Here is a 139,263-nt window from a genome sequence, read left to right as displayed (position 1 = left end):
AAATCCGCTCTTTTAAGAGGCATATTCAGGTCCCTTCGTTGTGGAGTTAAATCGAAGTTTCTTATTATATTGAATTCCACCATGACTCAAAAGTAGTGGTTTGAATTACTCCTTTAAGAGTGGATTTATTATCTTTAGCGTGGTTTCCACTACACTGAGCATGAATTATCACTCCGTAATGAATTGATCCTTAATACGATTCCTGAAAGAATGGATTTTTACTCCTGTACTTGTACATGGTGGCCTTGTAGACCTACCTCAACAGAAGAAGAACGAGAAGAAGACGAACAACAATAACAAGGAAGAGGAGGAGGAGGAAGAGAAGAAAAAGAAAAAGAATAAGATGAATAAGAAGAGAAGAACAACAGCAACAATAACGATAAGAAGTTCGTAGGTATCTGTATTATTTACAATTCAATTCAATTCAAGCCTTTATTCCAAACTCAGGTGCAAAAGCCGGGGTCCATATAACATATTTACATGTAGATATAAACAATGAACAAGAATAAGAGGGGAACACATTATTAAAAGTGACATAATGATTTACATGAAGATATAACAATGACAGAATGATAGGGGAATACATACAGATATACAGATATAAGAGAAACAAAAACTACACTACTTTAAACAACCTCTGCCAACAAGCCACTGAACCAGAACTTCCATAAGTCTGAGGTGAACCTTGTACTGGTTTAACCAACATTTTAACAATCATATTTTCTGGAGAGTCAATAATCTGAATAAACAAGTAAGTCAATGAAGCGTTTTACGATCGGGGAATATTATTCAAAAGGTTCAATGATATTAACAAAACAAAAAATCCAGGCAATATCGCGTGAAACAGCTCCAAAACCAGACGGACAATTAGATACAGTATGTAAAACTTACAGTTATAATTGCAAATGTAATGATAACAATAAAGGAAGACAAAGTTATCAGATAACACGAAATGTAAAAGTGAAACAATCAGTTTCCCCAATTCGATATTTAGAAGAATATAAGATTAGTATTTACCTTCCTTGCGTTAATCGAGAAAGAAGTTTAGGATCCATACTGTTTTTGTAAAAAATAGTTTTCAAGCAATGAATGAAATCGAAGAGAAAAATCACTCTGTAAACTGTTCCTACCAACAAACAATTATGTACTGAGGACTTTATGGAAAAGGGTTGGAAGAAACGATCAAATTTTCAAACAAGGAAGTAAAAATGAAGTATTAAAAACACGTGAGCTGAAACTTTCCCGAATTGCGACATAAACCACGAACAAAGTCACGCAATTGACATGTGTCATTTTTGTCAACATTGACAATTAAAAGTTTACTTAGTTACCATGACGAAGAAAAACAAGACGAAATAATGAATAGATAGTGGCCTAAATTATATCTGAGTGTGAACTTCAATATCTTTCAAATGCCATTTGTACCAGAGAATGCTCATTATCTCCCTTTTTGGATTGGACATACTTTACGTCTGGGATACATGATCCAGCGATAATTGCTCCGATAACAAATACAATAATTCTCACAATCATCCTAGATCAAATCCTAACCAAATTCAAAACCCAAGAATAATTCTAACCCTAACCCCAGCCCTAACCCTTCTCCATACTCATAACCGTAACCCTTATCCTTGCCCATACTTGTTACCCTATCTCCAACTCCTGACCATAATCCTTTACCCTTAACCTTACCCTTTACCCTAACCCTAACCCAAACTGTAGCCTTATCCTAACCCACCTTAAACCCTTACGCTAACCCTAACCCTAACCCTTATACCTACACTTACCTCATCCTATCATCTTTGACGGAAATAAAGCCCTAAGCAAATGGCTTACGCGCCAGAGTAAATATCGGGTTACCTTCAATATTTAGAGTGGCCTTTTTGCTAGAATATATCTGTTTTACGGTCGAGTTTAATATTATGTTTAGGCAGGCTAGGGTTTGGATAATGGGACACAGTTATACTTCTAGTATTGGAACTATGCATTTTTGGTTCGGGAATTCATTAACCACGGATATTACCGGATGTCATAGTTCCATCTACATCCATTGGAAAAAATATTAGACCTAGAAAGTTTACCGATAATGGATAATGTTATTTGGGGGTATGAAGGAAATGACGCACCATGGAAACAAGGTGCAATTGATTCGATGTAGTTATTCTTGGAAGCACACACATTACAAAGATTTATTTTTCTTAGTTAGTCATACATGATGCATAAAATATTACAACTGTATACAAGGAGCTAGGTCAAAATATAAGCAGGGGAGAGTCCAAGCTTTTAGGCCGCCAATAACTATGAAGTTTGATTGCGATGAAAACAGACAAAAAAATGAAAGAAACCCATCATTGGAAGTTTGGGGAAAGTCCAATAAAAAACATAAATGTTATGATCTTTAGGAGATTTAATGATCACGATAACAATTGGCAGCGAAATGATTTCTTTTGTGAGTTATTCCCAATCTTTTTCGTACAAATATTTCATATAATTTTATTTTCTTCAGGATTATCATTATCTTCCGAGATCATTATTTTAAAAAAATAATGTGTTTATTGATATAAAAAATGTTAAACAAAACAAAGCAAGGACGAAATATGAAACTAACATGAAAATTAAAAGAAAACTCAAATGTAATCAAGTATGTTAAGCAGATACATCATGTTTTGTTAATTCATTTCCTAAATTATTCAACAGGGAATGTCGATTCTAAATTAAAAGACGGCAATCGCAATTTCCCCAATTGTGTAATAAAAAGTCCAATAAAAAAAAAACCCATAAACGTTATGATCTTTAGATTTGATCACGATAACAATTGGCAGCGCAATGATTTCTTTTGTAAGTTACTCCCAATCTTTTTCGTACAAACATTTCATATATTATTATTTTCTTTAGGATTATCATTATCTTGGGATTTTTCTTTTTTTTTAATGATGTGTTTATTGATATAAAAATGTTATAAACAAAACGAAGCAATGACGAAATATGAAACTAACATGAAAATTAAAAGAAAACACAAATTTAATCAAGTATGTTAAGTAGATACATCATGTTTTGTTATTTCATTTCCTAAATCATTCAACAGGGAATGTCGATTCTAAATTAAAAGACAACAATCGAAATTTCCCCAATTGTGTAATATAATATCTACATGTATCATGAAGGTGACAAATATTTCATGAGGCCTATTATTTTGTTATCAGTGCCTGATTGGTTACGAAGGTTGGTAACAAGACAACAAAATAATGATAGAATTTCGTGATTTGGTTTGGTTTGGGGTGCACAAGGTTGGACCTTGGATAATGTTGAATATAACACATTTTCACTTTTCAAGTCAATTGCTAAAAGTAGGGGAAGTTTCAGAAATAACATGGCCTCGATTATTTTTTCCTGCCACTATACAAACATCATCGAATACAACATTCTCACGCTTGTTACAAACTGGGACCAATATTAATCGTTTTAGAAAGAAAAGGGGCTTCCCTCAATGTTTTCAAAAGTCGACAAAGATTGTTCTGGAAGGTGATACATTTCTGAAAATTTGTTAGTGTTTCTTTGTTTCCATTTGTCATGTGGTTTTTTTTTTAAACGATTCAAGTAAAAAAAAAAAATAATAATTAAATCCTTAGAAGTACAGGTCAGATTTATTGATAACACAGTATATATTGTCATTCTTTTTATCATAACCCTTTTTCTCTTTGAAGGAAATTTTGAAAAATTATTGTGGAAGAGAAAAGAAATAATCGGAAATTTATATGCAAGCTGGACGAGGAAATTATAAACACTTTATGTGCGGTTTGCTTAAAATGTGAAACTATAATTTTGCTTATGTTAATATTTTTCTTCTGTAAAAGTGTAACTTCATTTGCAAATATATTGTATATGAAAATTTATTCGTAACGTTGCATGGAAAAGTTAAAGTTCATTTGCAATTTTATTTAGGCCTATGTGAAGATTATTTGTAATTTTGTATAAAATGTTATAAATTATGTAAAATGTTCTTTATGAGAGAAGAGAATAGAAACCTACGCAAGATTGCGGTACGATTGAATACACCCTCAAAGAACAATATGTAATTATGACTCGGTTACTTTTCTTTATTAAACAGGAAATAGGCCACATAGCCCAGAAAACATAGATGAAAACAAGATAAAAAGGAGGAAAGGGAAAAGCAGAGCTAAAAAAAAATGATAAATAACGAAGAAGATACGAGACCCTCACCCCTACCCCGATTAGTGGGCTTGCAATTCGCATTCTATTGATCGAGCAAGACCGTAAGCCCCCCCCCCCCCCCCCCCCCCCACCTTCTACATGGCGGCATGCCCCTCAGTTGCTAGCCTATCCGATATGCGTCGGGCTTTACAAGTATTCTAATCGCGTTTATGGAGAGTGACATCGGCACGGGCGTCAGCGCCGATGTCAGTCTCCATAACGCGATTAGAATACTTGCCATTTAGCCCGACGCCTATCGGATAGGCTACTCAGTTGCTGGATCCAGGCTACGTCGTTGGTATAACCCCAAGTAACTATTACCTAAAGTAAATTGTTAATTCGTACAATTTGTCATATAGGTATTTATTTTCTACATAACTTCGCCTCAATCAATTGTAGTTTGTATAATGTGTAATGCTTGCATATTGATACCAATACCTTATGATAGTGTTTACTATTCGCACTACCCTCTTTCTATCATCTTACTATCCCCACTTGAATCTTCTTCTTCTTCCTCCTTCTCTGCTACTTTTTCTCTTCTTCGTCCACTTCATCCTCTTCTTAATCTTGCTATCCTCTTTTCTTTTCTTTCTTTACTCTACACCATCATCATGTTCCCTTTCAATTTTCTTTATCTCCTGTTTATATAAAATGAGTTAGGGAGATCAAATAATAAGAAATGAGAATGTTAAAGTTAAATATTATTCTTAGTAAGTTACTCATTCAAGTTCAGTTCATTAATTTTGATGTTATTTGATATGAATGTTTTTATATATTGTATTTTACATTTGTAAAACATTGCCCAATTCGGCCTTTTAGGTCGCGAAGCATTGTTGTTCTTTTATTCTCAATAAAACCATTATCAATTCAATTAAAAATGTACCCTATCATACAAATTTATACGAATTGCCCATTTCCTTCAAATACAGACCACCTTATATAGATACCACTGGCACGATTAGTCAGCAGATTTCATTATATCAAGTCACTGTTCTAGGAGGAAAGATGGCGCCCTACTAAGTCAAACCGTATTTTTTTCTCATCGTGGAAAATTTCTGTAAGATAATTTAAAAATGAGTGGAAAGAAAAGACAGATGGACAAAATGGACGTTTCACCAAGGATTTCCCAATACTTCACCCCTTCTGGCTCAATTTCAGGCAGAACAGAGATGGATATCGATGAAAACTCGGACATTCAACTTGAAAATCTCACTCAGCAGTCAGTGCTTACTGGAACCAACGAAGCAGGCCAGGACTCGCAGGAGTCGCACCCCCAAGCTGTCGGGGGAAAGGAGAAGGAAAAAGACGAAGACGAACCGCGGGCAGAGAAGAAGCGAAAGATCAATGGAGATCAAAAGGTGCAGGCAAGTACAACCACTGAAGATTTACTAGCAAAGCTTCTTGACAGAATGGATCAAATGAACTCAAAATTCAATGACATAGTGGCCAGATTAGACTTATCCCTTACTCAGATTGATAACAATAAGAGAGAGATAGAAGAAGTGAAGGAAAAGCAAGAAGGGATTGAGTTTGACATTGGTTCAATCAAAGAGAAATTGCACGCACAAGAAAAGGAGAATGAGAAGTTGCGCGAACGTCTGACAGACCTATCCGCCAGGGGAATGAGAAACACACTTGTGTTCCAAGGCTTTCCAGAGGGTGCTGAGAACAAGAATTGTGAAAATTTGATCCAGTCATTTGCCAAGTCGCATTTGCAGATTGAAGCTGAAGTAATCATCGAAAGGGCACATCGCAGCGGAAGCACCTCATCACCTCGACCAAGGCCGATTATTGCAGCCTTTAATCGGTACTCGACCAAAAGTATGATCCTGGTAAATGCACGTCGCTTCTTGAAGGAGAAACCCTTTGAGCACAACGGAAAGCATCCTATCTACGTGGATGAAATGTTGCCCAAGGAAATTCGTGAACAACGGAAGAAGCTGATTCACATCAAGAAGAAGCTGAAAGAGGAAAATACAAGGAGAGCAGTGTACTTCAAGTATCCTGCTCGCATCTTCTACAAAGAAGGAAAAGACGGGAAGGAGAAAGAATACAAGATGAAATAACTCAAAACGTCAAAGGAAAGAAAATATTATCATTCCACATCGAAATGCTGGAAACATTAATAAAAACAAAAACATGAATAACGTTATAGAGCTGGACTTACCTTGCCTACTTAAAAACAAGAAGAAAAGTGAAAAAGGAATACTTAGATTAGGTTAATGACAAGAACTTAACTCTGAGAGTGAACTTTTATAGGTGAATATGTGGAAAAAGCACTCAAAGGATAAAAGGAAAGACCACGATGTAGAGCGCCACCTTGATCTCCCTAAGGCATACAGAAGAACTAGCCTTTGTTATGATTTGTTTTTTGTGTTGTTTGTTTGTTGAACCTGAATGTTTAATATATGTTAAACCTGATCTTATAATGGTGGTATTTCTAAGTAATTCATACCTCAACTATGGATTTGAAGCTGATGACACATAATGTTAACGGATTGGGGGACTTTAAAGCAAGGAAACGTTATTTTAATTATATGCTTAAACAGAACAAAGATATTATCCTTTTACAGGAAACTCATTCTGTAGAAAAGGAAGAATCATTATGGAGAAATCAAGTTAGATCTGATATTATTTTCAGTCATGGAACTTCTAAGAGCAGAGGAGTATGCATTATATTAAGAAAGACACCCGATTTTAAATTGTTAGACTCCATTAAAGATATAATGGGACGATTTTTATTGGTAAAAGTTGAAATTCAGAAGAAAGTTTATGTGATATGCAACATATATGCACCAAATAATGAGAAGGATCAGGTTGAGTTTTTTAAGAAGGTAGAATTGACCATACAAGATAACGTTGAAAATGAGGAAATTCTAATAATTGGTGGGGACTTTAATTTAATTCAAAACCTTGATCTGGACAGGGCAGGTGGCTCAATGAAAAGCATTTGGAAGCACTCTGTAAATCTTATAGAAAATCTGAAAATATATTTTGGTTTGGTTGATGTTTGGAGAATCAGAAACCCCTGCAAAAAAGGATTTACATGGAGAAGGTATAACCCACTGGTGCAATCTAGATTGGATTTTTGGTTAATCCATGAATCCTTACAGAATACAATTAGTGAAAATGATATCATACCGTGTGTTTTGTCTGATCATGATCATGTTAGTTTGCACATGAAAATTAAGACAAAAAATTCTGGTCCGTCCTACTGGAAATTTAACAATAGTCTATTGAATGATGTGGAGTATGTTAATGCTTTAGCTAATAAATACTCAGAATGGATTGGTGAGTTTACAGATAGTAATGATAAAGGAGGGCTATGGGATTGGTTAAAGTTTAAAATTAGAGAATTTACTGTACCATTTTCTAAGAAGAAGAAATGTGAAAGGGAAGAGAAAAGAAAGGCTCTTGAAAAAGAATTGAAAAAATTAGATGACAGGATGGCAGCAGAAGATATAGATGAAGAATTAATGAAAAAGAAAAGGGAAATAGAACAGGAGTTGTTTAAAATATATGACTATTTTGCAGATGGGGCAATCTTGAGGTCAAGGTGTACATGGTATGAGAAAGGGGAAAAAAGTACTAAATATTTTTTGTCATTGGAAAAAGGTCAAGCAGCAAATTCCAATATTGATGTTTTGATTTCAGATGTAGGACGTATTGATAAACAGTCTGAAATACAGGATTTCATTAAGAAATCATATAAAACTTTGTTTGAGAACAAAGATAAGGTGGAAGATGAGGTGAGCAAAGAATACATAAGTCAGAGTAACATCAAGCAACTCACAGACGAAGAAAGAAATTCATGTGAAGGAAATATCACTTGCTCTGAAGCTAGGGCAGAATTGTTAAAAATGGCTAGAAATAAAACACCTGGGAACGATGGGTTAACTGTGGAGTTTTATGAGATGTTTTGGCCTTTGATATCAAAAGAAGTTATTGATTCTTTCAATTTTGCATATGAAAATAGTGTAATGTCTGTGTCACAAAGACAAGGTACAATTAAACTCATCCCTAAGCCTGATAGAGATAAACACACACTGAGCAATTGGCGTCCCATAACTCTTTTAAATGTAGATGTTAAAATACTTTCTAAATGCTTGGCAAAGAGAGTTGCTAAGGTGATAGGAAAGTTAGTAGATAGTCAACAAACTGCCTTTATTAAAGGCAGATACATAGGGGAAGGAATAAGATTAATATCAGACCTCTTACAATATACTAAGGAGGAGAATTTGAGAGGTATTATGCTAGCCCTTGATCTATCAAAAGCATTTGATTCAATAAGCCACAGGTACATGCTAAATTGTTTAGAAGCGTTCAATTTTGGACCATCTTTCATACAATGGGTTAGAACATTGCACACTAATATAAGTAGTTGTGTATTGGTGAATGGATTTACCACTGGATATTTTCCAGTGTCTAGAGGAGTCAGACAAGGTGATCCTCTGGCTCCTTTACTGTTTATACTGAGCTTGGAAGTTGTTCTTACAAGACTTAATAATAATGATAATATTCAGGCTTTTGAATTTAGTGGAAAACAAATAAAGTATACAGCATATGCTGATGACATAACTTGCTTTTGTAGGAATATACAATCAATGAAGATGGTTTTCAAAGTTTTTGAAGAATTCTCAATCATATCAGGTCTTTATTTGAATAAAACAAAAACGGAAGGTATATGGGTTGGGAAAGATAGGCACAATGGAGAAAAAACAAATGATATACATTGGGCAGACAAAAGCATAAGAATTTTAGGCATTCATTTCTCATATGATCAGGAAGTAGTCAGGAAACTGAACTTTGATAAGAGACTGGATGAAATAAAATGTACTTTCTTAAGATGGAAGAATCGGGGGTTAACTTTAATAGGAAAAATTCAACTGTTGAAAACATTTGTTATGTCTAAGATTATGTATATTGTTTCCAATATTGAAATACCCGATGATTTTGTTAAGGAGGTTGAAAAGTTGATGTTTCAGTTTATATGGAAAGGTCCAGATAAGATATCACGGGCAACAATGATTGCAGATTATACTGAAGGTGGTCTTAAATTCCCGAAACTAAAATGCATGATAGAGACACAGCTGGTTAAGTGGATTCAGAGATATTATACAGAATCAGATCATCATTGGAAGTTGTTCTTTGACCACTATAGTAAACGATTTGGTGGAAAATTGATTTTTATGAGTAATTATTCTATGAACCAGTTGAATTCTCTTGGAATTCCCATATTTTATCATAACTTGTTGTTAGCATGGTCCAAGACAAAGGAGTATAATCAATTTGTTGATGATCAAGGAGCCCAAGCAAGTGTACTTAGTCAAATTGTTTGGAACAATCAATATATTCTTATTGATAATAAATCAGTTTACTGTAAGGCCTTTCATGAGGCAGGTCTATGTTATGTATATCAACTTTTTGATCTACATGGAAACATTGTTCAATTTAATCTTTGGAAAGCAAGAGGAGTACCAGGTAAATACTACATGATATATTTGGCAATAGTATCGCTAGTCAGGAAGAAATGGGGAAGTTCATTTAATCAATTATTGATAAAAATGTTCTTGGAGAAAATAGATTTTGAACATGATCAGTCTGACCTTTTGACAGTAGAAATTCAAAAACTAAAAACTAGAAATATTTATGTTGATTTAGTTAGTAAATTGACATGTAGACCTGTCTGTGAACCCCTATTTTCCACTAAATATGGGATAGAAGAGGAGGAATGGCCACAAATGTATCTACTCCCATTTAAATGCACAATAGAAGTTAAGATGAGAGTCTTCCAGTTTAAAATTTTGCATAATATTCTATACACCAATGAGAGACTATTTAAAATGAAGCAAGTTCAGACAGAACTTTGCACATTGTGCGAGACCTCTGTTGAAACTCCTTTACACCTTTTTTATGAGTGTAAGGTTGCTGAAGATTTAAGACGAGCTTTTGTTGATAAAATTGGTCTAAAGCTATTTGTCAGATATGAGGATCTATCTAGGAAAAGAATGATGTTTGGATTCATAAAGGATTGGAAGGGACCACATAAAATATTATTAAATCACTTAATTATCTTATTGAAGAGATACATTTATATTCAGAAATGCAGGAATTTAGTAGTAAGTTTCATAGGTTTTGAAACGTTCATTTGCAAAATCAGACATATAGAATTGGTAATTGCTAAACAAAAGCACAAAGAAAACATGCACTATAGAAAATGGTCCCCTATTGAGAATTTATTCTAATTATCCATAATTATATTTTGATAATGATATAGTTCAAACCACCCGAGACTGAATTTTTAGTTTTTACATCAGGTCTGTTTGTTTGTTTGTTTGATTGTTATTGTTTTTTTTTGGGTAATTGTTACAGTGATTCGTATTTGATTATTGTTCTTTTAATGTTATACAATTATTTAATTCTTGTATGATTGTTGTTTTTGTAATGTTACAAAAAATTTCGAAAATCAATAAAAAGTTGAAAAAAAAAAAAAAAAAAAAAAAAAAAAAAAAAAAAAAAAAAAAAAAAAAAGTCACTGTTCTATGGTGTGTCATAATGTGGTTAGTCCAATGGCTTCTATTGGTAAATCAATAATGATCAATCAAAATCGATTTTAGCAACTGTCCACCAAAAAAACTGAATGAAGTTGAATCACTCGGTTCTTTGGAGTTTTTTTTTTTTTTTTTTTTTAACCGAAGGTTAATTTTGTTTGAAGGTACATATTCCGGAAGAAAAATGACCTAATAAGGCTTAGTGATTCCGGAAGTGAAATAGGGTTAATAATGCCGAACGTTATTTTGTTGCGTTATGCCGTAGGTTCATAGTTACGAAGTGAAAATATAGGTTTCATTATTTCGAAGGTATATGTAAGGCTGAAAATGAAATAGGGCGTATTATTCCGATTAAAGTTCGTTATTCCGAACGTTCCTACGTCGGAAAATATATTTCAGGGTTCTATTTGTCATTTCTTACAATCATTATGAACCTTCTGAATAAAGAACCCTCTTTAACTTTCGGAATTACAAACCCTCCATCATTTTCGGAAATACAAAATTTTGGAATTATGAACCTTTGAAGAAAGGACATGTAAATAACTGATATGGCTTATAAGACGATACGTGATATAATGAAATGGCCGAAAAAGGGCACGTGATATAATGAAATGGCCGAAAAAGGGCAGAATCACTTCCTATTTCTTGTGCTGGAGGCATTGTGTATTCAGATCGAAACGAAGCTTGTCAGTAATGACAATACAATCGTTGATGAATATTGTGCAAGGTATAACTGTCATCATTCCATCACTCGTAATATTTTCAAGATAAATATGTATTAAGTCTTTAAAACAAGTGGTTGTATAGAAAACAATTGTTGGAGAAACAGAAAATGTAAACTACAAATAGCACAGTGAGTAGCACAGTTAGAAGAAGAAAACGAGGAAAAGGAAACGCGCGAACTTAAAATAATTACCGTAATATATACCGTAAATATAAATGCGGCGTATAAGATATTATTTTTTCTCCCTTCTTTTACAGCTCAGATAGCAGCTTTTTTTTAATTACCCATACTCGGACTCCACCACCAAAATATGTACATGAAAAAGTGCTCAGTGATACGCCTATATTATAATTTATATACAGTATAGGCTATATATATATATATATATATATATATATATATAAACCATACATCCAAAATGACACAGAATTTTATTGTTATCAAGATCAGCAAAACGAACCATTCAATGTTTAACAAACATTATATACAGCAAAAAGATTTGACAGTTACCAAGCGCTCAGTCATGTCAGTAGAACTGGCATATCAAACTAAACGAAATTTTGTTTATTTGTTTTATTGACGCATTATTCATTTGGAAACCTGAGTGTGATGATTGTCACGACAAGGTGATTATAGAGGCTGTTCACACCGGTAGAGATAGCGCGCGCTAGACCGCGCTATCTCTGCGGTTTGGAAGGTACAACGTCGTTTCGGTCCGCCCAACAGCGAGCCACGGCGAGCCAAAACGGCGTACCACTGGAGCGGTCTAGCGCGCGCTAGAAAAAAGGGGGTGCTACGATAGACCGCGCTATCTCATTGCGGTGTGAACAGCCTCAAAGATTATATTCAGCTCTTTCTGCACTTCACTACGCAACAGTATTAAAACTAAACAATCATACAATACCTGTGACAATGACGGTCGTATATCTCCGAGAGTTGATTGGTAAAACTCGCCGTCAAATGATCTCACAAATCACAAATCAGGAATCACGTAACAATTCACTGCAAAGTATTGTAAGTTAATCGTAAAGAAAGCTGCAACTGTCTGGGTAAACCAAACACAAACCGAACCTTTCTCCTCCTCGTATTGACCTTGTTTTGAAAGTCAGTGAGTTGAATTGTGATTAGACTGTCAGCTCTTGAGATAATGTGATAGTATATCAAGCAATTACTGACGTTTGTAAAATAGTATCGATAGGCGTTTGATTACATAAAAATAATTAATTCTTAATCATCGGGGATTTCCGCAATTCAATTAACACATAACATGCGAGACAGTCCAGTTATTATAGGTACCAATCTATAACTTAGTAAAATGCATAAATTAGCGTCATAAATTGTTGTTGTTGTTGTTGTTTTTTGTTTTTTGTTTTTATTTTTTTATTTTAGGGTAGCATTTATTCTTTCTTAATTAAGGAAACTTATACATTCCTATACTACGAAAGTAATTTTAAATATTTTTTAAACATTATTTTAGAAATGCTTTTTCAAAAAACATTTCCCAAATTTATGCATTATTTCATGTCTTTTTTTTGAGAGGACTGTCTTATGGTGGGGAAAAAAACGTGGAAAAATCGGCCCATACTTTGTATGAATTAAAATGAAAGGTTCAAATAACAATATTATTTTTGGAAAAATGTATGGTCCATGAAGAAATACAATTAAAAATGTTTTAAAGAGTTTTATGTTTGATTATCTTTTTAAAGTCTGTGTAAGATTTCGCGTCGATAAGACAATTTACTGCTGATAGCTAACGTTTTTAAAGGCCCATTCTGAAGAGCGTTAGTATAATAATGTTTCCAAGCGAGTTCAAGATAAATCAATGCAAAGTTAAAAAGCTCTACTATGTTGTATCAAAAAGGTTAACAAGGTCCTTTAAAGGAGGAGGGGACTTCCCCTCTAACGTCATATGAACCTGGGTGTTTGGTATGGGTATCCCCCATGTGCATGTATGGACATGCTTCCTGTTTAACCATGGTCAGCGTTCTCATGCATCGTTGTTTGTACTTAGACAAATTTTGGGAAAAACATACACAATTTGTTCAGATTTTTTAATTTATTATTTATTATTGATGTTATTATTGTGAAATAACTGAACGGAAATACGCTACATGTACGTCAGACCTCGGCGTCACGAGCATGATCATGAAACCAAAATATTGTACTTTTAATGGATTATTATGGCTATAATTATTTAATTTCCTTTTATCGATTAATGGTTGTGTTTCCTGGAAAAGCTATAGAGAGTGGGATGGGCCGGGGTCCAAATAATCAATGTTTGTATCAAGAGCTAGTTGTGACACTCGCCTTAGATTATTTTGGGCCTCAGCTCCATATTAGCTTCCATTGTAGATTTTTGTTTCTACCCTCGGGGCCTGGAATTAATCAATTTTAGGGGGTGTACGGCGCGACCTGAAAGGTTCAAATTTCAAAATTATCATTCTGCCTGCATGCTATTATACTTTTCATAAATATATCGGATTATACTTATTGCCTTTGGGAAATCGGGAAGTTTTTGTTTTAGTCTCTTGCGATCTCAAACAGGAGCAGCTTCATTTATACACTTAATTTTTTATACTGTTCAGGGCCCTTGCATACCCTAGGCTTTATATCCTGCGTCTTAACTAATACATTATGTCTGATTTAAATGATTTTCTCAACCCTGTTCAAGATACCAGCCTCCCTTACTCTTTATCTTAATGAATTCCTCATTACTTTAATATAATGCTGCTTAATTCATGATTATAATTTCCTTGGTACATCTAAATCCTTCTTTGTAGGAATATGCGATATTATGAATGTATCATTTTTGTTTTAGTTTTTGGAGGAAGGGGGGGGGGGGGTTAAGATGTTGTTTTTTTAACAATGTGCAATGTTATGTGTATATCAATGTTATGTTTATATCTAAGTTGATTTGGGAGCAACATGTGAGGGCTCACATGCCTCCGGGTAATAGTGTTGAATTTCACTTTTGTGAGCCCTGGCCCACACGTTGCTCCCACCCTTTTCCTCTTGTATTGTTTATGTATTGCATGATCTGTCAAAATGTTTTTGTATTGTGCTTTTATGAATGGCCTAATAAATAACAATAATAATAATAATAATAATAATAAAGGGCAGCTGAATTTATAATTCTATTTTTGTCTTCCTCAAATGTATAAATTACTATCAAGATTTGTGTATTACAAATGTAACTATGTTTTGTATGCATTTTACATTGTATTCGTACATTGTATTTTTTTTTGATCCTCAAAAAAAAATTCAATTTGCACCCCCCCCCCCTTGAGCGCCAGGGGGGGGGGGGGGCCCAATCCCCCAAAAAGGTAAAAAATCACGTGATTTTGCATGATTTTTTTTCTCAAGGGGGGGGGGCCCGGCCCCCCCCCCCCCTGGATCCGCCACTGGTGGAAAGTATCATTGCAAAAGAACCTCATCATGAAGATTTTTAGGCCAGGTAAAATGGATTTCTATTTCTTGTTCGAAATTTTCGAAAATGAGGAAGACGGGGTTCCATATTGATTAATATAAGATATTTTTCCTGACCATAAAATGCTATTGGGCCAATTTGAAAACAAATTTTCCATCATCGATTTTTATTTGAATTTGCAGTTCACAGACTCGAAACGATGTGAAATTGCAGATATTAATGATTTTTGTTATCTTGATCATTACCTAGATGATCTCCGTCTCCTATCCATTTGGAAGCGCATACATAGAGATGTTTAAATTTGATTTGTAGAATTTGTTGAATTTTATTAACTCTTTGACCCCCCCCCCCCCCCCCCCTCTCGGGGCGAGAGTACAAACATAAAAGTATAAATAGCGATGCATGACTTGTGAATACAATTCTCATACATCATAGGCCTACATAGATAATGACACAAAAGTACTGAAACGATAATAGGTCTATATGCTATTGCCTAGTGTATGAAAATACAAACGTGAACAATATAACTAACTATAGTAAACACGATGTATACATACAATTTAGATAGTGTCAATAATCAAATGTCAAATAGGCATAAATAGTCAATTTTGACTGAATTGCCTTAAAACCCAATCCAAAAAAAAAAAAAAAAATGTAACAGTATATTGCAGTCTATTTACAAGCTAAAGAGTAAACAAAGTAGGCCTCGATGTCTTCTTTTATTTTCCGCCCCCCCCCCACCCCCCGAGATCTTTGGCATCGACAGGTCATATCCATCCAAATTACCTTTAAATGTAAAAAACTGTCAAACCATTAACCTATTCAAAACTAGTCTCAAGACACATTTATTCAAAATTGCGTTCGATGATTAATTATCTCTGTTCACTTTGATGTGTATTCCATATGTATTGTTATTTGTAGGTTTATTTGCATTTTTAGTTTTGTATAAGATGTAATTGTATATCAGTCTATTTTGTGTGTATAGCGCTTAGAGACTTCGGTGGTAAGCGCTTTATAAGTAACGTTTTTATTATTATTTTTTATTATCCATGCCACCATGGTTTTTGCCACGTGTGACGGACGTGTCTTTGGTTCTCTCTCGGAATATACCGAAATATTTGGAATTATCTTTGAAACGTACTTTGGAATTCAAATGGTAGCGTTTGGAAAGATTTATGAATTTGGATTATTTCTGTAGGTAAGCAATTATTTTGTGGGCTTCTAACACAATCCTGCACCTTCTAACAGTATAGCACGTGCGACGGCATTCAAATTTCCCGCCTTTTCTGGGAGGCCAATCATGGCGACGGCTTCGGCTCTCTCTGAGCCGGAACTGTCTGTGAGAAGTGAAAGTGATGACGTGTTCAGAGTTGTTACTCATAATCGACCTAGGAAAGGAGAACCTAATCAAAAAAGAAGACGAGAAGAAAGTGTAGCGGTAGAAAACTTAAACACTAAAACATCAGAATCAGACTCAAACACCACGGTTTATCAAACCCCTTCTCCTGGCAAAGATCCAAAGCAAACAGATTTCAAACTGTTCATTACCCCAATAGACAAACATAAATCTTTAAAAAATATGAGTCCCATAAAAATCGCACGAGCGATTAAAGATGTGTGTGTTAGTCCAGTGGAATTCATAAAACCTGTTAGCTCTGGATTACTAGTTAAGTGTAAGAACATAAAACAAGTTCGAGCAATCCTACAGTTGGATAATATAGGGAATATTCCCGTCAAAGTGACCGAGGGTGCAAGAGGCGCCAAAGGGGTAATTTACGCCATTCCAATAGAAATGACTGAGGAAGAAATTTTGTCTGAATTAAGAACGCAACAGGTAACAGCGGTTAAAAGAATGACAAAAAGGGTGAAGAATGGAGAAGATAAAGATCAAATGGAAACAAACGAATCAAAGCAGATTCCTCTAACAAGCGTCATCCTGACCTTTAGTACATCCACTCTACCAACATCGATAAGGATGTGCTACCAAATAAAGTTGGTAAAATTATACATTCCCAAAGTAGTCAGGTGCTTCAAGTGCCAAAGATTTGGGCATGGGGCAGCAGCGTGCCAGTCTAACATGAGATGCGTTAGATGTGGCGAAAGCCACAAGTTTGAGGAGTGCGCCAAAAAAGACACCCCGAAATGTGTAAACTGCGGAGGCGAGCATTCTGCTGCTTATAATGGTTGCACACAAGCAAAAAAAGCTAAACAAGTACAACACATCAAAATCACAGAAAAAATCACATATGCACAAGCATCACAAATATGGACAAATAAACAAAATACCCCTCAAACTAACATTGTCACACAAACCTCCCAAATGAGGAAAGAGGAACAAGAAAACACACAAATTAAACCAAGAGATACGATACCTGGCTCATATGCCATCGCTGCAACCACACAAAACGTACCTCCCGTAACCACCAGCACCCAACAAACTCAAAATGTCTTACCACCTCGAACAACCTCAAAACATCCTTCGAAAATCCCTCGAAAAATCCCACAAAATCCTTCAACAACATCAACAAACTCCACAACAATCACTTCAAAAAAAGACAATGAAAAGAAAGAAAATCCTTCTGTAACCACGAACTTTATAGCTACAGCAAATGATGATCAGATAATTGACTTTATATGTCAATTGATCCTCTCACTCACAGAGGGCAAAACTCTTAAAGAAATAAATAATTTAGTTCTGGTCGCAGCGAAAAGATCGCTGCAGCAAATAAGTAGTGCTAACAATGTTGATAACGATACTTAAAACATTGATGATACTGTTTTCCATACTACAATGGAATGCACAGGGATTACTAGGGCATGGAAAAGAACTTATAAAGTATTTGAACACACACAAACATTGCTATGATTTGATATGTATACAAGAATCATGGTTTCAGGAAAATAGAGTTCTTCAAATTCCTGAATACACATGTCTCCCAAGAAATAGGGAAAATCAGGCGAGGGGAGGATGTGCGATATACGTTCATAATAAAATCAAGTATGAAGGTCCAATGAATGATGTAAATTTAGAAATGCAGCAAGTAAACATACACGCAGGAAATGAAAAGTTATCAATTGTGAACTTTTATAATCCTTGTAAGAAATTAAATGAATATATTATGAATGTGCTATTAAAAGACGTTAATAAAAATGATAAAGTTATTATAGTAGGCGATTTTAACGCTCATGGTACCATGTGGGGAAGTGACAAAACAGACAAGAATGGACAAGTGATAGAACAATTCGTGAATCATCATAATCTAACTGTTTTGAATGATGGCGAAGGAACCAGACTGGATCCACGAACAGGAAAACTGTCATGCTTAGATTTATGTATAACCACTCCTTCACTGGCATGTAGAAGTACTTGGAGAGTCATGGAAAGCCTTTTTGGAAGTGATCACTTCCCAATAAATATCCAAACAACTTTAGACGGGAAAAGCTCTGAATATAAAGATGCTTCAATAAGAAGTGCAGATGATTTTATCTCCTTTAAACATATAAATTTGAAAAAATTTGCTAAGAAATGTGAAGAGATGATTACAAATGATCTCATACTTATAAATAATGATATACAGGAAATATATGATAATTTCATGAAATATTTAAAACTGTGTATAAAAGAAACTGTACCGAAAAGGAGAAATGTCTCTAAAAATCCGGTGCCTTGGTGGACCAAAGAATGTACAGAGAAAATCAAAGAGAGAAATAGAATGTGTAATAAGATGTCACGGAAAATAACTTTTGAAAAGGTAGATGAGTACTTAAAAAAGAAAGCAGAAGCACAGCGTGTGCTCCGCCAAGCAGAACGAAATTACTGGCGAGCATTTTGCACAAAGCTTGATCAGTATATGCCAGAATCTAAGATCTGGGCTTGTATAAAACGGCTGAATGGTGTACTAATAAAAAAAACAAAAAATATGTCAACATTGATTGTAAATAGTAAAGATATTGTCTCCGATCAGGAGAAAGCAAATGCCTTTGGAAATTACTTTCAAAAAATAGGAATAAAAGACAGGGATACTAATAAGGAATTACCGAAGGCACCAAATAATGACATTCATATTTTAAATGTAGATCATGTTATAAATGAACCCTTTTTTATAACAGAATTTGAAAAGGCAGTGCAATCGCGAAAAAAGACTGCCCCAGGAAAAGATAATATACCTTACGTTGTTTATGAAAATCTGCCAAAAGCAAACAAGGAAATCATGCTGAACATTATTAACTTAATATGGAAAACCGGGGAAATTCCAATTCAACTAAAGCATTCTATAATAATCCCTATTCTCAAACATGGAAAAGATCCCAGAAATACATCGTCATATAGACCAATCTCTTTAACATCATGTTTTGCCAAAATAATTGAACGAATGATAAAAGAAAGATTACAATGGTATGTTGAAAAGCATGAATTATTACCCAATTTTTTAAGTGGATTTAGGAAAGGTCGTAGTGTGACGGACAATATTGTACAATTAGAAAATGACATCCAAAAGAGTATAAATTGTAATGAACATGTAATAGCGGTTTTCTTGGATGTTGAAAAGGCTTTCGATACAGTTTGGATAAAGGGTCTGGTTTTTAAATTAGCAAAAAATGGAATAGAAGGGAACATGCTGAGATACATAGAAAATTATCTAACAGCACGAACTTTTCAAGTACGAATTGGAAATACAGAATCTAAAACTTATAAAACGCATAACGGGTTACCACAAGGGAGTGTTTTAAGTCCTCTTTTATATAATATAATGATGGGTGATATACCTACAGACCAAGATGTAAGCATATCTATGTATGCAGATGACTGCGCAATATGGATATCAGGCAGGAACATTGTACATATTACTGAAAAAATACAGAAATATTTGAATCTTTTAAATCGTTGGTTTGAAGAGTGGGGGTTTCGACTCTCACCTGTCAAAACAGTGCCCGTACTTTTTACGAAAAGCTGGAATGCCGTTCTACCGCCTGATATAGAACTGAATGGAAATGTGTTAATGTACGAAAAATCTCATCGCTTTTTAGGGGTTATATTTGATAAAAGGTTAACTTGGCAACCACATATCGAAAATGTAATCACGAGAAGTAAAAGAAAATTAAATATCTTAAGATGTCTAACTGGAACAAACTGGGGAAGTTCCTCGAAATCACTTATCATGGTGTACAGAGCAATTATAAGGTCTCTTTTTGATTACGGATGTGAGGCGTATGACAGTGCAGCTGCTACCACCAAAAAAGCCATTGACTCTGTCCAATACCAAGCACTGAGGATATGCGCAGGTGGGCTGCCATTAACCTCCTTAGAATCACTACAGGTGGAAATGGGGGAAATGCCTTTGGATATAAGAAGACAAATGCTTTCAAGTAAATATAGACAAAACATCGAAAGATGGGTGAATCATCCGTTGTTAAAAAACATTGAACCATGTTGGCATTTTGAATACTTGAAGGGGAAAAACGTAAACAAACCTTTTGGATATAGAATACAAAGCAAGCTGGGAAAACGTATAGAAACGATAACCTACTCCCCAATTCCACCATGGTTATTCTACCCTCCGGAAGTGTCAACGGAATTAAGTACTCGAATAAAGAAAACAGATCATCCTACACAACAAAAACAAAGCAGCCTGGAAATCATACATACTAAATGGGCGACTCAATTACATATATACACCGATGGATCAAAAGTACCTGAAAGAGGGACCTCTGCAGCTGCTTTTTACGTCCCTTACTATTCTGTACATCGGAGCAAAAGGTTAGCAAATTTCACCTCTTCGTACAGGGCTGAATTGGCTGCCATCATTCTTGCTCTCAGATGGGTAGATGAATTAGACATTTATGTGGGGGTTGTTATTTTTAGTGATTCACTGAGTGCACTTATTGCATTACAACAACAGAAGGACGAATCTTTTATTCTGGAAATTCTCACCATGACTACTCACTTAAAGAATAAAGGAGTTGATATATATGTAGAGTGGATACCTGGACATTGTGGAATAAAAGGGAACGAGATGGCGGATTTCCACGCAAAGGCCGCATTAGTAAAGAAAATAGAAGTCAATAATAACCTAAATATGTCAGAAATGAAAAGCTTAATTACTACAAGTTCCAAACTCCTTTGGCAAGAAAGGTGGAACAAAACCAACTCGTATTTGAAAACATATCAAAAAGATGTTAATAAACCATATATATGCTCATTAGAGAGACAACATTCAACAATAATACATCGACTCCGCTTTGGAGTCCTTGGACTTAACCAGGATCTCCTCAGATTGGGAATTCATGCTACTGGTTTCTGTAATAGATGCCCCAGTGAAATAGAGACTGTAAAACATTTTTTAGTACATTGCCCTAACTATATTATAGAAAGGGCTATGTTTCTAACAGAAATTAACGAATCCCAACCTGAAAAAATTATGGAATACTTAAAAAAGAGTGAGTCCAGTATACAAAAAGCTATTGTACGGTTCTTTCTCAGAACGAAACGGTTCCCTATCAGGAAGTAATACCTCCCTTGATGAACAGTAAAATATAATACAATATTATAAATATGCTAAATTACACTCAGTACATTAAAAATATAATAACATAATGTAATAAGAAAAGAAAATAAGAACAGTAAAACATAATACAATATTATAAATATGTTAAATTACACTCAGTACATTAAAAATATAATAACATAATGTAATAAGAAAATAAAATAAGAATAGTAAAACATTATACAATATTATAATATGCTAAATTACACTCAGTACATTAAAAATATAATAACAATCATAATGTAATAAGAAAATAAAATAAGAACAGTAAAACATAATACGATATTATAAATATGTTAAATTACACTCAGTACATTAAAAATATAATAACATAATGTATTAAGAAAATAAAATAAGAAAAAGTAACAACAATGATAAAAGGTATGATAAGATTACTGAATATAGAAGCTTGTGTAGGTGCTATCTTATATACATATTTATGTATGGTGTGTATGTGATATAACAAATAATCTGCACGTACTGTTAAGAAACACTAACAAAGCCCATGAATGTTTTGCTTACGATATTATTTTACGATACTATCTTAAAAGATAGATAAATATAAAACGAAATAAATGTATTTTTAAAAAAAATCCAAAATTGAGAGATATAACACGTGCCGTAAAGTAATTTGGCGACAATAGTCAAATCACTGACTAATCGCCAATAACTCAAAACACAACAACAACATATAGTACAAAGTTCAATGCATATCTGCGCTAATGTGCGCATGCGCGTGAAACTGCGTGTATGTCCAAAAGTCAAAGAAAATGATTGCTACACGAGGATTAAAAGCACCGTCTTTTGGCGTTGGTGAAAGAGTATTGTGTTTTGAACCAGATCCTACCAAAGTACGAGTTTTATACGATTCTAAAGTAAGTATACAGTGTATTCATTTTTTTAATTTAGGCAAAGTAAGCTCATTGCTACTGTCGCGTTTCACTTCGTCATGTGTTATTGTTGTCCCATTAATATAAATCGATGTAGTCTAGGCCTAGATCATGACTATGGGCGCTTGTTCAGAAACCTATCCAAAATTTGACCCCTAACTCCGGCGTGGACATACCCGACTAAAACATACCCAAAATGAAGTAAATATTCATTAAGTGTCCAAATAAAGATCATGAGTTAAAATTCGTTATGTTTATTACCTGTTTTGTGTCAATTTTCTTGTTATTTTGGAGTATTTTTCGGAAACGTTGATAGAGTAAAGTACCCGGTAATCGGTCAGCTCCGGTTTTCGGCCAATTGGTTGGATACATGGTAAAATCACTTTAAAATACATCGCATAATAGCATAACACATATCCCACACATACCATACCATGCCAGTGTCACTGAAGAACCACATTTGCAATGAAAAATATATCCTAAAATATCACATTTTAGCGATGTAATCGGCGGTCCCGCTACCCAAATCTGAAAAATCGAGTTTCTTACGCGTGTATGTAAGAAATATGGGTACCATAAAATGAGCTTTATTTCAAGTATTTTTCAGATATAGAGCCCGATTTTGTGCTGGTCGCAAGCTCAAAAGTATCTCATCGCATGTATTAAATCAATGCGGCCGCACACCGCGACGCACACACGATATGTCTGTCTAATTCAGATTCCAACTTCCGATCACCGATGTGCCTGTATTCGGCCAGGCGAGCACCCGGGAGCTCCGGCGTGGGATACCTGCTCCGCCCGCTTGTGCTATACATCAGCGCAGAAACGCACGGCGCGCGCGAGCGCTTCCTATTGACTTTGTACATGCGGCCGTAAACTGAAACGCTCGGCCGATAACCGGCTCCAAAACAGTGAAAATTGAAATGAATATTGTCATGGCAATTCGTGATTTTTTTTTGGGATTCTTTTTTTGTTTAAATAATAATAATATTTGCTTCATGATTTGAACAAGAAATGATAATAAATAGGAAGTAAAGAGTCCAATAAATAGGATTTTGTCTTAAGTGGCCGAAAACCGGGTACTTTACTCTAGATTAGGGTGTCTGAACGATTTTTCAATTTGGGATCGTTTTTCACCATTTTTGTTTGATATTTGAATAAAAAATATTATCAGAATAATATATTTCAAATTTCATGTCTCACCAATGTTTCTATCAAAAGTTACAGCCCCTCCAAAACGCTGGTATATTCATATCATTTTGGTCAAAATCGACGAAAAAGACGTCCACGCAGAGTGATGTTGTTTTGCTAAATTCAGACAAACAGCTGTATCGCGCGATATGCAAGCGTATGCATATAGTACGCATGTTGCTAAGCCAATGCGCGACTTGCAGCTTGAGCCACGCTGTCTCCGCGATATTGCCATTGACTTCAACGTGTATTCACTTCCGGGTTCTATGCCGCGACATCCACCCATACTTTCATTCACCATAATGTGTAATTGAATTTGGGGTTTCGTTCGTACGCGGAGATGTTACGCGATGTAACCATGGTTTGGACTGAGCGGAGCGCAAGCCCCCTAATTAGCTGATCCCCCAAATAGCGAGAAGGGTATTTTTAAACTATTATCAGTTGTGATCCCTGGGGGCTAGCGAAAATATAAGCACATAGAATTGTTCCTTACGACTGGTACTACTTATCGATCGGCGCGTCATATCTCAAAAGTGACAAACCTCAGAGTTATCCAGGACACAATGTTTAAATTGCTGTTTTGACCAAGATATTTTTAGAATTTCGGGGGCTATGCCCCTTTGGAAATATTGGAATTCACCTGCTCTTTCATATGACACCTCATTTATTGAGTATCACCTTTAGGATCACAACAGATAAAGGTTTGAATCTCGAATTGAAAAAAAAAAAAATTTTGACTTTTTTTGCATGGTCGCGCAATGCACGTAGGCTGCATAGGGATGCGTGTAATCTCTATGGGAAGAATTTTAGCACACAAAATCGGGTGCGCGATCAGACACCCTAGATAGATATTATTTTTCACAGGTTTCACGGCAAACCGCTGCACAATACAAGTACATACCGATGGTGGGTTGCGGGCGGGCACGCGCCTGTGTGAAGTTATCTACCGTAATGTCTCAGATCCTCATTAGACTTGAGGGCCTGGGGCCCGTTCCTAGAAACCGTCATAAGTCTAACTTCTTGACTATCCCATTGAAACGTGTGTTAGTTCTATAAGTTATAACACACGTTTCAATGTGATAGTCAAGAAGTTAGACTTATGACAGTTTGTAGGAACGGGCCCCTGGTCTATTAATATTTCTATACTGTATTATAGACTAGGGTAGCGCGCCCGGTATGGTATTCGGTCAATTCACAGTATGCGGTCAGACAGCCGTTTCAACAGCTGTAACAATTTAAAAAATAATTTATGAGCCACGAAACTTGCACAAATCAGGCAGCTGAACAACTTTTCTTAACTCTCAAAAAGAATCTCCAACTTAACTCGAAATTGGTCAGTGTCGGCGTGTCGCACATCTTTCTGCACTTCCGGGTTCTGTTAGCACATGCGCTAACATGCATAGCCATATGTAGAAGTCTATCGCGAAACAACTACGTGTTCTGTCGCAATAAATTTAGTATGTGTGTGAAGAGGAGCTCTTCCGTGTTCGCTCCATCGCAGCGAATTTGCAAATGACGCACTTGCCGATGTGCAAGAGGTATTTATACGATACCCTTGCCATGAGGTAGCGCTCTCCCAGTATTCGGTTAACGCATTGACATTCAGTGCTTCGTCGCGCAATTGTGTGAAAATAGTGCGCAAATACGCTTCGCTCCTTGTCAACGGAGATACCACGCACAAATCGCGTGAACAAATTCTGGGCAGAAAATTGCTCCTTCTTCTTTCGGAAATATTTTGCTTATCATCATTCTATATTAAGTGACTTTAAAATCCGGTTCAGAGCACTAATTTTCTTTTCTTTTGATGGGTAGATTGCCAAATAAAGGAGGTAAGAATTCAAAATATTTGTGATTTCCCCTTAAGTGACCGAATACCGGGCACGCTACCCTGCTGTATTTTATGATTTGTATTTTTTTTTAATGCTAAATAAATTTAATTTAATTAATTGGAGGAGAGCAGTGATTTACCTAAGGCTTGTGGGTCGGTAATAAAAGTGAAGGCTACTCCCAGTGATACATGTAGATTACATCTTTTATTGGGTAAATAACCCATGCTTTTGACTCTCTTTTACATTAATTACCAGATACTGAAAGTTGATTGGACAAGAGACAGTGCTGGCAAGAGAGTGCCAGAGTACCTAGTCCACTTCAATGGCTGGAATCACAGGTAAGGCTTTAGCTCAGCAGCACAGTCTTGAATTTCCTTTGAAAGGGCAATCCAACCTTTCAAAATAGAAAGGTAGAAATAATATTGAGCAGGATCAGAGTGAAAAGGAAGAGAGAGCGAGAGAAAGTAATTTGCAAGAGAGAGAGAGAGAGAGAGATGAAGGGGGATAGGGAGCACATAAGCAAATGAGAGCTCAGAGTTTGAGAAAAAGAGAGCTATGAGAGAGAGAGAGTGAGAGAGAGAGAGAGAGAGAAGGTGGGAGAGGAGGGGGGGGGGGGGGTGTGGGAGTCCAGTGAGAAATAAAACGGAGGGTACACTGTTGAAAATCAAATAGTTGTAGGCACAAACCATTATCAGTCATGAAGTACATGAAGTATGTAATGTATACCGGTACACTACACTGTCTTCTGCACTCCATAAAGCCCTGTACTGTAGCTGCTCTGGCCAGACAGCTCAAGGCTCAGCTCAAGGCTTTATAGAATCTTGTAGGTTTGAGCTACATGTGTAGGCGTCAAATTGGATTTTTGTCAACAACTTCGACAATGTAATCAACAATAGTCAGGCTTGTATTCATCACACACAGTCGGGATCATTCAACTGTTTTTATTGTTATTATTAATATCATGTACTGTATGTATAATATACAGTAAGATGACAACCAGTAGGATTAAATTGTATTTAGTACGATAATAAGAGTGAAATACGATAATCCGATATCACCTCTTAAAAAAAGTAAACCAAGTAAACCCCTGCAACCTCAACAAAAAGTTTGCTTTATAATTTTCTCGTTAAATTTATTGAAAGAGCAAACAGCACACTTACATGTACCAGTACCGGTAAAAAAAAAAATCTGAAATTTAATGGCCCAAGGCCAACAGGTCTGTTTTTTTATGTCAAGAGGTTGGCATCTCTGAATATCACCATATATGGACAATGAAACAATCAATGAAATCAATGAACGAATTGATATCGTTCATGTAGGTGTCTCGTTAGTGTCTGTGCCTGCAGACTACCATTCAAGCTAGTTTTGATCACACACATTCTGAGTAGTTTGCAAGCACAAACCCTGGTCAGTCGTAAAAGAGAGTCTAATAAGACTACCATAGGCCATGTACTATTGACACAACCAGTAGGTACTGTAGCTGGGCTAGACTTCTCTCAAGGCACAATGATCTTTTGATAAAGTGTCAAATTAGGGTCTGTGCTTGCAGACTACAGTCTGAGGTGGTTATCTATTGTGGGGATGCTAGGTCACCTAGGTCATAAGTTGGCCCTATACAATTGGCGGGTTTTCGTACAATGGCATAAATAGTTTTTGCGGACATGTTTGTATACAAACGAAAGACTGAGCTCTGTAAATGGTAATATGAATGCAGTGGTGATCTGTATGGGTATGTTTACATGAAGGACGCAATAGTGAACAGTGGTAAGTTCACTAAGTTGCATAGTTATAGTACTAGTAGTGCAAACATTTAATGTTTTTGTATTCATTTATGCAAGTTTGATTGACATACACTAAATGTAGCCTTTGAAATTCATTGTACTACGGATCGGTGTATTTTGCGTATCATTTCATTTTTAATTATCCAATTTGTAAAGGAATTCGTTATGATGCACCAAATATTTAAATAGCAGTACTACCGGTACTTTACCACTGTGTAGTAGGCCAATATTTATGGTTGCTTGCCTGCATACAGTACATGCCTGTCAGTATTTTATAAGCCTGCAGGTGTACATGTAGAATAAGACCAGGAAATCATGCAGATTACATGTACAGTAGGAGGGGACCGCAATGTATTTTATATTACTATAAGATTAATGATATTACTCCAGTTTGTTAAGGGTTATGTACAGTACATGTACATGTACATGAACATGTATGTGTACTTATCATTGTGTATGACTGAAGTTAGCAACCTAGAATGATTTAGTCTCTCTTCTACATTTTTGTCACATTGAGAGATATCAAAGGTACATGTATGTTAAGAACTTAAGAAGTCAGCTCAAGATGTTAAAGCAGGGACTTGGTTAAAGTACCTGTAGGATGCAAGAGACATAATATGCCTTGGAATGTGTGGCAGTGGTGGTATCAAGCATCAACTCCATTCAGTTCTCTAGTTATTAGATTATATCTTTGTGTGGTCTGGTGTCAGTCTCGTCAGTTTGACTGTGGTGTAACCTCAATCACTTATTATTCACTTCCGACAAAACCAATTCTTAACGGAACAAAATCTGATCATGATGAGATAATGTAATGTTATTTTATTTGTGGTCTGCTGTTGGCCTGGTGGGTCTTGATAGTGTGACTGTGACGTAACTTCAATTACCCCAACAAACTGATTCCAAACTGACTAAAATCTGATCATTTCTGGGTAATGAATTGCTATTTTTTGTCTTTTGGTGACCTTTTGTCAATCCTGTTGTTGTGAAAGGGTTTCACCTCCTTCACCCCAAACCTATTCAAAATTGATCATTTTGGGATACTTTAAGTTTTTTGGGGGTGTGGTGTTGGTCTCGTTGATGTGACTGGGTCACTTTAAACTAAGTCGACCAGATAAATCCAATTCCTACCTGACTTTAAATCATTTCTCAGCAAAGTAAGGGTAATGTATTGTTTTGTTTTGGCTGTTATCAGCCTAGTGTCGGCCTCAGTCACACTCTCTAACCGATTTTAAAGAATCTGAGTCTACACGTGAATACATTCTGAGCAAATCGGGGTGCAAGCCAGGAGGCTTTGTCCAGTCTGGACTCTGTACTCTGTTATCAGTCCGGTGTCAGTTTCATTGTTGTGACTATTGTCACATACATGCACATGTACTTGGTTGTTTTGGAGGCCTACATTATGTAGAACACTGTACAAGTGTGTAGTCTTTCATTATTATTACGTTATTTCTTTCTTTCATTTTGATGTTGGCAGTTGGGACAGATGGGCTCCAGAACACTTCATCCTCAAATATACAGATGAAAGCTTGGAGCTTCAGGAGAAGCTACAGAAAGAAGCTGAAGAAAAGATGTGAGTAACATCGTATTGGGATTTGAGACATGTATTTTATTGTAATTATTACACTTCATTGATGTACATCAATATTCTGGTGACAAACATATAAATCAATTTACAATGTAATGTAACAAATCAATATTCTGTTTGGAAACATATAAATCAATTTTAAAAATCAACATTCTTGTTTGTAAACATATAATTAATGATAGAACAAGTGTGTCATATACCAAACATTAGAGAAAATCAGAACTGCATATAATGTACTGTAGCCACACTCTGCACCGTCTTTTCAATAATCCTTATCTTTACATATATTGGATACCAACATGGAGGTATAAGAACAGAGATTCATTGGTTGGGTGAACTTGATACTAAAGATAGTAGCATAACTTAGATCAGCTCTCTCAACTGATTGTTTTATTACTTTATTTTAGGGTTTCATATTTCATGTCATTGCAAAATTTCAATCATTCAGTAAAACTGTCAATTCTGACTCTCGAAAGGTGGATTTTGTGCTTCAATTGAGGCAGAAACTAGTTTAAATTATATTATCTGACCCAATGTAAATGAATCATGTAGGGAGCCAGGACCTGCATCCATCTATAAAGTATACATGTATATGATAGAACACTGTTTGGGGATGTACATGTAAATCAAGGACTGCTTTAAAATAGGAATGTTTTTTGTTATCGCAGGAGAAAGAAGAGGAGGAAGAGAACATGGTCAGAGATTCTTGAAGAAGCAAGGGAGAAGAGAGAGAAGATGGCCAAAGGTTAGTGTATTGCAAGATTGGAAACTGGTCTCTTTTGTTTGAATTTTTCTTTAAAGCCTGTCTGTACTAGTTGACCAGGAGGGATTAGACCTCCCTGTGTGGTCACTGACAGGTTATCTCATCAAATCGGCTCTCAAATAACATAAGAAAAAGGGGACCATTGGGTCACCAATTAGGCATTGTTTGCTATATAGAGGGAGCAAGTAGCGATAAGTAGTGCACTGGGGCTATAAGCAGACAGTTGTAGGAGCTTTCTTGATCATTTGATATTAGAGGAAATGTGGAGTTTCATTAATTAATACAGTTTTTCATGGGAATTACTGAATTTACAGTCAATTTTCAGTAAATGGCCAGTGTGCATAAAAAACAGTGCTTATTCTGCTGACTTATATGTGAAGTCACACAGAGATACAGTAAATTTTTTAAATCTTGTTTCTATTTTCTAGAAAACAGTGCAAGTTCAGCAGAAGACAGCAGTGTGGGTTCAGTAAGTTTCGTTTTCAAATTTCTTAAATATTTCTATTAAAATGAGCTGGATGAATAATTGATGTACGGGTCTGTAGGATTGATGCTGAGACACCTCAAAGCCACACTGTACTAGAATTACCCCCCTCTATCGCCATCTCAGGTCAGCTGTTGCATTATGGTCCTGTAACTCGCTGCCCTGTTGGTTCTCGCATCAAGTCCTCTTTCTGTGAAGTGGAAATTAGGTGTTGGGTTATAAATGCAGCTTTGGCAAGTTGACCATGAGATGGCGCTGTGCGATAAACAGCATGCTAAGGCAGAGAGTTAATAAGTTCAGTATAGCTTTCACATGGAGATCATGCGATGATGATCTTGATGCTGATAGCTGTTTTACGTGCCTTTTCAGTTTCAAATGCTCAAAATTGTATCTTTACCTTGGTCATCAGATTCTTCAATGATTATGATGATAATGAGGATACCAGAGATGATAATGATAAGATGGATGGTGAAAATGACGATGATGTGGTGGTGATGACAATTTTAACAATGGTGACAATGATGTTCACACCAAATTATTTTTTTCATCATTTACAGAGTGACAGCGAAGATGATGATGACGATGAAGCTGTAGAAGTTCCCATCACATTTCCTGAAGCCTTACATGCCAAGCTAGAAGATGATTGTTACTTTATCACATCTAAGAAACAGGTCAGCAATGTCATCTACTTTGAGATTTCAATATTCATTTAATAATTGTTCCAGGGGCTTGATTAGAGAGTGCAAAATATAACAGATTTGTTTTAAAAAGCAGCAAAATTTTCTGTGTTAAATTTCCTGTGTTGGTAAGCAATTGCCTGCTATTCTGATGCAGAGAGCTTGTGGGAAGTACACCCAGCATAAAGCTGGAAGGAGAAGAAAAGTTGAATTTCACAAGATGTGTAAACAAAATATTTGATTAAATGATATTACCACTGATATCAATTTCGCAGTGATTTCTCATTGTCTTTATTTTTTATATTGATGAATTTTCCTTTTCACTTCATAGAAGGTACATGTAAAGTTACCATCAATTAAAAATGTTTTGAATATATTGGTCGTTTCACTTTCTAGCCAATTAAATGTATGCTTCACCATAGGAAGAAAATGGGAGCAGAAAGATGTTGATAGTTTGAAAAGCTCTAAAAAGCTCTTTAATTTGTTTTTTCTTTCTTCTTCTTAGAAAATGTCCGCTTTTTCTTAAAACACTGAAAAGATCCCCCGTAAACAAACAGTGTCATTGAAGCTTAGATGATAATTGTGTTCAGTACTTTACCATCCTCAGAAAAAGTGTTCCACAAGTCCAACTATCATTATCATTATCAACACTTAAATTGTGTGGGTCTGCAGTTTCCATGTGCAGAAGGTCATAATTCGCTGACACCAGACTGAGTGGAAATGGGTGAACAAGTCTGCACACAGCAAACTCGTACTCCACTCAACAAATACTCCTTGTCCCTCGGAGACTTTACCATATATGGGAAAAAGACAGAGCATAAAGCTTGTTGGTCATAGACAAAATAACTAACCACCTGAATAAATAAATATGGTCTGATACAGGATACCCAGCATGGTTTTAGGAAAGGGAAATCTACAACTACCAACTTGCTAGAATACCTAGAAATCATCACCAAATCAGTAGACAATGGTACACCAGTAGATGTAGTATACCTTGACCTAGCAAAGGCCTTCGATACCGTCCCACACAAGAGACTAGTAACAAAGATCAAGGCCCATGGAATAGATGGTAACATATTACAGTGGATAACAGCCTGGCTCAACAGTCGCAAGCAGAAAGTCGTTACCCAGGGAGCCAAATCTAGCTGGAGACCTGTTACCAGCTCTGTAGTACAAGGATCAGTCCTGGGACCACTGTGCTTCTTGATATACATGAATGACCTCGAAATTGGGCTAACCGACAAATCAACAGTTAGCAAATTTGCTGATGACACCAAGCTAATCCATCCAGTGCAAATAGACAATGATAGAACAGACATGCAAAACTCCATCAACCACCTTCACAGATGGGCAAATACATGGCAGATGAGGTACAATGCAGACAAATGTGGAGTGATGCATTTTGGAACCCACAACCCACACTACACATACACGATGGGCAACTCCCAGCTGAAAGAAAGTACAGAAGAAAAAGATCTAGGGGTTCTAGTACACAAGTCCCTGAAAGTTGCCTCCCAGTGTGCTGCAGCAGCAAATAAAGGAAACAGGACACTAGGAATGATAAAACGCAACTTTACATTCAGAAGTAAGGAAGTGATCTTGAAACTATACAAGTCACTCGTCAGACCCCACCTAGATTACGCCATTCAGGCCTGGTGTCCTTACCTGGAAAAAGACAAAAAGAAGTTGGAAAAAGTTCAAGCAAGAGCCACAAAACTCATCCCAAGTATTCAACATCTACCATATGAAGAGAGACTAGCAAAACTGAAACTAACTACTTTGGAGAAAAGAAGAGAGAGAGGAGACCTACTGCAAACCTACAGGATAATGACGCAAATCGACAAATCCAACCCCAAGAATTATTTTCAGTTTGCTAACTATGAAAGAACAAGAGGCCATTCCATGAAGCTAGCCAAAACAAGAAGCCGCCTTGACATCAGGAAAAATTTCTATAGCCAGAGAGTTGTAAGCAATTGGAACAAGCTGCCACAAACTGCCATTGATGCTCCCACACTCCTAAGCTTCAAACAACAACTATCCAACCTGGGTTTTTAAATGGGTCCCATGGGACCCCCTTAACCCTGCCACACCACACTATCTACGGGATCTTTATCACCACGATGGCGAGGTGTGGACTTCAAGGTATATTCAAGGTATATTCATAAAACTGAAGGCTCATTCTGGTGATTGACAACACCTGTTATTGGGTAAACACCCAAACGGTGAGATGCCAACCAGTAAAATTAAATTGTATTTAGTACGATAATACGATATCACCTCTTAAAATACAATTTTATTTTTTTTAAACCCATAAAAACCCGTAAAAAACAGCCGAATCACATAGAAACATTTACAAGTAAACCCCCGCAACCCCCCAACAAACTTTGCTTTAAATTTTCTCATTAAATTTTAATGAAAGAACAAACTTGACCGCCAGTGGTAGTGTCGAGTTTTTGTGAAAATCTGATTTTTTTTTATAGGATACTCAGTCTGTTTTTTTGTGTCAAGAGGTTGGCATATCGAATTCCCCATGTGACTCCACTTTTATTTATCTTTAAAATGCTTTTTCTCTTTTTGTAGTTGGTTAAGCTACCACCGGACCACACGGCTTTGTCTCTAATGGAGGCGTATGTGAAGGACTTTGCTTACCGTTGTCAAGCCCACAACGTGAGGGTGCATCTCAGACAGCAGGGTACCGCTGGAATGCCTGTATGCCTAACCACGCCTAATGCTAATAATGGAGACTCGGTACAACCTCCTCCTCTACCGCAGTACAAGTAAGTAGTCCACAGCATTAAGCTTCATTGTCCACTCTCAACCCAGGTGATGTAAATGGGTACCAGGTAGGAAGAAATTCATTGAATGCTTGTGTGCTGTAAGATGCAAGCCTGGCTAGGGTGGGCAAATCATAGTATTTGGAAAAAAGTACTTAAAAAATTCCATTATAATCACTTTTAATATTTTTTATATTTTTTCAAAGATGTTGCAATGTCAGGGAGGGCAGAGAGAACTGCAGTTTCCTCAATGTTTTTCAATGTTTTATGCATTTTTTTATGGCAAGAATAACCCCTCTAAAATGCACCTTTGTAATATCAATTTTGAAGAAGAAAAAGAAGAAAAAAAATTGCATTTTCCCAATACAGCTAAGCTAGTTTGCACTGCAGTATATATCTATAAAATGAAAATGACGAAATCACAGAAAATGTGTAATTCTTGTTAATACATGAATATCTCAGGGTTATGAAAAATGTTGAATTAATATGAGGGAATATTGCAGGACCTTGTCAAAAACTAAGAATAAACTTTATAAGCATTCACCAATCGGTTGTCACCACATCTAACCGTTATCTTCCTATCCAGTGTTGACCTGTGCAGAGAAGTGATGGATGGTATCCGCATCCTCTTTGACTTTCTCTTACCGACCAATCTCCTCTATGACTGCGAGCGGGCTCAGTACAACGGTCGCTATGCACAGCGCCCTGTCAAGACCAATGGGGTGAAGGACGATCCCACAAAGATAAAACCGTAAGTATAAATTTTCTGGTTTTACTTTGGAATTGAAGTAGCTTTTGTTCCAGATATGAGGTACTGAGTGCTTAGTAAAGTGCTACGTCACCATTTTTTAATGAAATATATATGCAAATGCCATTCGATACACAATGTAGTTTAAAGGGATTGTGTAACTTTGTCTCAGATTCTGAAACAAAATCCTGGATTTAGCTCATGCTGCAATGATAATTATAAACCTGTCTGATTATCAAGATATCTATGATTGGAAATCGAAAATTAAAAATTTGTTTTCCTAACGTTTTTCATAACACTACAGTCTATTGGGGAAAATAAGTATGGTAAAACCGGTCACTCAAAGATTTTTACTTTTTTAAGGCACTTCATGATCATTTTTGAAGCAAATTTTTGTTAGGGCTTGAATATTACACCATATCACAGACATTGATAACACGTAGGGCCATGCATCTCAGATTTACCATTGTTAAGTGATGCCTTTAATGGAATTAAGTTTTGAAAAAGTGAGCAAGTACAAAGGTTAAAAGGATTCTTCCGATTGTAAAGGAATCTCACGTATTGTTACTTGAGAGCCAGAAGGGCATTTAGTTAGTGTCCTCCTGGCTCTGGGCAGTCAATATCTTTCTGCAAACCACATGGCTGTCTTGGGTTCCATATCACACAGTATATGGTACATTTGAGATCCATCGCTTCTTGGCTTTATTTTCTTGATGGAACAGCTTGCAAACCTGTATTTAAAGACCAAGCTGTTGGAAGTGAAGAATGAAATAAGATGATTTAATACATTAATGGACAGCTTATAAGTCATAGATTAAGATGATAGCAATTACATGCAACTTTGGTGTCTGTCACAGGAGTAACAGCTCTCTGAAAACTCAAAATCTCAAGCTTTGAAAATCGGTGATGATCTAACAACTTCATTTAGCTTTCCATTGATTGTAGTTGTATTTTCATAGGATAGGGTCTTTCTCTATGATTTCGCTATCAGGTGTACCAATGGCAATGTGAGGGCGACACGGCGATGGAGCATGTCATCGTCCACTAAGGAGGTCTTACCACCGGTCCTAGAACCTCAGACCACTGGTCCCGATAACTCTCCACCGGTCCTCAAGCCAGAGGCTGCACTCGATGGCAAGAAGGAGAAGCAGGAGCCGGCTCCTGAAAGAAGGATCACCAGGAGGTAAACTATAAATTTATCAAAAGAATTCTAGTCGGAAACGTGCAAGTACTCTAGACAACAACAACAAAATTAGTCAATTGCACTCTGTTTTGTATTAAGCGCTATATAAAAAGTAAATATTATTATTATTATTATTGGACATTCCATGTCTACTGGTATCACTATGATTATTTTGCAATTTAATTTCCCTTGTTTAATTTTAGCTGTGATACCACTTGCAGACAACTGATTACATACGCAGCGAAATTATGGTTAATTGTCAAGGATATTCTTGTTTTATTTGGTGGTTGTTTGAGGTTGTCCAGGGTTGGGAGGATGCAGAGGGAGGAAGGGTGTGCTTGTAGTAGGAAGTAATATTCTTTAGGATATTTTCCTGGAATCGATTTCTTAGCTCTCCAGAGTAAAAGATGTGTGATTATTTTGAGAAGGTGAACTCAAACAAGTCTGGAATGTCTTTGTATTTTGTTCTAATGCTTTCCATTTGTATTAAACATATTGTACAAAAGAGAAGGTTGTTTATTGGAATTCCTGTTTACCGATATGTGAAGAACTTGATAAATCAAACAACTGTTTCTTTTGTTATTTTGTTTTGATTGTATAGGTCATCTACCAGTAGCTTTAGCCAGTCACCACCACCTCCGCCACCGGCCCCATCATCAACCAGGGCGCTTAGATCTTCAGATGGCCAAAGACGCAGAAGTGCTGACACCAAGATGCTATCATCCTCGACTACCGCTACCACCACGACCTCAGCTTATAACAAACGAGATGAGGCAGATACTACTACCACCACCACCAAAGAACTTACTAACCATCATCCTCCATCTCGAAGCCTCCGTCATTCCTCCCGGCTTGCATCCTCCTCCTCCTCCACCACTCCCTCTCCTCCTGTCATCACCAACATGGACTCTATCCCGTCCTTGGAAGCCTCTGCCGCTACCTCCGCATCACAGACCCCACAGGTCCTGAGCAACGGAGACACCAATGACTCCATGAAGTTGAGAGGAGGCCGGGGGTCCCTGTCGACGGCGGATGTGGGGAAGATTCCACAGACGGCGGAGTTGAGCATTAAGCAAGAGGAGAGTGATGATGGGGTGTTCAGTATTGAGAAGAATTGCTGGAAGCTTCTGCCCGACTGTGCTAACTATAACGGTGCTGAGCCTCCATGCAGAGTCTATGGTGCACAGCATCTCTTGAGATTGTTTGGTAACTATATGCTCGACATCTGTGGAAATATAAAAATAGATGAGCCATTTTAGATGAGAGAACAAACACTATTGTTCAGATGATTTTTGACTGTTTCAGAGGTCTGACTCGTTTTAACTTGCATGTAAATAATAATAATAATAGCTAGTACTTATATAGCGCTTTTCAAGACCGAAGGCCCTCTCAAAGCGCTTTACAGATATATATATTATTACCCCGGCATTTAAGTGGAAGTCTAAACCCACCCTGACACCCCCCCCCCCCCCCTCCCTTCCTCCTTTCTAGTCAATAAGCACCACTTTCAATCCAGAGTATCACTAAACCCTGTAACATTTTGGGTAAAACCATTGTAATTACCATGTATTTGCAAAATGTTATCGTACATGATTTTATAGATAATCGTTTAGTATTTTTCTCCACTGTTTCTTTTCATTGTGTTTTGCAGTAAAGCTACCAGAAATCCTTGGACGTATGGATCTACCACCCAAGAAACTCAAGCCCCTGGTCAAGCACATAGAGATGTTTCTTAGGTATGTAGAAGTAACTCTTGTATGCATTCTCACTGAACTTTAAATGCTTTTACCATCTTGTTTCTGCATCGGTCTTAATGTTTGAGCACATACAGACATTTCTCTTCTATGTAGTTAGTGAAAAGACAGGTTTGCCAACATATTCAAATGTTATGAATAATTTGTATTCAAAGGTTGTTCTTGGCAACCTCAAAGCTTGCCCAAAGCTTGTCCGACATAGCAACAAGTAATGGATGTGACTGGATTCCAAGTTATGTAGTTCATTCATTAGTGACAGGTTAATTGAATAACTTGTCACAAGGTCCCCAACATATTTGGATATGTTAGTTAACCGGTCTATCTCTAAATTTTTTAATACATCATTGTGTTGTCTAAGGTGACATCACATATGCATGACCAATTAAGCAGTTCTTAACTTAAATGGCAGATATAGGTCCACGGTTCGAGTCTCGCCGTGGCACTAATGTCCATTGGCAAGACATTGATCTACATTTGCCACACTCAACCCAGGTGATGTAAATGGGTCCCTGGCAGAAATTCATTCCTTGAAATGCTCGAGTGCCGTAATGGCCGTCTCGCTAAAGCCAGGGTAATAATCGGGGCAGTGCCAGGAGCGTCACAACCTGACGGACATGTGTGCTATCTAAGAAGCCACCATTATTATTATTATTATTATTATTATATATCTGGCTTTTGCACCTCTCTATTGTGGGTTCCTTACTTCATTCCATTAATGTTATATCCATGCATATCATAACATGTTAGTTATTGTTTGATCACTTCTGTTAACAGATGGTTGTCTGCGACAGAGCAGCTGCTGGAATACTTCCCAGACAAGGCTTACGGCGGTGAAGCAAAAGCTCTCAGAGACAGAGGAGAATTCAAGACAAAGAGAACACTGGCTGCAAAATGAAGAGATTTGATCCAGATATGCAAGCTTGGGAATCATATAAGGCAGCTGTTATCTTTATTGCATGGTAATCAACAAAATAAAATTGAAGGTTGAAGCTACAGGGAAGAGTTTATTGATCCACTAGATTTGGAGATCAAGAGAAAATCAGCTCCAAAAAAAGATGAGAATTGTTCAAGATTGGGAAAATTGGATTCTGAGAAAGGTACCGCCACTTTTGTTTCTTTGTCGTGGAAATGAAAATGAAAGGAAAAGCAAAGATGGGTGTTATAAAACAAGAAAAATCAATTGATCCACTAGATTTGGAGATCAAGAGAATGTTAGCTCCAAAAAAGATGAGAATTGTTGAAGATTGGGAAAGTTGGATTCTGAGAAAGGTACCACCAGTTTTGTATCTGTTTCATGGAACTGAAAGTCAAAACAAAGATGGTTGTATGGACGAAAAAGTTAATCCTCTGGATTGTAAAGGCAAGGGAACATCATCCACAAATTTTGAAGATGAATATTTTATGAAGATAGATGATACAGGGGCTGAACAAGTATTTACAGTAATTGTCTGCCTGTAATGGCAATGAAAGTTATTACCAATTAATTAATCTTAGAGGAAAGAAAGTTAAGGTCGCTGAGGAGAGCGTCTGACAGCTTTTAATATAGATTAGTATCTCACGATGACATTCTCATTGAAACATGAATTGGAGGAACCTGCACATGCAGACCACCTGCTTGGAAAAAACTGCTTTTGTTGACTCTGTTAAGAGGCCTTTATATACAGGTATCACTGTATTTTCTAAGCATCCTTAAACCCTAACAAGAGCCATCGTGTGCTGTTGCTCATTCAGTGTTGAATGTTATAGAGTCAAACCTGTCTTAGTGGCACCTCTCTAATAAGGCCACCTGTCTATAGTGACCAAGTATTCTGTCTCCCTTGAGAAAGGAATGTGTGTTGTAGAACCTGGCTAGAAAGGCCACCTGTCTTCAGTGGCCACTTTTTTTCTGTTTTCCATGAGTGGTCTATATAGACAGGTTTGACTGTATATGCATGTGTGGCAGTTTGGGGGCACATGGGGGGGGGGGGGGGGGGGGGGAGGGTGATAGATGGCGAACCATGACAAAACGAAAGGAACTGAGGAGAGTTTATCAGTATTTATTAACAGTTTCAATCTGATGGGATTATGTTCAAATGGTTGATTGTTTTACCATCATGGTTCCTAGGCTTATGTCATATTACAATCTTGAATAATGAGTATTCTGTAAAGATCATTGATATAGGTATTGGTATGGAGTTGTTCTGATCATCAATGTATTTGAATGCCAATGAATGATGTACAGTTAGAGAAGAGTGCTCACGTGCACAGTTACATTCCTATTTTTTACATGTTTTTTCTGGTGGTAATTTGTGATGTTACTAAATTGTTCGTTTTATAGAAAAAAGTGAAATGAAAACCAACAACTTATTGTGTACTTTTGTGTTTGTTTTTCCTGTATTATCACAATAACGGGGGTAAAACTTTAAAAAAGGAGGTAGGGATGGATGTGCAAGGATGTGAAAATCTGTAGTGCATATCACTATGAACATGACGTACAAAGAAAGCGGACAAAATATACAGTTCCTCAGGTAGACAAATGAACATCCCTTCACTGCTATTATGTAAAAATGTGTAGAACAGGTGTCACATGCATATTCACCTGTTCTACATATTTTTACATAATAGCAGTGAAGGGATGTTCTTTTGTCTACCTGAGGAACTGTATATTTTGTCCGCTTTCCTTGTACGTCATGTTCATAGTGTATGTATTGAAAGATTATTAATATTTCGTCCAAAAGGATGAATACATGTTTCTTATTTAATAGTCCTGAGAGAAAGAGAGAGTGTGAGGAAGAGATATATAGAGAAAGAGGGAGATAGAGAGAGATTGAGTGTGTGTGAGGAAGAGGGAGAAAGAGAGAGAGAGAAGAAAAAGGGGGGGGGGAGGAAAACGGGATAAAAGGGGAGGAAGGTTAAGAAGATGAGTCTGACAGATTTACATGTAGCCAACAACTAAAAATGAAAGTGATGAAAATTAAGATTGATGACATAAACAGCACAGGGTGAATTAGAAAAACGTGAACCATCAATCCATACCCTTTGTCTATCAAATAGTAAGATTATTGCAAATGTGAACATTTTTCAAGAGGAGAGATGATTTTTTTTTTCTATTGTGAGTGAATATATAGTGGGGAAAATAATATGAGGACGGATCATTCTACCTATAATTAAAAGTGGTTTCTAATGATGTCGATGTCTCTCATGTGTACCAGTCTAGCTCCCTCTCTGTTACATTTTTCTGAAGGGGAAGTAACAGCTGATCCCCCCCCCCCCCCCTCCTGAACTCGATCTATCATATTCTTTCAGTAGTGAAAAGTTCAGTGATCCCCATCTCCCTTTGAGCAAAGATCTTTAATCTAGCTTGAAGAAAACAGACTCGAAAAGTTCGCAATGTAAGCACTCAACACGTGATACTTTATTTTTCCATCTTTTCAAAGTCCGATCAAGAGTATGGATGAAGAATTCGAAAAATATGTTGGAAACCTTTATTTCCAGTAAATGGCACCATAAACATGGATTTCAAAAGTGTAAAATTCCCTTGCCTTAATTACCTTAAAATGCAAGTTACTTTAAATGTTGGACTTTGGGAAATTTTAGTGAAGGATTAAACTGTCAGGAAGACTCCCATTAATCCTGGGGAAAGTGCATATTATGACCTTGCAACCCCCATGCAAGGTTAACAAGATAAAACAGATTGCGGGATTGCGAAAAGTTGCGGAAGCCATAGGTTTCGTGAAAACTTATCATCTTATTTAATATTATTAAAGTCCTTTATACAACCTCATATGTCCTCTTCGTTGGTGCTGGTATTAGTAATGAATCAAAATGTTTTATTAAAACAGATTGTATTACGATCATGCTATATAGACCTACATCGAAACAAAAGAAGCAAAAGTAATATTTTAAAAAATAAAGAAACGTCTTGATCTTGTGACGAGAGCATACATTCGATCATTGCGTTATTTGCTCGCATGGTTCTCGTGTATTAATTCGGGACGGGGTATACGCGTATACGGTACTCTTCACTATTCGGTGAAATCTAGCTTCATGCACCTACATGTACTTCTAAGGCGCATCGATGTTGTACCAAGTGCATAGGCCTAATTTACTTTCCTTCATCATAATATCTTGGGTAAGCCAATATTTTCTGGATACTCATGATCTTGTATCTGTATTTTTACAATTACAGTGTATTACTAAGTCAGATCAGTCACTTGCACTTTGTACGTAGCGACACTATGACTAGCGCCTAGCGGTTCACTGAGTGTAATGCCGAAGTCGGCCGCCGCGCCCCGAGCCTGCGCCTGTACCCTAGGCCTAGCCTAGCTAGAGATTCTTGCACACCCACACATAGCTACATGTAGCCTATAGGTCTAGGCGCGACGTGTAATGAACTTATCGGACGGGTGACGTGTGTATTCGAAACGGGCCTAGTACCATGAGTCAGGCATGAGTACAGGCATAGTTTAGGTAAAATTTATTTGAACACCCATGTTTAAACTTGAAGTTGAGTTGAAGCAGTCCTTCTATTATCAACACAAACTTTGATTTTTTTAAATTTGGTTCAGGTAAAGCCGAGCTAGTTGAGTAGAGTCTCCGGTTTGCGGCATCGCCCGGTTTGCGGCCAGGGGTATTTGTTTTAAAAATAAAATGAATATGACTCGATAATAATCATTGAAACCTACCGTGGATTCCACGGTAAGTTCTGCTTTGCCGAAAACGTCCGTAGCAGGTGCTCCTGTCAGTACGGAGTATCCGTCAGCAATGTCGGAAATCTACGGCAGCAGTCGCCGATGAAAATTCCAGCAGGTGCTAACTTTTAAGTTAAGAGATCGAGGCATGACTAGATCAATATTGTAGCTCTATTTGTCCGATATTTGTCCGATTGGAGGTGAAATTTGATGTTTTTGTGGAAGTATGATGGCTGTGGTCTGTCTCCTATCGCAGATATTTTGATTGTGCCACCGCATGGCCAGTTGCATGGGGTGGCCGCAAACCGGCACGTAATTACGTGTTTTTTCTGGTTTGCGGCGGGGGGTGTTAATACACACATAACATGCGGGATCGTGTATGATGGTATGTGTGCTGATGTGTGTACCCGCTATGACCCGATAATTTCTAGTAGTACTTACCCCCGGATGGGATGATCCATTCGAGGAAAAGGTGAAATTGTTTAAAACTTGACAAATTTACCGTAGCAACAGATAAACATGAGAATTTGGGTTACCCATAGTAATTTGGTACATGCTTTCATCGTGACGTAGCGCATAAAGCTTTGTGACGTACGCGTGCCGCAAACCGGTAATGCGTGCCCGCAAACCGGGGAACTCAAAGCATTTCGAAACGTGGTCAATGCTGACCACGCTGTGGGTCAGTTAGGTTATTTGTGACTTCTATTTAATAAGTAAGTATATGGACTCTTTATTGAGGGTATTGAAGTATTCTGTGAGTATTCCAATAAAAATAGAATCGGCAGTTCCCGCCGATCGGCCGCAGACCGGAGCCACTACTCGATCTAGACAGCAATAACCATCTGATTTGGGTCATTTCTTTAATAAAACTGACATTTGTTGTCATTCCCCAATACAGATGGTAACCCAAAGATCTCGTACCGTGGGGGTGGCTATGAACATCTTTTCGTTCACGACATTTTCTTCCCGATTTTCTTTATTTAGATCTAATTTTCTGATTTCTAAATCAGATGTAAATTAGGTCGGTCTAGTCTATATATCTCCTAATTACAGTTTTCAAAATTTGCTAACCTATCATAGAATGTGAAATTTTCGGACTTACTTATATGAATTATCCAATTTGTATCTTTGAAGTGTGAAACAGTACGTTCATGCACGTTCATGCACTCGAACATAGAGCTATATGACCCGGCGGCCGATATATATTTCCGGGTCAATTCCTACCAAAACATAGCCAATGGCCAATCAGAGCACTCGTTTCGTGGGAGTTCGTTGGTCAAGCCGGGCTGACTCGTACGTAACTACGGTAGCTATTGGACGTTCGAAAAGAAAAAATGAATATTCATCAACTAAAACCAAGACGGATAATGTTGACGACAAGACTTTCTCGGATTAATCATTAATTTAGGATCTAAATGAGCAAGCTATCGTAAGTCAAATAACTAAGCTATATATATGTTATTTTTAATTTTTATTATAATTGCAGCAGTTATGAGGATGTAAAGAGTGAAAATCTCGTTGCATATCTCATTCATCGCGGTCCGGTCAAACCGAACCATTTGTTCTGTACAGTCCCGATGGGACATACTTCAGTCTCTATAATCAGAGGTCTAGTGGAGCCAGACGTAGTCTCAGTGGAACAACCGACGATTAGAGAGACTGAAGCTTTCGGCCTAGTCTAGATCTAACTGTTAGACCGAATTTTCTGTCTCTTTCGTTCGTTAATTAGCCTCTTATTGGGGTAGGGTCAGCTCTCTCTTTAGAGACGGAAGCCGACTATACGCATTCCCTTGCTAACACCATGGCCATTTATGGCCATATTTTTATGCCCTGAAAATCCCCACAAATGTCATTTTACCTCGTGCATGTTATATTGTAAATTAGGCCTAGGCTATAATAAATCGGTTCCACTTACCAACTTGACAGAAATAATCTGTTTAATGGTCCCTTTTTAGGAAATTATGGGTCAAAATCGAAATCCATGTTGAAAATCTTGCAAGACATATTTTAACTCGCTGCGCATGTTGTCATCTAAATCTCATCTCTTCTAGTTCTAGTCTACGCCGAAGGCAAAATGATTATGAAGGAAAAACTGTGCGCAAGCTACACGTTCGTAATGGCGTTTTCGTAATAAGTTGTTGTGTTTATATTATCTGTTTCGTGTCCATTTTCTTGTTTTTTTTTTAGTATTTTTCGGAAAAACAATGATATTAGTACTTTTTCACAGGTTTCATGGCAAACCGCTGCACAATACAAGTGCATACCGATGGTGGGTTGCGTGGGGGGCGTGCGCCTGTGTGAAGTTATCTACCCTAATGTCTCAGATCCTCATTACGGTAGACATGACCCGGCCGGTATATTACCGGGTCAACCTACCAAACATAGCGATGTTCCTGTTGTTTGTTAACTTGGTAAGAACCCTAGAGATTCTAATTAAGTAAAAAAAAAAGTCTTGGAAATACATTTTTTCCTTTTTACCCCTCTGATCTTTCTTCCTGCTTTACTGTACTCAGTTTTTCCTTTTGTATCTTCATTTTCCAGCCAGCTGCGAACCACTCAGCTGGGAAAATTCAATGTTGAGACATCAGTACATGTATGTATCTGCCTGACTCTGACAGGATACTAATTGCACAACGTGTGACTGCCTTCATAGAGGAGGAGACAACTTGCAAACACAATGAGGGCGTATAGAACTATCAAGAGGTTGCTTCTTGCATGTGTAGGGATATCCTCCTTGTGGATCATATCATCTTTATTAAGTGGAAACGATGACAGCGGTATGGAGGAGAATATAATCCAGCATGCAAAACAACCCAGGGCGAAGGACCCACAAGCAGATAACGGAGTTGATGAGAACAATGACCTTTATAAAGTTGTGCCTGGGAACAAGCTCACGTTCATGCAGACAGATAACTCTGGCCACGAGCTGAGTAACGATTCTCTTAACATTCACAATGAGAGAAATCAAGAACCTATCGTGGATAGTCTTACGTTGTCGCGCGAAAAGCTGAAGCAGTCCATTCTGACCATCAACCACGAGCAGAAGGTGTATAACCAAGACCGCTTTGCTGACCGATCGCCGGACAGTATCGTGATCCTTGTGATGGTCCATGACAGGCTGGAGTATCTTGAGTACCTGATTCAATCATTAGGGAAGGCTGATGGTATTAGCGATGCTTTACTTATCTTCAGTCATGATTACTACTCAGAAGATATCAACAGGGTGATCAGACAAATCACTTTCTGTCGGGTAAATACATTAGTTTTTTCCATTCTTGTTTATCAATTGAGAGTACAGACAATCCTTATTTTGTAATTCTTTTATTTAGTATTTATTGTCTATTTCTGGATATTTGATTTTCACTGACCAGTGTAACATTATACAGATTAACATTTACTAATGAATTTATAAAAGTTCTAGACATTAAGAGTAAATAAACAAGGTTTAACATGATTAAGCACAATTGACAAAAGATCTAATGTTGTGTAATAAACACAAATTCAGGGCAATAGTTAACACAGTAATTAAAGCAAAGCAAGAGCAGACCTGTGTCAAAGAATTGAATTCATGATTGATATGATATGATATTTTCACCACACAAAGTAGTCCTAAATCCTGATTATAGAGCCAATGAAAATGTTCTTGCTCCATCATATGCATTGATCATTGTTTACTAAGTCCTACATTTAGATGATGAAGGTTCTGGTCTGTAGTGTGCCTTTCATTTCAGCTCTGGAGTTGACAAACAGAAAATAATGCTCCAGGGGCCGATTCAAAATGGTTAACCAATTTTTAAATGACTAAACAGAGTCTTAAAAAGCAGTTCTAATTGTTAAAATTTATTGATAAAATCAAAACAATAGGGAAAAAATGTCTGCTTTAAATTACTATTGCACAACAGGGCATCAAGGTTCAGTCAGGAAAACTGGAAAAGTTATTCAGAAGTAATATCATAAATAATTTTACAATATTGATGTCCTTTTGGAATACATGTACATGTACCACAGACCATATTTTCAAGGAGAGTACGAATATACCCTTTTGTCATGAATACAAAGACAGTCATTCATCATAATTGTTATTATTACACCTGTACATGTATCAATTGTATAGAACTCGGAGTGAGTGTGAATGGGTTTTATTAACTTACAGCACTAGTTATAATGTGGGTTACTAAAAAGACACATTTCCAATTTCCATTGAGATATCTACATAAATTGTATGGGAATAGGACCAGGGGGGTGTTTCATAAAGTTGTTCGTAAAGTTATGCATGACTAAGCGAATGACTTAAATATGAAAAGCCAAATAGGATGCTCAATCATTTTTAACTGCATCAACTAAAGTTGAACTGTGCAGATGTAGATTAGCATTCTTAGTATAACAAATATTTTTAATGCAAAGTATATTTTTTGCCATAGCTTAATTGAGGTTATTGGAAATAGAGTCACATTTTGTTAAAACATCAGGAAAAACTGGGGGCATTCTATCTGGCACTTCATATTCAAGTTGTTCCTAAAGTCATGCGTAACTTTAGGAACAGCTTTATGAAATACCCCCTGCTGGCATTGGACTTAAATCACTAAATGACAATTTGCTCATACACAGATAGTGGGTTATGTGAGAAAAGGAACATATGTCCATGGAAATAGGATCAGCTGGCATTGGACTAAAATCACTAAATGACAGTATGCTCATACACAGGTAGTGGGTTATGTGAGAAAAGGAACACAGATGTCCATGGAAATAGGACCAGCTGGCATTGGACTAAAATCATTAAATGACAGTATGCCCATACACAGACTACAGTGGGTAATGTGAGAAGAGGAATATTCTGCTTGTAAATCACTGTCTGTTTTAATCACTTTCTGTTTGCTTCAATTTACAGGTGATGCAGATATTTTATCCATATTCATTGCAAGTCTACCAGAACGAGTTCCCTGGCCCGGATCCCAACGATTGTCCTAGGGATATCACTCGGGACAAGTAAGGATGTGTGACATGTGGAAAATATTCACTAAACTTTACTTTTTTAAGATGTACATGTACTGTACATGTACACGTACATGGATGTACAATTTCAAGTACAAATGAAAGGTTAATTATTTTGCATACATACTCATTGAGCAGACGAGCTTGTTTGTGATCCTGACATATCCATTTAGTTGTAATGTCACACATGATTAGGATTGCATGGACTGTGGAAAATAGCTTTTCTGATTTATTTTCTCCCATTTATACACTCTTTCTTTGTACAAATGTTCCAACTTACTGCCCGAAGAGCACTGGTATTGCTATGTTTGTCATGGAATTTTTGACTACCTATGCAGAGCTGCCAACCATCACGTTTTTCCCGGAATCATTCTGTTTTTTACTCCAAATTACGGTAGTACATTTTTTCTTCATAAAATACGGTTTTTTAATTTTTTTGTTTTGTTTTTACATACGGCACTTCAAACCACTGCCATAACATTTTGATTGGGTCTCAAATTCAATAGAAAAACTAAGGTTAAAACATACTGGAAGAGAAAAATATTTATTTTGTAGGTCCTAATATGGACCAAAAATGGACATTTCTGCATTGGAAGTGTGTCGCGCGTGGTTGTAAGTTTCGTTTTAATGAATTCCTTTTTTTGCCATCATGGTTCCTTTTTTTGCCATCATGGTTCCTTTTTTCGGTCGCACTAGGTTGGCAGCTCTGCCAATGAGTTTTTTACACATTTTTTTTTTTTTTTGGGGGGGGGTGGAGGAAGAGAGCCCTCTGTGTCAATGAAAGTTCTTTTTGTCCACCTTGGGAGTCACAATGTTTTCTGCTTTAAAAGGTATCGGTGAATCCTTAACAAGATAACCTTTAAACAAATATGCTTTTAATAGTTTTATCTAGAGACATAATTAAGTAAAGCTTATTGAATTTCTGACTCTTGCAACATACCTAACTTTACCAGTGGGAAATTGAAGATTTGCATTCATGAATTAGGTGTACTTTGACATGGCAAGACATGGGAAAGTTATGATTTCATGGTTTTATGAACTGAATTTAAATTGTGCATATCATTTGCATATTTCGCATAATTTATGATAATGACAAACTTTACAAGTTTTGACAATGCTCCCCTAAAATGTCTCATTGATTTTTCTTAATAACAAAAGTTCTGAATAGTGTCTTTGAAGTGCTTTAAATGCCAATACCTGGGTACATATTCCATTCCTGAGTGATTGAGAAATGTAATTCTGGAAGCATGGCTTCAGTCATGAAAACTGATTCAGCATACAATAAATACATGATGCACGGTTATGACTCTGCAGTCCTTGCCAAGAAAATTGAAATCCCAGTTGCGATCCTTTCACACGGGGCCCAAGGGCAGCGATTTACAAATACAATGTAGGTGTCAGGTTTGTGTTGTTCATGAACTGAAGCTGACATTTGTTTTGCTTTCACAGAATATTTTGTCATCTGTTTTTACTTTTTTCTTGAAATTCTATCTCACCTACATGTAGTCTTTAATCAATATTATTCTCTGTTTTTAGTTTCCAGGTACTTTTCAGTAATGCTCACAATATGTGTTTGTAATGCCTTTGTTTTTCTTGAAATTTTTCTCTCACCTAGTCTTTAATCAATATTTGTCTCTGTTTCAAGTTTCCAGGTACTTTTCAGTTATGCTCCCAATATGTGTTCATCATGCAATTATGTTTTTTTTTTTTCTTTTTTTTTTCAGAGCACAAAAAATCAATTGCAATAACTGGGAGCATCCAGACAGCTATGGTCACTATAGAGAAGTGAGATATGTGATGACTAAACACCATTGGTTCTGGAAGGTAAGTTCATTACTGAGAATCTCACATGCACACTGTACAAACAGTTGACGCTGCTGCACCGGTGCGGGCTATCTCCACAAGTACATGTTCAGTATATGTCAATACAATCCACTCTTAAAGGGATCGTTTAACAATGTTAAATCTGAGATACACAGCCCTACGTGTTATCAGTGTCTGTGATATGGTGTTATATTGAAGCCCTAAAAAAATTGCGCTTCAAAATGATCAAGAAGTGCCTCAAAAAAGTAAAAATCTTTGAGTGACCGGTTTTACCATACTCGTTTTCCCCGATAGACTGTAGTGTTATGAAAACCGTCAGGCGAACGGTTTTCAAAATTTGTAATTCCAATCATAAATATCTTGATAATCAGACAGGCGATCGGCTTGTAAAAGTCATGGGGTTCCTGACTGACCTAAAGGTTTATAATTATCATTGCATCATGAGCTAAATCCAGAATTTTGTTTCAGAATCTGAGACAAAGTTACCGGATCCCTTTAAATCTGTTAACTACTGAATTCTCTCATTCCCATAGACTTAAAGGTACTATGTCCCATTTGCAGGCCAAAAAAATAAAAATTTAAATTCCAACTGCATTTGAAAGATAATACTAATTTAGAACTTCCCTAAAAAAGGTGGGGCTTGAAAATGTCTTCAAGTGGGAAAATAACGACTATTAGTTGTCATATCGACTTTAGGGCTATAGAGCCCAAAAGTAATAGTCTTGATTTTCAGACAATTGTACCGAATGGTCATACGTTTTATGCTGCGCAAAGATTTAATCAGTTTAATTTTGGCCATTACAAGAAGTGGGTTATTGATGTAGACAAATGCTCATGTACCCTTTACAACTCTGTTCATGTATGTTATTACCAAAGAAGAAAAAAGCCAGTCAGTCACTCAATAGTGTCTGACAGTGAAGTATAGCGAGTAAATGGGTTTCCTTGCATAATTTGAATATGAGGACACTGCTAACGTTAACATTTCACAGATAGGACATACATGACATATTCATAATTCCTTCAAAGTTCTACAGCATTTGAGGTTGGCTGCAAAAGGGACATACATGTAGTACCTTTAAAAGTGGAGCCACCCGGTCCCGTCAACAATATGTTAAATCAGTAGGGCATGTCGAAAGCATCCATTTGACTGATTCCCATTGTAGTTTCCTGGAAAGCTATTAAAGAAGTGGAATTTTATTTGTATTTATAAACGTTATGCTTTTTGATGTCAATATGTTCATGTTTATTCAGGGCCCTATGGAAGACCACTACTTATTGGTGAATGGGCTACCCTGACAAAAGATTAAAAATAAATAAATAAATAGATAGATAAAAATCATACTGACAGTGTCAATACTCATGTGTACTGTATATATATTTCCTTTTGTAGTTACAGATTAGTTAATGTAATTACTCATTATTCCTAAGTTTCATTTGAGGTGTTCACACTTGTACAAGCATTGCTTTTTAGTGGACCCCTCTGTTTCCAACATGTATTTCTTAAATTTGTTTTAAATGCTTATAATTGATTTGTAATGTTTTGTTGGAAAAATTAATGAATTTGAAAATCTTGAACTCTTGAAATATATAAATGCACATATGTTTAGTACATGTACATGTAATGTACATGTATGCAAGCATTGTTTTATGAAGTGCTGACGGATCCATTGGCAAACCAACTTCCTTTCAGAGTGAAGGACAGAGCAAATAAATAGTTTTTGTACAAGTCTGTGTCTGCTTCATGATGAAGTATTGTACAGAATACACTGAATGTAGCATAGACAACGACGTGTTGGGTCAGTTGGATTGAGTAATAGCTTGTCCACACACAAACAAAATTATCCCGAAACGCTATAAAGAAACGTTGTATAAAGAATCATCGTAAGGCGAACAGGGCATCCACACAGAAGAAACGTTGTATAAAGAATCATCGTATAGCGAACAGGGCATCCACACACGCAAGTACAAGTATCTGAAACTCTTCGGCGAAAATGTTGTGTGGGTGCGCAGTGTGTTGTTTTTTGCTGTTTATTTACTATGTATAGCTATAATCAGCTGGCTGCGAGACGGTCATGAAACGGAAGCGGAAATGAGAGGTCAGGTCTCCTTTCGCGCGCAGTCCCGTTAAGCCCCGCCCAGTTATACCGTTCTAGTTCGACCGTACCTGTAAGTCAACACACAAAACATTCTGTGATTCTTTATCGAGTTCTAGTTCAAAACGATGCCCAGACACTAGTTTTGTTATACAACGTTTCTTTATACGACGTATCGATTATAGTAAGCGTACACACACCCAATTTCATTGTATGGCTATCCCAAAACTGTGTTGACACAGGGTAACTGAATTTCATATTAATATTTTTTCTTCAAATATGAAGAGTTTAAAATTACAAGGGTTACTCTTGCAGAGTTTGTCTGTTCGGAGCAAGAAGGATGTTAACTCATATACTCTAACACAGAGTCAATGCCTTTCTGTCTCTAAATAGTAGGTGTGTCAGTATATTCACCATGAACACCTGGCAGGTAATATTATATGTAACATATTGATAGGTTTGTGGAAGTGGTCAAATTGTCTAAAAAATTGTCTGAAAGCCCCACTGCACTACCTATAGGTACTTGCGCCCTCTATACAGCCAACAATGGCTTAGCGGTACCCATTGATCCCCCATGATGCCCTTTTTCTTATGTTAATTGAGAGCTGATTTGGTGACTTTACCACCTGCCAGTGACCTCACAGGGAGGTCTAATACCTCCATGCCAAACTAGTGCAGAGGAGCTTTAAACTCTAACTCCTCCAAAATATAAGGAAATGTTAGGCACTGTAGTAAAGGAAAAGTACATATTATTTTTTCAATATTAAGAGTTCTATTTGTAGTGTAGCAAGGTTTTAGCAATTCTATAACAAATAGATACATATCATCAATGGAACTTGACAAAAAAATATCAAAGGAATATCATACAACTGCCACCTTTTTGAAAAGTACCATTATTTAGGATGATGTCCAGTTATTTCAAACACGTAATGCAATTTTTTACTTGGTTATTCTTACCAAATTAAGTCATAGTGGGACATTTCAGTATGTAGGAAAAATACAGTGAATAAACCATTTATGTTTAGTGAAGACATTGTACATGGTGATCTGTATGACAAAGAATCAATGAATGCATAGTCACAAAGATATAAAGCACACATAAATAAAAGGAGCAGAACTCCAACGGGAAAAAAATGGCGGTCTCGCAAAAAATAGAAACGAATGCCCCTAGATGTGACATGGCACTAAGCCATTTTCAGAGTGATGCGCAATCAATATTCTGTGGTGAATTTGGAAATGGGGTACCGGTAATGCAAGAAGGGTGCTGTGAATGGAAAAAAGATCGAAAAACACTAGTTTTTTAATAAAAAGGTGTAACACAGGAGCATGATTAATCTTTTGATCAAACAATACAATAACATTTCTTAATATCTGCGGTAATGAACGACAATGTCTGAATGTTTCTTTAAAGCTTCAGCATGTGTTTTCTGGACTTGAAGCCACCAAGAACCACAATGGCTTGGTCCTCCTGCTTGAAGAAGATCACTACATGGCTCCAGACTTCTATCCCATGCTACAGAAGATGTACCAGTTGAAGAAAGAGTGAGTATTGGCTGTTTCACCCTCACCCTCATCCTCACCTCCATTGATCAGCCATAATAAACTGCAATGAATACTGACATAGTTGACTTGTTAACATAATAAATTGTAAAGCTAATCTAATATATTGCCAAACTCTTGACTTGCTCCTCAGTCTTGATCTCAAAATATATTAAAGGCAGTCTGTACTAGTTTGCCTAGGAGGGATTAGACCACCCAGGGTGGTCACTGACAGGTGGTTATCTCATCAACTCAGCTCTCAATTAACATAAGAAAAAGAGGATCATGGGGTGCCAATGGTCACCAATTAGGCATTGTTTTCTATATAGAAGGAGCAAGAAGCTACAAGTAGTACAGTGGGGCTTTAAAGCTTATGCCATCCACAGCAATTAGAATCTGACACTCACTTTACCTGTCCATTTTTTTCTTCATGCAATGCAACATGGTTTAGATACATCTATTTATATTTATTATTCTTGTATAACATTTATTCTAGTTCAAGATCATCTGTCAAAAGTTGCAGGGACAGGATAAATTGCAAGTCGTACAATCAATCGCAAGCTTACAAACTCCTTTCGCCTCATTACAGATTCTGTTAATGTCAAATTCTGATGATTTTGTAATTCATGGCAAGTAGTTTTTGATTAGACATGGCCCATTTTGTCAACTGGCAGTTTCAAGACATTGCTAGAATTCATCTCACTGTTCTTCTTCTTTAATTTTGTTTTAACAGAAAATGCCCAGAATGCGACATACTAACCCTGGGATCCTATGACAAAACGTTTGTTTATAAAGACAGGAATGACAAGGTGAGAATTGTCTTCTCTCTATCTCTCTTTTTTTTTTCTGATTGAATATTTGCGCAGCACAAAACATACGACCATTCAGTACAAGGGTCTGAAAATCAGACTATTTACTGAAGTGATTGCAACCACTAAAGTCGATTTGACAACTAATGGTCGTTATTTTCCCACAAAAAGACATACATGTATTCAATCCCTGTCTTTTTAAAGGAAGTTCTCAATTAGTATGACCTTTCAAATGCCGTTGGAATTCAACCTTTTCATTTTTTGGCCTCCAAATATGACATAGTACCTTTAAGCTGCTCCAGCCAGAAACTGGCAGACCTAGGTTCTGCTCAAGGCTTTAAGAATTGTGGTAAATTGTAAAATTAAGAGTCTGTAAATGCAGACTTACTAACGTTGTACCTCTATTGTTTAGAATGACACCACAACGTTTGTGATACCATGTCTATTTGAAGATAAAGACCAGTTATGGTCATCCGATTGCATTGTAAAAGATAAGGTGTGGAATGGATCAGAAAAAGTTGATCATGTAGCATGTAAGTATTGGTGTGTACTGCAAAGTTCTGGAGTCATGAAAATCATAATAAATTTGGCCCTGTCTTGGTAAAGTAACAAGCACTGTACACTGAAAGATGTTTATGAAAGTACACAAACCTTGATTTCCTAATCTTTCTATGCTCATTACTCAGCCAGTATACATTTTCTACCAAAATTGTTTGGCAAATGACATTTATTTGCAATCTTGAACATTCAGTGTGAGTTTTGTTTGATTCTTTGAGAATTCATTTTTTTTTTTTTTAACCAAAACTCACGTTTATCTTTAAATACAATATCCTGTAAAGTGATAGCCTTCAACATTGATTGTTAATGTTTTCAACAACCTTACCCCTAGGTGGACTCTTTAGTTTGGCACTCTGCCAAGCACAACATGGGAATGTCATTAGATAGAAAGACATGGGAAGAACTTCAGCCCTGTGTGCCGGTAAGCAGACATTGGTACCATTAAAGGGGAAGTCTAACCTGAGATTAATTTGATTTTCAAAGAAGCAGAACAATGGGAGAAACGGGTCAATGAAGGTTATAGCAACAAAAATAAGAAATTTTGCGATTTTGTTGAGGTGCAATCAATCAAACACAAATTGACGTATCTTGGGATCTCCCCCTCCCATTTGCCCTGTACTAAAAAAATAAATTTTAAATCCAGTATATTTTCCCTTACAAAAATGTTTCAATCATACATTCACCCTAAATATAATTATTGTAAATATGTTTTTATACAACCCCTGTATGAAACGAATGTATTCTGTCATAAATAACTTAGAAAATGAAAGTTTATAACATTTTATGAACAGAGCAAATTGGAGAGGAGCTCACATGATACGTCGCAGTGTTGCCAATTTGTTATTCACTGATGACAACTTCAAAAATTCATTACTTTCCTTTTTCCAATAGGATTTTGCTCAAACTTAACTTATTTGTTTCTCTCATTTTTCTGCTTTTATTAAAACCAACTTGATGTTATGGTAGACTTTCCCTTTAACAGTCTGTATTGGTTGGATTCAGACTCATTACACACTCTGTTCACACTCACCCCATGTTCAGCCTACCATAATTAATTGTATAGCTACAGGAGAATTGTGTGTTGTAGCTGTACAATAAGTGTATAATTTTCCTAGTCTGAACGCTGTATTAAAGGCATCGTTTAACGATGTTAAATCTGAGAAATATGGCCCTACGTGTTAAAATTGCACTTCAAAATTATCATGAAGTACCTAAAAAAAGTAAAAATCTTTGAGTGACCGGTTTTACCATACTCAATTTCCCCAATAGACTGTAGTGTCATGAAAACCGTTAGGAAACGCAAAATTTAATTTTGATTTCCAATCATCGATATCTTGATAATCAGACAGGTGATCGGCTTGGAAATGTCATGGGGTTCCTGACTTACCTAAAGGTTTATAATTATGATTGCAGCATGAGCTAAATCCAGGATTTTGATTCAGAATCTGAGACAAAGTTACCCAATCCCTTTAAGAAATGTTGTATAACAAGCTTTGCAAGTTTGATAATTTTGCATCTGCTCTTCCTTTGCAGCAATTTTGCACGTATGACGATTATAACTGGGACTGGACGATGAACTACGTGAGCCATAAGTGTCTCTCTTCCGCGTTGCAGGTCATGGTCTTTAAATCTCCAAGAGTCTTTCATATCGGAGAATGGTATGTCATTGTGATCTTGTGGGCTTTCAAGCGTTTAGTATTGATCAAAGTATTTAAGAATGTATTTTTCACAAACCATTTATAGGAAGTGAAGACATCATTGGGAAAGAGTTTGTAGTTCAACCCTATCAAGAATGCCCGAACATCCTCCCATTTTGACAGAGAGGTTCGCGACCACATAGAATTTAGTATGTTTTGATGATGAAATAACTATTTAAAGATACAAGAGTATTTTTTCCTTGCTTGCTCGCAAAATTTAGAAACATATCACTAATGATTCAGGGTGTCCGAATGTGTATTTTGAGACAAAATATTTTGTTTACACAAACAAAAGTGCCATCCTGTTTTGCTCAGTGAAATTTGGAAACAGGATGGTTGATTTTTGGACAAGAGGCTCATAGCCCCCTCCCCTTGCAAATTTACAGAAGAGTGCCTAGGTGTACATTGACCTGACAAGAGCCAGAGTAATGCAAAGGATTCTTCTGTGGGGAATTTGGGATTGGAATGATACACAATTTTGTATTTATTAAAAAAGTATGTTGTGATTGAGTAAAGGTTGAAAAAACGCTAATGTAATCTGATTTGTCTCTGTTATACAGTCGATCGAAGCAAAAAGGTAGTCCTTATAGGCGAGTTGTCTTCATTAGTACAGGCTTCCTTGAAAATGAAATTACGTTAATAAAAATGGGAGAAATAGTCTTCCTACGCTGGTGGTCACATTTATTAAGTTCCATACTCTCCGTTCTCATTTAAACACCATGATGGGCTGTATACCCCCTTGTCTTTTCAAACAGTGGCATTCACCATAAAGGCAAAGGAAAATGCAGTGCTGATGAGCTCGTCAATAGAATAGACTCAACATTGGTTGCTAACAAGGAGAGTCTCTTCCCTGATAAGCTCATTTTGAGTCCCAAGACGCGTCCCCTGAAGGCCCGGCTGCCAAAGCCCAACGGGGGCTGGGGTGACGTCCGTGACCACACCCTATGTAAGACGTACAGGAAAGAAGCTTCAAAAGTAGTATGATTAAGGCTGAAAAAAAAGTGTTTAACCCTATGATTTTACCAGTAGATATTCTGTTTCCAAGTGAATTTTAAAAAATGAGGTATCGATCTGAATTGTGTCGGAAGTGATTTCGTAACCAACAATAAAAAATAAAAAATAAAAAATGATGATGTGGTTTCTATTAAAGGTAATACAAAGTTTTGGGAAATTTTAAAAATTGGGTGGATAGTGATTCTTTACCATTTTGATATATTTGGATGCCCCTGTGGATGTGTTATTAGCACTAGAAAATTTATCCCCTAAAACACTTCTGCTTTCAAGAAAATTGAATATAAAAATTTACCAGGTAAATTTTGATGAATTTCAAATAGCGCCTACGGCCGTACAATGGTAGCTGCAACCATGAAAATCTCAGAATATGTAGCTGTGATATATAATTTCCGAACAGGAATAGCTAATCGGTCAATTTTAGTCAACAAACATTGTTTTACAGCTTAATTAATATCTGGACCTTGAGAGGGAGCTATACAACATAAAGACTTTATTATTTACAATTTTATAACTTTAGACTCGATTTCAACCGCAACAACGATCACTGAATATTGTAGGACCACATATGCTTCCAATGTGTTCATTTGAATCAAATTCATGACCCCATAGCAAAACTTTGTATTACCTTTAAAGAGAATGTTTACATTGCAGAGGTGACTAGTAGTGTAGTGTGTGTGAGACTGCTGTGTACTGATTCTATGCATTATGCTTTAATATAACATGTAAGATATGTGTTACAAAGCCGGCATAGGTTTTCTCTTAAATCATGACATTCCCATGGAGAGTAAATACACTACTGCAATATTACCTCCAGAGTTGTATTGACAATGGTCCAGCTCTGTTTCAGAGATTGCCAGTGAAGCATATAGTCATTTTCTGTTTAATTTGTACCAATCACCTGACAAAATGATTTTGTGTACAGGTAGAATTTGTAAAGTCAACATTAAAAAAACTACTTGGAATGCTATGGCTTAACATCGAAAGAGTATGGAGAAACATGAAACACTGCGCATGGAACACAGGTAAGACTTGAGTTCCTCGGGTTCCTAAGTCTTACTTTTATAGGTTCCGTGTGTGCCTTTTTCTATGCGATCGCGTACAGATGTATCACTAGTCTACTCGCAAGTCCTTTTATGTCAATAAGCCGGTTCACGGTTGCAGTCTGAGCATGAGCAGATAAAGGTCATTGCAGAACAAATTGTGAAATACACGGAGACAGAATGAAAGTTATGATTATTTCAAAATGTACAATGTTGGACCTCTTCATGTTTTGAAGATCTGTGGATCTTCAGGGTCATTGCAGCCATGTTCTAACTGTGAACTGGTCTATTGAGCGTGTATTCAAACATGCAATATCACTTTATTTTAAGAAAAATTTGGGCTCAAAGCTTGAATATACACATGTACTTCATTTATATCAGCATGGAATGCTTGATTAATAGAGCAAAATACTTTTGGTGGTTGGTACACTTTAACAATGAGTTTGACTGAAAACCCAATAAATGTAGATATTCAAATACATGTGAATTTACATGGATGTAGAGGTGTCACGATACGCTAATCTATTGATCACATGGTTCGTACATGTACATGTTGTTTGAGTCCGAGCTTCAGTAAGATAATAATAATAATAATAATAGCCCTCTCAAAGGCCCTCTCAAAGTGCTTTACAGACATACATATTATTACCCCGGTCATCGGATTCAGGCTTAACTGCTCACAATGTATGCACATTTTCCACTCCCTGGGGAGCATTCCAGCCGGGCGTCATTTTACAAGCGCACACCTCCTAATCTAAGCACATTAAGCTGTCTCATCCTACTGGGTACTCGTTTAACACCTGGGTGGAGAGTGGCAAATGTACATCAATGTCTTGCCAAAGGACATTAGTGACATATCCACCCGTCCACGACACATCTACATTGATGTTAGCAAGAGGCTTGAAAAGAGGCGCCTGGTCTACTGGATATGTCACCAGTCTGTGGATCACATTGTCGGTGGTTCAAGTCCAGCCGCGGCACTGATTTCCTTCAGCAAGACATTAATCTACAATCGCCGCTCTCCACCCAGGTGAAGTAAATGGGTACCCGTTCGAAAGGAATTCTTTAAATGCCTGAGCGCCTTATTATGGCGGCTCAGCTGCAGCTGGGGTAATAATGTGATGCTTTGTATTGGGCACGGTAGAGTGTATTTATATACTAGCTGGGTGATTTAAATGGACATATACTAATTATTATTATTATAAGACATTGATCAACGTTTGCTTTGCCACTTTGTACCCGGGTGTAGTAGGTGGGTACATGTACCGGCATCTCGTAAAAATCCATTCCTTGAATGTTCTAAGCCTTTTGACAACTAAGTTAAGTGGTACTATGTATAGGGTTCCTTGAGCATTCCATGGGATTCAAATGCACAAATGTTAATTTAATTAAAGATTATATTTATCAGTATTTGTGTCCAATATATGATATTCCTTTTTTGTTTGCAATTTCAATATATATTTAATCATTTGTGTTTTTTTTAAATTTTATTAAAAGTGCCTGTGTGTGCCTTGTATTAATCAATTTCACTATGCTCTTCATTAATGTAAGAAAATGTACTTAGAAGTCATACCCATATGTGATAGATTAGTTAGGGAGTAATGTGTTGTATATTTGTATAATGTATTAACAGCTGGTCTGAGAGAAGGTATTTAATATAATTTTTTTTTGTTTTTTTTGTTGTTGTTGATTTGTTGTTGTTGTTTTTATTTCTATTAGTATTATTGATAGTATTTCTTTGATAAGATATAACAATTTTGTTTAGATACTAACAGAGAACTCATGTATGTATAAACCTCATTGAAAGTTCTTGAATGAGTGTGTGTTAAAGGTGTTTTAAGTTTGAATAATTAATGTGACAAAGTTTAATAAACATTTGTCTTTGTTTAAATTATCATATGTAGAATATGGCTAAGGCTCCTTTCTTAATTTAGACAACTTCTAAAATATGTTTCTTAGACTTAAGAAAAATTCCTTAGAAGTTTATTGAATATGGGTCCTGGACATCCCAAACATTTAAAATTCTATCATAGCTAAAACCAAAAATAATCACATTGATAGATTGTCCAAATCTATACCGTAATGCATTGATTGTCAATTTTTGATAGGAATTGCAGAATATCTTTCTCATGATGATAGCCTGGTATATATCTTTTATTGTACATGTATTAAGCTTGTCTGTTTCCTAAATAAGTTAGTTTCACTTTTGTTTCTTTTATTTGCAAAAGGGTGGACTTTTCAAGGTTTGGGAGTGATGATATATATGCAAAAATAAAGTGAAAGTATGATTACTAGAGGCATTCCTGAGTGAAATGAGACGAGGTCAAAAAGAATGAAGTGATATTAATCTTGCACCTTGTAGGAGCTCAATTTGTTGATGATATTGATACCATTACAATCAAGATTTAATGTCAATAGCATCATTGCTGTATGGGGGCTGGCCCTTTTTTAATTGTCTAGAGTAGTTAGATTTATAGAATTTATCACTGTGCACATGTTTGTTGTAACGTCTTGTACATTGTGTACAGTGCATATCATGTGCAATGGATTTAATGTGTCATCTTTTCATCTATTTTATACTTGAATTTCTGGGAGATCAGGTAACATTCTTGTTCCTCTCACTTTCCTCCTCCCCCCCCCCCCCCCCTCCCCCTCTCTCCATCTCTCCATCTCTATCTCTCTCTCTCTCTCTCTCTCACTCACTCTCTGTCTCTCTCTCACTCTCACTCACTCTCTCTGTCTCTCTCTATCTCACTCTCACTATGTCTCTCTGATGTGTTATTTATTTTGCATGATGTGATTTTGTTCTTTATGTGCTTAATATGTCATGCAAGGATAAAGTTCAGGAAGAGCTTTATTATGTATTTTTGGTGGAGGTCCGTTAACCATATCTAAGATAACTATTTGCACTGATTTCATAGTTCATGTACATGTTTAACTAACCTTGCCATGACACTTGTCATTTTGGCAACTGTTTTAGCAAAACTTTCATTTTTTGTGTGTGTTCAATTTAATTTTTGGTAAATTTTTTCTTAAGGTTATGATTGGCATAGTAGATTTGATAGGTCTATACAATGTCAAAATCTGCCTAACTCAGAAAAACAGTTGTCCTGCTAAAGTGAAGATTTTTGTCCCCATTCGGCCTAAACAAGAACATTTAAATCATGTTTTGTCTGAAGTAAGATGAAAGTTTTAATTAAAAAATTGTTGTGGATTTGGACACCCATATTTTATGCATGTATAAAGAAATGTGTTGTAGTGTATTCAAACTGTTTTTACCTGTTTTGTGCATTTTGACCTTTGACCGGAAATGACCACTTGTATGATTTCTGTAGCAAATTTGTAATTGAGCAGCAGGGTTTTATTTGCATTGAACTTCAATTGAATACATGTAGATGGCAAGGTTTATACACTAGTGGTAGTGGTATAGTTATTGAGAAGCTTGAATCCTTGCCTGATACCTCGGGGCAAGGTATTTTATCTTCAGCTTTCACTCTCAACCCAGGTGTGGTCAATGTAAGGTTCTGAATATTAAGATTATTCCTTTAAATGCACAAATAATAACTTCTAGTGCTGAGACTAAGGGAATCCAAATGCAACGCGATGTAGTTTGCGATATGAATGTATATGATGTGTAGTATATACAAGCAGGACTTTTTACCATTATCCTTTCGAGAATATTATCGATTTTGTCTTACAGGTTTATGTGGAATAGACACATGAATTGTTTGTTTTTTAATGCATTTTACATCTGAATGTTTGTATTGCCCTTTCTTTATGTTGGTCAACGGAATGCTAATTTGCATTCCTATTTTACTTAATTTACTACTTTTACTTAATTTACTTAGTTTACTTTAACATGGTTTACTTTTACATGAGCTTGTATTTTTCTTTGCAGCTTGTATTTTTCTTTGCAGTATTGTCATCAAATACCGGTAGCCAAAGTCCATGAATAAATACAGTATATTGATAACACATCATTGTACAATTGTATCAAAGATGTCATGATTGTATGTTAGTTATGGAACCTACCTTAGAATAATCAGAGTCATTCTCAAAGTCTGTATGAAATATGAAGCCATAGCATTGTGGAGGCTCAACAACTGAGAAACTAAGAAATTGGGCTGGCAAGACCAGTTGTAACACTTTAAAATATATTTCATTATATAAATTCAAGTAATTCAATGGACTTCCTGACTTTGTTTGATAGTTTATTAACTTTTTTCCAAAAATAATAGAAGCCATTTACTTGCAAATTGAAAATCGAATGTATGTGCATCCATGCATAAAGGGTTCTCTTGCAAGGCAGACAATGACACATTCATTTCTCTTCATCCATCACTGTGCCTACATCTCATAATCTATGAACCCATAAAAAGGAAAAATCTACTACTCTGCACGTCTGTTTAAAAAATTTATTGTCCACAGCTCTCGTACCTTAGACAAATATCTAATACATGTATATGAATTCACACTAGAAACCACCCCACAAGGTATATATGCTCAACTCCTTGACATACACGTCTAAAGAAGTTTACAAGGGAGTCGTCTCCCACTAGAATTGGAACATTTCAATATTTCATTTTTGCATATTCTACATTCTGTAAGTGTCTGCGTTACCATGTATGTGATATAATATGAAGCAGCATGAGTAGCTGATCAGACAAGCAGAAAACAAGCTCGGGGTACACACAGAAAAAGAGTTGCATTACTGGGTTACTGGGTTATACTTGACAATCAAGACTCAACAATCCTGTTAAAAATTATCGCATGCAAAATAATTTTTTTCTTTATTATCAAATATTTTGTTTTGTTTTTGCATGCACACTGCATATCCATGCAAAGTTTACATGTTGGAAAAATAGTGGAAAATTCAAGAAATTAATATAGGGCTTCTCTTTATTACCCGATATGAACATTTCTTTTTTTACACAATTATTAACAGCCCAGCCATTTCAGCAAGATGGTCTCTGCACACGACTGGTAATCCGCTCTAGCACAACGTAGATTAATGTCGGTAGTAAGAAAGTTTTTAGGATCTCCACTGTGCATTATCTATCATCATCATCATCATAATCACTATTACTGTTGTTATTAACATTGTTATTATTTTCATAACTATGATTATTATTTTTTTTTATTACTATGATTATTATTATTTTGTATCAGAGGATCGTTCGGTAGCACTACTGCTGTGATCTATACAACGGCGCATAACGCCAATATGCGTACGTGTGCGTGGCGTAGGTAAACATGTTCATTTCAGCTGTGCATACGTCTATAGATGAGCTATTCGCCGGAGCAGTGATTTGAATTATTTGACAAAAATGGCTGGGCTGTTGTGTAAAAAACTGCGCACCGGTACAATGACTGAATACTGAAATTGCTTTAGGAAGAGCTCCGTTCACAGATGACGTATACATGAGAGCAAGACAATCTTCCTGTAGTCTTTTGAGATATAATTGGCTTAATAAACAATGTGGACTCACAAGCTTATACCCCTTAAATTTAAATATCCTTGAATACATTAAAAAATTTCAATGAAACTGGCGAGTGTTAATGATAAATATTTGTTATGACAAAAATCCCCCAATAAAATTCTCTCACCTCTCTCTCCCTTCTTGTGCTCCAAATTAGAATCGCATTCACCCTCTCTATGTTAAGGTCTATTTTGACATCTTCATATTGAAGGAGCCAATACCTGTTTGTCACCAATCACAGAGCCCTTGTACATGTATGTATTATACAGGGTAGCTTCTTTGCTGAATCTACTGGTTTTAACTGCCTGAATCTTTCCCATGTGAAATGGATAAGATGCTACTGGCTCACAAGGAACAAGTATGTAAACAAGCAATGTGGTATCCAGAAAGACTCGTAAAGCATGATGACTTGCAAGTTGCAACACTGCTATACATAAATTAAGAGTTGAGACTTTCATTTGAATTATTGTATATCTAAATGAAGAGAAAACTACCCCCCCCCTTCCCCCCCCCCCCTTCCCCCCCCCCCAAAAAAAAGGGACCTGGCAAGATACGAGATGGCCTTAGTGAATGAATGAACCAGCCAATAGACTGCATCCATGCATGAACAAACTCAACAGAACAGAGCATGGAAAGCTCTTTAAAGAGACCCTGTCGGAAGTGAAAAATTAAAAAAATAAATTACATTTTAACCAACTTGATGAAATCAGCATATTCACAATGAATTTGCATTAATTAAGCATGGCTCATCGCCTCAGCTATATAGGCGAGCCCATTGGGTTCACATGTTAAATGGACCCCTCTTGACCCGTAACGTGGAGGGATACAAAAAATGAGGTTTTAATTTGTTTTTGTGCAATACTGAAAGGGAATTTTTTTAATAAATATTTTCATATTTGTATTCTACGTTTATGCAGCTTTCCACTTATACAAAGTTGTATTTTCATCGGATACAGGGTCTTCAAGAAATGGAAACAACAGAAAAAAAGTCAGATGACCAGGCAACCTGGCTATTTATCACATTGACCGTGTAGCAAATTAATCAGTCACAGATTAGAATAGTGTTATTCATCAATGTTCTTGCAAGACGATGTTACATGTCCTTTAAGATGATGATGAATCTGAAGTGTTTATCAAACATTGTAAAAGAAGTATTGTATAAATGTCAAACAAGAATAAAACACTGTGCTGCCCGGCTACTCCAATTATCAAAATAAATCACATGAAGAAGAAAAAAATGCTGAGATTATTTTTACAGCGTAATAGGTGCAATATTTACCACATCTCAATAGGAATATGCATAATACAAAATCTGATGTACTTTCTTACTTATAAAACAAAACTAATAAATACAATCATGAATCAATTCATACTACAATAATCTCTTTATAATACAAATCCCAATTACTGTTTCCATCTTGCTACGTATAGATAAGCATTGTTATAATATTCTATGTCTTCACATCATTTTCTGGCAATTTCTCTAATAGCAATGGTGGGAGTTATAATTGGAAGAGCATATGAATTATCCGATTCATCTCAACATGTTATTTCATAGGCATTAACGTTAACTATGAAAACTAAAATCTTCAATAGAAAAAGAAAACAATAAAAAAAGAAAAATGAAGAAAGATCATTTGAAAGCTGCACCACTGACGGTAACTGTATCATAGCTCAATAAAAATGGTATTAGAAGAAGAAGAAAAAAGACTCGATAAACATTTTAAGGGGGAAAAAATAGGTAAAATAAAGCACTATCAAACCTACAACCAGCTTCAAGAGGAATAACTCTAAGAAATTAAAGTGCTAAAGAAAGAAATAAAACATAAAATCAATTAAAAACCATGAAATGAAAAATTATATATAACTTTAAACATTTGAAAAAATTATTTAAAAAACATAAACGTATAACTTGATGTCATACAGAAAAAAAAAGGTTTTAATCCCAAAATTAAATAATCCCTTTTGGATATTAAAGAATAACATATCTCTCCCAAATACAAAAATTGGGATGCAAACCACTGAACCACATTATTTCTAAATTTGACACTACCGGTAATTTTAAATTCTAAATTCCTTAATCTTTAAAACTTCTTCATTACCAAACTCCCCATAGGTATGATCAAAATAATTTCTGAAATAAAAGGTAAAACCAAGGCAAATTTTGCATCAGTCTGGTAACAACCTTTACATCTATCTACCTGTATAACTTGAATGTTTGTTGAAGTTCATTCTCTCCCTTCAGAATAAAAAGGGGCGTTTCATCAAGAGAAGATGAAGAGAAAATGAAGAAAGGAAAGAATGACCGTATGAGAAAATGCATACTAGAGAGATAGAAGAGTATAAATGGTCGGTCATAAAGGTGATTAAAATCAGACAACAATATGAGATGTCTCACACAAGACATCAATATCATAAATATACACATTTTCTAGAAACATAGTAATTAACATGTAAATATTACATGACATGTTAAGTAATTGCACAAACAAGTAATAACTACAAACGTATTTTCTACAAGAAAATCAATTTTTCAAAATGCTTACACTGAAAGGCAGCCAATCAAATTAAGCTTGCAAACTCCAACCGCAAGGTTGACATCAAAACTGCCAGCAAATTAAATAAATATCAAAGTGCTATCGCCTGTCGTATATGCAATATATCTTTCAGCATGCTTTGAATGATGTCAGTTTTAGGTGAAAGTCAACTGAGGCCAGTCAGAGATGCACAAATGCCAAAACAAGTATAAAGTATAATGGCAAACTAATCTAGCTTAAGTCGCCTTAAGCTTTGCCATCTTGCAATGAAACAAGGTCTTAGGGTAACTCATAGTCCAGGGAGCGTCTCACGAAACCGTCATAAGTACAAGTTCACTGACATCCCATTGAAATGCGTGTATTAACTTTAACCCTGGCTCTGGTATGAATGAAAAAGGAAATCCTCAGTTCTTATTTTGCACTGATTTAAAATTAATTCCAATTCCTTCCTGCCACCTTGGGTACACTACCACTCCCACCCCCCCCCCCCAAAAAAAAAAACGGGAATATGTTAACAAGTCATCAGTTCAGGGTCTGTATCTCAAACAGGCTTAACAATATAAAGCAATATAGAATATCAATCTAATAAGAACTATAAGGGCATTTATTTACAAATATGACTTGAGATTTGTATGTTTGTTTTACCCGACTGCTAAAAAAGCATGTGTCGACTTGGGTTTCGAACCCGGGACCTCCTAGTTACGAGACCACTGCTCAACCACTGAGCCATTGCGCCTCTATTAACACCCTCCTGGCTCTCAGGAGAGGATTTAAGACCTCTAATTAGAATAGAGGCATTCTTCTGACTTTCCATGGCATTTATGTAAATTGTTTAATTTAATGATCATCAGAATGTCCACTATCCCACACACATCACATTATAGTGTTAGCACACAGCCCTCTTTTAAAAGTGCAGCCTTCTTTAATACGTAATGCATGTTGAGAGTAAGCAGGATATCAAGATGCAACCTTCTGGCTCTCAGCTGAAAATACCTTGACTATCTTTAATTTATACTAGTCGTTTGCAGGTGATGGTTCTTCTTCTCTTAAAGGCAAAATTATTGAGGTTATGTAAGATTCCATACATATTATTTCAAATTTTAGATTACAAGATACTCTAATTTGTTTTGCAAAAAGGAGGTAGGATCTGTTAAGACTTCTTTGCCCTGTATAGTTCTTATTTCTTATAGCTTTGATAAAACAACATGCAGGGATGCCATGAATGCTCTTTACATGCAGCATGCAGATGCCTTTCAAAGCAGAAAGTTGAAATATCAACTACATTAACTTTCTTTCCCCTACTTTAACAACTACATATTGTACACCACTCTACTTCACATAATTTCAGAGAAACTCTGTTGAATATCAAAATATGTTCTCCTGTATATAAATAATCTTTGTATAAATAGGATCAATGACTACGAGTAATGAAGTAATCCAGCAAAACTTACATAACTTGGTAGAGGTTGAACACACAACACCTATTCAAATTTCTAACAAACATAGAAAGTACAAGTGTATCTCTTCATTGGTTACCGCATCATAATACCGCATCATTAGGAAATCAAACATTGTAGTCTAGATTACAGCGGTTCCATAGCTGGTTAGCTACCATTCAGAGGTATAAAATCCATCTATGAGGATTTACATCTTACATATTAGCATTTTCAATACAGTCATGGATGTTATGATGTAAAGTTTATGCTTCAATCTAGCCATTGTTACAAACATTAAGTAGCATGCATTCATGTTTCAATGATTCTACATCACCTAAAAGTTAAAACAAGTATGTGGCTTCTGTACTTGGCAGTTCAAGGTATTAAAGTTGACAGTCGTGACAACTGCTTTTAAACCGTTGACCGACATTCTTTAACAATCTGCCAAGGTCATCAACAACTGGACATTTCATTTTGAACAAAGAACACCCATAAGAAGTGAGGTCAATTGTAGAAAAATATGACACTAGTACCTCTTCACGAGGATAACTTCAGAAAATATAGTATGCGTTTCTTTCGTAAAAGCAAAATAATTCAATCAACTACATCTTCTTATCCCCTCGTTCATGTGTCGACCGCATCAACAACAAAAGGTTGTCTCATAAAACTTGTAAAAGTATTCTATAACATATTTGCTCACAGCTAATCAAATGCAGTGATTTCAGCAGCTTATATCATTTGTTCCAACTTGTAAGTTCTATGAATCAGGGCCGCGGTAGGGTAAAATAACTTCATGACAGCATGTCAAAATCTCAACATTCTTTACACTTGACAACTTTTCCTAACACCACCCTACCTGCTAAGTACCTTCAATCCCCAGCTAGATAAAACACCAAATCCAGACCATGAAAACAGCACTGCAAAGCTTTGCTATTTTTCTAACTCAAGACAGACTGCATCATCTTTTTTACATAGGACCGTTATGACGAGGAAACCTAGAGGGAAAGATACACCTTCTATTTCACTAGCTCTTTCTGGAATACATGGTACTTTTATGGGAACCGTCGCCTAGCTTCACCTAAATGTCCTCATCCACGTCTACGGACCTGATGACTAATAACAATTACGTCTAGTACCTGTAGGGCTGATGCTATTACCTTAACTCCTCTCCAGCACGCAGCTTGCGAAACACTCTATCATCAAGGCTGACTTTCCTAGCAAGACTGCGGCGAAATGCCACAACTATTCTTCTAGGCAGTGAACAGCTACTTCCATGCTCCAAAGACTATCATATTTGCTGTGCAATCCTGTGGTAGCGCTGGAGCCACTCAAAAGACTATCATATTTGCTGTGCAATCCTGCGGTAGCGCTGAAGCCACTCCTCCGTCATCTGTCCAATGATGACAGGCCGATGTCGGGGATGAACCTGTTGGGCCACAAAGGTACCGCCGGCCGTGTAGCAGCAATCCAGCCATTCGTTCAAGAGTCTCTCCTCAGTACCAACCTTTGGTTAGGGGGTAGGAGTTAGGACAGAAGGATGGAGAAAGAAGGGGAAAGACAGATTAAAATGAGGAATTTTGAAAAGATGTGACTGCTACAGTATGTAAAGCACTTGATAGGGAAATGGATTACAATGCTGAACTTATCATAGAGCACAAGTTTTTGAATTAACCCATTTACTACAGTATAATAAATATCATGTAAGCACATCGTGCAGATATTGTGCAGATTTCATGCAATACTTTCAAAACAATACAGCAAATGAATAGCTTTGTATTTGTCATTACTTCTGTTCTGAAATTTATAAAGAGGGAATAACTTTTCAAGAGTGATTCTCAACATTTATCAATCCATGACAACAACGACAAAATTTGCAAATGCAATGTAACACACACCATCATCAAGGTTGTGCTGTATGAAATCAAAACTCTTTTGATTCTCAACAGAAATATCTTATCTGCATAAAATATAATGACATTCAATCAATCTCAGGATTAAAGGGGAATCCAAGCTTTGTAACTAATTTATTTGTATGAATGCAGAATAATATCAGAAACGGAATGGCGAAAGTTTGAAATAAGACTGGAGAAATGGTAGAAGATTTATGCTTGTTTGAAATGTGAATTTACTAAAGCTTTGCAAGTCTCAAATTGGCAATTTTTTCAGTGGATTGTCACATGGTCATGGACAACTTTCCTGTTGGTCTTGTACAAACATGCCATTAATATCCTTTAATGTCCTAAGTGGTTTCCTTCTCAAACATGTAGGATATATATGTGGGATCATGAACATGAATTTGCGCTCATGATCACGAACATGATCATGTGACACGCGAGAAGAAAAACAACTTGGCCCTACTGCAAAATTAATTTGCTTCAGCTCAAACGCATGCAAATTCTCTGATCTGAAGCCGAGCAAAATTGGTAAGAATCGTTTGAGAGTGCCTACCTCGAGTGGAGTAATGAAGTGGATTGGTAGAAGTTTGCCATCGCTGTCCGTAAGAGGGAGGTATATCGTCTGACTGTTATCGCTGCTGTCCAAGTTGGCGCCTGCACCACGGTTGTCATCGGACCCTGACTCCTGGGAGACCAGGGCAGAGAAGTGGCCCCGAGTGTAAGCCAGGACGATGGGTGACTTGCAGCAGAAGCTAGGCTCCCATAGAAGGGGCAGGTACACACCTGTTTATGTTAGAACAGAAAAGGGTGTTGGAAAGCAAGATAATGATTATATTTTTTTTATTCATTCATTTTTGTTCACAATTGCGGAAATATGCTTTCCACCAGCAATATCAGGCAATACAAAAAATCAAGACAACAAAATAAAGTATGATGGAAATAAACATACAAAAACAACCAAGAAAACTTTTGTTCACAGAACCAACTACTCATAAATGTTATTCACCTTCTTTCCTCATTAAAATATTATTTTGCTACAACTTTTTCTTTCCTACCTTCATTTTCTTGTTCTATTGGTGATCATTGGTCAACTACAAACCAAAATCTCAGACATACCGTCGCTGTTTTCACGAAGTGACGATAGTGGAAAAAATTGCATTCACTTTGCGTTACGATTTTCCTCACTACCGTCACTTCGTGAAAACAAGGACGATACTGTCAAATACAAGCATTGTTATTAACCCTGTAACTTCTGAATTCTCTCATTCCTTAGGTGTAATACAAAAAGACCCGGTTTCCATTGACAATAGGTAAGGAATGTTCAAGAAACCCAAGCTTGGTACTCTCATTGCCTCTACACATATATTCTTTTTTTATTAATATTTAAAATGTTTAACTCTCTGAACATGTGTTGGAAGATTCCATTTATTTAATTGGCATATCGTGAAAAAATGGAAAATAAAAATTTAATTCATCCATGAAAATGCAGAGCTTTCGTAATGAATATACCTTGGAAGCGTGCAAAGCCAAGATTCTCGCCACGGAAGCTCTTGATAAACTTGACCCCATACACAATGATTGGTCTGCGTAGAACATGGGCGAGAGCAAAGATGTGCGTCTGCTCCAGAGCGGCTCCTGGTTGACCGGCAAGACTGAGCATGAGTGACCAATCATTCAACCACTGGTCATCATCCAGGCTGAAGTGCATGCTCTCAACATGCATGGATTCATACGCCTTCCAGCGACTGTAGAACCTGGGGGGGGGGGGGGCAAAGTTGACACATTCCAATCGGGAAAAAATTACTTTAACAATTTCAGGGGCACTTTTCAAGCTTGCTTGCATGAAAATAACAATCTTTAATTTGTTTTGCATTGAACTCTATGCAATATTTGGGGGCTCTTTTAAGATTTTCGGGGGCTCTTTGGGGCATTTGGGGGACTAATTTGCCCCGAGCCCCCATGTATTTTTTTCCCTTGATTCAGATCAAACAGTTTGTGAAGGAATTATCAACATCACTACAAGGTTGCAGAACATCTACTTCCAACAAAACTCTGATACTTTACAAAGAATGAGTGAAAGCAGATGCAATGAACCAACAGTAAGACAAAGAAACATGATGAAAGTGCTTGGGGATATCCCTTCACTACTGCTCTGTTATCTTTAATAAGTTAAACACAGCAGAGCTCCGCACATATGTTTTAGAAGGGGAAGCGGATTTCAAAAAATTACAATCTGTATGCAAAATAAAAATATTTAAAATTGGGGGGTCCAGATTTATTTTAGGGTGCCCATGTTTCCGGGTCGCCTGTTATTGTTAACCCCTGTAAAGAGTATATCATACATATTACAGATTTCTATCTCTATCCATTGAGATGAAGTATGACTGGTCTAAACTTCCATACCTATGTGCTCCTTCATTGAGACTATCCCCTAACGCCCTTCTGAGCACCGAGTCTGTGTCAAAGACACCCCAGGTAGCCTGCAGGACAGAGTCGAGCAGGCAGTCACCGGCGGTACGGTTCCACAGTGCGAAGAGACGGCTCCCCATCGAGTCTGCAACCTCCGTACTCCAGTTGATGATGGGCGACTCCTGCTCCAGCTCTACGATGCAAAAGGGGATAAAAGAATTCAAAATGAAGGGCCTTCGATCTACACATTTCATGCTGCCTGCAGTGTAGCCTTTTGCCTTTTCAGCTTATGATAAAGTTAAATTGATAGACAAGAACCGAGTCTGAAATTTGTATTTCATGTTTAAACTGGTTTTGATTTCATAACAGGATTAAACTTAACAAGAATGTTATAAATGAAAACATATATTCATGATATCGTACTGGTTTTTCCCAATAAATGTACCATTACTCACAGACACAGGACCATACAGATCTGTTTCACAAGAATTGAACAGTTAACTGACCTTTCAACATTTCTTCTCAGGGTTTTTTCAATTCATATAAGAAGTAAAGAAATTTATTTAAAAAATGAAATAAAAACAGATATTTTTTTTTTTAAACCTGAATAACTGTGAAACTGAAAAGAGACTACCACTTGATAATTCCATAACTAGGCGTTGTGGCGTGCGCCTGTAATCCAGCTAAAAAAGTGGAAGTTACAAACTGATTCAGCCGAGGACGCAGGTTCGAAACTGAGTCACGTCTTTCGGATGGTGACGTTTAAAGGTCGGTCCCAGACGTAAATAATCATATCTGATTGATACACGTCTGTAAAAACCCAATACACACACACACACACATGAATAAATTTGTCACATCACCTTTCTGTGCATCTTGATCAAGCAGTTCATCCATTAATTGATTGCGCACCGTATGTGGGAGGTAGTTGATTTCTAGTTTACAACAGAAAAATGGAAATGAGAAGTTAGACACTGCAAAACATGCTGCAGATTATTTCCCTATGCACAGTGTTTAAAGTGTATTACTTTTTTTAATGAAACATACTTTAGTCATGGGTCACCACGAACAAGCACCGGCACACATGGGCGCTCAAAATCTAGATCAGGAACCCGTTTCACAAAACTTGTTATCAGTGACATATGACAGTTTTTGTTATAAGCTACTGAAATCCTTGCTTCTGATTGGTTATCAGCAGATTTGTCATTTGAAGAAAAAAAAAGCTTTGTGAAACACCCTGGACCCCCATATATTGAAGAAAAAAACTCAATAGGACTCATTCATATAGACTCTGAAAATTCTTTCCCCCCTTCCAAAAAGTTAATGTGGAACCCTTCTTTAGTGTACCAAGAACATACTTTCTTTACACAAATTCCATAATAAGTTCAAGAATGATGATTGCATCAGAGGGTTTCATATTGGTGTTCTTAGTAGCACCTTTCATGTTTATACTGTCTGTGTTTCACAATAAAAATCCTGGAATCTTATAACATCCAGAAACGATTCATTTTCTTAAGTACATATCCAGTAACAAAATTAAATTTAGGTGACATCAAAGAAGATGGGCTTACCTCCAGGTAGAATATAAGTTATAATATCTGTAACAAAATAGCATGGAAAGTCTCCTTTTCTCTGTCGAATCGATTTAGCAACCTCCCTTCGTATGTCAGCGGCAAGTTCTGGGCAAACTTGAGATGGTGGACGCTTGACAGCATGGGCACCAATGTCTGTAGAAAGCAGAACAGCAAGTAGATCTTCTTTCCTAAACCGCAGAGCAAGATGGGCAAGGGTAAGACCAACATCAAAAACACCAGATCGGTTGAGGAAGAGGACTTCATCAGCAGTGAGTGTTCGGGTTGGGTTTCCACCTGATGTGAGGTACGTCTCTACAGCTTGATGGTCATCGTCCACCACACCATTACAAGCATTCAGGAAAAGCCAGTCAGACTTCCTCAATCTCCTCCGGATAAGCTTGACATGTTTCTCCTGATCTACATTGATGGTACCATGGCCAGGTGTTGAGGTCGCTCCAATGACAGGCACTTTAACTGTAGAAATAGTTGGCCCTGGACTTCGAGGTGGAGAACTGGTGGGAGATGAGCGGCTTGATGCGCCGGAATTCCTCAGGTTTTCCTCAATCAAAGTGCTCCCTGCTCCAACACTTGGGTCTGGACTCTGCTTCTGGCGAGTACAACTACATAAAGCGCAGTGCTTAGTTTTGGGCCAGTTCTCATAAGTGCACGTAGAGCATACCCACTTTTTTGTACTATTGCATATGGTTCGATTGCGGTCGTTGTTGACATTCTGCTGACCCACAGTCGGTCGGACAGTCTTAAGCCGTGGCTGACCACGACCTTTGCTGTTATCTCCAGGTGGACCAGTCCCCTTTGCATGGTGGCACAGAGCGCATTTGGCTGCCTGCGGCCAATTCAAATAAGTACACGCCTTGCATGGCCACTTGGGGGAACTACTATCTGATTCTGGCAGGATAAGGCGTCTAGGACTGCTATCGCTCTGCTCCTCCTGCTCGACAAGGGAAGTGGAGGAACTGTCCTGTGTCGGTGATGTGATGAGTTGTACAGGCTTTGGTGCGTGACACAAGGTGCATTTGATAGAGCTGTACCAGTTGTGATAGGTGCAGTATTCGCAGGTCCATTTTGGGTGACTCTCGGTCATCCTGCACCTTGGGTCAACTGTCTTCGGTCAGGAATCTCCTGTCAATGGAAAAAGGACACATCCTATATTAAATGTGAATTGCATTAATGAGTTTAAACAAGGAAGTCTTAGTCAAATATGACAAGGGTGATAGTGAGCACTTTAAAAAAAAAAAAAAAATCTTCCTCAACCATACGAATTTTGTTGGACAATCTTGTAAAGGATAAACAGAAGGGGCGCTGGTCCGAGAATGAGGATCGTCCGCATAAACAAGGATATTCTCATAACCGCGGACAAATAGCGTTCTAAAAAATATGGATCGTCTGCATTTTCGCGAACGTTTATTTTCATCGGCGCTCGCTGACAATGCGAAAAACAGAATCAGTGTAAAAAAAAAATAACTCCAGTTCACCATCTACTTTTATAGGTTGTCTGTCTTGCCAAGGAATTATCGCTCGCAACGTGAAAGTCATTGTACAAAGTCAATGTAAAATGCATCGAGAAAATCATTGCGGGATTGTTTTCATAAACGCGGACGGATGCGTCCGCAAAATGAGGATCATCCACATTTTCGCAGGCGCATCCGTCCACATTTACGAAAACGATCCTTGTTTATGCAGACGATCCTTATTCTCGGACCAGCGCCCCTACTGATTAAATGGTTAGGCCTAATCTAGGCTAGATCTAGATCTATACTTAGTTAGTCTACTGCTTTTTCTATTTGATGCATGAAATTCAATGGTAAAAGACAATCCTTCAAATTGTGAAAGCATCCAGACACATAATACACAGGCTACCCAACACACAACTCGCATCAATCATATTACCAGGCACAATCACAACAGTGAACAGTTTACAGTGGAGCGACAACACACCGACGTCGACTCACTTCATCCAGACTCTATCTAAACCAGTCACTACTTCACGGCATAAGACACCATCTGATAGGATTTAATGATAAATTTTCGGAATATAACATTCATATTATGTGAATAACATCTTGGTAAATTCATACAAATTATTTACCTGTTTATGAGCCCAAAATCCCGAATTTCATTAAATAGTCGGGCACTCATTATTCTTCTGTGTTTTCCTTTGAACGTTGCCAATTTAAGTTAAAGTTACTGAGAAGATACGGACGGACGTATGTTGCAACACATATCAAAGATTATGTCAAATTTTCAATAAAAAATATTATATTTGAACATTAAAATATCGTGAGTGTGTTTTGCAAATTAAAATTCTGATGCTACCGTTTAAAAAATATGAATAAAAAATAGTCACGACGTCAAATTGTTGATGTTTTGTGTTGATGACCTTGAAACCTTACCCATTTTCAAATACAACCCAAGTCGGTGGAGAGTAGCTTTTGTGAGTGTAAGTGGAATCAATATCAAGGGGCCGTTTCTCGTTTCTCGAAACGGCCAAGGGCGGATATATACGGGGCCCGGGGGTATAGGATGTTTAACCCCCCCCCCCCCCTTGGGCTGCTAAGTGAAAATGTGATGTGCATAGGCTCGTGGATGGAAAAAAATTACAAAATATATATATTTATAAATTCAAATGGCGGGGGCAAAATAAAATACTTTTTCAGTGCTCACTACCCCCCCCCCCCCCCACTGAGCGCGAAATATTTTCTGGACCCTGCAGAGTGAGTGCAGCTAGCTAGCTAGTGAAGAGCAACGGATCTACACCGCGAAGTACCCCCAGCCGCCCCCCCCCCCCCGCCCTTTGGCTCCATCGATCGCCTTCCATTACTGGGTACAAACAGGACAGGCCTACCACTTACTACACAAAGTTGCTGTGATTTTTTGAAACTGTATGGCTGTTTTTGATGACTGCAAAATTAAGGGCACTGCTTTTAATTGTAATAGCTATAACGCGACATATAACGTAATTATACCAAAGAACAATTATAACGAAGGAAAAGGGACATTTCTCAAAAGTATTTAAACAAGGGGAACTTAAGAATTACTGATCAAAGTTGAACAGACAGGGTAAGAAGGTAAATTGACACTCATTAGTAGGAAATCTTCTTTTTGTTTACTTTTTAAAATAATTTTTACTCCCTCTTTGGGCTGATATTTCTCAGTTCAAGTTGAATGCTTTAATACTTTTTTTCTCCTAAAAAACGGTTTTAAAAAAAATTATTAAAAGCTGACCGTAGATTTTAAGATTTTGGGGTCGGTCGCAAAGGGCTAGCATCTTTTTTTTTTTTTTTAGGCCTCATCAGACATGCATGAAAAAAGGCATCGTTTTAGAACGGGAGAATGCATGCACTTATCTTTTACAAAAGAAATGAGAGCTATGCTATGCACTAAACTAAAGTAAAAAGAGCATCTATCAAATGTGGATAGGAACTTATCAGAGGTGAAAAGGGAGCATTTAGACAGGAACATTTTTTACCAAAAAAATGGGCACTTATTATAAATGAAATAGGGGCACCTCTTCCATCATATTTGTGTGCCTTGCTCTTTGTGCTATCAATATAGATTAATTGATAAAGGCCTTCACAGCCTTCCTAATTAAAGTAGACTATCATGGTTATAATGCTCGCGTTCCCTTTGAAAAATATTCTGCCAACATTTCATCCACTGATCGACCTGCAAAACTTTATTATTTACATAAAACCTGGGGCAAGTTTTCCTTTCCATCCTCCGCGAAGCGCGAAAGCTTTAACATTTCAATAAATTATTAGAGAAAGAAGACAATTCGTTGTACCGTTCCCCAAAATATTCCTCGTCTGAATTATGTCCCCCCCCCCCCCCTTCCGCGCGCGAAACGCGGAAGCTTTTACGTTTCATCAAATCATTATCGAAATAAGACGATTCGTTGTACCGTTATGACTTTTAATCCTCGTCTAAATTCAGTTTCCCCCCTCCCGCGTGAAGCGCGAAAGCTTCGACGTTTCATTAAATCATTGGCGAAAGAAGACGATTCGTTGTAACGTTAAGACTTTTAATCCTCGTCTAAATTCAGTTCCCCCCCCCCCCCTCCCACGCGAAGCGCGGAAGCTTTTATGTTTCATTAAATCATTAGAGAAAGAATACGATTCGTTGTACCGTTCTCGACTCTTAATCGTTGTCTGAATTTCAAAAATGTTCTTTGTCTATTATATTCCCTTTTCTTCCTACGTCCTCTTCCTTTTTACTCCTCTCTTTTTTTTGGCTGGCGTTTTTTGGGGGACCACCCCACCTGATCTCCCTTTCTTTTCTCTCTTGTCTTTTCTTCTTCCTTTTTTTGTTTTTTTTTGGTTTCTTTTAGCTCTCCTCTTTTCCTTTCCTTCCTTTTCTCTTTTTTGTTTTACCGGGACGGGGGGGGGGGGGGGGGGCAAGGGCCTTTTGCCCCCCACCCGATCCACAACTTGTTGACGGGAAAATTGCAATTGATATCCCCTTTTCTTTTCTTCTTTTTCTTTTTTCCTTCCCTTTATCTCCTCTATTCCTTTTTTTCTTTCCCTTTCATTCCTTCTCTTTTATTTTTTGATTGGAAGAGGGGGGAGGCAACAGCCTGGGAGGCAAGTCTTTTTGCCCCCCCCCCCCGATCCCATTCTTCCCTCTTTTCTTTCCTTCTTCCTCTTTTTTCCCCCCTTTCTCTCCTCTTTCCCTTTCCCTTCTTTTCCTTCTCTCTCTCTCCTTTTTTTTGCGGGGGGGGGGGGGGGGGGGGGGGGGGGGTAGGGGGGGGGGTAAGGCTCGCTAGGCCCCCAGGCCCCCCTGGATCCGCGCCTGGATATACAAATACTATTTTAAACACATTTACTTTGACCACGTACATACCGGTTTCAATTTTGTTTCTGCACTTGATTTAGTTTCCTTTTCAGGAACTGTACCGCATAGAGCTGTATATATAACAACTCTATGCTTTACCCTCATCTAGATGCAGGTGTTGATATGAGTATCACCATAGAAGTAGAAGAAAAGTCTATATTCTCCTAGTCTATAAATAACTAAATTAAAATTAAAAATTTATTCATTATATTAAATCCACACCAAACGAAGGATTTTTTTCACGGAGGGGCCGTCCCGGTACGTGTTTCAAAATTTGGAAAATCGCGCCGAATGATATTTCGCTCTATAGGGGGGGGGGGGAAGTATTCATTTTTTTCAACAACAAAAATGAGGGGGGGTTAACCCTCAAAACACCCCCCCCCCCCCCCCCCTCCCCCCGTACGCGCCTGATCCACACAGATAGGATCATGCTCAAATTTTCAAAATTATATTGTAACATAGATATAAATTGAGTGGCATTGAGTGCAGAAGTCAAACATTACAATCACCACGAATGCCCCAAAATCAACGTAGATCTAGGCCTACTAGGCCTACGTGTAAGTCTCTTCTTTGATCGGTCCCCGAACCCCTAACTCGGCCTCGATCGCGACTCCCCGCAAGCTATGTCGGAAATTAAAATCCATCCTCGACCTACTCCCTCAAGGTGTCAAGCGTGCGAGAATTCAGGTTGGTGATTACTCTATTATTATTGTGTGTAATCGGTTTGTTATCTTGTTCTGACATGTTTGAAGTTATATAGACTAATTACATCTCTCCTATGATGATGATACTCCAATCATTATACTTTCATCGGGGTTTCATTTGAAATAAAACAAATCTTGTGTTCTTGACTTGACTAACACGATTTCGTACGTGTGGGACTGGAGTTGAAGGGATTTTTTTTTCTTCACACAATCGGACGAACGCGAACAAGCGCACCGCGCCGTATCGTAGACTATGCAATTCTTTTTGCTCAAGGGGTGGGGGGTAGGGGTAATGAGCACTAAAAATAAATTCTGTTTGCGTCCCCAAAAATAAGAATCATCCGCATTTATTTTTGCTGTGCCTGTCCTGTGGCTGAGCTGTGGGGTTTTTTTCATCGGCGCTCTGCGGGTTTCGGGTTCCCGATTGCGTGCTGGCGATGCGAAAACGTATTCTCCGTAATAGATCTAGGGTAGCGCGCCCAGTATTCGGTCGATTCCCAGTATTCGGTCAGACAGCCGTTTCAACAGCTGTAACAATTTAAAAAATAATTTATGAGCCACGAAACTTGCACAAATCAGGCAGCTGAACAACTTTTCTTAACTCTCAAAATTAAATCAGATTTAGGGCCCCGAAAGATCTCCAACTTAGCTCGAAATTGGTCAGTGTCGCACAACTTTCCGCACTTTCGCGTTCTCTTAGCACATGCGCTAACGTGCATAGCCATATGTAGAAGTCTATTGCGAAACAACTACGTGTGCTGTCACAATGAATTTAGTATGTGTGTGAAGAGAATCACTTCCGTGTTCGCTCCGTCGCAGCGAATTTGCAAATGACGCACTTGCCGATGTGCAAGAGGTATTTATACGATACCCTTGCCATGCGGTATCGCTCTCAGCCAGTATTCGGTAAACGCATTGACATTCAGTGCTTTATCGCGCAATTGTGTGAAAATAGTGCGCAAATACGCTACGCTCCTTTGCAACGGAGATACCACGCACAAATCGCGTGACCGAATTCTAGTCGGCGCGACCGAATTCTGGGCATAAAAATGCTACGTCTTCTTTCGGAAGTCTTTTGCTTATCGTTATTTTATATTTTCAGTGACTATAAAATCCTGTTAGAGGAATAAATTTCTTTTCTTTTGATGGGTAGATTGCCCAATGAAAGAGGTAAGAATTCAAAATATTAGTGATTTCCCTTAAGTGACCGAATACTGGGTACTCTACCCTACTCCCAGTTCACTCTTTATCATGGGTTGTTTGTCTTCCCGAGAATTTATCGCTCGTAAGTCGTAACATCTCTGAGGAGACTGAGCTGTACAAAGTGAAAGTCGATGTGAAAATAAAAAGCATAGACTCTAGACTATGAGTATGAAAAAAAATTATGAATATGATCCAGAGCTACCAAGACCAAGCGTCACCCATTTCAAGGGTCTGCAAACGGTATTGTCATTTGAAGAAAAAAAACGATATACCCTCGCCCACGCCCTCGCACGCCGAGTCATGAAAATGTCACGCATAGCTGATCTTTGAACTTGCCGTCTCTGAAGATCAAGACAATCCTTGTGGAATCCGTTTTTTGCATCGCCAATGCGCTGATCAGAAATACGAAATGTCTGCTAAAATGCAGACGCCGCTGTCTGCGTTAACGAAGACGGCCCCCGTTCATGCGGACGATCCTTATTCAGAGTCTACGATACGGTAAGGGTGACGGTTCTTCTCATCCTAACCTGACGATTCATCCATGTTGAGCGAAGGAAAGTATGCATGCGCGGTAGCGGCGGAGCAAATATGACTATTCATATTATAGAGCAGGTTCGCTCGAAATTGCTGAATATGCATGAATTGAAGAGAGTGAGACAGGGCCCTTCTCGACCTCTTGCATATTCACAATGTACACACTGAGTTTCCTTCGCGAGATTATGGCGGAGTCCGTGTCATGCCCTCTATAAACCCAAGCTTGAACTTCTTTAAGGTCTTGTTTTCGTAATGACTTTTTCAGTACAGTTCTTTGAAAGTACTTTGTAATTCTTCTGCTTATATTCTTTTTTGTTGGATACTCCCAAGTCTCAACCCAAAGCAATGAAGTCTGTGATCGAGACAGGAGCTTGAAATGCAAAGAAATGAGACAGAGACAATCATGGCTTGTACAGTGCAGTTCAGTATCAAAGTGACAAGTGGGAATTAACTAAAGATAAAAGAAATCTCTATTATTTCTAGAGTAGACCTATATAAACTTACAAACAAAAAATTACAGTCAGAAGTTTTTGAAAAGAAGAATTTAAAAGATTGCTCTGACACTTATAGAGCCAAAGTTCTTTTTTGTGTTTAGATTTGACTATGTAGACTGTCACTGATTGTCTCTGTCTCATTTGATTTGCTATGACAGGTTCTTGGTCAAGACTTGGGTGTGACTGAAGATCAGCATTGTCATCATGGGCCTGTTAACAGACACTCGAACACAGGCGGTCATGTCCCGTGTTATTCTGGCCATCCACAAGCCTCTGGAGGTCCTTCTGTACATTGCTGGTGTGGCCTCACTGCTAGTGTTAGCATTCACCCCTCTCAATGAAAAGACATACTTCTCTGAAAATGCCCTCTTACCAGGCTTGGTGGAGAGGAAGTATCTGAATGATCAAAGTGTCAAGGATTACGCCAAGGAACTGACCCGACTGGGAGCTGCGGACAACGGGAAAGGTCCTATCCCTGAAGATTGGCTGAAAGCTCAATTTATGGACTTGGGCTTAGATGTGTTTTCACAAAACTTCACTGTGCAGCACCCCTTTAACGTTAAAGCAAAAGGAACTCAAGAGAGTGGAGCTGTCTCCGGAACCAATGTCTATGCTATCCTCAGAGCCCCTAGAATTGCAAGTACCGAAGCGATAGTCATCACAGTACCATATCGCAATAAAGAGGCTGAAGCAGGCAGGGCAAGGACACACTATGGAATTGGCCTGATGCTGTCATTAGCCAGCTTCTTTAGCAAAAACACATTTTGGTCAAAGGACATCATCTTTGTGGTCGTGGACAAAGAAGAGGTCGGGATGCAGGCCTGGTTAGCTGGCTACCATGATAGTCATTCAGAATATCTCCCAACAAGCCTCATGCTAGGGCGCAGTGGATCAATCATCGCTGCCATCAATTTGGAGCTCGGCTCTGAGTTTACTGATCACATTGATTTGAAGATTGAAGGTGTTAATGGACAGTTGCCAAACATGGATCTGTTCAATCTGGCTGTCAGGTTATGTCGTGTAGAGAGGGTTCCTGTCACTTTCCAAAACAGATTTGATCCTTCAGAAAGAATTGTTGTCAAGTGGGCGGGACTACAGCATTCGGCCACAACCATGCTACTCAACATGGCTAAGCAAGCCAGCGGAAAGCCAAGCGGAATCCATGGTCTGTTCCTGCGCTACCACATAGAAGCCCTGACTCTCCAGGCCCATCCTGCAAAGCGTGGGTCCGGAGTAGAAGCAGTTGGGCGTGTCATGGAAGGCGTGGTCCGCAGTGTAAACAACCTGTTGGAGCGGTTTCACCAGTCTTTCTTCTTTTATGTACTCCCTAGCTGTGAAAGATATGTCTCAATCGGTCTATACATGATTCCTTTCGGCCTCTTGTTGGTTGTACCTACACTGCGTGGTATGGCCCTCTGGCTTCTTGCAATGCAATCCGTTGAAAAGATGGACACTTCTTCAGACGAGAAAGATAATGATGAGAAAGAGGACGGTGATAAAAAGAAAAAACTGGAGCTAGAGCAGCAAGGTCGTCCTTTTGGTCAAGTCATGCCTCTCATCATTGGTGCACACATCATGGGAGCCATACTGTTCATAAGCCCACAATATCTTGTCAGTGAGCACATCGCATCCTTCAATGTAACCCCGCAAGGTGCCATTGCTATAGGTTTTGCAGCCTTCTTCGTTGGATCAGCGTCCCTCCCTATCTTTGGTAGGAGGAATAATTTTCAAACGAGCGAGGATTTACCTTCGGACTGGCAGCTCTTGAAGTGTCTCACGCTCATCTGGTACACAGTTACACTCCTGGCTGTGTCTATGTTTAACTTTTCTCTGGCTTTCTTTGTTGCTGTGCCAACAATTCCCATCGCCGTCATTGTTCAACCAGCCGAGCAATCAGTTTTGAAAATAATACAGGGATTTCTCCTTCTTATGATATCTCCCCTATCTTTGCTCTATTCTTTCATAACTGTTCACCATGGATTCTTTAACCCTGGAGATGCCATGGTAGACATTCTTACCCAGGGGTTGCATAAGACTGTAGATTCCTTGTTTGAAGGTGTGGTCAATGCCTACTTGTATGGCAACAAATCTTTTGCCTTGATAACGTTAGTATGGTTTCCTGTTTGGTTTCTCTTGTGGGCAGTGCTTTTCAGGAAAGCAAGTGGCAAAAAGGTTTCATCATGATTTGTAGCTGAATATGTCTTGAGTGAGCTTTTCAAAGTACCCTAAACAACTTTGTTGCAGGAAAAAAATGGAAATTCAAATGTTTTCATGTCTTATGTAAAACAGAAACATGTTAGAAATTATGTTAGAATTATTTTCTATTCCCTTTTCACATTCCTGAAATAATAAAAAATGCATAAAATGTAATTTTTTCAAGCAAACTTATTTGTGGATGCCAATGGCCTACACCCACACATAATACACATGCTCAATGAATTATTTTACTTTTGGGAAGTATATTTTGATTTTTTTTTTTGTTGTTAAGATCCATATTTATGTTACCTTGTATATAATGCAGAAATATTGGGTGGGATAAGGCAATGATTCTTTTAGTGGTAGTTTTGTATATTTTTGTGATAATGCATGTACAGTGTACATGTACTTGTATATCATGATGAAATTTACAAGCAAATATCATGTAGTCTTATGAAATGTACACTAAAATAATGTGTAAACAAACTAAGTGGAATCTAGATAAAGCTTGGCCTGTGATGTACAAAGATTTAAACTACTTGTAGAAAATATCAGTAATGAAAATGGTTTTGTTTAACATTAAAAAAAAGTGATTTACCTTTTAGGCCAATATTGCCATAGATAATTTTCATAAAGTTCTTATTTCAATGATTGTTGTAACATAATATCTTTTGAATTTTCTTCAACTTATATGATTTAATTTTCCCCAATTGTAGTTTGGGCAAATTTATTTCTTTCACTCTCATTGCACAAATGAAACCTCTATTTGTACAAAAAGCATACTGATCTTTTTTAGTCTTGCTTAAAGGTTGGATGACATCCAAATATAAGTTGATTCATGTTGATGTGCAGGGCTGCATACAACTCATATTTTGTTATTAAAACATCTAAATATATTTCATAGATTTTTGGATATTTTTTTTAATAATTTTCTTAGACCTGCCAAGCTTCACCCTAAAAAAATGCTCCAGATCTCATTCATCTTGTGATGTCATCTGTTAATCAAAAGTGAATTGACAAGAGACAGTGGTACAAATCTGCCAACCAGTACGATTTAGTCGCATCTCACATCTGCAGTTTGGGGATGTTCATTGGAACACACCAGTCATACATATTCAACCAATGATCCATACAAAAATTTCTTCCTGTATGTAGGAACTATAAAATGCGTTCATCCGCGTAACAGTCCGTGTTTATTTTTAAGAATATAAATTTTTTCAGTAAAATACAATTTGGGGGATTAAAGAATACAGTTTTTGAACTCCAGAGGTTGGCAGGTCTGGTGGTATGTAACTTCCCAGCTCAGCACATGCTCACAAAAGAATTGCACTCTTTCATACAATATTACCTCAATTACCTTACTTTTCCTGGTGATGCTACAGCACGTCTGACATAGCAACTTTTAGGTTTTTTTTTATGGGCTATTGTTAACATTTGGTCGACTCTGGTGAAGCTACATATAGTGTTCACAATATTTGCTAAATTGCATTGTATAATGAAAAATATGTTACCTTGTATTTTTGCTGTCAAATGATCAACCATTCCTTATATGTATACTTTTTGAAAAGTATGCAACAGCAAATCTTCACCACAACTGGTATCTGTATGGTATTCTTGTTATTTGTTGTTGTTGGTATCAATGCCATGTCTGTCCATCATGTGAAATAAAGTTCAATTCTAAGCCACCAAATACATGGTTTTTCAATCATTTCTTTTCAATTTTAGAAAGTTGTGATTCAAAATCCAAAGCAGTTTTGACGAACTGCCTTGACATAGCAAATACAGAACACGTAGCAGTAAAATAAGTCTTCACATCCAACAATCCACTGCCACTACATAATACATTACTGTATACTCTTTCTTCTTGATTTTGAGTAAGTCTTGGCCCATTAGCGTTCCATCAACCCATGAAATTATACATTTACAATGCACATACAATATACAAAGGAGCCAATTATCCATATTTCTAGGTTTATTTGTATTCATCATTGAACAAAAACAAGAATAAACAACATAAAGCAATAAACCCCCCCCCCCTAAATAAAACAAATAAATAAGTATTACTTGGAATACTCTTTGTGACGCAGCTGCCGGTCGTATAAAAGGTTAAGTCTACTCCAAAAATAATTTGCCTTTAATAGATGCAGAAAAACAAGAGAAACAGAGCAAAAAAAGTCGAGTAAAATTGGATGACTAACGAAGTATGCAGAAATGTGGAATTTAAAAAATCACTACACAAATTGCCAATTTGGTTATCAGACTGTGACGTCATTGCCTCACTATTTTTCAATTGCTTTATATTTTTATTCCCCAAAACTCGATTTCCCCATGCCTTTGCCCATGATATATGATTTGTATCAAATTGCATGCATGATATTTCCCTAAATCTTTTGAGAACTTTGAAGAATTGATACTATTTTCTGAATATTGTATATTCATAATTATTGATTTCTATAATCAATAGCTTATCAAAATCAATATCAATATTAAGAAAGCAATTAGTGGAGGGTGAAGCAATGACGTCAAAATCTCATGAATGAGTTGCTAAAATGTCTTGTGATTTTCAAAGTTTTTCATGTCATTAAAAATTCATAACATTCTATTAGACATCTGATGTTGCTCAATTTGTTTTTGCGGTGCCAGGTAAAAATGTCAGAGGAAAAAATGTCAGAGGTAAAAATGTCAGAGGTAAAAATGTCAGAGGTAAAAATGTCAGAGGTAAAAATGTCAGAGGTAAAAATGTCAGAGGTAAAAATGTCAGAGGTAAAAATGTCAGAGGTAAAAATGTCAGGGGTAAAAATGTCAGAGGAAAAAATGTCAGAGGTAAAAATGTCAGAGGTAAAAATGTCAGAGGTAAAAATGTCAGGGGTAAAAATGTCATATGTAAAAATGTCATAGGTAAAAATGTCAGAGGTAAAAATGTCAGAGGAAAAAATGTTAAAGGTAAAAATGTCAGAGATACAAAGAAAATGTCAGGTACAAAAAAAAATGTAGGGGGAAAAATTGGTGCCATCATTATATCTCGGCACTTTATCACACAAAATGTCAAGATGTAAGCTACTGGGCTTGTCTCTTATATTTTATAAATGACTGTGTATTGTACTTCGTACATGTCCTGAGGATAATACAATATGGAAAATAAATTTGAAACTTATATTTTGTGATCAGGTTTGCATATATTAATTTCTATTATTTTTCGATATTTTATATTGGTTGATGTTTTAATGTTTATTTGGTTTTGAGGAAGTAGGCCATGAAATATACATAGAATATTAAGATTGAATGAGATACAACAGGGAATCAGTTATAAAGATCGCTCAGAAATTCCACAAATTCAGAAATTAGACCCATCTTCATGTCCATCCCAGCAAAGACTGTTGTGACAAGAAAACGTTAATAAAAAGACACGGACGCTTTGTCCCCCCTCATCAATACTTTATTACAAAAGTTTAACAATGTTAAATATTGTCAGATAGTAGGCCTACAAGTGGTAAACGTTGAGACATATCTACCCAGGTATTTTGTCATGTGCTTTCGAGTTTCGTCCATAACACTGCAACTTTATATTTAAAAATTACGACTAAGAAACGTGGGAGAAATACAGTATAAGTACCTCAACTTCAACCGTTTTTGTTCTGCAAAATTCATGATGCATTTTGTTTAATGTGTAGACTTGTACGAATATGTACCTGCTGGAAACTGTCGTATACAGTGTATGCCAGCACACCTTGTATAAATCCTGCACCAAATATCGTTCAAACAATATTACCATGTATACAAGCAGTATCATGATCAGGGGCGTCAATCCTGGGGGGGGGGGGGACGGGGGGACACGTCCCCCCTCCCCACGAATGTTCAGGTGGTGAAATGTACCCCCCATGTTTTGTCAGAATAGAAGTTCTTTAATAATTTAATGTAACGTCAAAGCTTCCGCGCGGGAGGGTGGGGGGGGGGGGGGAGAACTGAATTCAAACAAGGATTAAGAGTCGAGAACGGTATACAACGAATCGTCTTCTTTCTCTCAAAATGTATTGAAACGTCAAAGATAAAAAAAAGGCAATGAATGAACCGGTCACCAATGAAATTACATGCCGTGAAACAGAATAACTAGAGAAAGAGTGTGTGTGTAGCAACATAACGTGGTATAATTTTGAAAGTAACTGTAAAGGTGACATGTAATTGTGTCCCCCCCCCCCCATGCTCTAACTCGGATTGACGCCCTTGATCATGATGCTACAAATGTGTACAGTAAAACTATGTTTCTGATATGTTACTCATGAATAAATATTTGTCAATTTCAGTGTTTGATCTCTCACATCAAATAATTATAGAACGATGTAGCTTAAACAGAACCTCTGCAGAGCGCGCGCTTATCTGGAATATGATGGTGCGGTTAGCATTTGATGTAACATTGGCGGCTTTCTGTTTTGTATCAGAGTATCAAGCTGCTTATTGATGTTCTCCCAGACTATTTATACCGCAATAGTGATCGACGATCAACTCTTTGCAAAGCGCGCACTCTCTGGAATGTGATGGTGCGGTTAGCATTTGATACATGGGCGGCTTTCTGCTTTGTATCAAGGTATCAAAGTATCAAGCACACAAAAAAGTGAAATTGTTGGAAATATTCATTTGTAGGAAATTACATTTTATAATAGTCATTGCCACATTTTAAAATGTCCATCAATCTTCAGAAGGGACGGTGAAGTGGGGGGGGGGGGGGGGGGGGGGGGGGGGGGGGGGGGGGACTCACGGCGTGATATGTTATCTTCTTCTTTCTTTTTTTTGGGGGGGGGGGGGGCTGTGATGACTTTTCTTTTTATTTAGTGATTACACCATCGAGCCACAACTCGGCCTATAATTGTTCATGGCCAAACTACTCGATTTTAGACATTTTTTTTCCAGAAGTTTGCTCAGTGTACCAGTATCATTTGCTTAGACAAAGGCATATGAGGGGGAGGCAGCCGGGTCATTACGAAGGATGCACCCCCTCCCCCGTCTCCGCTCGGCAATATTTGGGCAAAAGGTCCCAATTCCGGGCAGTAAGGTAAATAAAAGTTACAGAAAGAAGAAAATAAAGCAGCGCTGAAATTAATGAAACTTTTACCTCTGACATTTTTACCTCTGACATTTTTACCTCTGACATTTTTACCTCTGACATTTTTACCTCTGACATTTTTACCTCTGACATTTATTCCTCTGACATTTTTCCTCTGACATTTTTTTCTCTGACATTTTTACCTCTGACATTTTTACCTCTGACATTTTTACCTCTGACATTTTTACCTCTGACATTTTTCCTCTGACATTTTTACCTCTGACATTTTACACCGAGCCGTTTTGCTTCTATTGAAAGTAAGTTCTTTTTGGAGTGGACTTGCCCTTTAACAAGCCTTTACTGGTTTCAAAGCATTTACTGATAAAGGCATACATACGGTACTGTGCGTCCAGACAGATAATTTAAAATGGTAAATAAAACGGGTTTGCATCTAACGTTCCTTAAATCTTTCAAAAGGTACGTTGACAACATTATTTGAAAAATATTTGAAAAAGTATTTAAAGAGAATAAAACCCAACAACATGAGCTTATAATATTGTTCAAAATTGTCTGCCAGTTAAAAATATCTTGAAATTGTTTGTATCTGATTAATTAGCAAGGAAAATAACATATCAAAAAAAAAAATGCATAAAATGTAATTTTTTCAAGCAAACTTATTTGTGGATGCCAATGGCCTACACCCACACATAATACACATGCTCAATGAATTATTTTACTTTTGGGAAGTATATTTGATTTTTTTTTTGTTGTTAAGATCCATATTTATGTTACCTTGTATATAATGCAGAAATATTGGGTGGGATAAGGCAATGATTCTTTTAGTGGTAGTTTTGTATATTTTTGTGATAATGCATGTACAGTGTACATGTACTTGTATATCATGATGAAATTTACAAGCAAATATCATGTAGTCTTATGAAATGTACACTAAAATAATGTGTAAACAAACTAAGTGGAATCTAGATAAAGCTTGGCCTGTGATGTACAAAGATTTAAACTACTTGTAGAAAATATCAGTAATGAAAATGGTTTTGTTTAACATTAAAAAAAAAGTGATTTACCTTTTAGGCCAATATTGCCATAGATAATTTTCATAAAGTTCTTATTTCAATGATTGTTGTAACATAATATCTTTTGAATTTTCTTCAACTTATATGATTTAATTTTCCCCAATTGTAGTTTGGGCAAATTTATTTCTTTCACTCTCATTGCACAAATGAAACCCTATTTGTACAAAAAGCATACTGATCTTTTTTAGTCTTGCTTAAAGGTTGGATGACATCCAAATATAAGTTGATTCATGTTGATGTGCAGGGCTGCATACAACTCATATTTTGTTATTAAAACATCTAAATATATTTCATAGATTTTTGGATATTTTTTTAATAATTTCTCAGACCTGCCAAGCTTCACCCTAAAAAAATGCTCCAGATCTCATTCATCTTGTGATGTCATCTGTTAATCAAAAGTGAATTGACAAGAGACAGTGGTACAAATCTGCCAACCAGTACGATTTAGTCGCATCTCACATCTGCAGTTTGGGGATGTTCATTGGAACACACCAGTCATACATATTCAACCAATGATCCATACAAAAATTTCTTCCTGTATGTAGGAAACTATAAAATGCGTTCATCCGCGTAACAGTCCGTGTTTATTTTTAAGAATATAAATTTTTTCAGTAAAATACAATTGGGGGATTAAAGAATACAGTTTTTGAACTCCAGAGGTTGCAGGTCTGGTGGTATGTAACTTCCCAGCTCAGCACATGCTCACAAAAGAATTGCACTCTTTCATACAATATTACCTCAATTACCTTACTTTTCCTGGTGATGCTACAGCACGTCTGACATAGCAACTTTTAGGTTTTTTTTTATGGGCTATTGTTAACATTTGGTCGACTCTGGTGAAGCTACATATAGTGTTCACAATATTTGCTAAATTGCATTGTATAATGAAAAATATGTTACCTTGTATTTTTGCTGTCAAATGATCAACCATTCCTTATATGTATACTTTTTGAAAAGTATGCAACAGCAAATCTTCACCACAACTGGTATCTGTATGGTATTCTTGTTATTTGTTGTTGTTGGTATCAATGCCATGTCTGTCCATCATGTGAAATAAAGTTCAATTCTAAGCCACCAAATACATGGTTTTTCAATCATTTCTTTTCAATTTTAGAAAGTTGTGATTCAAAATCCAAAGCAGTTTTGACGAACTGCCTTGACATAGCAAATACAGAACACGTAGCAGTAAAATAAGTCTTCACATCCAACAATCCACTGCCACTACATAATACATTACTGTATACTCTTTCTTCTTGATTTTGAGTAAGTCTTGGCCCATTAGCGTTCCATCAACCATGAAATTATACATTTACAATGCACATACAATATACAAAGGAGCCAATTATCCATATTTCTAGGTTTATTTGTATTCATCATTGAACAAAAACAAGAATAAACAACATAAAGCAATAAACCCCCCCCCCCCCTAAATAAAACAAATAAATAAGTATTACTTGGAATACTCTTTGTGACGCAGCTGCGGTCGTATAAAAGGTTAAGTCTACTCCAAAAATAATTGCCTTTAATAGATGCAGAAAAACAAGAGAAACAGAGCAAAAAAAGTCGAGTAAAATTGGATGACTAACGAAGTATGCAGAAATGTGGAATTAAAAAATCACTACACAAATTGCCAATTTGGTTATCAGACTGTGACGTCATTGCCTCACTATTTTCAATTGCTTTATATTTTATTCCCAAAACTCGATTTCCCATGCCTTTGCCCATGATATATGATTTGTATCAAATTGCATGCATGATATTTCCCTAAATCTTTTGAGAACTTTGAAGAATTGATACTATTTTCTGAATATTGTATATTCATAATTATTGATTTCTATAATCAATAGCTTATCAAAATCAATATCAATATTAAGAAAGCAATTAGTGGAGGGTGAAGCAATGACGTCAAAATCTCATGAATGAGTTGCTAAAATGTCTTGTGATTTTCAAAGTTTTTCATGTCATTAAAAATTCATAACATTCTATTAGACATCTGATGTTGCTCAATTTGTTTTTGCGGTGCCAGGTAAAAATGTCAGAGGAAAAAATGTCAGAGGTAAAAATGTCAGAGGTAAAAATGTCAGAGGTAAAAATGTCAGAGGTAAAAATGTCAGAGGTAAAAATGTCAGAGGTAAAAATGTCAGAGGTAAAAATGTCAGGGGTAAAAATGTCAGAGGAAAAAAATGTCAGAGGTAAAAATGTCAGAGGTAAAAATGTCAGAGGTAAAAATGTCAGGGGTAAAAATGTCATATGTAAAAATGTCATAGGTAAAAATGTCGGAGGTAAAAATGTCAGAGGAAAAAATGTTAAAGGTAAAAATGTCAGAGATACAAAGAAAATGTCAGGTACAAAAAAAAATGTAGGGGGAAAAATTGGTGCCATCATTATATCTCGGCACTTTATCACACAAAATGTCAAGATGTAAGCTACTGGGCTTGTCTCTTATATTTTATAAATGACTGTGTATTGTACTTCGTACATGTCCTGAGGATAATACAATATGGAAAATAAATTTGAAACTTATATTTTGTGATCAGGTTTGCATATATTAATTTCTATTATTTTTCGATATTTTATATTGGTTGATGTTTTAATGTTTATTTGGTTTTGAGGAAGTAGGCCATAAAATATACATAGAATATTAAGATTGAATGAGATACAACAGGGAATCAGTTATAAAGATCCCACAGAAATTCCACAAATTCAGAAATTAGACCCATATCTTCATGTCCATCCCAGCAAAGACTGTTGTGACAAGAAAACGTTAATAAAAAGACACGGACGCTTTGTCCCCCCTCATCAATACTTTATTACAAAAGTTTAACAATGTTAAATATTGTCAGATAGTAGGCCTACAAGTGGTAAACGTTGAGACATATCTACCCAGGTATTTTGTCATGTGCTTTCGAGTTTCGTCCATAACACTGCAACTTTATATTTAAAAATTACGACTAAGAAACGTGGGAGAAATACAGTATAAGTACCTCAACTTCAACCGTTTTTGTTCTGCAAAATTCATGATGCATTTGTTTAATGTGTAGACTTGTACGAATATGTACCTGCTGGAAACTGTCGTATACAGTGTATGCCAGCACACCTTGTATAAATCCTGCACCAAATATCGTTCAAACAATATTACCATGTATACAAGCAGTATCATGATCAGGGGCGTCAATCCTGGGGGGGGGGGGGACGGGGGGACACGTCCCCCCTCCCCACGAATGTTCAGGTGGTGAAATGTACCCCCATGTTTTGTCAGAATAGAAGTTCTTTAATAATTTAATGTAACGTCAAAGCTTCCGCGCGGGAGGGTGGGGGGGGGGGGAGAACTGAATTCAAACAAGGATTAAGAGTCGAGAACGGTATACAACGAATCGTCTTCTTTCTCTCAAAATGTATTGAAACGTCAAAGAGAAAAAAAAAGGCAATGAATGAACCGGTCACCAATGAAATTACATGCCGTGAAACAGAATAACTAGAGAAAGAGTGTGTGTGTAGCAACATAACGTGGTATAATTTTGAAAGTAACTGTAAAGGTGACATGTAATTGTGTCCCCCCCCCCCCCCCCATGCTCTAACTCGGATTGACGCCCTTGATCATGATGCTACAAATGTGTACAGTAAAACTATGTTTCTGATATGTTACTCATGAATAAATATTTGTCAATTTCAGTGTTTGATCTCTCACATCAAATAATTATAGAACGATGTAGCTTAAACAGAACCTCTGCAGAGCGCGCGCTTATCTGGAATATGATGGTGCGGTTAGCATTTGATGTAACATTGGCGGCTTTCTGTTTTGTATCAGAGTATCAAGCTGCTTATTGATGTTCTCCCAGACTATTTATACCGCAATAGTGATCGACGATCAACTCTTTGCAAAGCGCGCGCTTCTCTGGAATGTGATGGTGCGGTTAGCATTTGATACATGGGCGGCTTTCTGCTTTGTATCAAGGTATCAAAGTATCAAGCACACAAAAAAGTGAAATTGTTGGAAATATTCATTTGTAGGAAATTACATTTTATAATAGTCATTGCCACATTTTAAAATGTCCATCAATCTTCAGAAGGGACGGTGAAGTGGGGGCGGGGGGGGGGGGGGGGGGGGGCGGAGGACTCACGGCGTGATATGTTATCTTCTTCTTTCTTTTTTGGGGGGGGGGGGCTGTGATGACTTTTCTTTTTATTAGTGATTACACCATCGAGCCACAACTCGGCCTATAATTGTTCATGGCCAAACTACTCGATTTTAGACATTCTTTTTTCCCAGAAGTTTGCTCAGTGTACCAGTATCATTTGCTTAGACAAAGGCATATGAGGGGGAGGCAGCCGGGTCATTACGAAGGATGCACCCCCTCCCCCCGTCTCCGCTCGGCAATATTTGGGCAAAAGGTCCCAATTCCGGGCAGTAAGGTAAATAAAAGTTACAGAAAGAAGAAAATAAAGCAGCGCTGAAATTAATGAAACTTTTACCTCTGACATTTTTACCTCTGACATTTTTACCTCTGACATTTTTACCTCTGACATTTTTACCTCTGACATTTTTACCTCTGACATTTATTCCTCTGACATTTTTTCCTCTGACATTTTTTCTCTGACATTTTTACCTCTGACATTTTTACCTCTGACATTTTTACCTCTGACATTTTTACCTCTGACATTTTTACCTCTGACATTTTTTCCTCTGACATTTTTACCCCTGACATTTTTACACCGAGCCGTTTTTGCTTCTATTGAAAGTAAGTTCTTTTTGGAGTGGACTTGCCCTTTAACAAGCCTTTACTGGTTTCAAAGCATTTACTGATAAAGGCATACATACGGTACTGTGCGTCCAGACAGATAATTTAAAATGGTAAATAAAACGGGTTTGCATCTAACGTTCCTTAAATCTTTCAAAAGGTACGTTGACAACATTATTTGAAAAATATTTGAAAAAGTATTTAAAGAGAATAAAACCCAACAACATGAGCTTATAATATTGTTCAAAATTGTCTGCCAGTTAAAAATATCTTGAATTGTTTGTATCTGATTAATTAGCAAGGAAAATAACATATCCAAAGTTTACACTTTTCTTACTAGCTGTTCTTCCATGGGAGTCGCCATTTTAATTAATAAATAATAATAATACAATGATGATGTACTGATGTTAGAGTAGTACACCTTGTGACATACCTGTAACAATGATTTCCTAATTATAGACAATTTGGGTAATCCATTCAGATGAATGAATATTCTCTCTTCACATATTGTGACCACATATTAGTTCAGCTGGCTGAAACTGTTGAGCAGTTCATTTTGCTAGCAAAATGTGTTACTTTGTCAGACAAAGATCTGCTGTTATTAAAGAGAGTGACAAAGACAGAAAGAATTGCTCACATTTCTCACTTGTTTGTTTGAGATGCAAGAGTACTAAGATGGCTACCAATCTGCATCAATGGCTCTACATGTATGGTTGCACAATAGCCAGTCTTTATGCAATCCTCTATCCATTCTGTGCAGGTCAATGGATATGTACTCTGACATCGCTATAGTATTCAAGATGGTAACTATCGTGGGAGAATGGCTAAAGAAAGGAAACTGTCAAAGCTGGACTGATCGTTTTCCTTTTAAGTAATCAAATGTGAAGTAATTAAAAAATTTGTTTAAGCAGCTGACAATTTTTATCAAGATTATTAGCTCACAAGTGTTGGGTTTCATACTTTCATTTTCTCTAAATGCTATTTGATGCATATTTTCAATTTCAATTGCAAAAGAGACAGGCCTTTCTGGTAAGTGTCTCAATACACATCCCCACCCTTCTGTATATTTGTTATAGGATGGGGAATGGGTGTACAGTACATACTTCCATTTGTCTCCATTGATGTATTAAAATACTTTGGTCATTTTATTGTTGTTAACTATAGCAATGTCTACTTTTCTTCCCTTCATTCTTTGCCCTCTTTCGATCATTTTCCCAACCTGCAGGTTTCGGCAGGGCTACTCCATTGCTTTCTGTGTCCTTCCATGATTCGCAAAGCATTGAACAACCTTGTTAAAAGTGCTGTGTCATCTTTCAAAATGGCTGACATTGTTCCAACGGCTGCAGCGATGTCTTCCGATGGAGATAGCATGACCGTGTCACCAGCCACAGCAGATGATAGGAAGAGGGCAGCAGACAACTCGCCTGATAAAGACTGCAAGATGCAGAAACTGGAGGTACCAGTATGTAGATTTAAATCCCCACTGCACTAGTTTGGCCAGCAGAGATTAGACCTCCCTGCATGGGCACTGACAGGTGGTTTTCTCATCACAGCAGCTCTCAATTAACATAAGAAAAGGGGATCATGGGGACCTATGGTCACCAATTAGGCATTGTTTGCTATATGCGCAAGTAGCTATAAGTAGTGCAGTGGGGCTTTAAGGACTGTGCTGAACTACATGTATTTAATGTTGCATTTACTTGAAGGTAATGAGCCAAACGGAAGCGCTTAACCATGTAAACATTGAAATGTAGTTTTTATTACAGCTATCAATCAAACCCTCGAATTTAGGTTGATCCATGAATAACAAAATAATGAGACCAAGCACCATCATACACAAAACTGTTCTCAAATAATTGTTTTCTAAGAGTTGTTTCTGTGTTATGGACTGTTTATCGAATACCACATAGCTGCTTTGCTTGGATCTTCCAATATACAGATATTTTAAAAAGATAAATTCTTTTCTTTGAATGAATGACAAAGAAAGAAAATTGTACATTGATCTTGTCTCCACATTTCATTTGATTTGTATTTCCAGGATAGTGTCAGCAGTATAGACGTCACCAATGGCAGTGATGGACCAAAACGAAGCAAGTTATTAAAACGTAAAGTGGCCATCCTTCTCTCATACGCTGGGGCTAACTATGTCGGCATGCAGAGGTAAGCAAATACACACATATTTTAATTAAGTTGCATTAGCTGCCAATAAAGCATAGAATTGCATTTAAGATAATTCTGCTTGTTTGCAAAGCTTTGAATGGTCAAGCCCCAAACTTATTTGTTGAATCATTTTCATATAAACCACATCCATTTTCACATAACTTACAAAGTATAGATATATGTAGTACTTTGTTGGATGGCTTCTCTTTACTTTTACACCCTGTTTTCCAGAATTTTTGGAACCCAGAATTAAGTGTGGTGAACTACTCTTGATAGATTGTAAAGCCTGTCTGCACTACTTGGAGCTACTTGCGCCTTCTAAATAGCCAACAATGCCTAAGTGGTGACCGTTGATCCCCCATGGTCCCCTTTTTCTTATGTTAATTGAGAGCTGATTTGATGAGATAACCACTTGTCAGTGACCTTGCAGCGAGGCTAAACTAGTACAGACGGGCTTTAAATGGAAATTGTCACATGTCTAACGATATCACTCATCTGCCATTTTAGCATTTATAAAGTAAATCAAACACATTTTTTTTTAATTCAGATTTCAGATCCAATGAGTATCTAAAACAATTATTGACCTTTCTTTGCTTGTTTGTTGACATGATTTGTAAGTGTTTTTAGATATGTGTGGGTTGTGGACCCTTTGAAAACCAACTTAGGTTGAAACTTGAAAGGGTAATCCACCCCACATGTGGATTTTTTTTTTTTTTTAAATTGATTAGAAATAAAAAACCTCCCCTTTTGTACGATAGGAACCCAGGGGTGCAGACCATAGAGGAGGATCTAGTGAACGCGTTGGTCAAGTCCGGAGCCATCCCCGAGGACTGTGGAAGAAACATGAACAAGATGAGCTTTCAGAGGTGTGCTAGAACAGACAAAGGTGTGTCGGCTGCAGGTCAGGTGGTCTCTCTCAAAGTGCTCATGCTTGATAACCTGATGGAGAGGATTAATGAGCATCTACCACCGGTCATCCGTGTCATGGGTAAGTTTCTCTGTTGCTTCTTGTTTACTGCATAGGTATATGTAGGTCTTTCCTCTGAAAAAAGTGCTGTCTATTATGTTATATTGGCAAGATGAGAGAGGGATATTACACTAATTGATTGCAGTGGTAATAGTATAGATATATTTACTGCTATGACAGGCATCGCTTTTTCTATAGTCTCAAGGGGATGTTACATTCTGCCTTGGGGTCATAGCAGGATGTAACGACCCCTTGAGCCTATAGAAACGGCGATACCTCTCATAGTATAGTATTAATGACTGCTTTGAGAGAAACAGTTGTTTTTATACGCTCAAGGGAAGGTTAGAATTGTGCTATTGCCCCGAGGCGTGCCAAGGGCAATAGCCCAATTGTAACCTTCCCGAGAGCATATAAAAACAACTATTTCTCGAATATTAAAGCAGTCATTAATACTTTTATATGCCCAAAAAAACAAAAAAAAATAAATAAAAAATAAAAAATAAAAAAAACTTTTGTCGAAGATGGGATTCGATCTCTAGCGTACAGAAGGTGATGTAACTAAAATCACAGTCTTAAACCGCTCGGCCATCGCGCTCTGTTACCTCACCGAGGAGTTTTCTCTAATATATACATTAAAATGGATTGAAAACAGCTTCGCCTGGTGGATGCTTCGCGGCTGCTCCATTAAACGGGCCCTTCTTTTACTTTTGCAATGCATATTGGCACGAACTTAGATCAAGATCTATCGGCAGATGTTGTTTTGGCTTAATGGAAGTTTATTTTCGTCTTCATGTCATCAATGCAAGATAAAAATTGTCGGTAAGATCGATCAAGATTCAATTGTATTGAAATTACCGACCAATTCTTCGCACACGTACGGTATCCTTGATCGCTCAGACCATTTTTTAACATGTAAACCTATGGGGTAACCATGGAGACTGAACTATTTTCCCGGTAACCATGGTTACTGGGATTTTAGAACTGTTTTAACCATGGTTACTGGGAATTTTACAGAAATACAAAGTTTATGAATGCAATTTCGACCAATCAGATGGCTGGATTTCTTAAGTGAGGTATATAAAAGTAAATATATCTATACTATTGCCCTTGAGTGAATTTTAAACTGCATTATGCCCTAAGACAAAGTCAGGGAGCGTATGACAGTTTCAACATCGCTGAGGGGCTCAGCTGCAACTCTAAAGTGGACTGCAATACTAACAGTTCTTTTAAATTGATAGGTTTATCTTTAACTAACCAATAAAATGTGCATTTTGCTGAATAGGTTACATTGACATTTGAAGTAATTGTAGGCCAACCTACCTGTACCTTTTATGCAAATTTATTATGTAAAATGCAATCTTGTTCTCAACAGGTGTGACGAGGACAACGGGTGGTTTCAATTGCAAGAATAACTGTGAGTTTAGGACCTACATGTACCTGATACCAACTTTTGCTTTCACTCCCTTGGAGGACTTCACATTGGAGAAATACAGAGTTTCTGGTAGGTATTACGATTCTACTGTACACACTTTTCTACATTACTCACAATAAGTGATACATGTACGTGTAAAATATGTGTTGTCCTCAAGCGGATAGGTCACCGGACTGTGGATCACAGGTTAAGTCCTGCCATGACACTAATGTCTTTGGCAAGACATTTATCCCAGTTGCCACGCTCAACCCAGGTGAGGTAAAGGGGTACCTGGCAGGAATTAATTCCTTGAAATGCTAGAGCGCTATAATGGCAGCTATGCTAAGGCTGGGGTAATAATTGTGGAGCACCAGGAATGTCAGGTTTGGCAGGCTAAAGTGCTATATCAGAACCCACTGTTATTATTAAAATGCTATTTTGAACTAAGTGTACCCCATTTGCAGGTCATATTTCTGGAATGTTCATGTTTGAAGACAACTACCCCTTCATTCATCTGTATTTTATTTATTTGTCACCTACTTTTCAAGACATTTCATTCAAAAGCTTTTCTTTGGGACAAAGAAATAGCATTAAGTGTCCAGTAATAGGTTACCCATCATGCTACCTCTTTCAGAATACTTGTAGATCCTCTAGACAGCTTAGAACCTTTTGTTACAGCAGGTGAACGATCTGTGATGGCCAAACTTCTGTTCTCTTGTATTTAAGAATTCTCTCAGTGCAAGTATTGCAGAGTTAGATTCCTTCATGTCATGTCCCATGTTGCTTATTTTCAGATGAAAAGATTGAAGAGGTGGGTGAACAACTCAAGAAGTACATCGGCACTCACAACTTCCACAACTTTACATCAGGAAAGTGAGTACAACGTCTAAGGTCAATCCGTTCTATCTAACATGTCGAACGGGATAGGATGAAAATTTGAACAGTATTGGACAAGTATTAAGATTGTTATACATTTTTTAAACTTGACGACAGTTCCAAACCATTGATTTTTCATTCAAATTGTCAAAATGCTACCGTACAGCAAAGTTTCTGTCAATGTAGAAATAATTTTTTTTTTAAGGGTTGCCAATTTGAAGAAGAAAAGATGACCAAGTTAACCTTTAAAGCCCCACTGTACTACGTGTGCCTACTTGCTCCCTCTATATAGAAAACAATGCCTAATCGGTAACCATTGTTCCCCCGTGATCCTCTTTTTAAAATGTTAATTGAGAGCTGAGTTGATGAGATAGCCACCTGTCAGTGAATTCCCTGGGTGGTCTAATCCCACCTAGCCAAACTTATACAGACGGCCTTTAACACTTCCTATCATGAATGAGACAGCCAAACTTTTAACAGACCATCTCATGCTGGCACCTCAGATCAACAATTACTCTGTCATGGCAAACTTTTGTACCTTGCCAAAGGTGCAAGACCTACTTCTGCCTCATTTCTACACTGAGCTTCTCCATGTCTTTTGTTTCCTCCAAAGAGCCTTCACTGATCCCAGTGCCAATAGGTACATCAAGGAATTCACATGTGAAAAGGGCTTTGTGGACGACGGGTTAGAGTTTGCCGTCATAAAGGTCAAAGGTCAGAGCTTCATGCTCCATCAAATCCGCAAGATGCTTGGTAAGTCCTCTAGCAATATTACTTGTATGTTGGTCTAACTTTATAGTTGCTCTTTTCCATATCTGATGATGATAACAAAAATTGACACGCTCTTATCAGAGTCCTGTTATTAACAAAAAAGTAAGCTCAAAAGCAAACTTAAATTTTCATGGAGTAGATGAAAACTTCAAATGAATGTTTTGAAGTTCAAATGCAGTGGGCGAGTAATTACCACATAAACCTTTAATTTGTCATTTGTTAGAACTGATATTATTGATAATCAATGATATGTTTCCCCATAAAAGCTGATTATATGTTTTGTTGGTTTTCATTACTTTCATTAGCTATACATGTAGCACCTACACACTTTTGTTTATCAATTTGTACATATATTTATTTGCTTGACGTCATATACATGTATGTAGCTTTTTTTCTACATGGTCAACAGTTAAGGTAAACAAGTGTAAGTATCTTTTTACATCATATTCTTAGGATGTCAACAGAAGATAACCTTTAAATTAAATTCTGCTGTATCAACTGTATTTCCAGGTCTTGTTCTTGCCGTCGTACGGGGTCTGACACCACCTAGTACTGTTGAGAGAGCATTTCAGGAGCCAAAACTGGACATTCCCCGGGCACCCGGCCTAGGCCTGGTCTTAGAAGCAGTATGTATATGTATACTATTGCCCAACTGTTGAGTCAGTGTTAATACCATAGCATATTGAGAGAGATAGTTGTGACACACGCACACATACGCGGTCAAAGGTCAAGTCATACCATTACCCTACTGTTGAGTCAGTGTCAATACCATAGCATATTGAGAGAAATAGTTGTGACACACGCACACATATGCGATCAAAGGTCAATTCATAGCATTGCCCTTCTGTTGAGTCAGTGTTAAAACCATAGCATATTGAGAGAGATAGTTGTGACACACGCACTCATACCCGGTCAAAGGTCAATTCAGGGAGCTCCAATTACATGTAGCTCCCTTCTATAGACATTGTATGTAATCTAGACATTGCTGTTTAAGAGCATTAACATTGTACACTAAGAATAAAATGTTAAAAGCTATTCTCTGCTGTAAGACAATTGATTCATTTTATTTTGCAATGTACTTATAGTAAGAATGTCTAAAACGATCAAGAAAGGGGTAATGGTGAAAATGTCAACTCATTGGCTCTATCACTGAGTGAGCCATGCTGTCAAGATTGTAATACATGACCATGTTTTGTTTATTCTGTTTCACAGGTACACTATGACTGCTATAACAAGCGATGGGGCAATGATGGTCTACATGAACCACTCACATTCGAGGCATCTAAGGTAAGATATCTGATTTACCCTAGTTAAAGATAAACTTGAGTTCTGGTAAAAAAAAGAAAATAAATTCTCACAGAATCAAATGAAACTTACACTGAATGTTCAAGATTACACATAAATGACATTTGCCAAACAACTTTGGTAGAAAATGTATACTGGCTGAGTAATGAGCATAGAAAGATAAGGAAATCATGGTATACTAGCCCCGACACCATTTGTGTAGTCCCATATACATCTTTCTGTGCACAGTGCTTGTTACTTTACCAAGACTGGGCCAAATTTATTATGATTTTGATGACTCCAGAACCTTGCAGTAGACACTAATACTTACATCACTATAAACATGACGGACAAAGAAAGCGGACAAAATATACAGTTCCTCATTCTACCCTCAACAATTACTGTGGTAGACAAAGGAACATCCCCTCACTGCTATTATGTAAAAATAAGTAGCACAGGTGAATATGCATGTGACACCTGTTCTACACATTTTTACATAATAGCAGTGAAGGGATGTTTCTTTGTCTACCACAGCAATTGTTGAGGGTAGAATGGGAACAGTATATTTTGTCCGCTTTCTTTGTCTGTCATGTTCATAGTGCATGCTACATGATCAACTTTTTCTGATCCATTCCACACCTTTTCTTTCACAATGCAATCGTATGACCAGAACTCAACTTTATCTTTAATTAAAAAGGAGCTAAAGTGCAAACTGTATACAATCTAATTACAAAGACCGCTCAAGGGAAACATAAAGAGTGGTCTTTAGACTTCATAGGCAGGGTGTCTTTATGTACAGGTTCCTTTAGTACAGGTTTCAATGTGAAACCATATTTAAAGCTTATCTGCCGTAGTTTACAGGAGGGATTACACCGCCCTGCAAGGTCACTGGACAGGTGGTTATCTCATCAACTCAGCTCTCATTTAACATGAGAAAAAGAGGATCATGGGGGACGAACAGGCACTGAAAGGGGAAGTTTTCTATATAGAGGGAGCAAGTAGCTACAAGTAGGACAGTGTGCCTTTAAGGGAAACAAAAAAATGTGGTCTTTAAAGACAGGTGGTTTCGAAATCCTATAGAGACCACTTTACATGTTTCCCTTGAGTGGTCTTTATCAGTGCAAAATACTATGGGAGAACACAATGAGACCAGAAGCCAGAGTCTTACTGAAATGGAAATGAATACAACAAATTTTAGATGAAACAGACACTGCCCAAAATATCTCCTTTTTTGTGTGTGTGTAATTGTTTGAATATCTCAAAATTATTTAGGGCAGTAATTGCTCAATCCTATAATACTATGTGAATATTTAGTAGATTACAGTTTTGTGAAATAAGATGACTTAATGAATGTCTGGCTATGTTGTGGTATGTATAATTCTGATTTTGTTGTTTGTGTGTAAAGTATGTTTAAGTTTAATGCAACCCTCCTCAAAATGTACACTTTTTTCATGAACTATTAATAATCATACTTTTATTTCTCTTCTCTTATACAGGAGAAAATTGAGGCATTTAAGCACAAACATATCTACCCAAACATCATCGTCAGAGAAAAGTACAACAAGTCGTATCCTTTAATATAATCAGTCGTTTCTTTTGGTTTTTAAATTGGCATCTCATTGATTTTAACTTGCTGAAACTGTCATTTGCATTTATGAGGTGTATTCAGATGTAATATAGTTTTATATGTGTGTATTGCTATGGAGATCTGCTCTGTACTCTAAAAATAAAAAAATCTGAAATCTTTTTTCTCCAAAAGAAAATGTTAAATCATTATATGCGACCTCAATATGATTATTGTAAATATGTTTCTATACAATCCCTGTATGAATGAATTGATTCTGTCATCAATAGCTAAGAAAATGAATATTTATGAAATTTCTATACAGAGCAAATGGGAGAGTACCTCGCAAGATACGTCACAAAGTTAATTGGATTTTGCTCATACTTTCACCGACCAGCTCTCTCATTTTCTGCTTCTATTAAAACCAGTTTAATATCAGGGTGGACTTCACCTTTATATCATATTCCCTTTTCACGTTGATTACATAAGGCTTGGTTTAATAGTCTTCCACACATACACAGATGAATAGTAAAGAAATAACGTGATTTTTCCTTAATACATGTAAATGTGAATGATCAGTATGCTGCAGTGGTTGAGCACATTACCCCTCCACAGCTATGATGTAGTAGGGACCAGGAATCCATTGAGGATAGCTGCTACAGAGATGAAGAAAGCTCAGGAAGAACAGGTTTGTTTCATTTCCTCTACACATTGACTGTTATTCTTTAATACCACCTCAACCATTCCCTTCCAAGACATTTTGCCATGTCCCAGGGGTTAGCATGTAAATCAATTTTGTAGCACCTCTGTTGATTTCCATACTTCCTTGGGAATCACGATCATTTCAGTTGTCTCAACCCTTGGCTTGATATACCCATTTTATTTTTGACTGATTCATTTTTGTTGCTGTAAATGCCAATGACCGACTTATAAAATCACTATATTTTGATTAATTATTATTTATTTTATTTTTGATTAATTGATAGATTTATTTGTTATTAGTTATTAATATTTTACTTCGTATGTCTCGTTGAAGAGACTACATGAGATCCCGCCTTCGCGCATGCGCACATAGTCGTCTTCGCAAGCTAAGTTAATGGAAAGTTAAAACTTTTCATCGCACATTTTTACTTCATTTTCATCGGAAATCATCAGTTCTTTTTTTGTAAACGTAGTTTACTGGACTTTTAAACGTTTTTTGGGACGTTTCTCATCAGGTTAGACGTTGTCTACGCCTCCCACTTTCGTTTTTTGAGACGATTCAGGAATATTGTGTTCGCAAGTGAGTCGTGATTTTCACGGACTCAGCTATGTCTTTGCACACAGCGGATTTTGCGTCGTGCGTGTCGGGGGAGTTAGCCGACACTGGACCACTCGTCCCGCCTAGTGAATCTAAGAGCATGCGAGGAAAAAAGAAGGAAGTCAAGAAAAGGACTTTGCAAAAATCAGATATCCCGTCGGGGAGTCGATCGAGTGCTATGAAGCCTAAATCTATGATTCCGGCGACGGTCTCGAGACCTCCGGATGAAGCCAACGTTGACGAAAACGTGGAAGTTTCTGCCATGGAACTTCGCATGAACAAAATGGAGGCCATGCTGGCTCGCGTGGTGGCGGCCATCCCCGGCCCCGCTCAAACCCAAAGCGGCAACTTTTCAGACGAGTCAGCAGATTTAGAGGACGTTGAATCAGATCACGAGGGGGAGCACTACACATGTGTCCCAAACATCGCAGCTAAGTTTGCTGTCCCCACTGGACTGGGGGAACCAGTGGATGAGGAAATTGCTAATTCTGCATCTTACTTGATAATGAACAGATTGGAGGACAAGGTCCTTGCGGATACGTCGGCTAAATACTTGCCCCCAAGTAACTGTGAATATTTAGACACTCCAAAGGTAAACTCAGCAATCTGGGACAATCTTACTCAGCGTTCTCGTACTCGGGATTTGAAACTTCAAAGAGTCCAAAGATCCTTGACCAGAGGACTGTCAGCATTCACACAGTCTCTCTCATCCCAAACAATTACGGAAACACAACAAGACTCCTTGGCTTTGATTTGTAACGCCAACTTTGAATTGAACAGCCTGAGAAAGGAGTTTATCAAGCCAGAGATGAACGAGGCGTACAGCCATTTATGTAAACCGTCCGCCCCAGTCACGAAGTATCTCTTTGGAGATGACCTGGGGAAGCGTATGAAAGACCTCAAGGAGGAGCAACGGGCGGCGGCCGGAGCGGTAAAACAAGACAAGCCCGCTTACCGTTCACACCAGCGATACCACCCTTACAAACCCCAGAACTTTTCGAAGTTCCAAGACGCAGGATGGACTTCATCCGCCGGCCCGAGCAAGCAGAGTTTTCAGAAACCTTCTTACCAGCGTTCAAGTTCTTTCCGCCAGCCTTTTTTAGGCCAGGGGCGGGGACGGGGAAAACCACCCGCTCAACAAAATCAGCAACAGCACAGCCGACAAGGCCAGAGGAAGTAGCTGCCATCATACCCGACGAGGTAGGTGGAATATTTTCTTGTTCTAGATCTAGATCTAGTCCCGATTCAATTAAAGATTTGAATAGTGACCCTCCTGTGGGAGGTCGACTGAGGCTTTTCTACCATAAATGGCGTGATATTACATCAGATCCCTTTATCTTAGAGGCGGTCAGAGGTTACAAAATTGAATTCAATCAGGTTACACAAACCCTGCAGGGGACTAAACCTTTTATCCTTCATAAAAGGAATAAATCAGAAACCGAGATCATTAGTAAGGAAATAGCTAAACTTCTCGATAAAGAAGTGATTGAACCATGTGCCCGACAGCAGGGTGATTTCTTATCTAACGTTTTCACTGTACCAAAGAAAAATGGTAGTATGCGTTTGATCCTCGATCTTTCAAGATTGAATCTGAATCTTATGACCCAACATTTCAAAATGGATAGCATACATACAGCAACTTATTTGCTGACCCAGAATTGTTATTTAGCCTCAGTCGATCTACAGGATGCTTACTATTCGGTCCCAATCAGCAAGAACTCCAGGAAATTCTTGAGATTCATATGGCAAGACAAATGCTGGCAATTTAAAGCTTTACCTAATGGTTTGAGCACGGCACCAAGGCTATTCACTAAGATTTTGAAACCAGTGTTTGCCCATTTACGACAATTGGGACATACAGTTATTGGTTATCTGGATGATACATTAATTGTGGGTGAATCTAAGAGACAGGTAGAATTGGCAGTTCGTAATACTACAGAAATTCTCAGTGAATTGGGGTTCAAAGTTCATCCTGATAAATCAGTGCTGGAGCCTCAGCAAGAGCTCCGATTTCTCGGGTTCATTCTGAATACTAGTAATATGACAATTGGCCTACCAGAGGAGAAGATCCAAGACATATCTGGGATCTGTCGGGACTTATTACACATGAAATCCCCGTCTATCAGACATGTAGCTCGAGTCATAGGGAAACTCGTAGCCACTTTTCCAGCGGTTCAATTTGGTCCCTTGTTTTACCGCAGTCTAGAGAAAGACAAAACAGTAGCCCTGAAGGTAAACAAGGGACACTTTGATAGACATATGAACCTCTCTGACGAATCAAAACTTGAACTGTTATGGTGGACCAAATTATCTAGTAGGGCCCCATCACCCATTAGAAGAGAAAGTCCTACCCTTGAAATCCGTACGGATGCGAGCGGAGCTGGATGGGGGGCAACCAACATGCAAGTTGAAACAGGGGGTAGATGGAATGAGAGTGAATTGGTCAGAGCAAAGAACAACGAAATAAACTATCTGGAAACTTTGGCAGTAGGATTAGGTTTGAAGTCGTTCTGCTCTGACTTACGTGATGCCCACGTGCTTGTCAGATCAGACAACGTTACAGCTGTCACTTACTTGAATTGTATGGGCGGCTCCAAATCACTTGCCTGTAACAAAGTAGCACACGAGATATGGGAATGGTGCATTGACAGAGACATTTGGATTAGTGTAGCCCACTTACCAGGCCGAGAAAATACAGAAGCTGATCGAAAGTCACGCAAATTTAATGACAGAACCGAATGGATGCTTAATAGAGAAGATTTCCATAAGGTAGTTTCCTTTTTTGGACTGCCTGAGATTGACCTGTTTGCATCTAGATTAAATGCACAGTTGAGTAGGTATGTCTCTTGGCTACCAGACCCTAACGCAGAATCAGTGGATGCTTTCTCACTGAACTGGCGAGAATTCAATTTCTATGCATTTCCCCCCTTCTGCCTCATACCCAAATGCCTCCAAAAGATTAGAATGGATAAGGCACAAGGACTGCTGGTTGTCCCAAATTGGCCAACTCAAGCATGGTTCCCTTGCATTAAGGCGATGATGAAAGGGGAACACTACTATTAAAGAGAAAGGTCAGCCTTCTCACTCAACCTGTTTCTAATGTACCGCACCCCTTACATGAACGTCTTGATCTTCTTTGTTTCAGATTATGCGGGGATCCTTTAATCAACATGGACTAAGTACAGAAACAGTGGACATTCTCACAGCATCATGGAGATCTTCAACCAAAAAGCAGTATACCATTTACATCAAGAAATGGATACAGTTCTGTGCACAACACAAAGTGAGCCACCTTCAAACCAAGGTTAACACTGTTTTGGAATTTTTAAGTAATCTTTTCCAGAGTGGAACTTCCAGTTATAGTGCAGTCAACACAGCACGCAGTGCCCTCTCGTCTTATGCCGTGTTAGAGGATAATACGTGTACAATTGGAAACCACCCACTCATTTGCCGACTACTCAAAGGCATATTTAACCTGAAACCACCGAAAGCTCGATACACAAGCATCTGGGATGTCAACATTGCCCTGAAATACATGAGGAAACTTTCGCCAGCGACATCGTTGAATCTAAAGGCACTCACCCTCAAACTGAGTCTGTTAATGGCACTCATATCAGCGCAGAGGGTACAATCTCTGCATTTTTTGAAACTAAGTACCATGGAACTTAAACAAGGTTCTGCAACATTCTGTGTAGACGATGTCATTAAACAGACAAGACCAGGTTCAACAGGTCTCATGCTGCATCTTAAGGCTTACCCGCCAGACAGACGTCTGTGCATTGTTAACTATCTTAAGCAATATATTAGCAGGACAAAGAATTTGAGGAATCAGGAAGATTATCTCTTCATTAGTTTCTCTAAACCTCACCAAAGAGTTACATCGCAGACAATTTCCAGGTGGATCAAAGAATCCCTGACAGCTGCTGGGATTGATACATCTGTATATAAATCACACTCAACACGTGCGGCAGCGGTCTCTGCAGCGAAGAGAGCAGACCTGCCTATTTCCAATATCCTCACCCAGGCAGGGTGGGCGAACGAACAGACATTCAGAAAGTTCTACGACAAACCTTTAGTGAAAGGACAAGGAGCCTTCACAACAGTGATTTTGCAACAATAATCCTGTAAAAGATACAAGGTACATCTTTTATCTATACCTCTAAATACTAGTTTTTTCAAACGTATTTTGTACAACGGCCAAACGTTACTGCTGTGCTTCGAAATCTCATGTAGTCTCTTCAACGAGACATACGAAGTAAAATAGAAAGATTAAACGAGAACTTACCGTTTCAAGTTTGATCTTTATTTTATGAGTGTCGAGGAAGAGATTACATGCCCTCCGCTCCCACCCTATGTTTTCACAGGTAATTAAAGTTCTCTGCATCTTTCTACGGGTTCAGCAGTCACATTTGGTGCTTCGAAGTATGTGCGCATGCGCGAAGGCGGGATCTCATGTAATCTCTTCCTCGACACTCATAAAATAAAGATCAAACTTCAAACGGTAAGTTCTCGTTTAATCTTTCTATTATTAGTTATTATTTTTATTTTTTAGGGGGGCGGGGGTAAGGATGGTCAACAATGAATTGAATAATGCCATATTGATCAGCCATTGTTGCACGCTAAGAACAATAAATGAGAATGATAAACAGTTGCACACTTTAAAGCATTTAATTATCCCAATAGTACTTAAAATGACATTAAAGAGAACAACACTCCAGTTACATCCAGTCAGTTTAATTTTCTTGATTTCTCTATTTAACCAGAGCGAGTCATCATCATCTGACATCGAAGCATCAAAAACTGCTATGGAGTCAGCCATCCAGGCAGCACTGAAACAGCGAACAGAGCCTGCATCAGAACCTGAACCTCTCCAAGAAACCAAACAAACGAATAGCGAGCCGAGCAACGAGGAAACTGCAAGCCACACTGTACAGGAAGCTCTATCACCGTCGGACAAGCCTGAGCAGCAAGACAGGACAGAAACTGATTCAACAGACTCTCACAATGTCACTTCAAAGGAACAAGTGAATTGAAATGCTCACAATCCATTTTGCAAGAAATGTTGATATTATTCCAGCAGATTGAACACACTGACTTTAATCATTTGTAAGGACCTGGATGAGCATATTCTTACTGCTGAAGGGATGACAATGCAGAGGGAGACAGAGACAATCAGATTTTCCAAACTAATTGGTTTGGATTTGTTTTAATTTCGCTCATATTGTGCATGATTGACACAATGGAAATATTTTTACTAAAAGGCATTGATATTTACAGATTTTAATTGTTTTAATTTTAATTTATACATGCATTAGCACAATCATGCCCAAAGATTTTAAAGTTGCTCATGCGTAGGTACATAGAGGGCAGCACACGGATGCAGTGGCGTATGCAGGATTTTTTCAAGGGGGGGGTTTTAAAATCAGGTCCAAAATTTCGCAACGACTCAGGAAAATTTGAAAATCGCGCCGGCCAAAAAGTCGCTCGGGGGGGGGGGGGGGGGGGTAAGCGGACACTTTTTTTTTTTTTTTGGTCCCAAAAAAAATCAACACAAAAACAACTCACCCGACCGCTGAATAAGCGGGGGGGGGGGGGGGGGGGGGGGGGGGTAAGAGGAGACACTTTTTTTTTTTTTGGTCTCGAAATTTGACAATTTGACAATTTGCTCCGTCGGGGGGGGGGGGGTAAGGTCACCTTTCTTAGGTCAGCCATGGGGGTAATTTTTTTTTTTTTTTTTTTTTTTAAATAATTAAAAAAAAAAAAAAAATCCAAAGGGGGGGGGGGGGGGGGGGTTTTAGGGATTTTTTAGGTGGGTTTACACACATAAAAATACCAAAGGGGGGGGGGGGGGGTTAAACCCCCCAAACACCCCCTGCGTACGCGCCTGCACGGATGTATGCATGGGAGCGCAATACCGGTTGGCTCAGTGTTATGTAGTGATCGCCAAGTAGGGGCAGTGTAAAACTACTTCTTAAGTCACTTGAGTTTTTCCCCCACACTGTTCTTGTTTTCCAGTGATCCGTTAAAGCTTCCCAAAGCTAACTTGCCCAAACACAGCAGTGTAGAGACTGGGGCAGGCCCCCTGTACATGGATTCAGCTCAATGTTCCAGTACAACATAATGTCCCTTTCTTTTGTTTTCTAAAAAAAAAGAACCATTAAATGATAGCGATAACATAAATAATCTGTAGTCAGTCATGTGAAATTGTCATTACTTGATGAAACAATGGATAAAAGTCTGTTGGATGCAACAAATCGCATGGATTGCTCTTTGCTCACACAGACTGTATAATAAATGCAATCTTGCAAACTTTTGTCCTGCTCAGGATGTCACAACTCCAGCTACAAATTTGCAATACCCATAATTTGGAGGAGTGTGTCTACCAAACTTTGATTTAAAAAAAAAAAAGATCTAATATACAAGCAGTTTGTCAATTTTTGCAGATAATTGATTGCAGAGTGATCCTTAGCAAAATATCAACCAATTGCTAATTTATCCATGTTACAGAGCCCAGTTCTTCACTTTTGTCACCATGAGCTTTTCATGTAAAATGATTTCAGTGGTATTGGGGAAATAAGAACTATAGAGTTAGAAAATCATGACTATATATTTTAGCGATGTTGTAATGATGATCAATGAAAAGAAATGCCATTAGAATGCAACAAAACTCTTTGTTCACGATAAATACATGTACATGTATGTAACGTCTCCACATTATCTACTATTGATCTTTGGATCATGTACCTTGCTATATTTGCCAAACTACCAGTCCGACATTATTCAATATTATGAACATTGTGATCTGCATATGTTTTAATATTGGTACATGTTATAGGAAAATGTTGGATTTTACTGTCACAAGGGCTGTAATCAGTACACTTTCCTCTCTCTCCTTAGTATTGTCAGTGAATTATGTTTCTATTACAAATCTACAATCTAAAATTAAAAAGAGGCAAATAAAAAAAGAAGACACAAACTACCTGTTTGTTTTAAAATTAGCTTTTTATTAGTCAATTACATACAGTCAACAACTAAATTATTCATAGCCCTTGTAAATTTGACGGCTTTTTTGGTGTGTTTTTCGCAACTCAAAGAAAGATGAACTGGTTGAATTTGGGTCTTTGTTAATTTAATTGTTAACTGTATATGTCAGCAGTGTGAACATGACGTGAAACGGGAGGAAATAAAATATGCATTCATAGAGTATCAATCGAGGAATGGGCATAAAGGAACAACTAGCTAGCAATAATTACTACTAGTAACCTACATAACTTTAAACATATTTCAGAAAGGGGTGTCATGCATGCTATTCCCACATATTTTGTTTTGTTTTCAAGAATTGAATTCCCCCCCCCCTCCCTCTTGATACAGGGTTGTAAATCCTCTCCCTAATGCAGTCAAAGGGTCTTACACAGGCAAGCAATAAAAACTCATCATTTTATGTAGCTCCTCACCCCCACAACTCCATCTGTAGCATCACATAGATGTGTAATAAGGTATTAAACAAGGATCACAAATTAAACCCATACATTGTGCCGGTGGTTAATTTTATACCTGGCTGCTAAGAAAGCATAAATGCTTGTTAGTAAGCAACCAGGCGGCCGGCGGCTTTAGGTACTTTCCGAGGGACCTGGTAATGAGGATTAATGTCTTACCAAAGGGTACTAGTGCATCGACTTGCGTTTCGAACTGGGGTCACCGGATTACGAGACCACTGCTCTACCAACTGAGCTATCGCGCCTCCTACAACTTGAATCATTCCATAGTTGTTGTTTTTTAACTCTGTAACCAAAGAACAAGACTCGCGTCCAAATATATTCATCATGCTTCATGTCATTCTTAATCCAATATAAATTTCACATTCAGTAACATACAAGTTATACCCACATTGGTATACAAACTTTGAAGCAAACAAAGAACAAAACAAATACAAGCTTATATAAATTATTAGCAACTATAAAGCAACTGACTTTTGGTAAAAGAAGCTAGATACATTTACACTTTAAATATAGGAAACTGTAGGCAAGTATTAGCTACATGTAGCATTTGGTTCAAAGTATTGACAGTATCAAAACTGTTCAAACGACACCAGCTCAATACCTCTCCAAAATACATAATTTGCTGCCATGTCAAGCATTCCTATTCCTGCCTACCAAAGAAAAAAGAAGTGATGTTCTTTTTAAACAAACAATAAGCCAATCCGGAATACTATCTTTGGACTGGCAGATAGATAAAGGTCATTTGTACAAAACTGTGTAAGCCATCAAGACAAATTCTGGACACATGTCCATGAAGTTTATGTGATAATTGTTCATTTGTGCACCATCAGTACATTGTTCTAAAAATGTACCAAGTGCAACTTCTCCATGTTTAAAAGAGCTTTGGTTTGGTTTGGGGTTTTTTTTTTTTTTTGGAGGGGGGGGGGGCATTTTGTACATGTGCTATCTTCAAACTGGTCTAATTTGAGAAATGAGAACTAGGGCAAATTTTACTTTCTACCTCCAGTTAACACCTTAGAATAAATACAAAATAAATACACTGCAAAGCTTGCACACCATTACCAGCACTCTGGTAGGACTCAATCTTTTTGTTTCTGTTAAAGCATTCAGAATAAAATTTCAGCTAATGAAATTCTAGATAATTATAAGAGTCTTGGAACATGGTGTCTTAATCCAGCCAAAAATGCAGTTTTTCTGTACAATAGGTGTTTCGGTCGTCTCCTTTTTTTTAATAAAAAATTTATTGATTAAGGAACATTACACGAACAAAAGAAAAAAATCTCAGAATCTTTACATAATAATGCCCATGAAAAAAATAGAGAGAGTAATATGTGGGTGCTACATTTTATCTGAAATGCAAGGGTAATCCAACCATTGTAATACGTTCACTTGTATGAAAGCAGAAAAATATGAGAAACAGAATGAAAAAAGTTTGAAACAAATCAATAATTTGTAAGAAATGCTTATCTAACTTTTCTGTATCTGTGAACTCAATCTTCTTTTTTAATGGGTCTCTAACAGGGACTCTACTAAATTCTGTGCTGCACATTATGACAGTGCACTTCTGTCTCAAAAAGTTGCATACATCTGGGACCCATTTCACAAAGCCTTATTTCAATGACAAATGAAAAAAACCACTGACAAATCTGATGATAACCAATCAGAACCAAGGATTTATCTAGCTTATAACAAAAACTCATTTGTCACTGATGACAAGTTTTGTGGAATGGGGCCAAATGTGTACAAAATCAGGCAAATTGCTGTCATACACATCGCTGAGGCCAGATACTCCATAATTATCCCTTGTGGAATGCAACATACACAAAAGTGGAACACATTTCATGATCACCATCATGGTGATCTTACAATGAATGATGATGGTGGTGGATGGCAGCTTACACATGTATGTACTTTTATGTGAGCTTTGATTTAATACATTGCTATGTACATGTGAAGGAAGCACACAAAATTTTGATCATAAAATACTTATGACCATGTTATTCATTACATAATTACAAAAATTTGGCTGACAGCAGTTGCTCTTATATAGTTCAAGTTATACCGTAACGCAGTGCTTTGGGGGGCTCACATTCCTTGTCTAGTGTTAGGCCCTATTATAATATTTGACCTTCCTTGTTAGTTACTCCCCACCCCAAACTGCAAATGAGATCAGTGTTATCACTGTAACTGCACACAGAGTCAATGACATTTATATCATTTAGACACATATAAATATTTTATGTTAAATAAAATGAATAAAAATGTTATGAAAAAAAATAATTGTTACGTTATCATAGCAATAAGATATTATCTTGGAATTTTAACACTTTCATTACCCTTTAATCTTTCACTTTTGACCTCTTCGACTCAAAATCTAATCAGTTCATATTTGCATGCTCATACATACTTCATCCAAGTTTAGTTTAAATTGCTTAATAACTCTTGTTAACTTAATGCTGTTATGAGCCATTTTCTGGCATTTTAAAACATTTTTATGACCTTTGTCATTCTAAATCTAATCAGTTTATGCTTGCATACTTGGATGTACTTGCTCCAAGTTTGGTTAAAATCTGTGTAATGGTTCTGGAGTTATGAAAAGTGGGACAGACGGATGGACGGACAAACAACCCAAAACATAATGCCTCTGGCACCACCTTCGATGCAAAAACATACAAAATGAAGGTGTTCTTGCACTCCAATACAATGTAAGTAAATTATACACACATATCTCCTTATCAAAGTGGAGCATTGGTCATATAAATATTTAGCAGCCTGAATAGTCAGCACAATTCACTCTTAACCAACTCTGTGCTTATTCCAAGTTTCCAACAGAGATAATACTTTTCTCACATCATCTACCATACAATGTTTCCTCTCTCCTTGTGATATTGCAATAAAAATACCCATCTTTTTAAAACTTGTCAAGACTTTCACCAACAAAATGCAGCCTTGGCAATAATAAACTGGGAAAAAATAGCGACCTATCTATCTATTTGTAGCTGTCTGCCTGAAGCCTCTCTCACATGATAAATACTTTCTCTAGCTCGTCCATGGAGTATACTTTCTTCGTCTTGGGACATATAATTCGACCGTGGTTATCAGCAGCAAAGTTCAGTAGTGACTGTAGAGACAAAAAGAAAAAGATAGATATCTATGAGTGCTCAGAATGACAAAAATGTTAAAATTTAGGTTATGATGACAGTCAATTTGTTTTAGATGGGAGACAGGTATTGGACGTAATTGAACTTGTTTGGGGGGGGGGGGACATGTGAGAAATCTTACAAATTAAATATTAAGATTATCATCTTTAACCATAAAATCGATCGGACCGAAACGTTCTCTAGAAATCAATATCTACCTTTTAACTGAATAATTAATATTCTCTTAATTTACAAGTATATTTCATTTGGTTTAACCTAACAAGCCTGAACAGAGAGGCCCAGACATGTTGAAGTCCCATAATATTGGACTTCATAATCTGAAGCCTTAAAAATCCTTAAATGAAGGCTGGCAGGACCTTACTGATATCGGGCAATACACTGAAAATAAGCATCCCAGATATTTGTGACCCAGCGCCCCAAAACCACCCACAAATCAGCAGATGTGATTTTTCAGTTTAGGTCCGATGTGAAAAGGCAGATATTGTCAAAATTATGATACAGTCAAACCTGCTTTAGTGACCACCAGTCTACAAAGACCACATTTTTGTGTACTTCGAAAATTGTTTCTCATTGAAACATGTACTAAAGGAACCTGTCTACAAAGATCATCTGTCTACAAAGGCCACTTTTTGTTTTTTCCCTTGGGCGGTCGCTATATACAGGTTTGACTGTATATGTATCCATCAGAATTGAGTGTTCCTCCCCCTCTATAAGAATATAAATGAAGTCTAGTCCCCAAAAATGGTGCTTTTGAGGAAAGGTTAATTAACTAAAGTTTGGAGTCTATAGAAGCACTCTGACTCACAGGGTATTGTGCAGAGGGACAAAAGGAGGATTTTAAGCTCAATAGTCAAACAGAAGCAACAGGTGGCCTGTACTACAACTGAAGAAGAAGCTTCTACAAAGGGATAATCTGATTATCCTTGAACTCGGTGTACAAAAGATACTTGTACATGCCAATCATTATGTTCTAGTATCAATACAAAACCTCACTCTATTGAAGATTATACATGAGACAAGTAATCTGGGTCAAGAAGTACAGTAACACATCAATCTCTGCATGACCATTGAGCCATTGAGCTCTCACTGAAAATCAAACTGCAAGTTGGTGTTGCTTTTGTGATGGATGGTCACATTTCGATACTAGGTTCCATGTATGTACATATTTAACTTTCTAAAACATCATACCTTTTCGCCATACACATAGCCATTGGGTAGCATCATGGGTGGGTTGTGCTCATTCATCACATGACCTGTAAACATCCATTAGAACAAAATACATCATCTCCAGTGACAATATAATGGTTTGCAGTGTTTACAAAAACACATTTTAAATTGCCTGGGGTTTATTTCTAGTTAAAAACAAGATTTAAATACAACCCATATATAGACATGTGTTATAAATTTGTTTGAAATTTGTTTTCAATACCTCGGCATGACATTTGTCTGGTGTTGTTATATTGACAAATTTATACTGATTATATTCAGTACACCAGATTTTCCTGTATCAGTATGATACTATTATCAAGGATATCATTCTGACTCACACAGCTCATATTCGTAAATAACATGGACAAAACCAAAAATATTTTTGAAATAGCACCTACAAACGTGTTGATTAAGAATCATAAAGCAAAATTAACATCAAATACAGCTGAAAATAGAAGTCACTTCTGCAGAAATGAGAGATTTTTTTCCTACTCATAATTATGAGAAATAACATTCAGAATATAATATGAGCAACAACATTACTAAAAAAACATTAACAACAGTTCAGTCCTTAAGGCGACGTTTGAAATTAGAATCCGGTTCCATTCTTGTTGACGCCCCCTTCATTTCTCAAGCGTACCAAAGGTCTGTGTTCATTCTTTTGCACATACAAACATGACACTATTTGTTCTTAGATGAGATTTAAACCAAAAAAATCCTTTGTCATCCTTGTTATTATTTCAGGGTGTTTCAATTTCCTGTCATTTCTTACTTTTGTGGTTCAACTATGTTTGTAATTTTGTCTATACATTTGTTCCATTGGGGGGTCGTTTCTTGAATCTCCTTCATAAAACTACCCCCCAGGGATCAATTACAGCGGATATCTCTATTCAAAGACGATTTTTGTTTCCTTTTCCACCTTTGACAAAAGAAGCATTCCTCTCTCTCTCTCTCTCTCTATCTTTGACAATTACAACATTAATGAGTCTCCAATGACTCCTTTCTCATTCCCATTACCAAGCCAGTCAAAAAAATGAATTAAGAAGGCAAGGCTTCTACATTTCAACATAGACAATATGATGTGGTTTATTTGATGTATTGCGGTTTGCACATTGGGCAATACCTCTTGACTTGTGAAGGGGATTTCCCCTTTTTTGTTCTTTCATCATCTCATTTATAGGTCTTTAAAGATTCCTTTGTTATTCTCATCACCAAGCCAATGAATATAATGAATTTAGAAGGCAAGACGACCCAAGAGTCAACGCTTTTTGAGACAATATGATGTGGTTTATTTGATGTATTGCGGTTTGCACATTGTGCAATGCATCTTGACTTGCAGTTGACTTGTGAAGGGGATGTCCCCTTTTTGTTCGTTCATCATCTCTTGAAAACACTAAAATACTTCCTCTTTCATTTTCTCATTCGTTATTTTTCAATCAATTCTTCAATTTTTGTTTGTAACGTCATCTAGTCATTAATCAATCTTACTGAACTATCTCATTAAGATGATATGAATGAACAATGCAATAAATGTACTTTAGTGTTCCTTGCTCCACATAATGTAACTTGAAATTGGGACCCCCCCCCCCCCTCCCACTGCTAAGGCAGTAACTCTTACTGCTCATTCTACTACTACTACTACATCTTCTACATTTTAATATATTTAAAGTCTGTCTGCACAAGTTTGGCCAGGATGGATTAGACCACCCTGCTGGTCACTGGCAGGTGGTTATCTCATCAAATCTGATCTCAATTAACATCAGAAAAAGGGGACCATGGGGGATCAACAGTCACTTGTTAGGCATTGTTGGCTATATAGAGGGCGCAAGTAGCTACAAGTAGTGCAGACAGTTTATAACTAAAGTATATTTCTGATAAAGATAAAAGACAGAACAAGAGAGTGATAAAGAGATAGGAAAGGAAAAAATAACTTTAGAAGCACCGATCTGCCATACCTGATAATGAGCATACTAGTCTTGACTGAGCACAGTGGGCAAATGGCAAGCTCTTGGCCAGTTCATTCAGGTTCTTGCTACACGCAGGGCAATCTGCATTCTTAGAATGCTCAGTGTAGCATTGTCTAAACATCACTGTAGTCAAGGAAAACATCCCTCTCTTAAAGGGCAATCTAGCCTTTGTAATACGTTCATTTGTATGAAAGCAGAAAGTGATAAACAGGTTTGTGACAGTTTGAAGGGAATGAAATCATCCTTTCACAGCATTTGCGCACATTTTGCAATTTTGCTCAATGACTTGATGCAGAGCTAAAAAAAAAAGAACAAAACAAGAACAAATGCATGGGCAGACAGAGCAATTGTTTCTGCATGTAATATTGTACTGTTACCTTACACCATTAGGTGCTAGTGTTTTTTAAAGGATAATAAACTGTGAAATCCTAAAATTGGCATTAGAATCAGTTCAAAATTACTGTTTCTCCATGCAAATCATAATTGTTTTCCTTCTTTTTAACACCACAAGAAAACTATATCAAACATTTGAATGGTTAATAATCATAGATCATTAAGGTAAAAAAAATATATATACATCTAGAAGGCCTACTCCAGCTTCTGTGCACACTTCATCTTATGTTAGTGTGTCTACCACACTACATTTAGTCTACTTGCAAGTCACCTTTTACATTTGTTTACAGAGCAATTCAGGTATTTCACCTTGCAATATCTCACGACAAGAAATATCTGATTCTGCTTTTCTGAACACAGGATATCAGCATTACAGCCTTAACATACATAATAAATATATACATTTGCCAATGGTCCCCTTAAAGTAGATATTCATTGATTTTAAAAACTAACTTTATTTTCATTATTGCAAAGTTGAAACTTTGATTCGACAAGGTTATCAAAATTCCATGCTTGGAAACATTCGAAGTACTGATTATCATAAATTACAAAACGCTTAATTACAGCCCCGGCATAGCACCTGAAGAGCTCTCCGAACGCTGCTGAGATGTGTGAGATCACAGTATGGACATGACTTGCACAAGCAGACGATGTCCCATGACATCTCACATATTTTCAGTGCCTGTGTTTTCATCTTCTCTCGAGTTCTTTCTCTTACTTCACTACCGTCAGGCTAAATGTATAATCTATTGCCTCACTCTAAACCCCGCGCATGGCTTTATTTTGATGAAAAATGCAGCGATACAAAAATAAAGGAATCTGTCGCTTGTAAACAAAATAAGACGCCATTGTATATTCAGCTGCACACACCGGGATATGTTCGGCGTTTCAAGAGGGAACAAATGCCGTCCTTAATATCATTCCGGGGGGGTTTCAATTTGAAAGTCTGGTTTCTTTGATTGTTAATTAACCCCTATCCTGAATATTTACAAGCAAAAGATTTTAGTTATCAGAATCAGGTCATATCCCCTTTTGAATGGTTTGACATGCCATTACATTTATATACACTAAAATCATTATAATTTGAGAAATAATAGCTTTGCAATTATGTTTATTCTCTATGGGATGTCGTCTGCTTGGGCAGTGTTGGTCCATATAGTGACGTCATTAAAACATCGTTATTTTTCCGGCGAATCTCTCGTAGATCCCAGCTGCTATGGAGGTGGTTGTATTTGTATTTTTATAAATCACCCGATATGTAGTTAACCTAAAACTTGTACGATGGTCATCTGTTAGCTTACCAGTTTCTAGTGATACATTAGTTGAAATATTTGTGATCTTCTTTGAATTTCACCTTTAAGCAACACTCTGACAGGCCGAATAGAGGACAAACCTTGATCCTATAATCAATAGGTTAATAGTAGTTAGAAAGGATACGGTGTCTTCATAGCTGCTAGACCAGCCTCTAGTGTCAGTGTTAGTACTGGTGTCGTGTTGAACTGGAAGAGCTTATAGTTCTCCTCACGGAACTGACCAACCAGTTTTTGCCATCGTAGATCGTCAAACAGTTCCTGTGTAATTAGGTAGATATCAAAGGGTAATCATCAAATGCATGGTTTATGAAAAAATAAAAAATGAATTATAAGGATCACGGTACCAGAACAGGGGTTTCTGTATGTTGGATAGTAGTTAATTACACTTATTTGCACATGTATCTAGAAATGATGAATACAGACCCCTTTGCCATGCATTTATCAAACTGCAGGTAGATGTAAATTGAAATGTAAATTGAAAAGCAAATTGAAATGCAAATGTTGGTTGCAAAAAGAGGGGAAACAATCTGGATTGTGGTTTACCAATACTTCTATGAATGGTGAAGCAGAAATAGCAGGGTACTAAAAGCCGTCAAGGGCAAGAAGAATCAAATCAGCTCTGAATCTGGGCAGATATTGCCAGAATCACAGGAGTTCTTTCTTATTTGCTTGTTAAGTACAAGTTAGCCCAATGTTTCACCTTATATTCTATGGCATCAATTACCGTGCAATATTTCTGATTACTCATTCATAGCATAATGGCTGATAATGTCCCGCCGTGTAACTCACTTCTAACTCTTCTATTAAAAAAATTCGTTCACTGTTTTCTTGACTTGCCAAATAAATAATGAATAAATCATCTTGTTTTATATAAATTAAATTCATACAATTTTGAGTTCTTATATAAAAGCACTTCAAGAGGACTTGCCTCAGCACTATTCTGAATTGTTATGATGCAGTAAATAGCTGGTTTAAACTAGCCAAAAACAACAACAAAAACAATAAAGCAAACAAACAAAACATCACAACAACTTCCTGAAATCTTATGCAAGGAAGAGCAAGAACAGATATGTCGTGGGACTATTTCTTCCATTATTCCAAGATACTAGCACAATTTCCTGCTCTTTGGTCTCACATCACCCAGTCGTTCCATAAATCTTTTACTTGTATTCTATATGAGATCCACACTCCTGACATTTTTACTCACTTTGTATTCTGATATGTTTGGATTGGATGGGAATGCCAGAAGAACCATGATCTTCTTGATCTGTTCCCCGTCCAGAGAACCAAAATACTTCCTTGCATGCCTGACTGCCTCCACACGGAACTCACATCGTATCAACTCAATGAACTCCTGCGTCCGTAGGTTGACCTCTAATGTGCTCTACAAGAGAAATAGATGGAATAAAAAATGAATAACTAGATAGATCTTTGACTTTTACAAACCAAAACCGAAGGAAATTTTAAAATTCAAGTTTGATTGTAATTCATTTACAGGTTCTCAGAATATCGTGATTACAAGCTATTTTTCATAAACATGTATGACCCTTTGATCTTTGACCTGATGACCCTAAAATCTAATCAGTTCATAAGCTCTGCAAGATACTATATGACCCAAGTTTGGTGGGAATCCATCAATCGGTTCTTCAAATAACGTGATCATGAGAACGGGGCGTACAGACGGACGTCTTGAAGTACGGACACCCCCAACAAAATAATGCCCAAAATGGGGGTATTCAGTGGATCCTCGTTATAAACACTGTTATAAAAACTCTCTTAACATAATAATCACGTAGGTCACAGTTTATTGTATTCCATTTGTATTTGAAGCCCTAAGGTGACAAGATTTCAATCTATTTACAAGGAGTACAGAGTACTCTCTGTATCTGATCAAAAAATGGGGGTCTGGCTGCTAGACTATATTGAGGTCTTATCAGTAGACTATATATCAAACATTCACAGCTTTGTATGTTATCTCCTCCTTCACATAAAGCAGGACTGCACTACTTGTAGCTACTTGCGCCCTCTATACAGCCAACAATGCCTAAGCCGTACCCGTTGATCCCCCATGGTCCCCTTTTTCTTATGTTAATTGAGAGCTGATTTGATGAGATAATCACCTGCCAGGGACCACACAAGGAGGTCTAATCCCTCCTGGCCAAACTAGTGCAGATAGGCTTTAAGCATACATTTCTGTTGAATCAATGCTCCACGTGAGGGTATAACCAAAGTTTTGCTCCCCACCTCAGGTGGTTCATCAAAGCAACACAAATAAGAGTAACTTTTATGGCAACAATTGTATCACTATCAGTTTGATAAACCACACATTTTTGCATGATAGCTAAATTGCAAGTTATAATCAATGCCTGATACAATAGGTTCAGAAGCAAAATGAAATACATGTGTAACCATGATAATAAAATGTTACCTTTATTCTTCTAAGCTTGGTCTTGTTATTGTGACACCATTGTAAACACGGAGCTGTTTCCCTTCTGATAAGAGACTCTTCAACTTCTTTGGAAACTAGGAACAGGTCTATATTTGTCAGTTCCTGGAAAGAGAAAGGACACATATCAGATAAAAAAAAATAATGCGCACAATCGAAAGGTTAAGGGTCAAATCCCAGCATCCTTTGGCAAGACATTAATCCATAGTTTCCCCTTTCTCCTCTCCATCCACTTTGGATAAGGATGTGCTTTGGTCAACTATGTGCTTTTCAATTTTATTCCATTACACTGACAAACCCACACATGACAGCTTAGCTCTTAGTTAAAACAAAGAATAAATATATATAACTTCTTTGAATTATTAACTGAAAAAATAGATTACCGGTACAAAAGTATTTTCTTGTAATACAGTCAAACCTGTCTATAGCGACCGCCCAAGGGAAACACAAAAAGTGGTCTTTGTAGACAGGTTCCTTTCGTACATGTTTCAATGAGAAACCACTTTCAAGGGAAATTTAAAATTTGGTCTTTGTAGACAGGTGATCACTAAAGCAGGCTTGACTGTAGTATGATGTGTAATTTTGTCAGTACAACAGTCTGTTAATATACATGGTAGCTTAAAGCGTTTGTTAATGTACCTCGATTTGAGAATGGCGTGCTAGCTTGACAGCTGTCTCGTAGTAACCCGCCCTCAGGAAGTATTCAACCAGCATTCGGTCTATCCTCTTCTTCTTCCACTGCGAGAGGGCACTACCCGTTGTGGTATCGTGCTCCTTAAGGTGCGCAAGGCGTTTCTTACAGGCCTGGGCACTCTCTTCCTCCAGTGCTATCGCCTCTGCAGCCTGTACGTCAACAAAGACAAAAAGGGCATTAAAGACTACTCATACTAGAGTTGATGGTACTAGTCAGCACAAAATACCATTTATCTATAATTTGGATTTATCACCAAAAAATTAACCAAAGACATTTATGCATCCTGAAATAATCAGATTGAACATATATTACAGTTACTAATATTTGAAATGTTAGCTGGTTTATCTAATTCATGGCTGCATATTGAAATATAGAAAATATAGAATTTGTTTCAAATGAGTGCCAACGTAAATGCCACACCTGTAATGTAGAGATAGCAGATGTAATAGACATCATTGAAGATCCTCATCATTCAAGGTTTACTTTGTTTCTGATGAGTTTTCTATCAAGGCATTACATTTACATGTACAAGTACATCCTCCTCAGTAACTCAATATATGCGTCATGTTTGTTGGCCGGGTGCCCAAGGGCCCCTGGGGACAGGGTGGATGCCACTTGTTATGCAGTTTACAACTGATTTATCCATACTCATTGTAAATTTTTTTTTTTTTTTTTTTTTTCATAACTCAAGAATGAAAGGTGGACTGGTTGTATTAGGGCCTTACATGTAGTTGAATGATTATAGATGTAAGCTTTAACATGTCAGATTCTCGAGAAACATAAATCGGGGTGAATCAATTTTTTCACATACTTCACATTTTGCACAAAACTGTGTAAGAGTATGAATAATTTAGTTGATAACTGTATACACCCTTCTGTATAATACTCTTCTCGATGTCATATTTTTGAATACTTTACCTTTCTCTTTAGTACTGTCAGCTTGTCCACAACCGAATCAAGAAGGGTGACTACAACCCCAACAGTAGGTTCCTTGCCATCTAGACATTTCTCCAGATCATTAGTAACCTGTAATAAACCAGGTTCAAGAATGTAGCCAACGGCAAACCTGTATTCAAGTCATGTGTTTATGCTTAAATTGTTTTTCATCGCACCCGGCTATGTCATTTGTGTGCAGCACTATGAAGAAAACATGTAAAGTTGCACATGTTAAGTTGAGAAAACAATATATAAGAACGATAATATTCATATCTGTGATGCACATTTTTCACATGCATTAAAATTACAATATATGTCTAAAGGTTTGTTCAGATATGACTTGGTTTAAGCAGAGGCATTGTTTTCTAAACGTACCAATGAAAGGCAACTGCATGCAACATAGATCCTATGTAAATTTATTGAGCTCCAATTCAGAAATGTAAAGCATCTTTTTTCTTCTTCTTCTTCTTCCTTTTGAGAACAGACCTCTTTACAGAGTATTATCGGACTATACTGGGGGTGTGTGCAGGTGGACCACTATTTTTTTAATGCATCAGTTTACCAAATCATATCTGAACAGGCTTAAATCCTTAAAATGCAACTTGTAAGTTTGCAAGAGAAAACTTGTAAGTTTGCAAGACGACAGATTATCTTCATCTCTTTTTGCCATTAACCCTGAGTGTTTAAAACCTATTTCAATGTATACAAAATATGAAAGAATATCCCTCTGACAAGCCTCCTTATCTACTCAATAGTTCTCCTGCATGTATCCAGGGATTTCCTTTCTAACCTGCATAACATGTGCCACCTCTCTATCGATGACCTTCTGACAGTTCCGGAAGTTCTTGTTGAGGTTCTCATATGGAACCTGTTAAGGAGTCAATGCAGAGAATAAATGTTTAAGGAAGAAAAACAAAAATTAAACACAAAAAGAAGATGAAGCACTGCACAACTCAATATCCTATGTGTACACATGTACACTGTATATGTGTACATTATATGTGTACCTTATATGTACGTACATAATGTATGTACATTATATGTATCGACAAGTGAAGAAGTAACAATGAAAAAACTTGCAGCGCTAAGCATAACAGGTTAAGCCTCCATTTAAAAAAATATATATTTGAGTTGTAGTGGACTTCATGATGTTTTTGTCATTTCACATTCCTGTACATGATTGTGATAGCCAGATGGATTTTATGTTTTCCTTGAGTACCCAATAAAAAAATATTTAAAAAATGAAAAAAGAAAAATATAAAAATATAAAAAATGAAAAAAACATGGGAAATAAAAAAATACATGTATTCAAATTATCGACGATAAGCCTTTGACAAGTAACCCTTATAATTTTCAGCTCATAGCCAAAATTTCATATATCATGAATCCCCTAGACCCCTACGGTTGTTTCATCGTTTCTTCTTCACTTGTCTATATTTTGTCAACTGTGCAGGACTATTTTTACATGCTTCATGCAATGTGTACCGGTAAGACACTTAAATTGTAAAAGTTGTGGTTTCTATTTTTTCTTATTTGTGTCTCTGATTTTCTGCTTTTAATACAAAAAGAATTTGGACTAGATTTACAATCGGCAGATCCCCAATTCCAATTCAGACATGCATGTTGGAGAAGATTAACGTGGCATACTGCTGTAATGTTCAGGTATAGTCCATGCCAAATGCAACTCATACATGAATACTTGTCTTGATGTGCAGCACAGTATACTTCCTTTCATCAAATCATGTTGCACAATCTGTCTGGCCACAAAACATCTGTTTTCTTCACAAATTCCTTTTTTATCCTTTTTTTGTTGTTGTTGCTTGATTCCTAAACCGCAGAGCCTTATTAAGTTATGAAATTATTAAAAATCGTCCTCAACACCAATGCAGTGTTTCTATTTCACTTGAAAACAAATTCCTTTCAATTCAATTCGCAATTCCTGCAACGTTATCATTGTAATGATTGTAATCCAAGCTTGTAAAGTGGATGTAGGCTTAATGAATAATACTCTCTGCTCTCACTAACTGTGCTGCAGCAATCCTACAGACCCTTAATTTAAAGAGAACTAACCCCAAAGAATAAGTGTAGGTATTCTGAAAAACAAGATGAATTTCTGCCTTTTATTGGACAATAAATCTTACAAACATGTAGTCTACAAGAGATATTATAATGAAGATTTCTTGGAATGATTTAATGCCTTTTAGCATGAAATGGGCACAGCCATTTTCTTGAAAATGTGACGTGGAGTTTACATGTAAGAATATCATGCGCCAAGCTTTTTTATAGGCCTAGAGTAAAGGAGGGGGTAATCGACCATCACCAGTTTTCGGCCGGGCCGTTGGATGCATGGTAAAATTCCTTTAAAATACATCGCATAATATCACATATCCCACACATACCATACCATGCCAGAGTCACTGAAGAACCACATTTGCAATGGAAAATATATCCTAAAATATCACATTTTAGCGATGTAATCGGCAGTCCCGCTACCCGAATCTGAAAAATCAAGTATCTTACGCGTGCCTGTAAAAAATATGGGTACCATAAAATGAGCTTTATTTCAACTATTTTTCAGATTTAGAACCTGATTTTGTGTGAGTCGCAGGCTCAAAAGTATCTCATCGCATGTATTAAATCAATGCAGCCGGACACCGCAATGCACACACGATATCTCTGTCTAATTCAGATTCCAATTTCCGATCACTGCAGCTGCAGAACTAGTTTTCAGCATGGCGAGCTCTGGGGAGCTCTGGCGTGGGATACCTGCTCCGCCTGCTAGTGCTATACAGTGGCGGATCCAGGGGGGGGCCGGGGGGGCCCGGCCCCCCCCCCCCCCTTGAGAAAAAAATCATGTAAAATCACGTGATTTTTACCTTTTTTGGGGGTTGGGCCCCCCCCCCCCCCTGGCGCTCAAGGGGGGGGGGGGGTGCAAATTGAAATTTTTTTAAGAATCAAAAAAAAAAAAATGTGCTCACTACCCCCCCCCCCCCCCCCCCCCCCCCCCCCCCCCCCCCCTGAGCGAATTTTTGGCCGGCGCGTTTTTCAAATTTTCGGGAGCAAAAAAAAAAAAAAAGTTGGGCCCACTCCCCTAAGAAATCCTGGATCCGCGCCTGGTGCTATAGATCAGCATGGAAATGCACGGCGCGCACGCGCGCTTCCTATTGACTTTGTACATGCGACCGAAAACTGGTTCACTATGCCGATAACTGCCTCCGAAACAGTGAAAATTGAAATGAATATTATCATGGCAATTCGTGATTTCTTTCTGGGATTCGTTTTTTGTTTAAATAATAATATTTGCTTCATGATTTGAACAAGAAATGATAATAAATAGGAAGTAAAGAGTCCAAAAAATAGGATTTTGTCTTAAGTGGCCGAAAACCCCCTCCTTAATTTACTCAACCAGGGTGAAGCCTAACTGTTAGGTCAGGGAGATTTTTTCAATTCAATAACAAAACCTGCTTTAGCCTACTTTTCAATTATGAGGGAAAATCATAGCCGAGAAAGTAAAGTACATGTTCTGCAATTCTAGATCTTTATCTGTCAGGAGCTGGCATTTCTTGCAGAATCCAAACAAAATGTTTGATCTTTCGAAAATATCTGGTTGTGCCTCCTATTCCTAATCTTACCATTTTGTTTACGTGCGTCTCTGTGGGGGTCGATATAGGGGGATCGATGGGTGTGTTTACAAATTGATCCACAACACTAAAGAGTGCATACAGTGCAAGTGGAGTCCACAGTACCTCAACCGCCCTCAATACGCACTGCATATTTTCAACTAAAAATCATTACATTTGTACTATGAAAGTCATCAATAGCAATACCTAAATTTGTAAACATGCCTTTAGGCTCATTCCCTGCATTGAAATCTACATACGAACAGATATAATGAGTTTAAATACCTTCAATGTTGCGTGTTCCAGGGTACAAATGTCAGCCATTTTTCTCCGAGTTAGTTTGTTTTGCGCCCTCTATTATCGACCGTATATACCGCCGCGGCGGCCTCTCTGCCGAGCTGCGTTGCCATTGTTCGGCTTCCAACTAATACTTTTGATTAAAGTTTTTTTTAATAAGCTACACGAATGTGATCGCCAACCTACCGATCTTTATTGGATATGTAATTATTTTCATACATAATTTGTACTTCACTTACCTACTGGTATTGACATTGTACTGATTTTGGTGAGCGTTAGCCAGTCAATTTTGTGTAATATAAATTCGGCATTTAGAGACGCTATGCGTCATTCTCCAGACTCCAGAGTAAAAAGTAGCGTTGTTGTCTTGTTTAACCCGTAACGGATTCTTCGTTTACCCTAATACTAGCACCTCATAGGTTTATTTGTGACATTTATTCTTAGGATATTACATTTAACTGTAAAACTTGTCAATTGTGCTTGCTAGCTTGGCCCATTCGCAGATTCCACGCTACACACCAGCGAAGGGAAGTTCTCGATTAATTCCAATAAAACCATTTTTTCTCCCTCACTCTTTCACCGTGCACTGATAGGCAACCCTTCGTTAAAAAGTTGGTCTAAGTGGAAGCAAACATATCCGGGGGATTCCAGTAATCGAACAAATAAGAAAGTAATGAAAATTGACATTCGGGATAAATAACTTTCCCCTTGTCAAGTTCGTCCTGATGTGTAATGCGTAGGCCCTACAAGGAGAACTATAAAAGGTGTCTACACAAAATAAAAGAATAACATTTTCTCACTTATCGATCATGGCAAAGCCATATCAAAATGGCTATGCCATCATGAGTTACAAAATATATATAATGGCATATGTTCTTTACTTGCTTAACATGCGGGGGGTTATACTTTTACTCAGTCGAAATCCGGAAGTACGCGTTTAAGGGTATTTTCCTTGATCCTGACTCCGAATTGAAAACTGGTCGGGAAGCCGATTGTCGTTACGTTAGCTTGCTAATGTAAAAACACATTAAGCTCGAATGTCAATATTCATGACTTTCTTCTTTGTTCGATTTCAGAACCCCCCCCCCCCCTCCCGTATTTGTTTGCTTCCTCCTCGGACCAACCTTTTCATGAAGGGGTGCCAATTAGTGCACGTGACAGAGTGAGAAGAGGGAGAGAGAGAGAGAGAGAGAGAGAGAGAGAGAGAGAGAGAGAGAGAGAGAGGGGAGATACAAATAATGTTAAGAAAGAGACCAGAGAAAAAAGGGAAAAAAGAGAACTAAAGGGAACATTTGCCAAACACATAGAGAGGGAAAAGAAGAAAGACATCAAAAGGAAAACAAAGCAAAATAAGAAAACAAAACAGATTGGGAAATAAAGACATGCACTTTAAAGCTTTGTGCTCAGAGGTGGCACTCACATGGGGAGTGATGGTGGGGGTATAGTGCCCCCCTCCCACTTTTCCAAGCTACCCGAAAGTGTCACTTTTTACGTTTGAAAAGTGCTCTTTTCCTTTTCCAGCAGTTCCCTTTCCCCTTCTAATAAGTGCCCCTTTTATTTTGACACGTGTCCCCTTTTTATTTCTAATAATTTCTTTTACTCCTTCAGATAAATGCCCTTTTTTTCCTTTTTTTTTATATCAGTCCCTTCCCATTTTCATAAATGCCTTCTTTTCACCTCTGATAATGCCCCTATTAAAATCTGGTACTCGCCCCTAATCCTTCAACAGATGCCCTTTTTCCATTCTCATAAGTACAAAAAACAGATTTCGGAGAGTTTGAAATATGTTTATTTATTTATTTATTTATTTATTCATTCATTCATTCGTTTTACACAAAATTATTCAAGCTTATGAGGGAAAATTCCTTGATTTAATGAACAGGTTGAGAACTAGAACAACAAAATAACGGTTTAATTTGAGGGGTTTAATGAAAAGCTTATAGCTTGTATTAAAAATGTAGACCCCCTGGCTATATTAAAAAGAATATTTAAAATATTATATGACTTAGCTAAGCAAAATAACAAAATGATAGAAATATTAGCTTCTTCAGATTTCCCATAATCATTCCTTTTATTATAATGTGTGTACAAGTTCATTTTAAATGACTTTACCGTGGTGGAGCTGCAGATGAATACAGACAATGTGAAATATTATTAGGTTATTCATTTCGATTTCGATTTCGATTGACATCAATCATTTCTTTAATTCTCGTTAAAAAAATAAGAAAATGAACAGGGAATACTATTTCACACACATATATAACTGTCGGATAACGACAGTCCAGTCCCAGAGATGAGACTTACAAAGAAAGTTGAGTTCTGGTCTTGCGATTGCATTGTGAAAGAAACTTTGTGGAATCGATCAGAAAAGTTGATCATCTAGCATATAAGTATTGGTGTGTACTGCAAGGTTCTGGAATCCTCAAAATGATGATAAATTTGGCCCAGTCTTGGTAAAGTTACAAGCACTGTAGACAGAAAGATGTATACGAGACTACATGAACATGTGGTATAAAGATTTGTATGAAGTTCCATGCCATATTTAGAATATTAAGGCATTTGAAGAGCCATGCTTTTCAGGAAACATTTTTTGTCTGATGTTCTTCTACGCTTGCATAATACAATGATAACGCTCACAAATGATTTTGACCTTCTTCCCAGAACTCAACCTTCCCTTTAAAGTCATTTGTATTATGAGTAGATTGCTTAATTACCGACACGCTCATATTTTCTTAGCACATTGGTTGAATGGAGATTCAATTTTTAAAAAAATCTTCAATATAAAATGATCATTGGTAGTAGGTGTCGGTAAAAAAATGTAAATGAGCCTTCACAATTAATAAAAGCAATTTTTTTTAATGACAAAGCAAATAGTTATTCTAAATCGCTATCAGAAAAACAACTTAAATAAAATTAAATAGTGAAAAGATTTTGTTTACAATCTGTGGCAAGATTCATCAAGGTGAATGAACATACATTACGTAATTAGAAAGAGTTTCGCATGGCCTTTCTCTCTCTTTTCTCTAAATATTTCATTGGTCAACTTTTCAGATCTCTTTTCTTGTTTATTATTATATTCTTCTATATCTAAACAAAAGGAGCTCCGATTGTGTATCAGCTTCCAACATCATCATTTCCAAATCAATTTTCCGAGTAAAGGCACATCCGAGAAAAAGAAAAAAACAAAACAATACTCGACCAGCATAGACGGGGGAGGGGACGAGGTGCACTAGTATTTTTTGCAACGAGATGCCCCATTTTACCTCTTATCAAGTGTATTTTGGTGTGGAAACAACTTTTTTTTTAAGTAAAGGGTTGTATGTATTTTAGACACTGGAAGGTTTATATTTTCGAAAAAGAGGCGACAGCCTCCTGAAAATGTGTCAAAATAATGTCTATGTTCTCAATACTTATGCACTGGCCAATTTCGTTAAATTTCCCACATGGTAACTTAATCTGATATTGATCTGTATAGCCCTATTATACATTTTCAAACTGCACCTTGTTGCTAACCTACATGCCTGACACACCAAGGGCCTTAATAATAGCTTATATATATATATACTCGATAACCTTTTAGTTATAGCCCCAACAATTACTAGTTTTATGTATTCGACACGTCATTCTACGTTTGAAATAGCAAGATGTAACAAAAGGAACTGGTAGGCCATTGATAACTACTAGTTGTCGAAGCTGGCAACCTTCCATTGCTAAGATATTTCCCTTCCTCGTAAACTTTGTCCTGAGAAGGCCTGTAATCGGATCATCTGTGAAGACTGTGATCATAATAATTTCAAAACATTGTTCGGTGTCGAAGCATCAAGAGGTAGCAGTCAACCCCTCCCTCACGGACACTCAAAATGTCAAATTGCCAAGGAAAAGCCAAGTTTGACTGGTCTCTTGTGCTTAGAATATTGAAAGTACTTAATTGTTCGCTGAATCATGCTACGACATTTGGTAACTCGTCATCAAGGTACCACCTTTGTGAATGTGTATCAGATTCTATCTGATCTCGTAGCACAACTTTAATGAGAGTTTTCTCCCGCGCCATGGCAAAACGGGGGTCTCCTCGTTCATCAGAGTTCCCTCTCCAGGCTTCCCGTCGTGTTGCTGGGCTTTTCGAACTCGTATTTTTATGTTTGGTTTCGTGCTCGTCGTCAGCTTCCTCATCGAGGTTACGATACCTTTTCGCCTTCATACACACCAACAAGGTAATGATGAAAACGACAAATGCAAGGATGGTACTACAGAGAACTGTCAATGCGATTACGACTCCTGTTGAAGACAAGTGAAACAATAATGTTTGTGATGAAACTAAGAATTTAAAAAGATAACGATGATGATAATGATAATAACAATGATAGTTACAGCTTATCAACGCTAGTGTGGCTAGGAGGGATTAGACCACACAGCGAGGTCACTGACAGGTGGCTATCTCATCAACTCAGCTCTCAAATAACATAAGAAATGGAGGATCATGGGGGACCAACAGGCACCGATTTGGAAAGTTTTCTATATAGAGGGAGCAAGTAGCTACAAGTAGGACAGTGGGGCTTTAAGATAACAGTTATTATTACCATTATTTTGTATGTTGTTGTAATCATTATTTTTAAAAGAAATGTTATTATTATTATATTCACCATTTTCATCATCAATATCAGTATTATCATCATCATCATTATTCTCATAGACAAAATGATAATAGAAGTGCGCTATTGGTCAGCATGCATATTTGTATGTAGTACTAGTAGTTAATGGACATGAAGAACAACAACGAAAAGAAGAACAATAAAATAGGCTACTCAGGAAAACAGATTACAAATTCAGGTCTTCGTCAGAGAACCAATACGATTTATTTCCTTCTTTTTGTGTGTGTGCATTCATTTACTTATTATTATCAGCCATATTTCTTTAATGATAATTACTATGGTAATAGTAATAACTAAAATAATAAAAAGGATAATAATAATAATGATAAAAATGATAATAGAAACACAGCAACAAAAACATCAACAACAACAATAACAATACTACTAATAATAATAACAATAACGATATTGACCTCTTAATTAGCGCTCTAATATCATCATTTTTTTATAACAAATCCACCCTTTTACAATTAAGTCCTCTGCGCATACCCATAATTAACATTAACATAATATGTACAAGGTTTGTAACATAAGCTAATGAAATAATTGAATTTGAATAATTGTGAGGACATATTTCTAAAGAAATATAACTGTTATTGATGAGCTAAGCTTTACGAAACAGAGCCCTGGTAATAAATTAATGTCAATGCGGTGAACGTACCTGTCATCGTTTCTGCCATGATGATACAATGAGGCCTACGAGAAGCTTGCGTTCTGGTAATGATAGAAAATAAATTCTCACAGAATCCAACAAAACTTACACTGAATGTCCAAGATTACAAATGAATGACATGTATCGAACGATTTTGGTAGAAATGTTTAGGGTGTGAATAATGGGCATATAAGATAAGGAAATCGAGGTAAGTAGGCCCGACACCATGTCAATGTGCCACTATGTGCACATGAGAGTTGTGGTTTTTATTGAAGATGATTTCCAGCAGGTTTTTGTGAGGTGGTTTTTATTTTACTAGTTCAAACAATAAATGTACTGCACAGGCGCGTACGCAGGATTTTTTCAAGGGGGGGGGGGGTTAACATTTTTAAATCGGGTCGAAAATTTCGTATCGACTCAGCCAGCCGCTGAATAAGCGGGGGGGGGGGGGGGGGTAAGAGGACACTTTTTCTTTTCTTTGGTCTCGAAATTTGAAAATTTGACATTTTGCTCCGTTGGGGGTGGGGGTAATGTCGTCTTTTTTAGGTCAGCCATGGGAATAATTTTTTTAATTTTTTTATTATTATTAAAAAATAAATTTTAAAAAAATTATGGGATTTTTTTAAGGGGGGTTTATACACATAAAAATACCAAAGGGGAGGGTTTAACCCCCCAAACACCCCCCTGCGTACGCGCCTGGTACTGCATAATAAACAATCCAGATTGAATTATAGCCATGTTCTCTTGACATACGATGCCCATACCGAAGCTCAAGATTAGCTTAAACATCCTGATCAAATACGCACAGCAATCATGACGAGACTTTTAGTATTCTGACATCAATTCACGGAACCTCTCTTTCTACATGTATTTGACTAGTAAAAATCATTCGATGGTATTTACATAGATCAAATATCCTTTTGACAACGTCACTTAGTCTTAGTTTCTCGATGTCAATCAAGGTGACATGTAAGATGAACTGCTAAACCGATAGCGTGTCCGTGAGGCTGTTCACACCGCAATGAGATAGCGCGGTCTATCGTAGCACCCCCTTTTTTCTAGCGCGCGCTAGCCCGCGCTATCTCTCGTGGACCACCCCAAGAGGTGCTCCAGTGTTGGCTCGCCGTGGCTCGCTGTTGGGCGGACCGAAACGACGTTGTACCTTCCAAACCGCGGAGATAGCGCGGTCTGGCGCGCGCTATCTCTGCCGGTGTGAACAGCCTCCGTGACTACTTCAACCTATAACACCATTTCAAAATCCTTGTGCGTCACCTGTTGAACTTTGAGAACTTGGCAAAGACGTATTACGTAATCTGAACATGGGTATTGAAATTGCCCTTGAGTTAATTGCGATCGAGTAAATTATTTTCCTTCATGTAGGTTCGGCAAAAGCAATTGAAGAATAGGTCATTTATTATGACAGTCCTCGATCAACTTTTTTTTTTTAATTTAACTTAATTATTCCATATTTCACAATGGTGTACATTCTTTACTAATTAAATGTCATTGTTACATATTTGAAATCAACTCGTACAATTCAAAACTGATGAATAATCAAATAGTAACATTAATATTATTAACACAATATCGCATTCATCGTCGCATTAGACGAAGAAGAAGAAGAAGAAGAAGAAGAAGAAGAAGAAGAAGAAGAAGAAGAAGAAGAAGAAGAAGAAGAAGAAGAAGAAGAAGAGGAAGAAGAAGAAGAAGAAGAAGAAGTAGAAGAAGAAGAAGAAGAAGAAGAAGAAGAAGAAGAAGAAGAAGAAGGAGGAGGAGGAAGAGGAGGAGAAGAAGAAGAAGAAGAAGAAAAAGGAGAGGAATAAAAAAGAAGAAGATGGAATACCTTTTACAGTCCTTGAGTTTTGCAAGCTGGAACCATATATAATGAACAAGATATCAATCTCCTTGCAACATAGGCCTATAAGCAGCTCTTCCACTTTTGTCTGCGGACATATAACTTGTTAAAAATGATTTCAATTCCTGCTACTCCGGAAACCCATCTTGCACTTACAACCTAGAGAGCAAACATTCATCTCCATGTAATTAAAGAAGTGCAACCTGATGTGGATCATTGGATCACGTGGATACAATGGAAGCGTTTGATTGGTAGAGACAAACATGATTGCTGACGATAACTGACCAATCAAGTTTCGGAAAGGAAAGACAACACCGGGGTTTTCCCCTACTCTTACACAAATAGTGCAATGGGTTCTATACCGGGAAAATCAAATCATCTCCTTGAGCAAACAGGGGAGGGGCACGTTAACACACAAGACATGCTTCTATCATCCATCTGCGTTGGATTCGAACCCACGATCTTTGGTTCGACAGGTAGACGCTTTACCGACCGAGCCTACTCGCCTCCATATAGAAGAAGAAGAAGAAGAAGATGGAAAATATAAATAACGTTCTGCCTGGAATGTCTTACCAGTTAACACTGATGATTTGAATCGTTCAGACCAGTATGTCGTATACGTCATCATGTACAAGTTTCCCCTCAAAGTTTCCAACAAAGTGTTGACTCGAAATTGACTCGAATTGAAATTGACTCGAATTGAAATTGACTCGAATTGAATGTCCCATAGAAATCATGTTAATATAAAACGTCATGTTCGCTCATTTCAAAAGGTCACGTACAAGGCTGTTGAAACCGCCTTAGGTTGAGATTTCGAAAGAACATTTAAAGTGTTTAGTATATAGGTGGGGAAGCCCCAAAGACCCCAGGACGGTACCGGAACGCCTTATCACGGATTTGAACCGGATGTCTGTAATCTATGCAAATTAATTTTCATAAGGAGGTGGGGGGGAGGACTGCCCTACCATACTCACATCTGGTCGTCTGTGTCAAGTTTCTCTTTCGAATTTAAGAACGATGTGCGTAATAATCATCTGCATATACTCGATTATGTAGTAAGCCTTTTCAATGGTGCTCTATAACGTTTTCTCGCTCGGTTGCTACACTCCTTCCAATGCAGTTTCTTAAAACTATAAAACAAAAACTGATGAAAAAACACCGTCCAGACAATTCACCATAAGCATAGAGCAGATGTTTCCTTCTATCAAAGAGTGAAAGAGGTGCAAATACGATTTGCCCCCCCCCCCCCCCATGCAAGATAATAAAGGATTTGGGATTATATAAAGCTATCAGCTTGGAAGTGCTCTAAAATGCTTTTTTTGTTTAAAGAGTTACGGCTGTGGAAACTGTTTTCCAGAGGCACTAAAAGCGAGGAAGAGATGTTTCCCTCCATTTAATGGGGGGGGGGGGGCTAAATTCGCCCCCCCCCCCTTAAAATTTTTGTTTGCATTATAATGATTGGCTTCTATACTGTAAAAAACGTCTGTTTAGAACCAAAGGGCCGTTAGCATTCACACTTTAACGTCGGTCTGGCTTCGGACGGACGAAATACAAGCATTAAACACGCAATAATCACACCTTTTTGCAGTAATTGCTTCAGACGTCCATAATGTGCCAATCTCAAAGCGAAAGAAAAAGAATAGAAATTCACGTGAAATTGTTTTGATAAAAGCTAAACAAAAAGATAAACCGCTTTGGCTCTAAAGTGAACAGAAAAGTTTGAAGTAACACCCCCTCTAGCGACGCTTCAGGAATCTACTTTTCTTTTTTTAATCTATGCATGTATATAAAAGAAAATGCTGGTTGGTATTTTTGCTGCATTTTCCTATATCCGTAGTCACGTCCTTAGTGACTCAGTCTATATAAAAATATATTCATATACAGCGCCTACTAATGGTAAGATTTTATATAATTGACTGAATCCCGCACTTTTCGTTCATTTTGATGCAAGACTGCTGCGTTTTCCCTTGTTTAGTACACGCATAATGTTGTTAGGACGAAGAGGTTGTTTCAAACGGTAATATGAAGAAGTTTGCGTGCATTAATTTAATTCATATATCTTTAAAGATTTATGTTAGTCAATTGCTCGTTGTGTGTAAAGCGATGGTGAGGAAAATGATAAAACTAAGCCATTGATAATACAATGTTATTCAATCAAACTAAAGTACACTCAGCAAAAAAAAGAAAAGAAAGTGGACACTATTTATGATTATCATTTTCAAATAAATGTTTTATATAAACTATCTTTCATATATCAAAATAAACATAAATTAACCCTCTCTAAGATGCTGCAATTTGAATCATACCATTCATGCATGAGTGAGCATAGCCATTTAACACTAGATGAGTCTTTTGAAGAATATTGCAAATGCAGGTGATCTGGACATTTAAATGTTGATGAGCATTATTATGGTAGAGTAACAACAACAACAAAATCTCGAGAAACACGAAAGTAGACACATCTTGACCATGCTTGTCAAAACAATGCAGTCCTTAAACTATGCAGCTATCATCTAATGCTCAATCGTTGTTTTCATTCACAATTATTGAATAGCTACCTGCTCTATTTCCGCAATTTTCTTAATACCATCTAACCAGGGCTCAAATTAAATTTTTGTCCACGGGGGCTCTTCCCCCGAAAAAGAGCCCCCGTGAGCCTTCTCAAGGGGCTCTTTTATTACTGACGGGGGCTCTTTTTTATACAAATATCCATTGAATTGGTACCTATGATACTCCTCAATTATTTGCTATTTCATCATTATCATTTCAATCAGCATTTTCCCTCTTACAAATTTACAAGCTACATAGCTGTTACTGGCCTGTGTATAATATATACGCATACAACACTGATCTTTATGATGTCTTTAACGTGACATATCTTCTTCTCCCCTTGCAAACGAAAAAGAAAACATGGTCATTAAAAGGGATTAAGCGACAAATAATGATTGTGATTCAAATTGATGCGAATATTTGTTTGAATAAGCACTATTATTCACCCGAATCATTTTTGTAAAAACAACTTTTACAAATCTCAGCCATGCTTACTGAGTTGAGACGTTCCATTCAATTTAAAATACCCATTACATAATACACTTCTCCTAATCTCAAAGTGATCTTACAGCACAGTGGCAGAATTGCATGGCTGAGAGTTGTAAAAGTCGTTTTTACAAAGAAGATTCTGGTGAAAAGCATTGCATATTCAAAAAAATCCTTGCATCAATTTGAATCACAATGATTATTTGTCGCATGGTCCTTTTATTAAATAACCTTGTTTTCTGTTTTGTTTGCATAGGGAGAAGAAGCTATGTCTCGTTAAGAAATCATAAAGATCAGTTGTATTATGCGTATATACATATGATACCAGAACAAATGTTGATTATCAGAATGTCATTTTGGAATACCTCTATACAAATACCACATTGTCTTTAGCCCGTATTAGTATTAGTATGATCCAATATAAAGCTATTATTCTTTATTTAATTCAGTATAATGCTTTTCCTCAAAAATAGTTTTGCTATTTTTTTAGGATTGAGACGCTAAGAAATGGTTTAAATGTTCATTACACGAACCCTGAACCATTGCAAAATGATGGTGGTTCTCTCTCTCTCTCTCTTTATTTTCTTCATGCATTATCAACTACATATAAAGCAGCAACCAAAAACTTAGGGTTATCTGAGATAGGTGAAAGTAAGAGTTAAAAAGAAAGTCATGCTAAAACGGCGCTTCACTTCCCCCCGCCCCCTGAAAAAAATAAAATAGATTAGTAGTCCTCCTCTCCAGAATCCCCCTCCCCCTCCCCCCCCCCCCCCCCCCCGCTTAAATATCACATTTTCACTTGGCAGCGCAAGGGGGCCGGGGGAGGGGTGGGAGGAGGGGGTTAAACCCCCTACCTCCCCCCCCCCCCCGCCGTAGATCTGCCCATGTTATCATATCATTCCACGCAGGGGCGGCGATCCCGGGGGGGGGGGACGGGGGGACGTCCCCCCCCCCCTGGAAATTTGAAAAAGTGCAAAACAAATTGTATAGCATATACTGAATAATGACTGCAACACACTTTTAGGCTCTGGAAGGCCCAATAGTGCAGCGTTTAGACTAATAAAAGTCGCTACGCTCCCTCGCATAACATCCTCGTAAAAAAAAAAAAAATCGCATTTCGTCCCCCCGGTCATTAACAGAAATCGCCGCCCCTGATTCCACGACATTTTGGTCTTCCTCTTCTCCTCAAAAGGGACTTTTAGATTTGCGTGTTACGTCCTTTTAAGGCACTGGCAATCACATGTGACGTCCTTTTAAGCACTGGCAGTGCCTTAAAAGGAGGTCACACGTTGCAGTCCACGTTCTCATCGTGCAAATCTAAAAGTCCCTAATATTGATTTACTGGTCGAGGTTCATTATTTGCTGACAACGAAAAACTTCTCCAGGCCACGACCATGTTTCTGCCCTTGCCCGATCGCCTCCAGCTCTAGCAGACATGGCGCGGCAGCGTGCACACGCACCGCTACTAACGGCGCAGTAGGCCTATAACCACTGCTGACGGCGGCACTGCACTGCGAGCTGAATCGGTAATAATAGGCCTACTCATAAAACGAGAAATCTTGCACGCTAATCTTAGTTCCATTTCATTGGTTTAAGGTTTGAAAATTGAAACTAAATATTGTGTTAAAGTTATAACAGAAAAGATTATCTTTATTTTATAATTCCACCGGG

The 139,263-nt window shown here is 37.4% G+C and overlaps 8 protein-coding genes and 1 long non-coding RNA gene across 9 annotated transcripts; 6 read left to right on the top strand and 3 right to left on the bottom strand.

The window, feature by feature from the left end:
• The first annotated feature begins 22,174 nt into the window (after positions 1-22,174).
• On the top strand, positions 22,175-39,248 carry LOC593041 (male-specific lethal 3 homolog). Its single transcript, XM_030986200.1, has 12 exons — positions 22,175-22,334; positions 25,625-25,707; positions 28,625-28,720; positions 29,404-29,480; positions 29,927-29,967; positions 30,540-30,653; positions 33,240-33,436; positions 34,020-34,184; positions 35,173-35,364; positions 35,966-36,570; positions 37,016-37,100; positions 37,893-39,248. The coding sequence occupies exons 1-12, from the start codon at positions 22,230-22,232 to the stop codon at positions 38,011-38,013; spliced, it is 1,881 nt and encodes a 626-aa protein (XP_030842060.1). The 5' UTR covers positions 22,175-22,229; the 3' UTR covers positions 38,014-39,248.
• A 1,840-nt stretch (positions 39,249-41,088) lies between these two features.
• Positions 41,089-56,427, top strand: LOC593053 (alpha-1,6-mannosyl-glycoprotein 2-beta-N-acetylglucosaminyltransferase). The gene is made up of 9 exons (XM_792549.5): positions 41,089-41,229; positions 44,330-45,038; positions 46,677-46,774; positions 48,505-48,604; positions 52,109-52,239; positions 52,970-53,045; positions 53,935-54,024; positions 55,137-55,261; positions 56,056-56,427. Exons 2-9 carry the CDS (start codon positions 44,466-44,468, stop codon positions 56,282-56,284), a joined length of 1,422 nt encoding a protein of 473 aa, XP_797642.1. The 5' UTR covers positions 41,089-41,229; positions 44,330-44,465; the 3' UTR covers positions 56,285-56,427.
• Positions 56,428-66,189: 9,762 nt separating this feature from the next.
• Positions 66,190-74,902, bottom strand: LOC592674 (ubiquitin thioesterase zranb1). Its single transcript, XM_792185.5, has 7 exons — positions 74,793-74,902; positions 72,683-73,825; positions 71,975-72,046; positions 71,106-71,304; positions 70,212-70,456; positions 69,256-69,485; positions 66,190-68,311 (listed from the first exon to the last, which is right to left on the bottom strand). Exons 2-7 carry the CDS (start codon positions 73,785-73,787, stop codon positions 68,147-68,149), a joined length of 2,016 nt encoding a protein of 671 aa, XP_797278.3. The 5' UTR covers positions 73,788-73,825; positions 74,793-74,902; the 3' UTR covers positions 66,190-68,146.
• Positions 74,903-78,117: 3,215 nt separating this feature from the next.
• On the top strand, positions 78,118-109,237 carry LOC591551 (tRNA pseudouridine synthase A). Its single transcript, XM_030986196.1, has 12 exons — positions 78,118-78,220; positions 94,758-94,994; positions 95,571-95,692; positions 96,451-96,680; positions 98,032-98,160; positions 98,865-98,943; positions 99,560-99,699; positions 100,228-100,343; positions 100,930-101,004; positions 102,498-102,568; positions 103,145-103,253; positions 108,629-109,237. Exons 2-12 carry the CDS (start codon positions 94,797-94,799, stop codon positions 108,896-108,898), a joined length of 1,539 nt encoding a protein of 512 aa, XP_030842056.1. The 5' UTR covers positions 78,118-78,220; positions 94,758-94,796; the 3' UTR covers positions 108,899-109,237.
• Positions 80,673-82,652, top strand: LOC591529 (glycosylphosphatidylinositol anchor attachment 1 protein-like). Its single transcript, XM_011663940.2, has one exon. It carries the CDS (start codon positions 80,673-80,675, stop codon positions 82,650-82,652), a length of 1,980 nt encoding a protein of 659 aa, XP_011662242.2.
• LOC100892194 lies at positions 103,597-107,106 on the top strand. Its single transcript, XM_030986198.1, has 2 exons — positions 103,597-105,065; positions 107,011-107,106. The coding sequence occupies exon 1, from the start codon at positions 103,876-103,878 to the stop codon at positions 105,043-105,045; it is 1,170 nt and encodes a 389-aa protein (XP_030842058.1). The 5' UTR covers positions 103,597-103,875; the 3' UTR covers positions 105,046-105,065; positions 107,011-107,106.
• On the top strand, positions 105,118-106,999 carry LOC115924231. Its single transcript, XM_030986197.1, has one exon. The coding sequence runs from the start codon at positions 105,423-105,425 to the stop codon at positions 106,926-106,928; it is 1,506 nt and encodes a 501-aa protein (XP_030842057.1). The 5' UTR covers positions 105,118-105,422; the 3' UTR covers positions 106,929-106,999.
• A 1,031-nt stretch (positions 109,238-110,268) lies between the features above and the next one.
• LOC583553 (E3 ubiquitin-protein transferase MAEA) lies at positions 110,269-127,477 on the bottom strand. The gene is made up of 10 exons (XM_030986199.1): positions 127,389-127,477; positions 124,274-124,351; positions 123,466-123,573; positions 122,493-122,696; positions 121,836-121,958; positions 120,615-120,791; positions 119,532-119,665; positions 117,690-117,814; positions 115,714-115,778; positions 110,269-114,485 (listed from the first exon to the last, which is right to left on the bottom strand). The coding sequence occupies exons 1-10, from the start codon at positions 127,425-127,427 to the stop codon at positions 114,384-114,386; spliced, it is 1,155 nt and encodes a 384-aa protein (XP_030842059.1). The 5' UTR covers positions 127,428-127,477; the 3' UTR covers positions 110,269-114,383.
• A 3,705-nt stretch (positions 127,478-131,182) lies between these two features.
• LOC762403 lies at positions 131,183-134,984 on the bottom strand. The gene is made up of 3 exons (XR_970601.2): positions 134,545-134,984; positions 132,711-132,763; positions 131,183-131,675 (listed from the first exon to the last, which is right to left on the bottom strand). It is a non-coding gene; the product is annotated as an uncharacterized LOC762403 (long non-coding RNA).
• Positions 134,985-139,263: the final 4,279 nt, after the last annotated feature.

Source organism: Strongylocentrotus purpuratus, unplaced genomic scaffold (assembly GCF_000002235.5).
Source record: "Strongylocentrotus purpuratus isolate Spur 01 unplaced genomic scaffold, Spur_5.0 spur5_scaffold_15, whole genome shotgun sequence".
NCBI lineage: Eukaryota > Metazoa > Echinodermata > Echinoidea > Camarodonta > Strongylocentrotidae > Strongylocentrotus > Strongylocentrotus purpuratus.
Note: the sequence above shows the minus strand (reverse complement) of the source record. Positions and strands in the feature narration are given on the sequence as shown.

Coding starts and splice junctions, on each gene's coding strand:
- LOC591551 (XM_030986196.1), top strand. CDS start 94,797: ATGATTCGCAAAGCATTGAACAACCTTGTTAAAAGTGCTGTGTCATCT. Junction 101,005..102,497: donor TCACATTCGAGGCATCTAAG/GTAAGATATCTG, acceptor TCTCTTATACAG/GAGAAAATTGAGGCATTTAA. Junction 102,569..103,144: donor AGAGAAAAGTACAACAAGTC/GTATCCTTTAAT, acceptor GTGAATGATCAG/TATGCTGCAGTGGTTGAGCA.
- LOC593041 (XM_030986200.1), top strand. CDS start 22,230: ATGATTGCTACACGAGGATTAAAAGCACCGTCTTTTGGCGTTGGTGAA. Junction 29,481..29,926: donor GAGAGAGAAGATGGCCAAAG/GTTAGTGTATTG, acceptor TCTATTTTCTAG/AAAACAGTGCAAGTTCAGCA. Junction 35,365..35,965: donor GAAAGAAGGATCACCAGGAG/GTAAACTATAAA, acceptor TTGATTGTATAG/GTCATCTACCAGTAGCTTTA.
- LOC100892194 (XM_030986198.1), top strand. CDS start 103,876: ATGTCTTTGCACACAGCGGATTTTGCGTCGTGCGTGTCGGGGGAGTTA.
- LOC593053 (XM_792549.5), top strand. CDS start 44,466: ATGAGGGCGTATAGAACTATCAAGAGGTTGCTTCTTGCATGTGTAGGG. Junction 46,775..48,504: donor AGGGATATCACTCGGGACAA/GTAAGGATGTGT, acceptor TTTTTTTTTCAG/AGCACAAAAAATCAATTGCA. Junction 48,605..52,108: donor AACACCATTGGTTCTGGAAG/GTAAGTTCATTA, acceptor GTTTCTTTAAAG/CTTCAGCATGTGTTTTCTGG.
- LOC591529 (XM_011663940.2), top strand. CDS start 80,673: ATGGGCCTGTTAACAGACACTCGAACACAGGCGGTCATGTCCCGTGTT.
- LOC115924231 (XM_030986197.1), top strand. CDS start 105,423: ATGCGTTTGATCCTCGATCTTTCAAGATTGAATCTGAATCTTATGACC.
- LOC583553 (XM_030986199.1), bottom strand. CDS start 127,427: ATGGCTGACATTTGTACCCTGGAACACGCAACATTGAAG. Junction 119,666..120,614: donor CAAACATATCAGAATACAAA/GTGAGTAAAAAT, acceptor CTAATTACACAG/GAACTGTTTGACGATCTACG. Junction 114,486..115,713: donor GCTATGTGTATGGCGAAAAG/GTATGATGTTTT, acceptor TTGTCTCTACAG/TCACTACTGAACTTTGCTGC.
- LOC592674 (XM_792185.5), bottom strand. CDS start 73,787: ATGACCGAGAGTCACCCAAAATGGACCTGCGAATACTGCACCTATCAC. Junction 72,047..72,682: donor AACTTATATTCTACCTGGAG/GTAAGCCCATCT, acceptor GTTGTAAACTAG/AAATCAACTACCTCCCACAT. Junction 69,486..70,211: donor TGGCTTTGCACGCTTCCAAG/GTATATTCATTA, acceptor TAACATAAACAG/GTGTGTACCTGCCCCTTCTA.